Source organism: Bos taurus, chromosome 13 (genome assembly GCF_002263795.3).
Source record: "Bos taurus isolate L1 Dominette 01449 registration number 42190680 breed Hereford chromosome 13, ARS-UCD2.0, whole genome shotgun sequence".
Classification (NCBI taxonomy): Eukaryota; Metazoa; Chordata; class Mammalia; order Artiodactyla; family Bovidae; genus Bos; species Bos taurus.
Genome location: NC_037340.1, coordinates 77,089,145 through 77,233,323, shown reverse-complemented (window position 1 = coordinate 77,233,323; position 144,179 = coordinate 77,089,145). Strand labels below are relative to the sequence as shown.

Below are 144,179 nucleotides of genomic sequence, written 5' to 3'. Positions count from 1 at the left end.
TATCTTGCCTTGTTGCACATGTAGGTCATGTTTCTCAACCAAGGAGCAGGGAGCATAATGAGTTGGGTTACAGAGCCAACACTCAGGTTTTCTGAAATGGAGTGAAAGATCACAACCCAACAGAGGGGAGAGACCGCCAACAACATTCCCGGTGTTTGCCTCGCAGTCACACCTGTATTAACAGATTGCACGTGTGCTAAAATGCTTTCGTCGTGTTACTCTGTGACCCATGGATGTAACCCGCCAGGCTCCTCTGTCCATGGGATTCTCCAGGCAAGGAGTGGGTTGCCACGTCCCTTCCAGGGTGTCTTCCCAACCCAGGGATCATGCGTCACCTGTGTCTCCTGCATTGGCATGTGAGTTCTTTACCACCAGCACCGCCTGGGAAGCCTTGTTTCTAACTTCCGTGAAGCCACGGGTTTCAGTCCCAGTGCCAGCCAGCTGTGTGGCCTCTCAGACCAAAGCCTCACACCTGCTTCTCAAGTTTCCATGAAGACACTGGATGAAGGAGGCACAACTGGAACTCCTAGCAATTCGCCTAAAGAACCTGCATGACCCACAAGAGCCAGTGAGTTGTATAAAGAACATCTCAGAGAAGAGTGGAAAGGATTCCATGTAACCCTCAGAATGAAGAAGGCTAATAAAAACCCATCAGGATCCAAGTATATCACAAGATAAAATGGGGGCATGGCTTGCTCTGAGCAACTCATGGAATATGAAGGAAAAATAATCCATTTGACCTTGACTCTAAGAATGGCCTCTTTTGAGGGAAAACAAACACTGGGCCTTGGGAGGAAAAAACAATCTCTACACACTGCCAAGTCCAGTTCTGAACACATTTATACCATTATAACAGTTCACTTACTGATTATCCATTTCTACCTTTTAAAAGAGCCCTACAGACGAAGCACAGAAAAGGGCTACTGCACAGGATGAAATGCGAGCTGCTGTTAACGGTGTGAAAACGAAGTCAGAGGTGGAGGGTAGGGAGACATCAATCCAGAGGACAGTACAGAGATGAAGGCCACAGCTGATGGGGACGAGAGTTAGGACTACTAGAGAGAGAGAGGAGAACTACAAAGTGTAGGCTGGAAGTAGTGGTGTGAGCTAAGTTCTTATCTGTCACAGCAGGGAAGGATGAGGCCTTATGGTTGATAATTAAACTGTAAAGATTCAAGAATTACAGGCAGTGTGAGTTGAAAGGTGTTGCCTCTGGGAGGGCAGAGACGCACCGCTCAGCTGCATCTTAGTCGCTCAGTTGTGTCCGACTCTTTGCGACCCCGGACTGTAGCCCGCTAGGCTCCTCTGTCCATGGGATTCTCCAGGCAAGAATCCTGGGGTGGGCTGCCATGCCCTCCAGCAGATCTTCCCAACCCAGGTCTCCCACACTGCAGGCAGATTCTTAACCAGCTGAGCTAGACGCCCTATTTATTAGACTTTTACCACATGCAGCTAATATTCTGACTGAATGCCAGATTTGTTGTGCCCCACAAATAATGAAGTAATGCCCAGTGTGGGTAGGGACGTGTGACAGAAATTGGCACAACCTTTCCCACAGGATAACTGGCCCAATAATTCCACCTTCAGGAAAAAAAGAGATGAAGATTGACCTAAAAGGTTGTCTACTTCAAGATTTATAAAATAAAACCTCTACATACCTAACAATGATTGTATAATTTGGGACTGATATATCCAAATGATAAAACTACAACCACTGAAAATTTTATTTGCCAAGTAAATGTTTTAAATGGTAAAAGGTTTTTCTAAAAAGCATATAAAATTTTATTTGCAGAATGATCTAAACTTTGCTTAGAAAGAGAATAAAAATGCTTGAAGTTAGGAATATGAATGATTTTTAATTGTTAAAATATTTTCCTGTATTTGCTACAAGGAAAACATTTATAAAAGAGAAAGATACAGACAGCAGGGAGACTCAATGGGTCCAGCAGGAGACTCTAACGAAGGACTCTGCAGTGACAATGGCCGCCGTGTCTAGAACCGTCCTGAGAGAGGGCCTTGCCTGGGCCAGGACGCCCCGTCTTCCCGTCTACGGGGCTGCTGTGCAGGCAAACACCGCCTCCCAGGCATGTCCACACCCCGGCCTAAACAACTCAACCAACAGCTTTGTACTGATTTGTCCTCCACAGGTTCTCCTAAGTACTTCAGTGTTTTGTTAAAACCATCCTGACGGTAAGTAGTGGTATTCTCCTTTTTCAGAAGAGGAAATAGAACCATGGAGGTCAAGGCCTCAGTGGCAGACATGTGATTTAAACCCAGGTTGGCCTGATCCCAAAGTATGAACCCAGCTCGTCATACACACAGAGAGCTGGCCCCACCGAGGAACAGTCACTGAGAAGTCTTGAAAACACACCATAGCAACTCCAGCCTCCCATCTTTAAACTCTTTATAAGATAGATACAAAAACTGTCTTGGATGCAGTAGGAAATCTCAATTTTAAACATTAAAACAAAATTTAACAAAATATTCATGAATTATGCTAGAGTAAAAGAATGCAAGTAACCAGCCTTCCTGTTCAGAAACTATTTTAAGAGGTGCAGTTACAAAGTGAAATGGTTTCTCATTCGTTTTAACCGAAAAAGGAAAAAATTCAGAACTCGAACTCAGAAGACTGATGAGGATGCTAAGCCCAGGGTCCTCCAGAACAGTGGCCTGCCTGCCCCCCTCAGCTGTTACCCAGCAGCTTTAGCAAGCTCAGGACCAGAGCTCCGCCGAGTGCCAAAGCAGCACCAACTGTTTGCCATTCCAGACGTTTCACCCGTATCAGATCATGTTCATAGTTCAAAAACATCTCAGTGCTATCTCAATATTCATCTGCCAGTGACGACTTAAGCCACATAGTAAATATGATTTAATGCTTCCATTACTATTCAAATCAAAAATAATTATTAGGTTGGTAGGTATGAGTACACTACAGTAAACTGGAAATCTCTCAAGCAACACAACAAAACCAACATGAAGAAAATAAAGCATTCAAGTCAGGTGGGAAAAAAAACACCACATAATCTGTACAGACATATCTGTACAGAACAGATTTCGGTCTCACTGCACTAAACAGACAATCCCCACATCCTCTGTAAAAACTGCACCTCCCCACGTCGATAGTCTGATTCTTTATCCTCTAAAGACAGAGGCCACGGAACCCTGGACTCTGCCAAGGAGGAGCCGGGCTGGCAGCCTTTGCCAAGATGGATGCCATGGTTCAAAACGTTCCAAGGAGCCTGTGATCTGCAGAGAAGACACTGTAACGGGCAAACGCCTGCACCAGCTGAAGCAGCCCCACCAGCCTTGTGAAGCCAGGCCAAGCATTTCTTCCCAATTCAGAGGAAACCATTTCCCACAGTTCACGGTGCCACCCAGGACCTGGGCTCACTGAAAGTTCTAACACACAAGCCGCAAACCTGCAGTGATGGTTCCCTTTCCCTTCTTAAAAAAAGACTAGGTAATCTGAATTGGAATTGTTTAGAAATTAGGATTTTATGGAGTCCAGGAGAGGAAAAACTTAAAGAAATTCTTCATTATAAAAATAGCAGCACCAAAAACCTGTCCTTAAGATGTTCTTAGATACATATTTTAGGGCTTTTTCTTTTTTATTGCTCATTACAGATTTAAAACTATGAAATGTGCATTTCTTGGCAAGTTACACAAGTGATTTCTTTGCTTATTCACATTTCCAGTAAAAGCTTAAGGAAACGGACAAAACCACAAAGGACAGGACAAACACGAACGGCAGCAGCCTCGAAACAAAAGGACTTGGTAACAGAAAAAATGTCTCCACAGTCAGTGTCCGTCAAAACTTTAGAATTGCCAAAACAGTGCAAATGCTCCAATCAATGTCATACACTAAGCTAGTAGTAATACTTGTCTTTGTAGCTGCAAACTGAAAAAGTCACTCACTTATATTTATGATCACACAAACTAATCTGCTCAAGGTTCAGCTTAAAACAACATTTAATAGACAAGTTCAAAACGAACACCTTTTGTTTTAATGCAGCTGTGCTCAGATGTCTACATGATGTCCTCAGAAACCATTCTGGACTAAGACAATTCAAAAAAGGCAGTTCAAAGCAGCGTCACACTAGCCGCCTGAAGGTACCCCTGGAGATACTGGAGCGCTTCTGCATTGAGGCTGGTGCTCACCATTGAGGGGACCTACAGATGGGAAACAGATGACAGGTCTAAAACGTGGGCCCACAGGAATTACTGTTCTATTGTTCAGTGTGGTAGTGGTGTTATGGTTGCTTAAATCATGTCCCGTTGGTTACCGAAACCTAATGAAGTACTCATGGTGAATACATGATGCCTAAGGCTTGCTCTCCAATTACTTAGTAAAGGTCTGTAATAAATATAAGTATTTATTACAGTTTCTAAGTTATGTTCTAAATTTTCCATAATAAAACAATCAAAAATATAGATTTTCTGACAAAATTTCTAAGACTGTTTCTGGCTAACCCAATATAAAGCCATTATTATTAGATTTACTCTATGGTTCGTTATTTCTGAATATGTTGCACTTAAAAACATTAATACCTCCATTTTAAAAATGGCAGGATTATTTCATTCTGGGAAATAAATACATTTCTAGTCAAGGGTTTTATCCTCCATTTTGTCTTTACTCCTAAAGTTACTTGAACATCATCATAAAGGAAAAAAGAGTCTTATCACTTAAAGAGACCTTGAATGCAACTGCCTGAGGGTGACTGTGCTGAGCAAGGAAGACAGGCACCAGAGCAGCTACCCTCAGCGCCGTCCCATGGGGGCCTGGGAACCAATCAGAGTGATTCAGAGAAGACTAGAGTTCTCCGAGGTAACAGACACACGTACCCTTCCTGGACAGGCAGTGGACAGCTTGTGCAGTGACTGAGCCAGGTGGATTTTGGGGTTGTTCACCATCTGACCAACAGGGTCGTGCTCCTTTTTCCCAGCAAATGCCAACTGTGAGAAGGCAGTCTGGTATCCTGGGGTATCTTCTATATCAATAAAATGTTCTTCGTCAGGAATGGTATCATCCTCGGGTAACTCGAATAGGCCAATCAGAGACTGTAATAAAGGAGTCCTGGATTGGAAAATGACAAGATTTAAGTAAGCTCTTAGAAGATTTAAATTATTAATAAAGGAGCAATGTCTTCAGAGACACAAAACTATAGACGCGTGGTCTCAGGAGGAGGAAGGGATCCTTGAGATTAAGATGGACACCAGTGATTTTGTCTAACTGGAAAGCATTCCTCAATTCTTTGGGCCACAGCATGCTGATGTCCTTTGCCCAGAACTCTGTGCTGGCTGTGTGACCCAGGCTACTTAGGAGGCCATGTGTGTGAAGTCAAATTGAGATTCAATGGTTTTAAGTTAGAAGAAATAAGCTTCCAGTTGTCAGATCATGACTGAAACCGTAAGGGAGAAGCAAGAGGTCAAGAAAGCTAGGTCGTCATGGAGCCCAACATCAAGCACACACGTAGGATCTTCTGCCTACTCAGTGTCTCCTTCTAAAGACTTAGGCCAGTTTAACGGAGTGACTGTGTAGACCAGGCACTCTCAGCAGTCTCTCTAAGGGGTCCATGAATCCCCCACAAACTTCCCTGGCGGTCCAGTGGTTACAACTGTGGCTTCCAGCGCAGGGGGCACAATTTTGATCACTGGTTGGGGGAACTAGGATCTTACATGCTGCTAAGCATGGCCAAAAGAAATAAAAATAATCAGGAAACAAAATCTTTCTAGGCCCCGAAGAATCCACAAGTCATGTCTTGGATTTGATGGTAGCTACAGAGGAGGCTAAGGTCAAAACCCATTCTCTTGGCCCCCAAGAGAATAAGCTTGGTTAATTTTGCCATCACAGGGGAAGGAAACTAATTTCCCCAAACTCCAGAATGGAGTACTTACCACAGTTTGGTGTACTCTGTGTCCATCATTGGGGGACATTCTGTTAGTAATTTGGTTATCCCAACAGCACAAATCTTTTTCTCTACATTTCCAGATACTTTCTGAATTTCAGGAATAATGATTTTTTCCAAAACCATTCCAAACATTCTGTTAATTAAATCAAAATAAATTCACTCAATATTTAATTACAGTAGTCTAAATTATTTACACTCAGTGACTCCTTAGGAATATAATAAAATACCAAAAAAGGCTGCTAATTTTGGTCAACAGAAAGAGACCTAAAAAATCAAACCGCCACTCTGACCAACTGTCACCATCTTTTGTGAATACTCCACCTTAAGCCATGCTCAAGGAAATTCTTTAGAGCCATTTTTTGGTCTTGCATGTTTTTTTTTAATTACTCAAGAAATCTTTAAAAAACTAACAATCAGAGCACAGATAAGCAAGAAGAAAAAAGAATCACTATCACCTCACCATCCAGCAATGACCAGTTTTAACATTTTTGGATTATAAACTTTCCAACTTTCTATGCTTACATAACTCTCAGTATGTGAATGTTAAAGGCTGTCTTTTAAAAAAATGATTTGGCTAATCAATACTGTTGCAAACATCCTGGAATTAAAGTTTTCCATAATTCTACATGGTATAAATTCTTAAGTTTATATATATACTCCTGTTATTAAGAATTTATCTTATTAAATTCTTTGAAGTGGAAATGGTAAATAACAAGGCACGTGGACATTCTGATCTCTGGACAAGTGCGTATTTTTTGCTCTGTGGAAAGACCATGCTAATTTAGGCGCCATGAGCACTGAGTCAAACTGCTCCTTTCTTCATGACTTCCTATAGCTAGAAAACATTTTCTGGTACTTCTCAGGTTAATTCATTTTTCACATTTGAATCAGGAATTATTTTTGATTTACTACAGATATCTATAAAGTTTTTCTCCAAGAAGTTATTCTCTATCATTACTTTACTGCCTTCCTTCCCTAGTAAATGGGTAATGCTGTTTAACTGTATTTTTAATGCATATACACTAAGTCAAGAGCAAAATTTCACTGATCCAAACGATTCTCACTTGAAAAACCACTGTTGGCCTTAACAGAGGGAGGCTCCTGGAGACACGTCAGACATCTAACACAACACAGAGCCCTGGCTGTAAAGAGTACAGCGGGTAGGGGCAGGGACCTTTAGGAATTAGAAAAATGTTTGCAGGTATTTTCTTCTTTACAGCCCAACCACCGCCCCCCACCCAAGAATATTTTGGAAACCACAAAGATACTATCACTGCATCAAGAACTATACAGTCATCTATAAAACAGAGACTGAGAGGTCAGATGTTTTGTTTTTAAAAACAGGATGATAAATAATAAAAGCAGACTTACTTTGGTTGTATACCATCGAATATTTCCTGCAGTGCCAGCGCCCCGTATTTTATACAGTACAAATTAATAAAGACTAAGAAACCTGTCGAAAGGAGATGCAGAGTATCAATATAGAGGACTGCATTGAATAAGCAATTTAGTCAAAGTCTGACAAATAGTTTGGCATCAATACTGGCCTTTTTTCCCCCCCCAATACTGGCCTTTTAATACAACTTAGCATTAGTTGCTCAGTCATGTCTGACTCTGTGCAACCCCATGGACGGTAGCCCACCAGGCTCCTCTGTCCATGGATTTCCCAGGCAAGAATACTGCTGTGGGTTGCCATTTCCTTTTTCAGGGGATCTTCCTGATCAAGGCATCGAACCCACACCTCCTGCATTTGCAGGTGGATTCTTTACTATCTGAGCCACCAGGGACAAAAGGTTTACATATGGTCTCTCTCTGATTTATATTTCTTTATGATTTTTCTATTAAAAATATTTTGATATTTAAACTTAGAAACTAACCTTTGGAGCATAGTATATTGAAAATGATTTCGTTTAGAGAATAGAACCGTCTTAAAATATTTTATATATAAAATTTATAAATGATTAAAAAATTTCTGTAGGAAAACTTAAATGACTTTACTTACTCTTGATAAACTTTGTTGTTTTGGAATTCTGAAGTCTTTGGAATAGAAGAATGAAGATTTGCTTTCTGTATTGGTCAACTGACTCACTAAAGAATTGAAGAAAAAAGCAACAAAATAAATCCAGCATTTTTCTGAGTCCTGAACAGAATCCTCAATTAAACGTACAATGAAGCTGTATTCATACTCACGGGGGCATGTGCTCTATTATACTATTTAGAAGATAAAAACCTTGGTGGTCATTGGCTTTGGATGCAATCAGCTTCTGGAAGACACCTAGTAACCCAGGCTACAACAAATTAGATTAAATAATAATTAGTTAAAGAGGCAAGGATTAATTTTTCTAAAAGTAAAACAGGTGATCTGTTTTAGAAAAGAGTGCATGTTGTAATTATCTAAATAGCATTTTCTCCGTCTGTCTGTTGAAGTATAGAGGGGGGAAAAAATCCCAAATAATAAGCCCGCAATGTTAAGTTTCTACCAAAGAGACAAATAACTAAAGGATACCTAGTTCTAACAAAATGTATGTTAACATTTTCTACTAATGAATTCCCCTTAGAGTACGTTCATTTTAAGAAATTTTTAAAAAATTAAAAAGAATCTGCCATCTCTAGTTTCCCAGTTATCTTAAAAATTAGTTATATCAAAATAAATCTGACTCACAATTTTGTCAGCTGCAGCACTTGCTATTGTATTTGAACCTCGTTCTAAGAATGCCTGGAGAAGCCTCACTAGAGCAGGAATATTTCCTGTTCTTTCCCAAAGCACTGGCTGAAGGAGATGAGGAAATAAGGCCATGTAGGATGACGGGATGTCATTTTTGTGTGTTTCCAGAAGCAAAGACATCACTTGAAAGACATACGGAATAAATTCTGTTGATAGAAGTAAAAACAGAGCTTTCAGCTTCAGAATTAATGGCTCTGACACAAAAGACACATATCTCTTAGGCAGATTGCATTTTATAATCACTTGAATAATTTTTAATCAACCAGAAAGAAAATAACTTTCTTCACTTACCTTGTACATCATTTTGTAAAATTTCAGTAAACACCAGAAACAAAGCCTCCTCAAAATTTACAACAGCAGCAGGGTTAGACTTGCAAGTTATTCTTATGGATAAACATATTGCCTCAAACATATAGTGATTAAAGTGAGGTTTGCTTGGGTTCTGAAATTTAAAAAAAAAAAGAAAAAGCTTATGTCTAATAATCTAATTCACTACCTAAAATACATTTAACCTTACTGAAAACACTATTAAGAAAAAAACACCAATTATACGAAAAAGCCTAGATGTTAAAATTTTATAGTGACTTGAAAATTCAGAACATGAAATAGTAATACTAATGCCAGTTTGGACTTTATTTTTAATGGGCAAATGTCTACTTATGAAAAATACTTCAGAGGCACCGGAAGGTGACTGCACGAACCTCAGTTCCCAGTGTTTCTAAGGAGCTTTTTCACGCCTGAGTGCTCTCCCAGAGCCGTCACTGTAATAGTGATGGAGGAGACGGACAGGGACGTGCGGGGCCCGACCCTGCCTCTGGCCTGGTGTGGGACCTCAGGCAAATCTTAACCTCTGCAGGCCTCAGTATGCCTACACCTGCAGTAGCTATCCTTCAAACCAGCGTTTTTCAATTTTCTCTTTCAACCACAATCCTTTGAAGGGTGCCATACAAAGTTGATGAACTGAAGATGAGCGTGTATCACAGGGCCAGGTCAAAGTGGAGAGACCTTACGTCTCTTTTCTTTCAATTCCCCAAAACCCAAGTAGGCCCTAGAGGCTTACCCAGGATTCAGTGGAAAAATAATCACTATTCTCAAAGTCTCCCTTATACTTCCTATGACTTTTAATAGAATAATTAACAATAACACAAGAATTTTATTGGCTTTAAACCAATTTTTCTTTTCTAAAACTTGGTATTTATATTTAAATACAGATCAAAATATCTGTAACATTTTTGACCAAAGAAGGAGTAAACTTTATTTTTGAGGAAATGAGTCAGAAAGAAGAGACACAAAAGGACATTAATCTGAATAGCCTCTTTTGTGTCCATTTGGGGCAAAGCCCACTTCTTCCATCTAAGATTATTTCAGATTGTTTGTACTTTCTCAATTCTCTTCAATGAACACGTTACTTTTTAAAGTGAGAATAAAACATTTTAAAGTTTCCGAGCTTACACTTAAAGGTGACTGCTGCCATGTCTCCAATCTATGTCACCCCACACTTTCAGAATCATATATTAACTGCTGGTCAGGAAGAATTCATACATCTTTCCCTGTCCGACTGATTGCCAAGGAGTTCTGAGGCTCAAACAGTTTGAAGCATTTAGGTTAAAAAGCAACCGCACTTTCAAAACTGGCTCTGTTACCTTACTAACAGCTAATAGCTTCTGTGTGAGCTGAGTGATGAGAGTAGGGATGTAGGGGATTATGGCTTCCTGTAGGAGGGAAAAACTTCTCATGATAGCTGTAAAATATAAGAGCAGAAATAAACAGTTTAGTTAAACCTCAGAATAACACTTGTTAGGGGGAGAAAAAAGTCTTTTGATTCATAAAATAAAATTTTAAGACTCTGAAACAACCCTCAGATAGCTCTCTACATTTAAAAATAATCTAAAATTTCCCTTCCTTTTAAAATCCGACAACAAAATGTATTTATGTTATTTCCAGAAGGCTTAAGGGACTGTAAGAAACACGGAAGTGACTACAGGGGCAGGTAGAGAGGAGGCGAGTGAAACAGGAGGTGGACACGGAGCAGCAGTGGGGAGGGAGCTCCCTCCATCAGCAATCAGGGCCGTGGGATTTTACCCGCAGTCTACTGGAAATATCACAGCCCACCACAAGCTGAAACATAAGGCCACCTGCCCATCTTCCCACAAGAGAGAGACTAGGAGCCTGAGAAAAATCCAGAAATACACATCAAGAGATAGAGGGTCCATGTTGTGAAATTAACTGTTCATTAACAGACACCCAAAACACACTGGGCATTGGAGATAAATACATTATTAGGCTAAAATTATATGATGGCTCTTTCTACACAAATGGAATAGACGTTTACCGAGTAGAGCATCTATGATATGCCAGGTGCACAGAACAGAAAGCTATGCTCTTTCCTCCTAAACTTTGCTGTGATGCCCAAGGCTCATCCTCCAAGTAGCTAAGTGCTCCCTATCCTGCAGCTCAGCTTAGATACCACTTGCTAGAAAGCTGAGATTACAGGATGGATCAGCGTCCCTCCACTGGGCTGGCAGAGAATCCCTGCATTCACTCATGCAACAGTCTTTACTGGGAAGCTGCTACATACTACATACACGCTCCTGCACACCCTAGGAACACAGCAATGAAGGCCACAGACCAGTCAGCTGCCTCAAAAAAATGGACATTAAACAACAGTAGTTACACATCACTGTAGGGAGAAATACAGTGCTGAAAACACAAATACACCTAGATACACACTTACAAACAGAAACACATGCACACCCACCCACCCATCCACCTAAGGGTTCTGACCAACCAAGCCAGAGGCAATGGGAACAGTTTCTTCGAAAAGCATTTCCTGCTGCTGCTGCTCAATCGCTTCAGTCCTGTCTGACTCTGTGCGATCCTATGGACAGGAGCCCACCAGGCTCCTCTGTCCACGGGATTCCCTAGGCAAGAATACTGGAGTGGGTTGCCATTTCCTTCTCGAGAACATTTCCTATGTGTCATATAAACTGTGCTGGACTCTTGGAATGTCCCAGAACTGTTACTAAGACACTCCCCTAACACAGCACAGATGCCTACAGCTAGCTGCCTGCTTCCTCGGCAGTGCTGTCTATGAAGGCAGATCTGTGTGGGGTCCATTAGACACACCCAGGTTTCACACCCAGACCTAGCAGAGCATGCTGTCAATAAATGTAGTCCCAGCTCATCTCTGCCCTCGAGAATGTCAGTCAAGGAAAAGAAAAAAAGAGTTTGATACCTTTTCTTTAATAAGAGGAGTTCTGTATCAAGTTAGGGTAAACCTTTCTCCGAAAACACTGTTAACAGTAGTATTTTTCACTTAAAAATATCTAAACCTATCAAATTCTCAATATAACCTGAACTACAACTCAGTGTTGACCACCCCTGCAGTCTACGAGATTAGATACTTAGAGTCTGTATACCAGGGAAATGGCCTACCTTTCATAATATATTCATTTTCTGAAGAGCCAGGAAGTGTGAGAGCTTTGAAAAGGTTTGTTAGCAGAATCTCAACAAACGGTGCGATTTCTGCAGCTGTAAAACTATAGATGAAAAAACAGCTTTCAGTCACCACCAACTCTTGACGGTCACTCTGGAATACCCTTGGCAACTACGGAATCACACTTCTTGGCATAAAGCGAGCCATCTCCCACCACAGACAACTGGCACACAACTTAGGAAAAGGTTTCTTTTATATATGCTCAAGTTAAGTTCCTAAGAAGGCATGTCTGAGACCAAACACAATTAAACAAACCCCAAACAAGGCAAACCCAACACTGTCTAAACTGCTGAGGCCATAACTAGTTTACATTTGTCAACGCTGAGAATGGAACTTGGACTCTCAATCATCTAGCTTTCCAGGGGGTGGAGCAAGTTCAGAACTCTTTTCTGCATAAATTCTGAGCCTGAAGACAGTACTGTCTTAACTTACCTCGAAGGATAACCTTTTAACCCTTAACTAGCCACTGAGTATATCTGGAATTCAAGTTCTTGATGAAGAAAAGAACCTAGAATGCTTTCCATCTCAGTTCTCAAGAAATAACACTGTTGAAGAAAGGCCTGAAAGGCACACAGACCATCCAATCCCCCCTTCTTTTTATCCTTGTAATAGGCCTCAAGAGCCACTACCTTGAACCCCAGAGAATTACTTTCACTCAGCTGTCTCTTGTCTCAGCACTAAGTAAGATGACAAGAACAGCCAGGTCTAAGGGGTACTACACAGTATTCCCTTAATCAAGGTCTACTTCTGAGATGCCTTCTGAGAAACCATTTTAATTTTAATCTCATAGACATTATGGACATTTTAACTCACCACGTTTCTCTCTTTGCCTTGGCTGCTAGAGGATTCCACATAAAACTCCTGACTTTCTTTACTATACAGGATCCTCTGACAAACCTCTCTTTATTAACCTCACACCTCAGTTATTTTCCTTTGCTCCAATTGCCTCCACTTAACTTTACTGTCGTAACACAGCTACTCTGGCATGCAGTCTCAAATCCTTTCGGAATGAGACACAGTATAAATGAGTGAAATATTCACATTTATTTTTCTAACTTCTAATGAAATTATGAATACACTGAGCTATCTCTAACCAGTACTGATGGTCTACACCCCAAGATGAAAAAATACACACATCAAATACTTACAGAGTGGCGCTGTTAGGCCCTCTCATAGTAAACAGTCTCTCAAGAGCATGTGCTGCATAAGTATGAACAACAATGCTTTCAGCCTGAAGATGATTGATTAAGAGGGGAATAGAGACTAAAAGATGCTCTTTTGGTACCTGAAAAAAACAACAATATATATGCCATATACATGCCAACAATATATGCCATAACTTACTGATGCCATCTTTGAGTAAAAGCCAACTGGAAGAGAGTGCTTTGCTGACTCTAAAAAGTCAGAACCTAATTTTAGAAATCAGAATCTGATTCTAATTTCCAGCTACTATTATATTGGAGATGATATGATATGGGTGAGAAATCAAAACTTCTTCCTCCACACAACGGTTCAACTCACATTCACTTTTCCAATCAATTCTCTTGCTCTGAGCATGAAACTATGACTTAAGGGTAAAAAAAAAATCATGGAGAAGCAGACTGATTTAACTCCTCTTAGGAACTATACTTCCCACTAGGAAGTTTCTTAGAAAAATCAAGCTCTTTGTGCCTCACTTTCTCTTCTTCAAAAAACAAAGTGGAGAAGGGAGGCATAAACATAAGCATACTACTCTTCGTTAAAAACTTCTAAAACTTTGGAATATCTAAGATCCCACAAGCCATGTGGTATAGCCAAAAAAGAAAAAAACGGAGAAAAACTGTTTAGCATACTCTCCTGTGTAGGAGAGCAGGAAATATATAAACAGATATAGGACAATTTTAGGTTATATTTTCAAAATTAAATAATGGAAACATAAACCAAAACTCAGTAAAAAATGGTTACCTTCAGGAAGAGAGAAGGAACAGGGAGGAAAGCTAGACCTTTCTGAATGTAGCCCGCCTGACTCTGGAGGCATGGACAGTAACCTTTCTCAGGCCTCCCGCCAAAAAACAAAACCCCACAAAGTGGGAATCTAATTATTTATCAAGTTAGTGGCAAAAATGCAGAATAATTTCAAGTTGTTTTAAACAGTTATTTCTTGACTATCCATCCAATAGGATAATATGCTAAGGATATAAGATGCACAAAGAAATCAAACGGCACTCAGCAGTATTACTTTGGTGATAATACTGGTTTTACTTATTTCCCAGGTATCTTCATGAAAAAGCCTAGAATCAGTTTCCCCAGCATCTAGATTATGGTCTCTAAATAACATTTCCCACCTATAAGAGTAGCAAACTCAGGTCTGGGACAGGAAATATACAAGATGAACCTGAAATATTGTCATATATGAAAGAAAATAAGCTGCTAAAAAGTTACTAAATTTATGTCAAGAAGACACAGGAAAGGACGTATGTATACCTATGGCTGATTTATGTTGATGTACATCAGAAACCAACACAATACTATAAAGCAATTATCCTCCAATTAAAAAAAAAAAGAAGAAACGAAACCCTACATAATGGTACCCCTACTGGCCAAAGATGACACTGCTGCTGTTAAGTCACTTCAGTCGTGTCCGACTCTCTGTGACCCCATAGATGGCAGCCCACCAGGCTCCTCTGTCCCTGGGATTCTCCAGGCAAGAACACTGGCGTGGGTTGCCATTTCTTTCTCCAATGCATGAAAGTGAAAAGTGAAAGTGAAGTCGCTCAGTCGTGTCCGACTCTTAGCGACCCCATGGACTGCAGCCTACCAGGCTCCTCCGTCCATGGGATTTTCCAGGCAAGAGTACTGGAGTGGGCTGCCATTGCCTTCTCCGGAAGATGACACTAAAGAGTCAAAAAATAAATTCCATTTGTCCTCTGGAGGTTGGTAAGGCACCAAACTCACTACTCTGAACTTATAAAGGGGAAAAACACACAAACATGTATCCCGTTTTCCCTATTCAAACTGGTAATTAACCTATGAGGCAGTAATGTTGGTTGTGCAAAAGAATAAACGTATTAAAAAACTACACAAGTATACATTTAAAAATGGTGAATTCTATATTAAGGTTACCTATATCTCAAAAAATGTGATCATCACTCTTAACCTCACATTAGAAATACAGGGAACAGAGGAACAGGGGTAAATTATACCACTGAGGATGCAATCAGCCAAAGGTAGAATGAGAAACTCTACAAGATAAATGACTGGTTTCTTTACAAAAAAAGGGGAGGGTGCGTAGGAAAGGGGAAGAAGGACCCCTCTGTTATAAACTAAGGGACATGAGACATATCAACCGTAAGCAATGTGTAAACAGTATTTTTGAGAAGCTGAGAAAAATTAATCAAGGCCTAGTATCCTAAGTTCTTAAGAAGATATTATTAATTTTGTTAGATGTGGATATCAAATATGACTGCACAGTAGAAGGGAAGAGAAGCTGGCATACAATAAAGCTCTTAAGAGAGTAAGTGGCATGTAACATATAAATGAAAAGCTACTTACTTGATTCCTAAAAATCATAATGTATTTGATGCCATCAGCTTTAAGAACAGGAAACTCATTTACTATTAAAAGAAATAAAAAGTCACAGTTATTTAACTGCTACTCTCAAATCAGTCACAATATTATCAGATTTTAAAAACATGGTTCTGGGAAGCAAATGCCAAGTAATTATATAACGTCAAGTTATATTTAAGTTATATAATGTCAAGTTAATTATATAACGATCCACCACACAACTATTAACTTGGGTAAGTTTATGAATAATTCTGTTTTTTCACCTTTAACTTTAATTTTCACTACAAAGGAACATACGTTACTTATGTAATTGAACAAAAATGATTTGGGCCACAGGAAATAATGACAGTATCTCTTCCCAGAACCGAAGCTATTCTGAATCAGGAGCAGGCCTCTCCAGATGAGCTTACACGAGCAGTGGGAAGCACGCTGACTAGTGAAAGGGACAGAGTATCGGGCAGTTGTCAAAGCTCTTGAAGTGACGGTGACGAGGGAGTCCTCTATGTTATGCCCGCTGTGCAGTGATTTTAAGTCTCCACAACTTTACATGTCTGTCTGTCTTGATTAACATACTTTCATAAACATATGGAAGTATCCTGAGCATCTATTAGTCTCAACTGCTTTAAACTTACTTCCATTTTTATGAGTTCATTTTTTTTCAAGTTTTATTTTATTTTTGGCCATGTTGTGAGCTCTTAATTCCCTGACCAGATACTGAACCCAGGACGTCAGCAGTGAAGCACAGAGTACCAACCACTTGACCGCCAGGGAATTCCCAAGAGTTCTTTTTTTTTTTAAATGAGAAAGAAGGAAAACAAAAACCAAAGTATGATTTCTAGTGTGAAATTATTCGGGTAACAAAGCTGAATGACAATTCAGTCTCACTTGTTTCTATTTTCCTTCTATATAAACAACATTTTCTTTAGGCAAAGTTAATTTCACCTGGGCAAGATTGAAGGCACCCATTAGAAATTTTATCCGACAGAAGTAACTGCAAGGATAGGAGCCACTGTTTTCAGTATCATGAATGATACAGAGCCACGACAGCACTCATTTGGTAGTTTAAAATAACAGTGCACGTAAGAATTACAGGTACACTGTAAGTTGTATTAAAAACATTTCACAACTCACCATTGGCTGATTTTAAATCAGGGAGAATGTGATTCACGAAGAATTCAGTGAGGTTTACAAGCTCATTTGCTTGTGTAATCCCATGCTAAAAAACAAATTCATAACAGTAACATGAACTACCTGTATAAATCTACCACAATGGAAATTTAGGCAGCTTTAGAAAACCAGGTTAAAGATGGAGATAAATACTTCAAAACATAAACTACTTACATATAAAATAAGACTGGTTTAAAAGATAATAAAGAAACTTCCCTAAATTAAAGAACAGCTAAACTTAAGCTTAGCAAGTTTCTTATACTGAGTCTCACCTAAAGAAACAAATGTACCATCTATACTTTGGTCTATGAGAAACATGTAACTAATAAATCAATATAAAGTCATTTCTGGAGACTATGAATTCTAATCAGAACACATTATCTAGCAGAGTAGGCTATATAACCAGAAATATATCACTTCTTTTTGACTTCTGTGCTAAAGGACAACTATGTTTTGGAAACAAAAATAAACTGAAAAGAGTTACCTTCTGTGTTTGGGCTTTCGATGCCAAAGATGTCACCAGGTAAATGGCTGCATCTTTGTGTTTCCAGTTGACAGATGGATTTTTGGCATATTCCTGCAGCATGGAATTAACATAACCAGAGAAGATTCCTGTCACGGGTCCCTCAAAAAACTTGCATAATCCTCGAACTAGATCACAAGCAGCCCTGCGTCTAGTATCAATATCTACAAAATCAAAGGGAAATACATCATGGGAGAAAGAAGCAACCACCAACCAACTGATTAAGTTTATAAGAAAACAAATTGCCATCTGATAGCTATAAGCAACAAAAAACAATGAAAAAAAATTCTCTCCCCACAAACAAAAAAATGATAATGAAACTAAAAGATCATAGTATGATAAATACTAATAAGTATATAAAAAAAGAGAAGACAAATGATTCACCATCTGATACTTTGATATAGCTCATATAAGGGCTGCTTTCTACCACGCACAAGTTAAAGAAGGAAAACAGTTCTCCAGAAAAAGACAACTGAAATGACCCGCTTACCCTGACTCCCTTACTTCCCCGAATCTTTCAAAAAAAGCGCAACTTTAACACTGGCTCCTAAGAGACCAACAGTTAAAAATCAACACACCAGATCCTTCCAGATCTCTTCTTATGTACTCCTCAGAATTATCTTCAAAGGCTTCTTCATCAGCAGCTGCAAAAGCAAGATGACATTCAGATCACCTCTTACAAGACATGGCAAGTCATTCTAGCTTTACAGTTGGGTATGCAGAAGAGCATGTGGAACCACTGTGTTTTGCAGCAAAGTGTTCTTTCCCAACCAATGACTATTTCACATATTCTTATTAATTGTTCTTAGAGCAGTAAATGCTACCCTGAAAGCATAGGTAACAGGTAATTTACACAACTGTGAGACAGGCTCACTGTTTTAATGTGAGCGTCCACAGAACTGCACTTTATCACCAACTTTCACAAGTGCTGGAGATCAATACAGGGAGGCCAGCTCTTTATTCTGACAAGTAAAGACAATAAACAACAGCCTAACCACTACCATCACCATTATTTCAGAAAAGTCACTTCAACACCAAAATAAGGAGGACAGTATCAGAATAAAGATCTGTCCTTTAAATATGGTTTTATGAAAAGGAAAGGAAATAGAACCCCATGTTACACTTTTATTTCCTCATTCTGTTCCAGACTGAATGATCTAATGTCTGCTCTTCCTACTCATAAGAAAGACATTCTGTACAAATAGTCTCTTAGGACTATTTTAACCTTAAAGCACGAACTAGGTGGGCTTCAATTCTGTATTTAAAAGTTATCAGTCACTTCTAGTCTCAAGTCAGCTATTCAAAAATAGCTTTTGCCTTGGTTAAATACTAAATCCAATAAAACGTAGACTGAATTTGTTACTAAAAGCAACACAGAGAAGACTTCTTAAATACACTCTTTTAAAAAATGAGCTTTTAATTAATCTCCTGAAAAAGCTTTTTACAATTACCTCTAAATTCCATGTTAGGCACAATAACCTTTTCACAGATACTTGTCAGCGTGTTCTGGTCCTCAAAGAGATTCTTATAGTGAGGTCTCTCACAAACTGAAGCCAGAAACTGAATTGCATTACTTACCAACTGGAATAAAACACAAAAATAAGCATATTTAAGAGCAAACTGAACCATTTGCTTCATGGGGGAGGGTGGGGATGCCTTAATTACTTGTCTCCACCATCATCTTACCAAGTCGTATTTAACCTCTTGACCTGTTGTAACTAGTAAATTCCAGATGGCTGTGACAAAACGAGGCAGGTACCGTTGAAATTCTTCATCGTATTTTTGTGCATAAAGTGCAGCATTATCACAAATCTGGGATTTTAAGAGCTCCAGTAAGCCTGCTTCCTCTTCATCCTCACATAAGAGAAAACAGAAAACTCAAACATACAACTTCAATGCTACCATAAACATGGAGAGTCGCCAGAGTCTTCAAAAATTATAAATTCAAAGTGCTGTAAACACATCTATGCCACTGCAAATGTGTTCACCTGGTCTTTCAAATAAATAAAATATGAAAATGCTTCTTTTTTTTTTTTTTTTTTTTTTTTTACTGCCACCGCAGCGGCCGCGTCCAGGGAACGGGCGCGGAGGGCGCAGTGCGCGTGCGCTCTCCCCCCACCCCCCCCCCCCACCACACACACACACACACACAGAAACACACACACACACACAAAATGCCGCTACTGCGGTGGCTGCAGCGCCAGACAGAGCGCGAGGAGACCTGCGACTGGGCAGAGGGCTGGGGTGAACAAGAGCGCGTGCGCGGGAAGGGCTGCCAGCCTCTGCGGCTACTCGGGCGAGGCGGCGGGAGTGGTCCTCGAGAGGCGCGCGCCGAAAATGCTTCTTATTTATTCATCAATGAGAACAGTTATCAAAAGTTTTCAAGTTAAAGCCCTTTCTTCTGGTTGCTGAATTACAAAATATTTATGTATTAAATTGAAAATAATATATTCCTTAAAAAACCTGAGTAATAAACATCATTTCACACTTCCACTTCTAACATAGTCTTACTATCTCTCAAAAGGTTCTCATTTTCAAATATATTAAAATGTGTTCTCTTCCCCATAAGTTAATACTATAACATTCTCACAAATAATAGGTTTGCTCCTGTGTCCAGGGGATTTCCCAGGCAAGAGTACTGAAATGGGTTTTCATTTTCTACTTCAGGGGATCCTTCCTGACCCTGGGATCAAACCCAGGTCTCCTACATCGGCATGCAGATTCTTTACTACGGTGCCACCTGAAAGTGAAGTTGCTCAGTCGTGTCTGACTCTTTGCGACCCCATGGACTGTAGCCTACCAGTCTCCTCAGTCCATGGAATTTTCCAGGCAAGAATACTGGAGTGGGTTGCCATTTCTTTCTCCAGAGGATCTTCCCAACCCAGGGATCGAACCTGGGTCTCCTGCATTGCAGGTAGACGCTTTACTGTCTGAGCCACCAGGGAAGCCCTATAAAATGTTGGAGAAGGTCGCAAAGAGTCGGACGTGACTGAGTGACTAACACTTCACGTTTACTGTAAAATGTTAAACAACCACCTAAAGCAGGGGTCGACCTGCTGCCTAATTTCTGAAGCACAGTTTTATTAAAACCCAGCTACACTCATCCTTTGTTTTCATTTATACAACTTATAGTATTGCCCACGGCCGCTTTCAACTACAACTGCAGAGCTGAGCACATAGTGCCCAAGTCCAAAATACCTGGACCTTTCTTTACAGGAAAAGTCTGCCAGCCCCACTCGCAACCATGACAGTGGCTAACAGAATAATCCTTAAGACATATAGCAGCAATCCACAAATACTTTCTGAGCTATATTATGTGCCAAAGAACTCAAATTGAGAAGAGATAAAAAGTACAGCTCCTCAAAGCATAAATATCAGGGATGCTACACACCTATGACACACAGTTAAATGGGCAAACAGCTCCCTTAAGAATCCTGTGTGAGAAACTTCCTTTAGACTTAAGTGTAAAGACAAGCTTGTTTTCTGAGGGACTGGTTTCTCCCTAGTGGACTGAAGGAATTATTTTTCTTGGTTGCATCCTCTGTAAATCTCAGGTAAAACGTGCTGTATACCCACAGTAATATTCTTCCTCTGTATACCACTCCCCAAACAGATCTGCATCATCAATTGTAACTTTTATCTGGTGTTGAAGTATTCTTACTATATCACCTTTTACATTTTTTTTTGTTTCTTGAGAAAGAGGTAAATCATAAATATAATAATAAACAAGCAAATAAGTAACACAGAAGAAGCGTTATTATGTTGAAAATCACTTTTTACAAAACCCAGATCAGAAACTTACACACATTACAAACTTTCATATACCCTCTTTCCCGCACTGCAGATGACTTTTTCAAGAGAGGCTGTTATTACAAAGGTTGAAGTTTTCTTAGTATCTTCAATGACAAGTGATTTTCTATTTCATAAAATGCTCACAATGTGAATATTCTTGAAGACTTACTTTCAATAATGTAATAAAATAGCCTTACCTATAAATTGTGACATAAGTCAGTATTATAAGAGTAATTCTGCACATTATAAATAATCAAATGTGGAACACCCCACATTATCAAATTTCACTTGCATTCTTAGAATTTTATCTATTAACGATGCAAGAGTAAATAAATTATAAGGAACCACAATGCTAAATGTTCTCAAATAACTTTCATTTTTCTGAAGAATTAACTATCCTCCCTCCAATATTCTCAGAGGTACTCAAATAATTCTTTCAACATTTAAAAATACTGAGATACAACTGACATTTAATATTGTATTCCAAATAACTCTTAGTTTAAAAAAGCCTACTTAGGAAATAAATAGTACTCACATCAGTTTGTAGAAGCTTATTATCTAATGTTAAGAGGGTATGAAAATTGTTCATCCAAGTTTCCATATTATCTTCAAAAAACTCAGGGAGATCCTAAAGAATAAATGGTGACTTGAGACTCCGGGTTGAAATAATTATATTTCAGTAAGTTTTCCCCGCAACGGCAAATGTTTTCCACATGCCTATAGATTCAAGTCCACATTTCTCAGCTGTGTCAACCAATATCTACTTTGACAAGAATTCGCTGCTCCAGCTGGGTCTGGCAGCTGAGTAAACTATCCTGACCGTCTCCGTAAGCTTTCAATCACAAATGATGCCGCCTGTTTCCTGTCCCAATGTAAATCTACTTATTCCTTTAAGGTCAAGCTAAGGCTAAAGACTTTTCCTTACACAACACAGTGATTACCAATACATTTCTTTTCCTTTCTGAATTACTGCAATTTTTTTTTAAGATGACCACTAAGTCAGGCTTCCTGGCTGATAGTTACTGATTTCCTATGGCACAGAACTGCCCTCTTAATGAGGAATAATCCCCCAAGGGTAAAGATTATGCCTCCTTCCTACTTAGGCTTCCGTGACTAACAAATTATTAAGCACCTCATTCTACCCGACTTCTAGGAAGCAGAATTCAAAGGTGTTAAAAAAAAAACAAACAAACCAAAAACCCAGTGATATCCTTTAAGAATTTCTCAAACTGCTGTCCAGCTGGACACGGATGAAGGTATGCCATTTTGGGCTATTTGTCTCCTATTCATTCTATCTATTCTCTTCAGGAACGCTGTCCCTACCACTGTGAGAGAGTAATGTTGGGAGGATCAAGTCTGGTACTTGGCTCTGGCTAAAGTCAACGAAAAGGCCACATCCTTCCTCTTAAATCTCAGTATAGGAATCTGTACCAGTAAGACTTCCTTCTTGTCCTGAAGCCCCAACTCTTATTTAAAGTAATGACGCAAGAACAGAAACAAAGACTGGAGCCACTACCTCACTAGCAACAGAGTGACCAGGCATTTTCTACTCGAAGATTGTAGCTGTGTTTCCTATGAAACACAGAGGTTCTGGTTCTTACACTTTCCCAAGCCTGCTTCTTCACTGTTTTGTCTCCCAGATAAGCTTTCATTAAAAGCTATAAGCTTTTTTTGGTATTACCTACCTAGAGGCCTCTAATCAAAACATGGTTCCCCCAGCGTAAACACCCACTTAAACGAACTAGAGGAAGGCTTGGAAATGTGCTGTGTCTTCAGTAAAACAGAATATAGGATGACACTCCAACAGTCATTTAGGATGTGGGGTTTCCCTAACTTACCAGACTAAGAGAATGCTACTTTTCTATATATCCACCCACTAGCATGTCTAGGAACTACTATAAAATAGAACACAATTTGTAGTTAAAAGTGGAGGGAATGAGAAAACAAAACAACTAATACTTATTCTTTGGGCGGGAGGTGAAATCAGTGCTAGCAAAGAAGTCTTTATCAAGTGAAAAACTTTACATTTGACATCAAAGAATAAGAACCAAAACCAAGAAATAAAACTTACCTGAAAGTTTAAACTGTAGAACAATTTTGAGATTAGGATCAGGGAAGAAAATAGAATCCTCAGAGCAGAGGCATCATTTGCATGGGTGCTGCAGAGTTCAATAGTGGCCTTGGAAAAGAATTTAGGAAGATGGCTTTAGTGTATCATAAACCTTAGCGAAAAAGCCTTGTACTATGCTGAACCCCTTGGCCAACTCAATATTTATATATCTTCTCCAAAATTTGGCTTTTAAATAGTAGTGTGCACTCATTTAAGATTTTTGAAAAATACTTTAAAGGATATATTTTTAAACTGTCCATAATAACACTACTGCAAAGTCCAATGTTAATATTTTGGACTAGATCCTTCTATTCTCCTCTGTGTATATATGTAACTATTAAATGTCTTCATATGTGTTCATTAAATAATTTCCTGCAACCTGGCCTTTAGGTTGTTTGCAACTATTTGTTATTCTAACTGCAATAAACAAGTTTATCTACAAAACTTTGTGCACATACTTCTAGTTTTCTGAGTTTGAGATTCTAGAACTATTACCAATGCAGAATGGTATGCTGTGAGTAAGGGTTTTGGAAGCCAGACAGATCTAGATACAACCCAGACTCTTACTCACAATGAGCATGACTCTGAGTTATTTCAGAGCCCCCATCTCCTTATCTGTAATTAAGCATAATACCTATCTAATATATATCAAATGCGAAGATATACATAAAAGGTCTTGGTAATTTGTGCACGTCTATTATGTAAAACATACACAACAAATGTTGCTAACTATATCCTGGAGTCAGGAAATACGAATCTTATGGTTTTCTCACTGAAGTGTCAAACTCCAGAAAGCTAGTACCATTTATAATCTGACGGGGAGGACACGAGTGTTCATTTCAGTGCACTCTGGCTAAAAGATGCCCCCCACCAGTTCTACCTGTTCCTGGCTAAAACTTTTAACGTCACTGAAAAGAAATAAAAAATCTCTGCCAATCCAACAGGTGAAAAAAATGATCACATTTGTCCAATTTTATTTTTGAAAATAAGAATGTACCATCAGTAAGATATCCTAACCATGAAAAATTCTGTGCATACTCTAGAAGCTGTGACAATCACACAACCTTTCCTTTTTGAAAACAGGAAATGAGCAGCTTTTCTTGAGTTAGAAAAACTACTGAGGCATGGTTCTTTTTATTGTTTGTGAGACTAAACACTCCTCTTTCCTTATCGGGGGGAAAAAAAAAGGTTGACATTACTTCTTTTTCAATCTTAAAGGATTCTCAGAAAGATGAAGAACATGTTTAGGGAAGTTGCTTATGTACTATACAATGGTGTATATAAATTAAATTTCATAAACAGTAAAATCAAAATATAGACCTATTCCTTTAGAGATACACAAATACTTGAGTGAAATACTATGATGCCTGGAATTTGCTTTTAACTATTCATACAAAATCAAAAAGATAAAACAAAGTAAAAAGAAACAAAATGCTAGCAACTTGTTAAACCTGTGCAGTCAATACACAGGAATTCACTATACCATCTTCTCTATTTAGATATAGGTTTGAAAATTTTCAAAAGAAATGTTGCTCTAAACCATGACCTATCAAATAAGCTTTCAAAGCAATCTCTTAAAATGTATACAAATATTAAAGTGCTCTAAAATGTTAACTAAAAAATACCACCAAAATGTTATTGTATACCTTAAATAGATTCGTCAAAGGCAAAGCAAAGGCATCCAGAACAAGTTTAATTTCAGTCCATAACTCGTTTGACTTAAATTCATGGCGATATCTAAAAAATCAATGTAAAATAGGTAAATCCACAAATTTTTGTTAACTGACTTTAGGTTTTCAAGGCTAGATTAGACAAAAATCTATGGCTAGACAGCTTTCTGAAATAAAAAGGGAATTCAAGCACAGTTTATCAAGACCAGGTATTTTGCAAGTAATAGGGCAACATGAAATTAAAACCCTACACTTAGTAAGAAATAAACATGATAATGAATTGAGAGGCTTCTGTTCTTATTCTAGAATTATCATAAAAGAATGACAACAGTCACAAAAATACACACAAGGAAAAACACCTGAAAAAAATATTTTTAAAATACCAATTTACACATCAATACCTTTTAAATAAAGAATGTGCTGTACGAAGGACTCCGTTAATAACATGGAAATCTCCACTCTGAAAGCGATTCACCATTTCCGTCAACAAGTCAGGCCATTTCTGAGGGAAATCTTCTCTGCCAATAATGCTAATAGCATCACTTAACTGGGGGTAGGAAAGAGACTAATTAGATGAAACCTCTACAAACAAGCCCCCTAACAAGCAGGGCCTCACATACCTGCTTCTGAATTTGCTCCGGGCTGCTAAGCATCAAGTGCACTATGTTAGCTTTAATGGCTACTCTGTCGGCTTCACAAATTTTATTTGGTTCATCTTCAACCTAAAAGCAAAACATTAATGAGCAAGTAACATAAATTCATAGCCATGACTGTACGCATTTGTAGATAAAACAGAACCATTTCTTATTTCCTGGTTTCCTAAGAAAAACAGAAGAAGACAGGGCCTTTCTTCTGTATGAACGGGTCACAGATTTCTTTAATAATCAGCTTCTCTGACTCTCTGATGTCAATTGAGAATCTCAGTTCTATATGATAATTAACCAAAATGTGGTTAAAATCTTCATAGATATATGCTACTCAGCCCATATTCATCCTCAATTTGATCATTACCTTAAGTTAAAGAAAGGTCTAGTCAGTGAAAACTTCTTGACCGTTACCAGTTCAAATGCAACCAGGACTACATCACCCAAAGAGATTCTGAGTCTCACTAGTTTTATAAATCAAGACAGAGGGGGCTTGAATGTCTACATGTAGACGCGTGGATTTTTAAACATTCTAAAATTCACCAACTCATTTCTTCACTACATGTGAGAACACTTGACTACACAAGTTTAAGAACAGTTTTTACTATTTTTAAATTCTTCTATGGAATGAAGAAAAGAGACTCAGTGAATAAGCAGATGTCAAGTTGATTTTTTAGAAAAACTGACCATTTCTGTCAACTTTAATATCCTTCTAAATGTGATTATTACTAAAAACATTCCCTTTTTCTTTATCCTAACCCAGGTTTACCTCAGCCGTGCCATTACTGACATTTTGGGTCAGATAAATCTTGGTTGTGGGGGTCTTTCTTGTGCATTGTAGGATGGTTACCAGTATCCTTGGCTTCTTCCCACGAGTTGTCAGAAACACCCCCCATCCTCCGTGACAACCAAAAAATCTCTAAATACCCCCGGATGGGCAAAACCACCCCCAATTTTAGAATCTCTGTCAAAAGCTAAGCTAGGGAAAATACCCATTTCTGTTTCTCGATGTATAATTTTATACTGATCATTAAACTTATAGCACAGTAAGATTCACCTTGGAGTGGTGGCAGTTTAGTCACGAAGTAATGTCTGACTCTTTGTGACCCCATGGATTGTAGCCAGCCAGGCTCCTGTCCATGGGATTTCCCAGGCAAGAATACTGCAATGGGCTGCCATTTCCTTCTCCAGGGGATCTTTCTGATCCAGGGATCGAACCCACATCTCCTGCTCAGCAGGCAGATTCTTTACCACTGAGCCACTTGGAAAGCCCCCATTAAACTTGCAGCATATTAAGATTCACCTTATAATTAGAAAATATTTCCATATCCAAGACAGAGGACAAATCCCTTACCAAAAACTTCAAGTGCATTATACATATTTTATATATATATATATATATATATATATATATATATATTTAAAATGTGGTTTTTCCAGCTTTATGTAATTTTTCTTTGTCCACAATAGAAACTGCTTCAATTATTCATTTAGACTGTGTAACTTTCCACATAATGTCTCTTCAGCAGAGAGCTAAAGTTAAATTTCAACCATGGGACTTCCCTCTCGGTCCAGTAGTTAAGACTCCATGCTCGCAATACAGGAGGCACGGGTTTGATCCCTAAGATCCCACATGCTACAGGGCGCGACCAAACAAAAAAACAAACCAAAACAACAACAACAGAACACAAATTGGAGGTTAAAGCAAAGTCTCACTCTCTCGAGCAGCCCAGGTTATGAAGCTGACTCAATATGAGTTTAAATAAAACGGGAACTCTCTGTGAGCAAAGACAGTTTTAAAAATATCTTTCTTCCCAAATGGCATACTCCTTTACCTACTGCATTATCAAGGACCTCCAACAAAATATTGCAAAGGAGTGGCGAGAGTGGCCTTGTTTTGCACCTGACCTTAGTGGGAAGGTTTCAAGTTTCTCACCATTATGTTTATTAGTTATAGCTTTTTCACAGTCTTTATCATGCTGAGAAAGACCCCACTATTTCAAATTTACTGTTTTTAACCATGAACAGATGTTGGACTTTGACATAGGCTTTTTCTGCACCTATTGAAATAATAATATGATTTACGTTTTCTCAGTCTATAGGTTTTTGAATGCTGAAACAGCCATGCATATTTGGGATAAATCTCACTTGGTTATGGTATTTTTATACTTTTTGTATGTTTTTGGGTTTGACTTTTTAATATTTGGTGAGGAGGGTCCTGTTTTTTATCTTTAATCTGTGTCCGAATCACTCAGGAACACTGCACATATAAATCTTTTAAACATGCAGGGTCTTAAACTAGGCACTCATAAAATACTTACAATTCTCCAATTTCTTTTAATATAGTTCTTGAATGTTACAGAGGCACACACTTTAATAACATTATCCTGGGACTTTTCTAATAATGTTAACAGCAACAATGGGTAGTTCTGATTTCCTTCTACAGATTCAAGAAACTTCTCAGCTGGAAAACAATACCCATGTTAGAAGATATGTTATTAAAACCAAATCTTAAGACTGTATGTATATGTGAACTATGTATATTTCTGACTGAAGCATCAACAAATGGAAAGATTAGGATTGTACATGATGTTACATTAAATTTACATAGTATCTCAGTTTTCAGATCACTTTACCATCCATTAACTCATCTCACAAACCTATGAAGTGGCCTGATCAGATGATCACCTCATGTGAAGGAGAATCTGCTTTTCAGAGACAGTAAGTGACCTTAGGGCAAAAAAGTCATATACCCTGTCTTGTTCCAGAAGGATTATTATGAGTACTATTAGTAATGGTAGTAACATTTCTTTTATAGGACTGTGACTAAGATTAAATTTGTTGATTCATTTTAATGTATATTATTATTAACCATATGGGTCTGATGTTTGACTCCCATCTGTTACGTTGTCACTACTGCCCAGAGAAGTAGGTAGTATTACCCTCACTTTAAGGACAAGGCCACTGAGGTTAAGTAAGCTTGTCAAAGATCACACAGCTAGCGGATTTCATCACTGAAAAAGTTTTAGTCCAGTCCTTATTCTATCCTACTAGCTCTGAGTATTCCTTTCAAACTAAACATTTCTAATATCAGCAATAACCTTATACAAAGATTTTACTCGTATATTTTAAACTCATACTACAGTTAGGGATAATAAATCTCCTGGGTTACAGATCAGACCATGATGATTTATAGCACTTCCAATTTTTCCCTATCTTAAGCTTCTTAAGGCAGCATCCAGTCCAAGGTTTCAATACTTACTGAAAAGGTCAGCGGTTAGCATCTATTATTCTACAATTTAGTATGATTTAACACCTTCTTTCCAAATTAAGTCCCGAGTTTAACTTCCACCCTCAAACCCTCCCTGCTTTGTGTCTACCATGTGTTTCTTGAAAGATAAAGAATGCTGAACTGAAAAAAATTTTTCAAGAGGGGACACACTATGGTTTACATGGTTTTATAGAAAGCTTTGGTTGCTTCAATATTTGGTTGGTCAATATTTCATATCCGGCAATCCCTGTGAAATGTATGGTTGCAACTCTTATCAGAACATCAATTTATTCCTACATTTTGTCCTGGATTCATAAAACAACAGCACCTCCACCTTACAAAGACACAGTTATTAAAAATAATTTTCATTAAACAGTGTTGGCAGAGGCTTTCTGGGGAAGTCTTAGAACCATTAATTTCCTTTTATCCAAGAATAAATTACTTCTTTAAGCACTAACAGGAAAATCACAATTTTCCCTCACAGAAATCACAAAAGCCTTTCTAGACTAGGATGGATGCATTAACATGTAAATAATAAACAAATAATTCTATTTACTATATATAATATACAACATATTATATACAACATGTATAATATACAACAATATAATATATACTATATATAATATACAACACATATGTGCACACATTCATCTGGGTCTTCATGGAATGCTTCCAAAATCCTCTTTATGAGAATGCACATCAGTAAATTCTGAAGAAGTAGATTAAGAGCATTTCTGGTTAATATGGCTTACAACAAGGATCATTAGCGTACTACCCACAAGACACATGTGGCCCCCAGAAGTAGTTTGTTGGTTTGCGTGTTATTTCAAAAGTTTTTGATGTTAATCACTATCATTTAAAAATGAGAACGCTTCATATAAGTATCCTTATTTTTCAAGCAAAGCTGGAAATCTGATCTTGCAAGACTGGTTTGAATCCCCCCGAGTTAGATGGTTCCAAATATTAATAATATCTGTCCCTTAACCAAGGCAGTTAACCCCGCAGCCTGCCCCCTCACCCCCGGCTTTTACCTTCATGTGCAACTCCTACAGGCATTCAAGTTTGCAATTTTAAGCTTACACTAAATCTCTAATGAAAATTGGTCAAATCTGGGAGGAGGAGAAGGGGAGGAACCCTAGGTCTTAAAATATTAATTAAACCCAACATGGGGATTACCTAGTTTCATTCACTTAATCACTTTTAAGGCAGTTAACTCTTACCTCTATGCTCTGATTATTGTATCTCTAAAACAGGAAGGTGTAGGGATTTTCAGGAAGGTCAGTGAACAAAGCATCCTAAACTTACTAGTCCTTTTTATTCCAAAAGGGATAAAAGTTATTTTACTCAAGAAACAAAAACACAACAAACAAAGAAGGAAAAAACCCACTGCCATATGTTATAAATGAAAAATAAACTATGCCTAAGAATTCAAGTGTTAATCTCTTTTTAAAATTTTACAAACAGATTGCACAAAGGTTTCTCTCACCTGTCCTTTAAGAATAAATCAACCACAAGAGAGTATTTATTCACTTTACCTGGACGCCTGATGGCAGGATCAGGATCAAGAGTCTTCTTTAAATATTCTGTTAGTGTTTGCAAATTTGCATCACTGAGCTCCATTGCCATTGAGCCTAAAACAAAAATGAGGTTTGAGTAATTGATCACATGAGGACACAGGGATGTACAGAAGAGAATCATTTTACATTTTGGATGTCCCCCTCTCTGAAAGTCATCTACTTGATATGCTCTGGGTATCACCTATAAGCTTTATTCTTAGCCAAGACAAGGTTCCAGAAGACGGGCTTTTTTGAATCAGTGATGAGACAATTTTGAGATACAGAAGAAAAAACATATCACAAACTAAAGGTTAAAAATATGAATTATTAGATTTTTTTAAAAACCCACAATAAAATAAGGATCCCATTGAGTTCTGAGATTAAAGAAACTAGAGTAAATTCTTTTGTGTACAACATGCAGCCATAGGTATTGACAACACACTATATACTGAGAATTTGCACCTGGGAAGATAATTTTGGGTTCCTAAGATGACAGCTGCAGTTGTAATTAAAAAGCAACTTTCCACACAAAAGCTAAGTCAAAGCAAAAATAAACAAGCAGAATGACATCAAACTAAAAATGTCTGCGCAGCAAAGCAAACCATCAACAAAATGAAAAGGCAACATACTAAATAGGAGAAAATATTCACAAATCGTATCTGATAAAGAATTAATATCCAAAACATAAAAAAAAAAAAAAAAAACTCATACAACTCAGAAAAAAAGAGTCCAGCTGAAAAATGGGCAGAGGAACTAAACAGACATTTTCCCAAAGACAATATGAAAAGGTGCTCAACATCACTAAACACAAGGGAATGCAAATCAAAACCACAATGAGATTATCACCCCGTACCTGTTAGAACGACTATAATAAAAAAGACAAGAAATAACAGGCATTTGGCGAGCATGGGGAGAAAAGGAAACCCTGGTACCTGTTGGTGGGAATGTAAACTGGTACAACCACTCTGGAAGTAAGTATGGAGGTTCCTCAAAAAATTAAAAACAGAATTACCACATGCTCCAGCTATTCCACTTCTAGGTATTTATCTGAAGGAAATGAAAATTCTAACTAGAAGAGATACTTGTACTCCCGCTGTCTGCTGTTCACTGCAGCGCTATTAACAACAGTCAACACATGGAAGCAACCTAAGCATCCATCGATGGATAACGCAACGTAGTATACACACAGAATGGAGGATTATCCAGCCACACACAAAAAGGGAAACCCCTGCCATTTGTGACAACATAGATGGATCCTAAGGGCAGTATACCAAGTGAAATAAATGATACATAAATACCACAGACTAGAGATCTCTTCGGAGAAGGCAATGGCACCCCACTCCAGTACTCTTGCCTGGAAAATCCTATGGACGGAGGAGCCTGGTGGGCTACAGTCCATGGGCTCGCTAAGAGTCAGACACGACTGAGCAACTTCACTTTCAGTCTTCGCTTTCATGCATTGGAGAAGGAAATGGCAACCCACTCCAGTGTTCTTGCCTGGAGAATCCCAGGGACAGGGAAGCCTGGTTGGGAGGCTGTCTATGGGGCTGCACAGAGTTGGACATGACTGAAGCAACTTAGCAGCAGCAGAGATCTCTTCAAGAAAATCAGAGATACCAAGGGACCATTTCATGCCAAGACGGGCACAATAAAAGACAGAAACGGTATGGACCTAACAGAAGCAGAAAGTATTAAGAACAGGTGACAAGAATACACAAAAGAAGTGTACAGAAAAGATCTTCATGACCCAGATAATCATGATGGTGTGATCACTCACCTAGAGCCAGACATCCTGGAGGGGCCTTAGGAAGCAAAAATACTACGAACAAAACTAGTGGAGGTGATGGAATTCCAGTTGAGCTATTTCAAATCCTAAAAGATGATGCTGTGAAAGTGCTGCACTCAATATGCCAGCAAATTTGGAAAATTCAGCAGTGGCCACAGGACTGGAAAAGGTCAGTTTTCATTCCAATCCCAAAGAAAGGCAATGCCAAAGAACGTTCAAACTACCACACAATTGCACTCATCTCACACGCTAGCAAAATAATGCTCAACATTCTCCAAGCCAGGCTTCAATAGAATATGAACCATCAACTTCCAGATGTTCAAGCTGGATTTAGAAAAGGCAGAGGAACCAGAGATCAAATTGCCAACATCCGCTGGATCATCAAAAAAGCAAAAGAGTTCCAGAGAAACATCTACTTCTGCTTTATTGACTATGCCAAAGGCTCTGACTGTGTGGATCACAACAAACTGTGGAAAATTCTTCAAAAGATAGGAATACCAGACCACCTGACCTGCCTCTTGAGAAATCTGTATGCAGGTCAAGAAGCAAAAGTTAGAACTGGACATGGAACAACAGACTGGTTCCAAATCAGGAAAGGAGTTATGTCAAGGCTGTATATTGTCACCCTGCTTATTTAACTTATATGCAGAGTACATCATGTAAAATGCTGGGCTGGATGAAGCACACACTAAAATCAAGATTGCCAGGAGAAGTATCAATAACCTCAGATACGCAGATGACACCACCTTTATGGCAGAAAGCAAAGAAGAACTAAAGAACCTCTTAGTGAAAGTCAAAGAGAAGAGTGAAAAAGCTGGCTTAAAACACAACATTCAGAAAACTAAGATCATGGCATCTGGTCCATCACTTCATGGCAAATAGATGGGGAAACAGTGGAAACAGTGACAGAATTTATTTTTGTGGGCTCCTAAATCACTGCAGCCATTAAATTAAAAGATGCTTGCTTCTTGGAAGAAAAGCTATGACCAACCTAGACAGTATATTAAAGAGCAGAGACATTACTTTACCAACAAAGGTCTATCAAGTCAAAGCTATGGTTTTTCCAGTAGTCATGTATGGATGTGAGAGTTGGACTATAAAGAAAGCTGAGCACTGAAGAACTGATGCTTTTGAACTGTGGTGTTGGAGAAGACTCTTGAGAGTCCCTTGGACTGCAAGGAGATCCAACTAGTCCATCCTAAAGGAAATCAGTCCTGAATATCCATTGGAAGGAGTGATGTTGAAGCTCAAACTCCAATACTTTGGCCACCTGATGCAAAGAACTGACTCACTGGAAAAGACCCTGATGCTAGCAAAGACTGAAGGCAGAAGAGGATGGCAGAGGATGAGATGGTTGGATGGCATCACTGACGCGATAGACATGAGTTTGAGTAAGCTCCAGGAGTTAGTGATGGACAGGGAAGCCCGGCATGCTACAGTCCATGGGGTCACAAAGAGTTAAGACAGGACTGAACTGAAATACCACATGATCATGTTTCTATGTGGAATCTTAAAAACAAAAATTCATAGATAAAAAGAGCAGATTAGGGAACTTCCTCAGTGGTCCAGTGACTAAGACTCTGCCTACCAATGCAGGGGGCATGGCTTCTATCTGTCCCACATACTGTGGTATGCGGCAAAACAATAACAAAAAAAACAGATTGGTGGGCATGGCAAAACAACAACAAACAGATTGGTTAAAAAAAACAAACAGATTGGTGGTTGACTGCATGGCAGGGGCAAATGGATGAAGGTGGGTAGAAAGGTACAAATCTTCAGTTACAAAATAAATATATAAATCAGGAGGATGTAATGTCCGACACAGAGACTCCAGTTAATAGCAGCGTGCTGTATATTTGAAAGTTATTAGGACAGTAAATCCTAAAAGTTCAGAACAAAAAAGACAAATATATTTGTAATTATGTGTGATGATGAACGTTAATTAACTAGGTTTATTGTGATCATTTCACAATATATACACCATTATGTTGTGCACCTGAAATTAATGTTACATCTTAATTATATCTCAATAAAAAGCAACTTTTCAAATATTTAAAGCTTAAAACTAAATATAAATCACAGAATATGCTATGACTGACCAAAAAAATCCACATCTAATATATTACAAATGATTAATAGGCTTTATAAAGGGCTACAGCTAATGCTGAGGTTGTGAAGAGTACTCCTCCAGAGCCAGAAACCACAGCCTTCTAAGGAGACCAATCTTTGAAGCTATCTGTATTCTCCTCAACATACTCGTTTTTACCACAAGGGAAGCCAACATGATGGCTGATTTGGTAGACTCCACCACTTATATATATTACTTCCTTTGATACAGGGCAAACCACTCTATGGAGTTCCACTCAACCACACACACAATTCACTGAGAAGCAACTCTTCCTGTTTTTTACACCAAAGGTTTGGAAAATGCTATGCATCATATTCACCCTCTTTTGGAGATGCGCTTTAAAAGCTTCAAGAACCCAGAGCCTGGCCACAGAACCATTTTATTATGGAACACAGGCCGGAAAGCAGTGATTTAATCAATTTATTTCCCATTCTTTTTTCTGTGTTGAAATGCTGAATCTGTTATGAAAACATGAAAGTTTGCTGTTGCCAAGGAAAACCGTTTACACCAGTATATATGAAAAAAAAAAAAAAAGTCTTTACTACATGCAAATTATTCTACCTTTTGGGATTTACACAAGGCAGCATGTGTGTTTGGGGGATTACAGAAGGTAACTGAACCTATTTTGTTGAGTTTAAATTTTAAATACACTCCTTAATAAATTTGCATTTTACTAACTTTCTTCATGACAGAGTCCCATGCAAGCTGGCACCTGTCAACCTTATCTCTGACCTTCTTGCTGTCCAGCCACCAAAGCCTTCTTTCTGTTCCTCAAACCAGACAAAAGTTCTCCCTGACTGTAATAACCCGTCCTTCTAATTTGACATCAGGCATCATCCAGCCCACTGTCAACTCCTCAAAAAAGCCTTCCACAATCATCATCCACCTCATCCCTATTGCACTGTTCACAGCACTTATTCTCATCTGAGGTATCTTTGACTTGTCATCTCTTATTTGTAAGCTCCCTGGGGCAGGGACTTTGTAGGTCTTGCTCACCTCTGTAGCCCAGGACCTTCAACATTGCCTGGCACACAGTATTCACTAAGCATTTGCCGCATGAACTAATGGATAAGCTAATATGTCAGTCAAGCGACTAAAACATGGATCCAGTCTGGATTGGAGACTATCCTCTGAGCATCAGTTATTAGCAAGCATGACATAATGTAGGAACTCAATTATATCTGTCAGATAAATAGTGACCAACATACTGACATAATTGGTTTCCGTTCATTCAAAAATGCTTCAAAGAAGATGGGAGTTTGAACTTTATCCTGTATATTGTTCATACTTGCCAGTGCTTATTTCGGGGGTCAGGACTCACTGTCTCCTCCACCTAGACGGCTCTGCCCCTGGAGAGCTTTGTAGTTCACTCCCTGCTTCATTCAGGTCTCTTTTCAAATGTCACTTCTGTTTTGAGCTGCTGTCCTGGACCATCCTATCTAAAACAGCACCCAGCTCAGTCACTCTCCATTCTCTGGTTCTGCTTTTCCAATTTTATCAGGCCTATAAACTGCTTTCTTGTTTACTATGCTTTCCCCTCCATTAGACTGTCAGCAACATGGGAGCAAGGACTTTGTGTTTTGTTCACTGCACTCTCCCTCGATTCTTAAAACAGTGAAGAGCGCCTACTGTGTATTTGTGCCCTATTTTCAAAAGCTACATACCCTTTATTGATCTTTTTTCCCCCATCAAAAAGCAGTCATGCTTCGCATTTATTCAGTCAATTGCCTGTGAGACAGAAGGGCTGGAGCCAACCGACTCTAGGAGACACGAAAGTGACCCCCACAAAACGGCGAAGCTGAAGGGCCAGGTTAAAAAAAAGTGTATGGCGGGAAACTGTGTGTGTGTGCAGTGGTGGTGGTGCTGGTGGAGGAGTATAAGCACGCATGCTACAACCCCCAAAAGGTAAAATACTTTATAAATCTTATATTTTTAATGTTAAGGGACTAAACGTTTGTCCAAAAATCCCTTTTCTGTCTCCTCAGTGACAGTGTCTATAAACCCAAATTGTAAGCTTAAGTCCTGATTTGTGAAAATATGACACATCAGGTAATTTTAGAGAATACTCCAGAGGCAGCAAGATTAAGGTCTAGTTATCTTTATTTGCCAGAGGTGGAGGTACACTGACATTCTGAAATATGTGCAATATATAAATGTAAAAAGCATTACTGACTTTAAAGACAAACTAGAAATGAAAAAATTCACTCTTTTGCCTTTAAATGAAGGCTGATACTTTACTTCTCCACTGAGCTATTTTTGGAAATCTCTACCCAAAAATACATGAAAAACATGTACCACAATGGGCTTCCCTGGTGGCTCAGCTGGTAAAGAATCTGCCTGCAATGCAGGAGACCTGGGTTCAATCCCTGGGTTGAGAAGATCCCCTGAAGAAGGGAACAGCTACCCACTCCAGTACTCTGGCCTGGAGAATTCCATGGACTCTACAGTCCACGGGGTTGCAAAGAGTTGGACACAAATGAGTGACTTTTGCTTTATGTACCACAATAAATCAATTATGCCAGACTTTTTGTTGAAAGACTGGCTGGACCTAAGTCTAGCCTCTTCTCAAAGGTCCTCAATTACAGATGAAGACATTTGGAATAAAAGCTTTGCTTTCCAAGGCCACCACACAGAAATCTGTGACGTAAGTTGACCCAAGATGTATGCCTTTTCCTTAAGATATTTCCTCTGCATTAGAGAACCACTCCAGAGGCCCTACATCTGGGGGAAGGGAGAGAGATCCAATAAATGAAAACCATCTGGCACACACACATTAAGAACACACTGCAGCACCTCAGTCCACCTTCTGCTTTCTCATCACAGGAACGTACCACTGAGATGCAGAGCCAAACTTTTTACATTGTCTACAAAGCCCAATGTGATCTGACCTCCAGACACCTGTTCCTTCACATACTACTCTGTGAAAGCTAGATTTTCCTCGAACCCTTTGTACTTTCTATTCGCTCTGCCTGGAATGTTCTGTTCCCTCATCTTTCCATAGCTGGTCTCAGCTCAAATGCCACCTCCTCAGAGAAGTCGCCTTCATCTGTCATTTGTCTGGAATTATTTAAGCCATTTATTTGTAACCTTGTCTCTTTCCCCCTCTAGAATATAGGCTCCCCAAGGGAAGGAACTCTGTCCATTTTGTTTGAGACAAAAGAAGATAAATTTCACTGTATTCAAAGAGATTAAGTGGATTAAATGAAGTTATTTACCAAGTTATTAAATGAATAAAGGAACAAATTAATACCAAAGGTACAGCACTGCCCCCAAACCTATCTAATACTGTACAGAAAATGGTTCTCCTCTATCCTAGCTCTCATAGCAAAAATCAAAGTAAACAGAGGGGAATAAAGAATTCCCCTGCACTGGTGTAAAGAAATGAAAGATATAGGGTCTTAAGAAGTAAGAGGCTGGGTAGATCCAGTCCCACGAATTATGTGAAAAATGCAGACACACAAAAAAGGGCCACAATCTTCACTGTGGTGGTCCAAGAGGAGACGAAAAAGAGCACTGGCAGGATCCAAAAGTAAAAAGTCCCTTTTCATGCATGACTCTTCCGAGGAATAATACTTGTGCATCTACCATGTGGCAAGCACTGGCCATCTGCTTACAGCAGCAACAAGACAGGTAAGGTATCAGCCTTTGAAATTTGAAAAAGACAATAACCAAGTAAACTATTAGTGATTCTAGAACATGATAAAAAAAAACTATGAAGTAAATAAAACTAGAGTGATATGATCAGTTGAAAGAGATCCTTTGAAAGGTTGGTCAAAAAGAGGCGTAACGTGAGTGAAACCTGAAGGACAGGGAACCAGCCTTGCAAAGATCTGCTGTTGGCATGTCCAAGCAAACGAAAGGCGCGTCCGAACGCTTTCTGGAGGACATGCGCTCGGAACACGTAATAAAAAGAAAACGTAAGCAGCGTGGCTACAGTGGTCAAGGAGAAGAGGTGGGTGGGAGAGGTGGACAACGGTCACCCCAGATGGGGCTTGGTAAACCAGGGTAGTAACTCAGGGGACCCGCAGCCACTTTATGAGGTAAATGTTTTCAACCCCGCTTTTCCAGATGAGGAAGTGGAGACTCGGAGAGATGAAGTGGCCAGCCCTAAGGAGGGGTTAAATCTGAAAACGAATCCAGGCCTTCTCGTTCCTAAGCTGAATCCCAAAGCTCCGAACATTGTAGGTGTTCCCTCAAGAGGTGGACCCTGGTAACCCGACAGGTGCACGGACCTCCTCGGGGACACAGACCACAGTCTAACCCTCACGAGCAACTCAGCAAAGTGAGATCACCGGGCCCGTTTCACAGCCGCGGAGACCAAAGCCCTCGGCGGTGTGGCGCTCCGCCACCACCGCCGCCGCGCCGCCGCCCTAACGGGAAAGGGAGGCCCAGGATAGCAGCGGCGGCCGGGGCGGCGGCTCGTACGCCCGCTCCGCAGCCGGCCAGGCCCCGCAGCCGCACTCGCCTCACGATGCGGGCGGCCGGGTGCGCCGAGAACGGACGCACGGGTGCGACCAACGAGAGCAGGCCGCCCCGAGAGCGCGGCCAATCAGCGCGGCGCTAAGGAGGAAGAGGCGGGCGCTCGCGCCGCACGGGCCAGGCCTAGCCCGGGCCGTCCTCGCTCCTCACAGGCCCAGGCGGGGGTGGGGTTGCTTACCCGAGCCTGCACCTCAGACCTGGGATGCCGCCAGGACAGGCGAGACGCGAAAGCGAAGCCCCTGCCCCCGGACGCTTCCCCAGACATGGGCCAATGTTCCGCTCTCGCCCGGAGGTGCGGTCCTGGCTTCCCAACGTTCGGAAGCGCAAGGAGCGCTTCCACCCTCCCCCAGCCGGGTCCCGAGAAGCCCCGACACTAGGCCGTGCAGGCCTGCGCCTCACCTCGTGGGGACGCGGGAACGGAGAAGGGAAGCCCAGTCACGGACCGTAGCCGGCACTCTCCACTCCTACCGCCACTCCACACCTCACATTCAAACCCCGGCAAAATGGCGCGGCAGGGAGGCTGCGGCCGGGGCGCATGCGTACAAGGGGCCGAGTAAGGGGCGGGGCCAAGGGCGCTCGGCTCCACCCAGATTCCAATCACCAATCACGGCCCCGCTCTGAGGGGGCTGACGTCATGCGCGGCAATGGTCTTTGACCGCGCTAGTGGGCATCCCTCTCGCGGTTCTGAGAAGGGCACACATGAGGCGCGTGTCCGCTGAATTGTGCCCTCTTTTGATGTCAGGGCTAGAGTCAGGCATCTAGTGGGTCTTATACAACTATCGAAGGAACTGTCCAAAGTCATGGCCAAAGCATCTCCGATAGAAGAGAACTTTTCTGCCCCTCGTGGAGCTTGTTTTAAAGAGAGGAAAGGAATAAACAAGATCTTTTCAGATTTGATAAGTGCTGTGAGAAGATTGAAAGACAGTGATACGGCAGGCAGTGACGTAGATTGTCAAGGGGATGGCCAGAGGAGATCTCTAAACAAGTGACCTGAAGTTCAACAAGAAGACAGCTATGGATTAGCCTGCAGAGCTTTCCAGGAAGAGGGGATGCTAATAGCAAAGGCTCTGAGACAGGACCCGGCTACACTGGGGCTTAAAAAATAAAGTGGAGCATGACAGGAGGAGTTAGATCTGCAGGGGCTAGATGATGTAGGCCTATATTGCATGGAACATACACTAAAACAAAACAAAAACTGTCTATCTGAAATTCACATAGAACCAGGTGTCCAATATTTTATTTGGTGGTCCTATCTCCATTATATTTTCTTCACAGCATTTATCACTCCTTGCAATTAATTGTCTCTTTTTTCAACTGTCCCCCAACTGTATACCTAAGGACTCTGTTCAAACAAGGGCATTCTCTTTACAGCTGTATCCCAGCACCTAACACAAGGTAACTTCAATAAATATTTGCTGAATGTTGAATTAAATGCCGTATATAAATAGGTGAAGTCCATTGCGAAAGGTGTACATTATTAGAACACTGGTGGAAAAGATGTATTTCTACCATTGCAGCAGTAGTACAAGCAATCATCTTGGTCATACTAGTTCGCTTTTCTGGACATTTTCCTCTAGTACGGGTGAGAGCAACCCTGGTGACTTAACAGTTTTTCATCCCTGAACGCCAATCAGGAAGGAAGCTGGCTGGCATCTTGTGTCTGTCTAGCATGATTACCAGGTTTTGTAGGAAGCCCCACACTTCCCAGGTGGCGCTAATAGTAAAGAACCTGCCTGCCAATGCTGGAGACTCAGGTTCAATCCCTGAGTCAGGAAGATCCCCTGGAGAAGGGCATGGCAATCCACTCCAGTCTTCTTCCTGAAGAATCCCATGGTCAGAGGAGCCTCGTGGGCTATACAGTCCATGGGGGTCACAAAGAGTCGGTCACAACTGGGGTGACTTAGCACACACATAGGAAGCCCGCAGGCTGTGCCACTTTTATTAAGTCTGTGGAAGTGGCTCCAGCAGGGCCATCTCCCCTCGCCCTTAGCAGCCAGAGGAACCATGCAGGTGAGGGCCATGGAAAGGCTTGTCCTCCCTCTCTACTCTCTGTGGGGCCCAGGTGACCCGTGAAAATTCCCTGGGAATTCTCATCCTGCTCGCTCACCACATGCACACACTCTTAGGTTTGCTACAACTGCTGCTGTGTTGAAAACCAAAGAAAACAGTTCAGCCATTTTCAGGAGCAAGAAGTCAGTACGCATGTAGTCGTCTTTCTTTCCGAATCCTGATAAAATAGTACATACATTATATGTATACTCTATGGAAAGACTTTCTGAAAGTGGAAGACACTTCCATTTGATTTGGATTCAGAAAAGCATGGACACATCTGACTGTGCTTGGAAAACAAGTCTAAGTTTGATTTTGTCTCACTTTTAAAAAGTCCAGTTGAGATCCAGAAGAGTGTTGATATCTAAAGTTGAGACAGGTCTGATTGCTTCTTACCTTTTATTTTATTGATTATATTTTTAATGTTAGCATCTTTTTTCTTTTGGTGTGCTGCATGGCATGTGGGATCTTAGTTCCCCCGCCAGGGACTGCACCTGTGCCCCCTGCAGTGGAAGAGGGGAGTCAACCACTGTGCCACCAGGGAAATCTCTCTCACTTTTTTTTTAACGAAGGCAACTTCCTTTCTTGGGCACAGGGTGGAATATTCACATGGTACAAATAGCCTTTGGTCTTTCACTAACTAGGATATTGTTGTTTACTCGCTAAGTCATGTCCGACTTTTGCGACCCCATGGACTGCAGTCCTCCAGGCTCCTCTGTCCATGGGATTTTCCTGACAAGAATACTGGAGTGCATTGCCATTTCTTTCTCCAGGGGAGCTTCCTGGCCCAGGGATGGAACCCACATATCCTGTACTGCAGGTGGATTCTTTACCACTGAGGCACAAGGGAAGCCCAGGTAGAACATTCTGTTCAGTTCAGTTACTCAGTTGTGTCCGACTTTTTTTGACCCCATGGACTGCAGCACGCCAGGCCTCCCTGTCCATCACCAACTCCCGGACTTTACTCAAACTCATGTCCATTGATTCGGTGATGCCATCCAACCATCTCGTCCTCTGTTGTCCCCTTCTCCTCTTGCCTTCAATCTTTCCCAGCATCAGAATCTTTTCCAATGAGTCAGTTCTTCACATCAGGTGGCCAAAATATTGGAGTTTCAGTTTCAGCATCAGTCCTTCCAATGAATATTTAGGACTGATTTCCTTTAGGATGGACTGGTTGGATGTCCTTGCAGTCCAAGGGACTCTCAAGAGTTTTCTCCAACACCACAGTTCAAAAGCATCAATTCTTTGGCACTCAGCTTTCTTTACAGTCCAACTCTCACATCCATACATGGCTCCTGGAAAAACCATAGCTTTGACTAGATGGACCTTTGTTGGTAATGTCTCTGCTTTTTAATATGCTGTCTAGGTTGGTCATAACTTTTCTTCCAAGGAGCAAGCGCCTTTTAATTTCATGGCTGCAGTTACCATCTGCAGTGATTTTGGAGCTCAAAAAACTAAAGTCTGTCACTATTTCCCCATCTATTTGCCATGAAGTGATGGACCAGATGCCATGATCTTAGTTTTCTGAATGTTGAGCTTTAAGCCAACTTTTTCACTCTCCTCTTTTCACTTTCATCAAGAGGCTCTTTAGTTCTTTGCTTTCTGCCATAAGAGTGGTGTCATCTGCATATCTGAGGTTATTGATACTTCTCCTGGCAATCTTGATTCCAGGTTGTGCTTCCTCCAGCCCAGCGTTTCTCATGATGTACTCTGCATATAAGTTAAATAGGTAGGGTGACAACATACAGCCTTGACGTACTCCTTTTCCTATTTGGAACCAGTCTGTTGTTCCATGCCCAGTTCTGACTGTTGCTTCCTGATCTGCACACAGATTTCTCAAGAGGCAGGTCAGGTGGTCTGATATTCCCATCTCTTTAAGAATTTTCCAGAGTTTGTTGTGGTCCACACAATCAAAGGCTTTGGCATAGTCAATAAAGCAGAAATAGATGTTTCTCTGGAACTCTCTTGCTTTTTCGATGATCCAACGGATATTGGCAATTTGATCTCTGGTTCCTCTGCCTTGTCTAAATCCAGCTTGAACATCTGGAAGTTCACGGTTCATGTACTGTTGAAGCCTGGCTTGGAGAATTTTGAGCATTACTTTACTAGCGCGTGAGATGAGTGTAATTGTGCAGTAGTTTGAGCATTCTTTGGCATTGCCTTTCTTTGGAATGAAAACTGACCTTTTCCAGTCCTGTGGCCACAGTAGGACATTAGCTGTAGGTACTTTATTGAATATTTAAGTTCTTTATTTCTTATTTTTAAATATTCTTTATCAATGTTCTCTGAATGGTATACGAGTCTCCCATCGTGATTCTGACTTTGTCAGTGTTAAATGGTACGTCAGTCAGCTTCTGATTTATATTTTGAAGCTATTAGGTCAATACAGGGTTCCTGCTGTTTCTTCTTGATGATGTCTACCATCTTATAATGTGAAATATTCCTCTTTGGCCCTTTCAGAGCTTTCCTCTTCCAATTCAGTCTTGTCTGATATCAACACTGTTGGACCTGCTTTCTTTCTGCAAGAGTTTCCTGGGTCTTCTCCTCCCCGTTTTATTGAAGTATAATGGACATCCTTTTCAGCCTCTCTTTGTTGCCAGAATTCTTTCATCCTTTTGTATATCATAGTAGTTAAGAGCGTGAACTTGAGCCAGACTACCCAGGTTCAGACCCCAATGCCATCTGTGTAACACTGGGTAAGTTACTTATAACTTGGTTGCCTAATCTCTAAAACAGGGGTAATAATATGATTCTTCCTCTTACGGTGGTTGTAAAGATAAAGAATGATATGTATGAAGAAATGATAAGTATGAAAAAATGATATGTATGAGGCCCATGAAAAAGCAACTGGGAAACAGTACCCAACAGTGTTAGCTGTTATGACCATTTCTTATGACCAGTTGAAGTGTATTTTTTTTTCAAATATCATACCACATCCCTTGGTGTGCTGCAGTCCATGGCGTCGTGAAGAGTCCAACACGACTTGACGACTGAACAACAGCAGCAACCACATCCCTTATATGTGGAATATAAGAAGAAATGATACACATGAGCTTACTTACAAAATAGAGATTCACAGACTTAGAAGATGAATTTATGGTTGCTGGAGGTAGGGAAGGGATATTAATAGTTAGGGAGTTTGCGAAGGTCATGTACCCACTGCTATATTCAAAATGGATACCATCAACAAGGACCTATTGTATAGCACAGGGAACTCGACTGGATGGTATGTGGCAGCTTGGATGGGTGGGGGTTTGGGGAGAATGGATACATACACATGTACAGCTGAGTCCCTTCACTGTTCACCTGAAACCGTCACAACATTGTTAATCGGCTACACTCCAATCAAAATAAAAAGTTTAAAGTTTGAAAAAAAAAAGATGTTTTTTGATGTGGACCATTTTAAAAGTATTTATTGAATTTATTACAATATCGCTTCTGTTTTATGTTTTTTTTTGACTGAGAGGCATGTGGGATCTTATCTCTGACCAGGGATTGAACCTGCATCCCCTGCTTTGGAAGGTGAAGTCTTAACCACTGGGTGCCAGGGAAGTCCCGGGAGAGTATTCGTGACGCCCTCCCATTGTCCCCGCCCTCGGCTTTTCTCAGGTGGTGCTGCTTTAGACCTGGGCAAGCCTTTGGACCCTTCCCTTGGCCCCTGTATTTTAGAGGCTCCACACTGGCCTTCCTCCAACCACTCCCTGTTCACGGACCAAGTGCGGGAGCTTCTGTGCTCCCCCAGAACCTGTGCCATTCCCTTTCAGGTCATGTTCCAGTCGCCCAACACCCTGGAAGTCCCCAGCCTTAGGCCCTGAGTCCTTTTCCAAGATCTGTAGAAATCTCTTGCCTGGGTCAGTTCTGAGAGCAAATGTACAGCCAATGGGAGTGCCCCAAAGCTGGAAGTGTGACAGAGGCAAACGAGTTCGCAGTGGGTTTGGACGCAGCTGAGTATCTATACACAAGTTCAAAGCCCTGCGGTGCTGCCTGTGGCCTGAGGAGGAGACAGGGTGCAGGACAAAGGCCAGTTCTCCCTGCCCTGCTCTGTTCTGGCATGGAACGCTGGGGAGCCTGAAAATGCAACTTTTGAACCGAGACTTGCAGGTATTATAAAAGTATTTATGGAGGAAGTAGGTTCAGTTCAGTTCATTTGCTCAGTCGTGCCCAACTCTTTGCAACCCCACGGACTGCAGCATGCCAGGCTTCCCTGCCCATCACCAACTCCCAGAGCCTATTCAAACTCATGTCCATCAAGTCGGTGATGCCATCCAACCATCTCATCCTCTCTTGTCCCCTTCTCCTCCTGCCTTCAATCTTTCCCAGCATCAACAAAGGAGGTTAGGATGAGTTTTATTTGAAAGCTCATACCTTGATATTTGACTTTGAAATATTTAGACTCACTGCATGTGTGTAGTCAAAGCTATGGTTTTTCCAGTAGTCATGTATAGATGTGAGAGTTGGACCATAAAGAAGGCTGGGTGAGTGAAGTCACTCAGTCGTGTCTGACTCTTTGCGACCCCAGCCCACCAGGTTTCTACGTCCATAGGATTCTCCAGGCAAGAATACTGGAGTGGGTTGCCATTTCCTTCTCCAGGGGATCTTCCCGACCCAGGGATCGAACCCACGTCTCCCGCATTGCAGGCAGATGCTTTAACCTCCAAGCCACCAGGGAAGCATATAAAGAAGGCTGAGCGCCCAAGAATTGATGCTTTTGAACTGTAGTGCTGGAGAAGACTCTGAGAATCCCTTGGACAGCAAGAAAATAAAATCAGTCAATGCTAAAGGAAATCAACCCTGAATATTCATTGGAAGGACTGATCCTGAAGCTGAAGGTCCAATACTTTGGCCACCTGATGCGAAGAGCTGACTCATTGGTAAAGTAAAGGACCCTGATGCTGGGAAAAATTGAGGGCAATAGGGGACGACAGAGGATGAGATGGTTGGATGGCATCACCGACTCGATAGACTTGAGTTTGAGTGAACTCCAGGAGACACTGAAAGACAGGGAAGCCTGGCGTGCTGCAGTCCATGCGGTTGCAGAGTAGGACATGACAGGGCCCGTGGTGGTTGTATTTCTGGCCCAGAGCCACCAGATGTCAGTAGTGGGCTATGTGCGCCCTCCCGAGCCACTGCCCCAGGGAGCTATATTCATTCAGTTGCTCTCCAGCCCCCGGTTGGGAAGATGCCCTGGAGAAGGGAAAGGCGACCCACTCCAGTACTCTGGCCTGGAGAATTCCATGGATTGTATAGTCCATGGGGTCGCAAAGAGTTGGACACCACTGAGCAACTTTCACTTCACTTTCCAACGCATTAAATAGCCCTTCCCTTGTGTGAGATCCCTGTTCAGGGAAGGCCTGAAGGGAACACCAAGACTGCAGGTGGAGGGAAATCTCTGCTATGCAGTATGGCCAAAAAAAAAAGGGGTGGGTGGGTGGGATGAATGGAGGTGAGGGATGCAGACAGGGACTAGGTAGGCAAACAGGAGGTGAGGTTTGTTCTTTTTTTTCCAAGAAGTTAGCTTTTGAGTTGGAATCCAGGAGGAGGAACTAGCCATTAAGTTCAGAGAAAACACATCCAGGAAGAGAAATAGCAGGACCAAAGGCTCGGAGGCAGGAGCAAGTGTGGAACTCTAAAGAAGTCACAAATTTGTGCCTTTAAAGAAAAAAATTGAAGTGTAGAGGCTTCCTTGGTGGCTCACTGGTAAAGAATCTGCCTGCAATGTGAGAGACCTGGGTTCTATCCCTCGGTTGGGAAGATCCCCTCGAGAAGGGAAAGACTACCCATTCCAGTATTCTGGCCTGGAGAATTCCATGGGCTGTACAGTCCAAGGAGTTGCAAAGAGTCGGACACGACTGAGCGACTCTCACTTTCACTTTCATATTTGATTTACAGTGTTGTGTTAGCTTCAGGTGTACAGCAAAGTGATTTATGTATATATATATATTTTTTCAGATTCTCTTCCATTGTAAGTAATTACAAGATATTGAATATAGTTCCCTGTGCTATACAGTAGGTCCTTTTTTTGTTTGTTTTGTTTTGTTTTTGCTGCAAAAAGCTTTATTGTTTCCATTTGGTCCAAGGCTTGAGAGAGGGCTCCAGGGTGTTAAAAAGCTGCCTAGTGGCTGCAGAGAGGGGCTTCAGGCAGCCCTGATGTTAGGTGGGTTCTTCAATGGCCACTGGTCTCCAGAAGCTCCTAGTCGTGCTTGAGGGTGAGCCTTTCGAAGAGATACTCGCCCAACCCAGCCTGGGGGCCAGCCAGCCTGCGGAGGTTGGTCAGGTGGTCACCCATCTTCTTGATGAGTTTCACTTCCTCATCTAGGAAGTGGTTCTCCAGGAAGTCACAGATGTGGGGGTCTCCGCGGGCAGAAGCCAGGCCATGCAGATCCAACAGGGCTTGACTCAGGTTCTTCTCTACGAGAAGGGCGGCTTCCATAGCGTCCTGGGTTTTACCCCACTCATCTTGAGATGGCTTCTGTACGTCCAGGAAGAGGGCGCGGCCGCCATACTGGTTTTGCAGTTTCAAGAGTCACTCTGCGCCCTCGTGCTTCTCCTTGGCCAATTCGCGGAAAAAGTGACCCACACCCTCCAGGGCCACATCGTCGCGGTCGAAATAGAAGCCCAGACAGAGGGAAGTGTAGGAGGCCCGCAGTTGCATGTTAACCAGGTGGTTGACAGCCGCCTCCACCTCGGTAGAATAATTCCCACGAATCTGGGAGCTCATGATTGGTCGGTAATAATAAGGAGTTAAAAAATGGTGGCTGGTCCCGGTGATCGCGGACAGCTCAGTGGCTGACTCCGGAAGTTGCGACTGGAAAAAAGGTTGGATGGTGGTCGGAGGCTGGAGCAAGGGGCATCCCTGGGTCTGTTCCGTCCAAGCACTGTTGAAGCAAGAGACAGATCCGCGGGGCCAACGAGCACACTTCCTATACAGTAGGTCCTTGTTGTTTAATGTTTTATATACAGTAATGTGTATATGTTAATCCCAAACTCCTAAATTATCCCTTCTTCCCCTTTCCTTTCCCTTTGATAACTCTAAGTTTATTACTTCATTTAGGATGATAATCTCTAGGTTCATCCATGTTGCTGTAAATGGCATTATATCATTCTTTTTAATGGCTAATATTCCTGTGTGTGTGTGTGTATGTGTATACCACACCTTCTTTACCCAGCTTCCCCAGTGGCTCAGTAGTAAAAGAATCCACCTGCAGGAGACACTCAGGGGACCCAGGTTTAATCCCTGGGTTGGAAGGAATTGGAGAAGGAAATGGCAACCTGCTCCAGTATTCTTGCTTGGGAAATCTCCTGGACAGAGGAGCCTGCTAGGCTACAGTCCGTGGGGTTTCAAAGAGTCAGACCCGACTGAGCGACTAAACAACAAACAAACAACATACCACATCTTCTTTATCCATTCAACTGTTGACACTTAGGTTGCTTCCATGTCTTGGCTATTACAGATCATGCTGCTATGATCATTGGGGTGCATGTATCTTTTTGAATGAGAATTTTTGTCTTTTCTGGATATATGCCCAGGAGTGGGACTGCTGGATGGTGTGGTAATTCTGTCTTTAGTTTTTTAAAGGAACCTCCATACTGTTCTCCACACCCTCTCCAGCATTTATGAACTGGTGACTTTTAAAGGTGTGTATTAAAGTGGAAAAATGAAGGCACAAACCACGAGGGCTTACTGGCCCAGCCTTGGCATCTGCTCACTTCCTCTCATATTTTCTCAGCTAGTCGCTATTTCTTTCCTTGACTTCTGAATGTCTGTGCTAGTCAGGAAAGGGTCTGAAGGTACAACCCTGCAAAGGCAGTATAAGAGATCTGATAACAATGATTTCCAACTCAGGTGTTTGTAATACCCAAGCAGTTCAACTTACAAACAGGATCCTGAGAGACCAGGACTGTGTTCTGTTGCATGCCCTGCTGGGCTTCCCACCTCACCCCAGAACGGGCACAGTGGGTAGTGTGTGTGCTCTGAAGACAGAGTCTGGGCCAGAGTCCCAGCTCCGCCGCGTTCCTGCTGTGCGATCCAGCCTCACTGAGCCTCCGTGTCCTCATCTAATGCTGCTACCCCCTAAGGGCAGAAAGTTCACACAACAAATCCTTCTGAAAAAAAGTTCTTCCTTCCAGCTTCCATGATCTGACCACTGGCCTCTCCTACACAGCTTTTTTTTTTCTCAGAAACCCATGAACTCTGGAGAAGGAAATCAATATGCCATTATTTAAGCCCAAATTTACTCAAGCTAAGAAGTTTATTAGAACACCTGAGTATTTCCTGGACATAACTCAACAAATTCTTTAAGCAAATGTGAATTAGGTTAAAGGACAGGAAGCTATAGAAGCGTCATGTGAAGATTAGGAGTCTCTGCTGCTGTTGCTGCTAAGTCACTTCAGTCGTGTCCGACTCTGTGCAACCCCATAGACAGCAGCCCACCAGGCTTCCCCATCCCTGGGATTCTCCAGGCAAGAACACTGGGAAAGATGAAAATTGACTATGACATAAAATTATCCTCAAAAGCTCAATCTTCAGTTGAATACCAGATAAGGTTGGCTTGTGTCTGGAAAGAGGCATTAAAAAAAAGTACTAAAATCATTTTTTCCAGAATCCTTACAGAGTGCTCATCCCTTCTCCTCTCGCTGTTGGTATGCAACTGCATTTACTAAGCTGGACGTTCCTAAGATGTGACACAAATCACTAACCCAAGGACAATTTAGATTTCTTTTCATTTTCTTGGGCTCCAAAATTACTGCAGATGGTGATTACAGCCACGAAATTAAAAGATGCCTGCTCCTTGGAAGAAAAGCTATGACCAACCTAGACAATGTATTAAAAAGCAGAGACATCACTTTGCCAGCAAAGGTCCGCATAGTCAAAGCTATGGTTTTTCCAGTAGTCATGTACCGATATGAGTTGCCCCATAAAGAAGGCTGAGCACCAAAGAATTGATGCTTTCGAACTGTGGTCCTGGAGAAGACTCTTCAGAATCCCTCGGACAGCAAGGAGATCAAATCAGTCAGTCCTAAAGGAAATCAACCCTGAATACTCATTGGAAGGACTGATGCTGAAGCTGAAGCTCCAATACTTCAGCCACCTGATGTGAAGAGCTGTCTAATTGGAAAAGACCCTGATGCTGGGGAAGACTGAAGGCAGAAGGGGATGACAGAGGATGAGATGGTTGGATGGCATCACCAACTCAATGGACATGAGTTTGAGCAAGCTCTGGCAGATAGGAAGGACAGGAAGTCTGGTGTATTGCAGTCCATGGGGTCACAAGGAGTCAGACACGACTTAGTGACTGAACAGCAACAAAACCTAGACAACGGGCATGTTACACAGGTTTGCAAAAATTCCAGGGAAGGCAACCACTCTGGTCCTCTGAAAAAGGAAATGTACTTTTGCCTAAAATGTGCACCAGTCTGTTAGGTTACAAAATGCAGTATAATGCTAAAATTACCTTTTCAAAATGCTTAAATCAGTAACCTGAATAAGCCAGTGACCTAAGCATACCCTCCACTTGGGTGAGCAAAAGAGACTTTAACGGGACGGCCAAAATAAGCTAAAAGTATCTGCCACAGGGGGACTTTCGGGTCCTACAGTACATGGTGAAGGAGCCCTGTTACTCAGAGGAAGTCACTTTAGTTCAGGGTGTTGAAACCTTGGCACTACTGACACTACAGCCCCCACTCCTGCCCCCAACTTGCGGGTCAGAGTGGGGGGCTGTTTAGCAGCATCTCTGGTCTCTACTCACTAGATGCCAGGGAGCACAGCCACCCCCACCCAAAAATGTGACAACCAAACATGTCTGCAGACATTGCCAAGTGTTGGGGCAGAACTGAAAGCCAGTGGTTGGCAGCAGGTTGAAAACCAGTGCTCTAGATAAAACTCAGGCAGTACCTGCTCTGAACAGATAAAAGACTCTTTAGAAACCTTTTCAAAAAGAAAAGAAAGTGAAAGTGAAGTCGCTCAGTCATGTCTGACTCTTTGCGACCCCATGGATTGTAGCCTACGAGGTTCCGCCGTCCATGGAATTTTCCAGGCAAGAGTACTGGAGTGGGTTGCCATTTCCTTCTTCAGGGGATCTTCCCAGCCCAGGGATCGAACTTGGGTCTCCCTTATTGCAAGCAGACGCTTTGACCATCTGAGCCACCAGGGAAGCTCTTCCAAAAGAAAGGGCCGTTCTTTTGTTCTTCCCTGGAAGCACCTGAAATGTGGTACCAGAGAAAGATGTTTTATACCAATGAATTACTAAAGACGACCATGTGTTAGTCAATTTCAGCAGTGGAATATTTTAATTACAGTCATAATTTACAACGTGAGGTATTTCAGAATGGATTCTGCAGGGGAATTCCTTGGCGATCCAGGGGTCAAGACTCTGTGCTTTCACTGCCAGGGGCTGGGGGCGGGGGTGGGGGTGGGGGTTTGCCGTGAGGCGAAACCAGAAAAGAAAAACGGACTCTGCATCTGGAAGCAGGAAAGGCGAGCTTCCTAGGCTGGCTCCCTGTGTGAACCTTAGGATGGCCTCCCACTCATGCCCAGTTGGCTTCCCTGAGAGTCCTCCTCTGCAGTCTTGCCCTCAATGCCAGCAAGAGGAGATTTCTGTCTCTTGGAAACCAAGCCACTGGTCAAACCAATTAATGAGATGAAATAATCTTCTCATGACCTTATAACTGGGTATTTTCTTTCATGAGGAGGGGGATGGATGAAACGGGAATTTTCCTTAAAAAAATTAAAACCCACAATTAATATTCTCCCATTAATAATTGTATTAGTTAAATACAAAGGCCACATTTTACCACCAACTGATAAAGTACAAGCATGTATCTGCCACAAGAACAAACCTAAAACCTGATGTGCTGAGCTTAGTTGTTTAGTCATGTCTGACTCTTTGCGACCCACCAGGCTCCTCTGTCCATGGGGATTCTCCAGGCAGGAATACTGGAGTGGGGTTGCCATGCCCTCCTCCAGGAGGATCTTCCCAACTTAGGGATTGAACCCAGGTCTCCCGCATTGCAGGCAGATTCTTTACCCGTTGAGCTACCAGGGAAGCCCCATACATGATAAGTTTGATATGCATAATGGCTTGATATACATTAATCACTACATTAAAAGCAATTTAACTTTTTAAAACTTTATTGATTTACCACTTGATTAAAGCATGGGATATTTATTTTAACAGTATTATACATAATATTTTTACATAGAAAACTTTACATAGCATTTCATATTATATAATTCTGCTTATTCTTTCAAAAATGTATACATCCATTGGGCAAGGAATGCTTTTCATTAAATTACCAATATTAAATGCACTTAATCATCGTGTATAGATTAAACAAAAGTAGCTATTAACTAATTTTTAGGCATTTTTAAGGAGGTAAAACATACATTTGCACATAAAGAAATATTTGATGCAAATATGCAAGATAAAATTTTTTAAAAATCAGAATACTGAGAAAAACTACACTTTTGATGAGTGTCTTTTTTTGAGAGCACAGACTTTCACGTAGTCATTCTTTTAAATACTCAGCTTTGGTTTCTTTGTTTCCCAAATTACAAAGCTGCAGATCACAAACTCCAGGATTTCGCATGAGTTTGAGCTATGCCTACTTTTAACACAAATTTTAGAAAAGAATTCAGAAAATGCAGTTAAGGACCCAGTTTCTATTTAAACCAATATCCATTCGCATCATAACAACAAACGTCTGAATGCGATGGTCATACTTGCATTTATCAGCAGGTTCCTGTAATAACTACTCAGTGTATAGCCATAATCACAAAAGAATGATGAGAAATTTTAGTTTTTTTAGTTTTTTTTTTTTTTGCATTTTGTACAAAAGTCACCTCTCAGAGGAAATGTTGTTTCCAGATATTATTAAACAATTCCCATTATGTATGTTCTTTGGTTGTACGTGAGGAGTGACAGGAAAAAGGTGTATTTGACTAAAGATGCGTTATTAGAAATAAAATTTCCCATCCACCGTTTGTTGTTAAGATGCCAAAGCTGGTGATCTCCCTAAAGGATGATGAAGAAAAACAAAATTGCTCAAAGCTGCAGTATTGTAACAAACAAAAGCTTCTCTAGAGACCCAGCACAAATAATCAACACTTAAAGCAACTGAGAAAGAAATAAGGCCTTGGAAACGCACTGCTCTCCTCCGTGACATTGTGAACGGCTGCTGGCCCAGGGCTGCGGGGTCACCCCTTTCATGGATGTCTGCGGGGTGGCATGCACCACATTCGCCGTGAGCTGGGATAGATTTATTCACAAAAGAGAATTTAGGCTGAATGGCTTATTACTGGAGGTAAGGGATTTTCATCTGTATGTCACGGTCCACTGACAAGAAAAAAAATCACCCTAAATGGTTTGACATCCAGTTTTTAAAAGGTCCATGCTGGTACAATTCAAATGCCTCACTCAGAAAATCGAATCTTTTAAAAAAATGCAGCTGAAAAGAAATTCAAACCTGAATGTTTCGGCAAGGAACAAAACGCACTTACACATTTCCTATGCTGTGAGCGGAGGGAGAAATGAAAGAGGAGGCAGGAATACATGGGCAGAGTCCTGCCGTCCCATTCAGTGAAGAAAACGTCCCATGAGACCCTCAGAGGGGAAGCGAAGATCTCCACGCAGGGACGCGGCTGGACAGATAATGTATGAGTGGACCTGCGTGCGCCCCACTCACACCCTCAGTGCAGGCGGCGATGGGGACGGCCGACTGGCTGAGGCTGTGACGAGCCACAGAGCCAGCGAGGGAGTCAGCGCGTGGCTTCCACGCCGCAGGGTGAGGGTGTGACGGAGTCCAGGACTAGGACGTCGTTTGTGCCAGCGTTTTCCACTCACAGGAAAACACTCTCCCCCTGCCCCTTCCTGCTAAGTGTCAGAGCCCCTCTTCTCTCATGGACGTAGATAACGTAAAAATCTAAACATCTCTTCTTTTCTTTGGTAGAGAAATTAAAACACTTTTTTGGGGAAAAAAAAAAGTAGAGTACTGCTGGCCAAAACCAAACATTTCTCAAGGCTGGTAGAACACACACACAAAAAAATGTGAGGAATCGGTCTCTTAGTAAACAAAAGCACCAGAAATCTTTCTCTGTAAAGAAAAACTATCTGATTTTTTTTTTAGATTAGGTTCCCAACTGACTAACTTCTAAGGCACCAGAGTTGACCTCAACAGAACCCAGTTTATAGGACTACAGGGCGTAGGTAGCCATCTGCATGTTTTAATACCTCTGTAACGGTTCTAACGCTGAGGGCTGCTCTTGGCGAGCAGAAGGTGAGGGCAGAGATGAAGCCTGTGTTCTTTCTCACCGACTTGAATCAAGTCAGCTCCCAAACCAACTGCTTGCAGGCCTTGGGTCGTATGCATAGACTGCCCACTCCACAAGCTGCACCACAATTCAGTTCTATGGCAGCTAAGAGTATTGCACCATCATTAACATCATAAGGACCCCAGAATCTAACCCTTCCAGAGAACTCAGCTCCTCGGCTCTAATTAACGGAAGCACTGAACATCGGCCACCTCTTGCCAAGGTCACGGTCAGCCGCGCTGGCCTCACAATGGCAGGGGTCTGCTTGGGTTCAACCCGCGACACGTGGCTATGGAGGCTCACAGGAGCCCCCTCCTCATGCAGAGTGCCCAGCGCCCTCCCCCACCTCTCTCTCTTTCGAGGGCTCCAATGCTGGGGACTGTGCCAAGCAGAGATACTAACTGTTGGTATACTCACTATTCTGAGGTAAAAATAAAAGGTTTACTCAAATATAAATTAACTCTCTTAAATTACTACTTCATTTTTGTTACTACTTCATATATTAGACGGACAATGTATTCTGGAAATTTTAATACCCCCTCCACAAATACTTCAAGGAAGACTAGCCATCTTCATTCAATTGTTTCCTTTTTCCTATAGACTTTTCCTCCCCGAGTTACTAAAACAGGGAGAGCCAGAAGCACTACATTTGTTTTTTAAACCTTGCAAGCTCTTAATTCTAACTTAATTACTAAGCTCTGCTTTCAGTCAAATCCTCAGTAATTATCTTTTTTTTAAAAAATGCTTTAAAAATCACCCAGTCATGAACAAAACAGGGAGGAAAAAGAACAAAGAACTCTTTTTCCCCTGTACCTTTCCCCAAACTAACACAACTACAGTTGACTCACAAGTGACAAAAACACCCAAACTCCTCCAGCACATTCAAACAACAAAACCCAGCGTGTTTTAAGTGGCACGGAGCCGTCACAAGAAATTTTATTAATATACTCTCTAGTAATCACGAACCTATACAGCTATGTTCAGTATTTTCAAGGAGGGTACTTCCTCTGACGGGAGTGAAGAGCCAGTTGTGGGACTCTGCATGACAGTGACGGCGAGTGCAATGACAGGTGACACGCAGTCCGATGGGTAATGAGGAAAGACTGGCGGAGACGAGACAGACTCCCCACCTACTGTGTCAACTGGGTACGCAGCAGTTTAAAGGAACACCGCAATGCCCGAGTCCCGGGACTCTGATGGAACCATCTTTACCCAGGCCTCTCTAGCTTCGGGATGTCAACTTTCTGCGGTCTGACCCTTCTCGAGATGTGCCAGGCAGGGGCAGCGTGAGGACAGTTCCGCAGAGATACAGTGGTGCCCGCAGGGGCCAGGGCTACCAGATTGGCGACAGGCTCCCCGGGACTTGTGATGGCTCTTCTGGAATCCATATCTTATACACAACGCCTATCCTCAAGAAGAACTTCCGCAGAACGGCTCGGAGCTCAGGAATCAGGTCAAACTGCATAATTTCACACAGGTAGGGGTAGTACATGGAAGCATGTGCTTTAAACTTGAGGTGGGAGAGAAGGAGAGAGAGAAAATTAGACGTGGAACTCTTCTTCTGACCCTGGTTTTCTGCAAGTGTTCATCTCACCCTGGAACTTCTTGTAAATAACAGTAGCACTTTGCTCCTCACTGTTTGGACATAGGTGCAAAAAATTGCCAATTAAAACTTCTTCTAGTTATACCTAACGCCAAACACAAACGGGGAACAGCCTTGCTGCCAAAGTCAGTTTTCATTTCAGTAAATCAAGATTCCAGTTCTAATCCCGGCTTTCACAACCTCAACCCTCTCTTCCAGCAAAGCCACAGTGAACATCAGGTGGTGGTTTAACAGCAACCTGCCTTTCCCCACTGGGGTTCTTTGAGAGAAAAAGCCCAATAACCTCAGCCACCATTGTTCACAATGAGTCAGCTTCTCACCAATGCTCCGAGAATGGTGCTAGTTATGTAACCATCCCTGGGAGAATGGGGAAAGTACTTACTTCAAAGTCTCAGTACAAAGCCAACCCAAACCCAATTCTGGTGAAGACATTACTTGTTTATACCTTTTCGTCATTTATTTTGAGGGTTTTTGTTAGAAGTAACAATAGGAGGCTTGTCCAGGCTTCCCGATGGCTTTCAGAATTCACCGTGATGAAATAGGCCAGGGCCTCGGAGCACACACTAGAAGAACCAGCGGAGGGGGTGTATGTCAGACAGAAGAGGAAGGGCACACATTTCACTGGAGTGGAGAACTCTGTCATTTTTTTTTTAAGACTTTTTATTTTGTATTGGAGTATAAGTGATTAATAATACTGTGGTGTTAACAGTTTCAGGTGGACAGCAAAGGGACTCAGCCATACGTATACATGTATCCATTCTCCCCCAAAGTCCCCTCCCATCCAGGCTGTCGCATAACACTGAGCAGAGGTTCCTGTGCTCTACAGCAGGTCCTTGCTGGTTATCCATTTTAAACACAGCAGAGTGTCCATATCAATCCCCAACTCCCTAATGATCCCTCTCCCCCATCCTCCCCATCAGCAACCACAAAGAGAACTCTCTAATCTTGCAGTGAGTTTCTAACGCGCACCTGCTCTGGCTGTGCCATCTTGAGCAAATCCCTGAGCTTTAGTTTGCTCAGCTGTAAAATGGGAATAAACAACTGTACCAAACTCAAGGGGCCGCTGTGAGGATGAAACTGAACAAGGATATTCAACGTAAGGCCAGTGCAGGCTGGGCCGGTGGCGGGGGCTCAGTCAGGCAGGGTTTGCAACACACCCAGCACAAGAGCCTGTTACCCACAGTTAACCACGGCCCCCCACTCTCTTCTCACACAACACACAACAGCTAGTTTTTTAAACACGCTGGGTTAGAAACTTAACACTTATGTACGTCCTCCAGAGAAACTGCGTGAGACTGTAGGTAATTCTCTTTTGGACTTGATGTTAAGTTGAAAGGAGCTGCTGCTGTCCCCTTTATTTAATGAATTCATTTTTCAGTTTATGACTTGTCATATATTTTCTTTGTAAGATGACTGAAAAGGGCAAAAAAAAATCACTGAAGAGAAAGAAATTCCCACAACCCCATCACTCTAAGGAACGTGTGTGCGTGCTATGTCACTTCAGTCGCGTCCGACTCTCTGCAACCCCACTGACTGTAGCCCGCCAGGCTCCTCTGTCCTTGGGATTCTCCAGGCAAGAACACTGGAGTGGGTGGCCGTGCCCTCCTCCAAGGGATCTTCCCCAACCAGGGGTGGAACCCGTGTCTCCTGAATCGCAGGTGGATCCTTCACCACTGAGCCACCGGGGAAGCCCACTCTAAGGGACACATGGCATTATTCTGGCATATTTCCTTCCAGCTATTTTTGGTGACTTTTAAAAAGCAATGCTGAAATATTACAAGTATATATGGTTTTACTTCCTGCTTTTTTGTGGTGAAACTTGTGTTATGAGCATGTTTCCACATCAAGGAAAATTTTATTTTTTTAAATTATTTTTAGGCCACACTCATACAGGATCTTAGTTCCCTGACCAGGGAGAAAATCTATGCCCTTTGCATCAGAAGCTTGGGGTCTTATCTGCGCTGGACTGCCAGGGAAGTCCCAGAAAATCACTATTATTTTTTTCCAGAAGATTATTTTTTAAACACTTCACTTACAAAATTTCATTTATTTTTTGGCTGTGCCATGCGGCTTGCAAGATCTTGGTTCCCTGACCAAGGACTGAACCCAGGCCATGGCAGTGAAAGCCTGCAATCCTAACCACTAGGCAACCAGTGAATTCCCCCAAACTTCATTTTTAAAGGCTGCCTAATATTCTATCATAGGATATACCATAATTTATATCCTATGATATACTCTGATACGCAGCTGAGCTGTTTTAAATTTTTTCTCTTTATATCTGCAATGAACGTTCTGTGTGAGAATCGCAATTCCCTAACAGTGGAATTATTGAGTCAAAGAGAGATGGAATTCTTTAAGGCTCTTGAGATACATGTATACATATGTATACACAGATATATGTAAAATGCCCCGTGATTTCCAGGAAGACCCAGTGGTGCAGGAAGAGCACGTGTCTTGTCATATGGTTGTCAGCACTCCACGTTAATGTTTTCAAATCTTAAAGGAGTGCAAAGAGGCGTAGACACGGCATCTTGCTCACAGTTGCCCAAGAAGCTGGGTGGCAAAGATCTACTTCTCTGCAGAGGACTCTCTCCATGGCATCCACTGCCTGCCCACTGCTGCATTTCTGCACAAAGTAAGTGCATCCTGGTGCCCACATGATTCTAGTATGCTTCTCTTGGGAAGCAGGAATGGTGGGATGTTGGAGCTGACAGTACTCTGGAGGGGACCTAGCCAGGACTAGGGCCTGATGACTCTGAGCTCAGGCACTTTCCCCTGCTGAGGTTTCTGTGCTTTAAGAAATGATACATGCAAGAAGTGAGGCCCTGTCCTCTTTAGGGCATTAAGAAAACTGGAATAGAAGAGTCACCCAAAAGAAAGAAAAAACAAAAAGGAAAACAGTTTCTAGGGAAGTCAACATATAGGTATTTTTCTCCTACTCTTTTCAAATCACAGTACTGTTGTAAAGCATTTGGCGTATTACAAATAAGAAATCTAATCTGAAATAATTTCTTCTTACCTTAAAAGTCGCTGCTGAATTTCTTCCCAGGAATCCCTGCGGTTCTCATCGACATACATTCGAAACAGGATCCTCAAACAACAGGCCAGGCTGCTGGTTTCTTGCTTTAGAAGATTGGGTTTAGACTTGCCCTTAAAACCTAGGATCAGGTAGTCATGTAAATTGTGCATGCTCCTAGAGTAATGCTGAGAAAGCATGTGGGACCCTAACGTAGTTACTTCAGGAAATATTGAACCATCTCACATTTAAAAAAATAAAATTATTATTTATTCGGCTGCACAGGATCTTAGTTGCAGCATATGGAATCTAGTTCCCTGAGCAGGGATGGAACCCAGACCCCCTGCACTGGGAGCACGGAGTCTTAGCCACTGGACCACCAGGGAAGTCTCAATCTCACATTTTTGACACAGCTCAACTTTGATACTGAACAGAGGCAGCCCTGACGTTGCACCCTCCGTATTGGACATATGACACTCGATACACCCTGAACTGTTCTCCATTCAGACTCTGCTCACTGGTGGGTGAAGCCATTCATTTCATCTTCTCAAGTGTTATGGCTCTTTAAAGTTCTAGCATGTTTCTTGAGTTGCTAGTTTTTTTTTTTTTCCCCACAAAGCATATATAAGAACACATTTTCTTAAACAAAGCAATACCAATCAGCCACTGGGATGTGTAAACCACTCTAATAAGCAAAATCTTATTATTGGCAAATCATAAAACACCTACTTTAAACCTAAAGAGAAAACTGACATTTTAAAATTATGGGCTAAAACAGGCATCTGGGGAGAAAATTAACGGTAATATTACAAGAATTATATATCAAGTATCACTTTCATACAAAGTTCACAAAATGAGACTCCTACTGTCTTCACCCCTGTACAAACATACGTGTGTGTCTACACACATACACCACTCACATCCAGGACTTTGTATTTACATATGGAGATGGGAGAGAAAAACCCCTAAAAGCCCCAGAAAATGTACCAGTGTGTCTGTTTCTCCTAGACTTCCACAGTTTTTATACCATCATATTAACTTTACAATTTTAATCTAATGTAAAATTTCTTGACTTGCTAGGTTAAACTCTAAACCAATTTGTTTTTCCATCAAATACTGAGACTCTCCTGTGTGCCAGGCTATATTACTGGTACTGGGATGAAATTTCCCTTCTTTCTCCCTCAAGTGTGAAAACACCTGTTAAGTTATTTCAGCTGTGTGTACCACACCAGGGACTTTCCAAAGGCTTAACGGTTTAGGACGGTGACCGGGGCGACCACCTGTCCCATCTGTGTAGTCTGCCTTACCTGCTCGCCACAGGACAGTCCGTTGCTCATAATTGGAGTTGAAGGCCTTTGAGAATGAATGGGACTCCTGCAAGCAGTCCAGGAGCTTGAAGAGGTGCTGCGAAGACATGTACTTGTACATGCCCTGGTCCTCTGTCTCGATGTGGATATCTGTGTCCAGCGTGTCTTGCTGGAGAGGGGAGAATAACAGAGCTGAGTAAGGAAGACAGACTGACTCTGGACACGCAGGTATCAGGGCTCTCCAGGAGTCCTCCTCTCTGTAAGGCACACTGCCTTTCTCAACAGCCTCAACGGTTTTCCATTTAGACCCCGCTCCCTGGCTGGGAGAGGATGCGCTGAGCTCCTGCACGACGGCAGGCTCTGCGGGAGTTTCAGTTGTGTCAGTACTGCCTTCACTGCATGAACAGGAGTGTGCGTTTCTCCAAGTATTTCATTACAGATTTCCTTACACGACTGCACTGTCTGCTTCTTATTTTATGAAGAAAGTGGAAAATGAGAAAATCAAGCTGTAGTACCCGTGACAGAAGCTGTGAGGCTCAGAGCATAGAGAAAGAAATTCTCAGCCAAAGCCCACGTGGCAGCTCATCTCAAGCCTCATCACATGATCAATGAACTGCAGTAGGTCTGACAATTGTGTTTTTAAATGTGAAGGGAAAAACCATAAAAATAGGTATGAATTGCTAGAAATTTTTATTGAACATGTTGCCTGAAATGTCGGACATAATTAGGGATTTTATATTTGCTGAGCCCTCGAGGAAAATGGACCACATCCCTCCCTATAAGCCAGAGGTTACAGAAGGGCAGAGTTCGCAATACTCCTGAAATAGATCTATAAATTCAGTGTAATCTCCATCAAAATTCCAGCTGACATCTTTGCAGGAATTGACAAGCTCATCCTAAAATTCATAGGTAAATGTAAGTGACACAGAACAGCCAAACAATCTTGGGGAAAAAAAAAAAAAAAAAGCACAAAGCTGGAAGACTCATACTTCCCTATTTTAAAAAAACTTATTAAAAAAAAAAAAAAAACTACAGTAATCAAGACAGCGTGATACTAGCATAAAGACAGACATACAGATAAATGGAACATAACTGAGAATCTAGGAATAAATCCTCAAATTTATGATCAAGAGATTTCTAGCATGGATGTCAGAATAATTCAACGGGGAAAAAATAGTCTTTATATTGAATGGTACTGGGATAACTGAGTATTTACATGCAAAAGAATGAAGGCAGACTCCCTATCTCCCATCATATACAATAAACTAAAAAAAATGGATCAAAGACCTAAACATAAGAGCTAAAGCTGTAAAATTCTTAAAACAAAATGTAGGCCTAAATCTCTGTGACCCTGAATTAGGGCAATGCTTTTAGAAATAATTTTACAAGTACAAGTAACTGGAGAAAAAACAGTAACATTACTTTTATCAAAATTAAAAACTTTTGTTCTTCAAAGGACACCATCAAGAAATTGAAAAAAAAAATGCACAAAATGGTACAGATCATATATCTATGTGCTGAGACTAGTACCTAGAAAATACAGAAACTCTTTCAATGATAAAAAGATAAATAATCCAACAAAAAGGATCTGAATAGGTGTTTCTCCAAATATGAGAATAAATCCACAATGAGCTACTACTTCACACACATGAGGATGGCTGTAATAATTTAAATAAAACCAGCAACACAATGATAACCACTGGTGAGGAGGTGAAGACCCTGGAACCTTCACACACTGTTGGTGGGAATGGAAAATAGTCTGGCTGTTTTGGAAAACAGTCTGGCAATTCCTCAAAAAGGCAAACACAAAGCTACCATATGACCCAGCAATTCTACTCCTAGGTTTATACTCAAGAGATTTAAAAACGTATGTGCACATTAAAATTTGTACAAAAATGTTCACAGCAGGATTATTTGTAACAGCCAGACAGTGGACACAACCCAAATGTCCATCAACTGATGAACAGACAGACAAAACGTGGCCTGGGCACACACGGGATGTTATTCAGCCACAGGTGAGAACAGTGGAGGAGGGTGCACGCCACAGCACAGCGAACCTGGAAAGCGGCGAGCGGAAGGAGCCAGACACAAAAGCTCACAAGTTATACGACTAACACAACATGTAATATCTGGGTTAGACAAACCCAGAGACAGAAGATAGATCAGCAGTTGCCAAGGGCTGGGGCAAGAAGGGAATGGGGAGTGATACTGATGGTCAGGGTGTTCCCTTTTGCAGTGATTAAAATGTTCTAGAATTAGTGGGGAAGTTTGCATAGCTTTGTGAATATACTAAAACCACTGAACTGTACACTTAATAATATAAACAAAACCCAAAAAAGGATAGCCTTTGTGCTGCATCTATCCCTCAGGTATAATTATAGTATTTAATAAACAAGAGATTTCCATTTTTCAGGGGGGTGGCCTGCTGCACAGCTTCTGAGATCTTAGTTCCCTGATCAAGGATGGAACCTGCACCCTCAGTGTGAAAGCACTAAGTCCTAACCACTGGACTGCCAGGAATATCCCCTGAAATCTTGATTTCCGACGCCTCTTGAAACACTGGAAGACTGTCACAGCTTCACCCACCAGGCGGCAACTGGCCCTGGAGCAGGGAGGTAGCGGGGCTCAGCGGCCTCCCACTGTGCCCCCCGGCCTGCTGCCCCTACTCACAGCATCTCCCAGGCCATGAAGCACTCAGGTCTGCGACCTGTGGTGGAAGGTTACCGTCCCACTTTTGGACACTGAGTTCTGTTTCCAAGCATACTGTATATACAAAAAGGTTGCATATACATAACAAAGGTATACTTTCTGAAGGAAAAATTGGGACCTTTAGCCACTTAAGTTTTCCTTCTCAGTTACGGGTTAACTGTGTATCAATGATAAGGAGCAGTCCCTATGATTAATAACACATTTTTTTTGAAGCACCAAGGCAAGGGGTGGAATCTCAGCAGTGCAATGCTGGTAAACCGGCTCTCTGGGAAAGGCTGATTTTCAGTGCTTGGTGATTTCTGTGGGGTACACACTCCCGTCACGGCCAGTATTAAGTGACCAGTACCCTTGTCGCTGAACACAGGGCTGGGGAAGTGAGCGTGAGGGGCTCTGGCGGCCAACCCAAGGTGGCTCCAGCACATCACCGCACCCGGACAACCTCCCCACGGGCAAGGACGCTCTTCTCCGGCCCGCCCTCACCTGGGCGGCAGCCATGTGCTCTGCGTCCTCCCTCTTGCTTGTCGCGGGGTAGAACACGATGTTGTCGATGGTCTGTATCAGTTCCAACTGGACCACACACTTGATGAGGAGGCTGGCAAACAGTTTCTGATCTATATTAGATGATAAAGATTAACCCTAATAATGATTCAGCCAGTACTGAGTTCACTGAGCTCTTCCTGTGTGCCAGCACAGATCTTGATGCTGCAGCATAACAATGAATAAGCTGGACAAAAATCCCTGCCCCCGCCATGGCAGAGACAGACAGTAAACAAGCTCTTTAAGTATAAGATACAGGATGTCACACAACGAGGACACAGGGTGGGGGGACTGGGAGTTGGAAGGGGTGCTGTCAGGTGGGGCTGCGAGCTGGCCAGAAAAGGTTCTCTCTGAACATGTGCTTTCTGAGCAAACACCTGAAGAGGTGAAGCGCGTCAGTGACGCAGGTCCCCTGTTCTCCAGCACGTTTCTCTGCTCTTCTACAGACCGGCTCTGGGCTGTGCTCTGTCCACAAGAGGCTACAGGTTCCTGTGGTAGCTGGCCTTGCCAAAGGCTGAATCTCAGCTGTGAGGGTCGGGGGAAGGGGTGCAGCTCATGTAAATTCTTAGCTCCTGGATCGCTAGATGGAGCAGCCACTGCCCATTTTTTTCTGCTTCCATATCCCTCAGAATCTGCTCCTGCCTGTTTCAGTAGCTGAAATAATTCTCTGTGGAGAATTTCCCCGCTTAGATTATTGATGTTGTTTCTGCCTATGGACCAGACTTCGACTAAGGTCTCATCTTCTTAATCCCTGGGTTCTGGGACAGCCCATGGCTGATCTGATTCCAGTCCAAGTACAGCTTCCTTTCCAACTTATTGTTAAAGGACCAGAATGTTGAAAGTATTAGATAAACGTTAACAGGGAGTTGGGTCATCTTCAAGCTTTTGAAGATGGCTATTAAGTTATACATATAAAAATTCTCCACACAGAATTAGTTTTAAGTGAAAAAATATACAGTGGAATTGCAATAGATGTAAACTTATACTTGTTCAATGACACCACCACCTTGCCCAAAATAAAAAGAAAGAAAGTAAACAATTCAAGTGTGTCAAGGGTTGCGCCTGCTGCTCTATGCACTGAGCTCATCCCTGAAAAGGAGGCGGAGACGGAAAACTGGGAGAAGCAAAGTTCTATTCCCTGGAGAACTGGCAGGGCCTCAAGTCCCAGGCATCTCTCAGGATTTAAGTGTCTTGCTGCGCCCAGTGGTTCCACTGAAGAAACGTCCACTTGTTCCTTTATCTGGGGCTGATGAGGACTCAGCTCCATCCTTTGCCTGGACTCTGGAGACACCCTGGTAATGCCACAGACATGGAGGAGCGGGCCTGCAGTCTCCAAGGTGGCACCTCTTGAATGAATTCCAAGGGTGGTGATTTTCTAGCCTTCAAAAGACAATGGTGACCACACAGGGCTTTGTCTAATGCGCTGCCTCAGAAGTTCATGCCAGTGTGGACACCTACAGACTGGTGTGTTGAGAAGAGGGTGAAACCACTATGAAGAAAAATGTCAACCACAACTTTAAAAAAAAACCAGACTAACACCAGAAATGGTTCAATTTCTCAGTCAAAAGTGTCTGAATCTTGACTCTACAATGTATTAGCAAGTCATGTCACCCGAGACCTTGTAAAATGGCACCCCCTCAGACGGCAAGGATAACAATCACGTGAGACTGTACACGCATGGGGCACACAAGTGCCTGGCTCACAGCAACTGCAAAACCTATTTTTTAAATGACAGACAGGAAAACACACCATAAGCAACATTAACGGATAAATCAGCAAAAGTAATTTGAAACTTACATCCAGCAAAGGGATCTCTAACACACATGCCCCCTCAAATTAATAAAAAGACCAACAATCAGTACAAAATGAGCCAAGATTACAAACAGAAAACAGAGCCAAGAAAACAGAAATGGTTCTTAAACACAGGAAAAACTGCTCAGTTTCACTCATAATTAAAAACTGCATATTAAGACTACTCAAAAGATACCAAGTATCACCCAGGTGTTTTCAAAGACCATGTTAACAGGTGTAACCTTAATAGGCAGCAACCTGGAATTATCTATCAAAATAGCAAAGGCACTTACTTCTCTTTTAACCTAGCAATTCTGTTTCTGGGGATTTACTGTACAGATAAACTCACAAATAACACATGTATTATGTGATTCAATGGAGTGTTGTTTATAACAGAAAAAGACTAGGAATAACATAAATATCCACTGGTAGGAACCCAATTAAGCAAATAACAGCACAGCTACAGTGTGGGGCAACATACAGTAGTATAAAAGGGGGTGAGAGCACTTCAGGTACTGATTTTGAATGATCTCTAAGTTACATTAGAGATAAAGAACAATGAACGTATTCTATAATGTCTATAAAAATGGTGGAAGAGAATTCATATATAAATATAAATATGCATTATATGCTTGTGTAGATGGATATGCATTTGCTTACACATGAGTCTCTAAAAAGGACTATTAGCAACTGGTGACACTGGCTGCCACAGGGGAGGGGAGCTGCAGACTGAGGCTCAGGGGTAGAAGGCAGGCTCACAGCCTCTTTACCTCTCTGCACCGGCCAAATATTTGAATCACATACATGTGTTACCTACTTAAAATAGCAAACAAATAAAAACAAAAACAGTAAGAAAAGGGGTCTTACTTGCATATGGTCTGGCTTTCCAGCCGTCATCGGTCGGGTTAGAGAGTTGGCTCTGACCCCTCTCAGAGGCATTTTTATCAATGCTGCTTAAAGACTGGCGGTCCAGATCCACATCCTGGAAGTTAACCAGAGAGAAACACAATGCTCACTCCTCCATTCACAATTTAGGACCTGTGCAGAGATGTGCCTGGTTTTAACACTGCTTTCCCAACTTGAATGTGTAAGTGTCTTGCTGAGCTTGAAGTACAATGCAGCACTTTTCAGAGGCTGCATGGGAGAGATCATGAATTTCAAGAATTTCTTTCTCCCATTAAAATTTCACATTTTCTGATTCCAACTTAGGTGGCATTTCTCTACACACTATGATTTCATGATGAGTGTGACAGTTTTTAATGAGATCAAGTTCAAAAATAAATGAGTATGGTAGGAGCTTTTTTTAAAGTTGACAGCAGAAAGTTACACAGAAAATGTTTACATACTGTGCTTTATTTTTAAATGGTTATATCCCAAAAGCCTTTCAAAATCTAATGCCTTTATAGTTATTTGGAAATAGAAGCTAGTAAGACTCAAGGTTTACCCTGTAAACCACAGTATTTTAAAGGGATACTACTTCTTTATGGGGCCTTACACAAAAAACGAAAACTATTTCATCGGTGAAGAGAAAAGCATTCTTTTTAAGATTTCACTTTTTGGATATGGACCATTTTAAAGTTTCTTATTAAATTTGTTATAATATTGCTTTCTGCTCTGGTTCTTTTTCTGGCCATGAGGCATGTGAGATCTTAAAGTTTTCTGGCCAGGGACTGAACCTGCACCCCCTGCACTGGAAGACAAAGTCTTAAACCACTGGACCACCAGGCAAGTCCCAGGAAAGCACTCTTTATGTAAGAGGGCAATAAACAAGAATAATTACACCAAAGCAGTATTTACAACGGTGAAAGGCCAGAACTGACTGACACTTCAACAAGAGAAAATCCATTAAATAAATTATAATAATGTGCAGCCAGGGAAGAGGCTGTTCTCAAAGACTATTTAAGAATACGGAAAAATGCCCACAATGGAATTAATACATCATGTACAAAGTGAGCCCAAACTGCAAATGTGGGTTGCATGTGCTCAGTCACAGAAATAAAAGCTAGAAGTGCTTTGTAGCTTTTATTGAGTGAAGTGACTTATTTTCTTAATACTTCTTTGTACTTTCAAAAGAATACATTAATGAATATATACAGTGTTTAGCTCTTATAGGGCTTCCCTGGTAGCTCGGATGGTAAAGAATCTGCCTACAATGCAGAAGACCCGAGTTCCATCCCTGGGTCGGGAAGATTTCCTGGAGAAGGAAATGGCAACCCACTCCAGTATTCTTGCCTGGAAAATTCCACGGACAGAGAAGCCTGGTGGGCTACAGTTCATGAGATCGCAAAGAGTTGGACCCAATTGAGGGACTAACACTTTCACTTTCAGCTCTTATAACCTTCCTTACTCACTTTCCATCAGAAAAGCCTAAACTCCTTAGGCTGCTTAACTTTTTACTATGATATGTGATCAGAGAAAAGACAACTGAAAAAAAAAAAAAAATCCTACCAAATGTTTTTCTGCTGGATCGTCCTCCATTCCTACAGGTCTCCATGTCAGCAGACTTCAGGGAATGCAAGAGAAGGAAAATAATCAATGTGAAGGGCAGCCTGGAGCTTTAAAACAACTGAACATAGAAATAAAGAGCAGTGATCACATTAACACTTACACATGGGGGATGGTTGTTTTGAAGATATCCAGCATACAATTGCATGTTTCATCCCAGACGTCAGGACTGAATTTCTCTCCGTTGGATATTACTAAGTTTTCTAAGCAATTTGTACCTGATCGAGCCAACTGCTCGTTATCTGCAAAATAAAACATCTATCATTAAACTTCAAATGCTGTTCTGATTCCAGCCTGATCACTGATGCTGCATATTGTGATGTGGGGAGACAATGCAACTGGTAAGCTAGTAGGCCTCTAATTAATGAAGCACTGCTAGGGATGGTATTAAAAGTTTTTAGCGTTTAAGTAGGCTATAAAGAGGTAAAATTATTTTTTATACTTTATTGTTAAGAATGGAAGAATGTCAACATTTTGGTACTTAATTAATTAGCTCCTTGTATGAGAAATGCTTTATAAACTGACTTGGAGGAGCAATTGTTTCTATGTTCTAATTTAATTAAAAAATACTCATTTTCACCAATTATAAATGCACTCTTCAGCCTTCATGCTTCTATATGTTGAAAAAATTAATCTCTCACTAAAGACTATGTCAAGAAAAATAATGCCTAGCTACACAAAGAGTACCTTGTTTTACACACCACTGCAACTGTGCAAATACATCAGAAAGAAGAACTTCATTCAAAGTTTCATAGAACTGGGTAAACACGTCACAAATAGCATAAAGTGCATGATTGCAAGTTGTTGTCATCCACTCGGATTTCTGGGGAAAAACAATTAAAAGATAATGTTTAAAAGGCACTCTCTTTGTAAGGTGAGATGGTAATTCTCACATATCACTGGCAAAATATTCTGAAACGAAATTTGGCAATAGGGATCAACCATCTTAAACATGTGCACATCCACTCATGCAGTAACACTACTTCCAGGAATGAACCCTGAAGAAATAAAGATCTGCGGCTGAAGGTTTATGAATAAAGATGTTTACCACACAGGTATTCATCTACTGTAAATACAGACATAAGCCAATGCTCAGTAACGTGGCAATTACATTGGGAACATCCATATGACAGAATTTAAACAGTCATTCAGTGATACTTCTGGGAACTCCCTGGAGGTCCAGTGGTTACAACTCTGCCCTTTCACTGCTGGGGCCCAGGTTCAATCCCTGGTCAGGGAACCGAGATCCTGCAAGCTGTGTGGCATGGCCAAAACAAAAAACAAACCCCCGCAAAAATGATACATTCAAAAATGTTAGTTATGTTCAATACACCTTACACAAAAATGTAAATATTAAAAATGATGTTAGATAGACAAGTTTTTCCAAAGATATACAAATGGCCAAAAGATACATGACAAGGCCCTCAAAATCACTCATCAGAGAAATGCAAATCAAAATCACAATGAGATAACACCTCGGGCCTATCAGAATGGCCATCATCAAAAAGACAAGAGATAACAGATGCTTGAGAGGACGTGAAGAGAAGGGAACCCTTGGGCACTGATGATGGAAATATACATTGGTGCAGCCGCTATGGAAAACAGTATGGAGGTTCCTCAAAAATTTAAAAATAGAACTACCATATGATTCAACAAATTCTACTTTGGGGTATACACCTAAAGGAAATGAAAACATGATGCTGAAGAAACACATGCACCCTCACATTCTCCCAACTGTTCAGAAGTTGTTATGAACTGAACAGTGAAGAGGACCGCGAGGCGCCTGCCGAAAGCGGCAGGTTTGGTGCTCAAGGGCCGAGTGGGCACACAGTGGAGATTTATTTCCCCTCACTCATCCCCAAATGGGAAGTTCCTCAGCACTACTCGGTGACTGGGAGAAGAGGGCCAGGAAGGGTATTTTCCTTTTCAAAACACACCCGAAGCGGCTCGCTGTGTAAGACCTCCGTGGGCTGTGGATGCTGATGACTCAACCCTGGGCACAGACGAGGGCCAAAGCGGCTCTTCTCCCATCTCCCCGGGGCAGTGCTTTCGTCATCACCCACCTCTGACTGTTGCTCGGGGAGTTTCATGTTGTCAAAAATCCTGAACACGATTCTGAACAGGTCCTGCCACCAGTGCTTTTCAAAGGTGTGGCCATAGCTCTTCATGATCTCGAACATGACTGTGAGCCCTCTGGGGGAAACAAAGCCGGGCACAGAGGAGGGGATGGGTGGGGAAAGAGGGCAGGGGCCGGGGGAGGCGGGGGCTGAGACCCAGGCGGGGAGGTGGGGAAGGGGCCCCGGGGAGGGGAGCCGGGACGCGGTTACCTGGTCCGGACATCTAGCTTGCATCTGTTAATGATGCAGGAGAGCTCAAACAGGATGGGGAACCAGCCTCGGACCCAGACTCTGTCACCAGGAGCCACGTTCATGTCATCGCTTGTGTATTCTTGCAGCACCTACAATGAGACCATCCCTCAGAGGCGGACCCAGCAGGTGAAAGGAAGGAGCCGAACCAGAACTACAAGAAGATGAAAGCTCCTCATTTCCCTCCTAAAACCTCAGTTCAGCAAGGGTCTGTTGGGAATCCTGCAGAGACAGAGACCAGTCTGTTTCAAAGGCACATGCGCGGTTTCTCCCTATGGACCTTTGTGGGTTTTAGAGTAAGGTGAGTGAGGCAGATCACAAGAATCCTGGCGGCAGGAGGTTTTACATTAAGAAAAGCGATAAAGGTCAAATGGTGATAGCAAAGCCCCCAGGATGATTCAGTATCAGACTGTTCCCAAACGTTACTACAAAAGGAGAAGGGGCAGCAGAGGATGAGACGGTTAGATAGCATCACTGATTCAATGGACATGAATTTGAGCAAATTCTGGTCGACAGTGGTGGACAGATGAGCCCGGCGTGCTTGCAGTCGCAGAGAGTCAGACACGACTTGGCAGCTGAACAACTGTAGCTGTATTACTTAAAAGAGGAGTGGCAGCACCTACTACTGACTAAGCACTTGCTATGGACCAGGAGCTGTAAAGGTGTTTTACATGAATTAACAATTCTCACAATTCCCTGAAGGAGGCAGAAATAATGGTTCCACTTTGTAGATGAGTTAACAGAGGCACTAAGGGATTAAATAAGAGGCCCAAAGCCACGTGTGTAGGCGCTGGCGGTCTTTACACAGTCCAAATGTGAACCCTACTTCCTGCCCTGTCTCTGGGGTCCTCAGCCCTCTGTTCCTTAACCACTCTTGAAGAAGTGTGCTCTGTTGCAATGGAGTTTCTGTATCAACGCTGGTTATTTAGCATTAGGTGGTTTCTCGCTGTGCTTCACTTACTGCCCTTGTATAACGGGAATATAATTACCCCTCCTATGGGCCTGATGTGGGGGTTAAACGAATCCACACACAGAACATGCTCGAATGCTGCCTGACATGTACTGAGTGCTCAATCAACAGTGGTCTCATTGTCATCTCATCTCATTGAGCTGTTGCTGGGACCAGATGTATCATCTCGGGGGCGTGCACTTCTGTAAAGAATGCTTAAAAAGAGATCTGTACAGGCCATCAGTTTAGTCCTGCTTGTTTTCACCCCACTGCAGTGTTTTGAGGCTGTCGGCTGACCCACTTTAGGAAAGTGAGATATAACAGGAAAACCCTCAGCATTTTTGGGAGAAAACAAAAGGTGACCTCTAAACGTGATCTCCTGGCTACATCACAGTGGCGTAATGTCATTTCCTAAAAGACAGGTTTGGTTCCTCTCAAATACAATGTCTAGCTTCTTCAGCTTTGCCAAAATTCACAGCTCAACTATTATCTTCTACAAAAACAGTCTGTAGGATACTATATAAAAGTTCAGACTAAATAAAATACTTTCATACATACAAAATAACCAGAAAGCTAAAACCCCTGTTATGGCAGTATGTGGAAATAAACATCTAGTTTAGGGCAAGCACACATTTCTAAGAGAGCAGCTGGAAAAACTCTTTCCCGAGAGAGCAAGGGTCTTTTGTCCACACATCCTTCCCTAACACGGCTCAAACAGCGCGAAGAGGAACACTGTACCCGCGGCCTCTCGGAGACATATTTCCCACAGAAGCGGATGAGCCGGATGGCTTCCATGCTCGTGTCAGGGAAAGCAGCGTTGCAGGCAAACTCCGATAAGCACTTCACAGCATCTTGAAAGGAATCGATGGCTGCAGGGAAATGGTGCTGGAAAATGGTTGCTGGGGAAACAAAGGCACATTTTTAATAAGACCAGGATTTAGAAACGAGGATTAAACATACACACAAACACAAGAGATGATTACTGCAGTGAAAATCTAAGGAAGGCATGTCAGTGGTCTCTGGAAGACAGGGTTTCTGATGAAATTATTCAGGAACGAATGCCCTGAGTACAACTAGGGCTAAACTGCACTGCTTCCTGAGCTCAAGCAATGAGGTAAAGGCCCAAATATTCATTCATTCAACAAACATTTATTGAGTGCCAACCACATGCAAAGTGTGTAAAGCAACTATAATGCAATAAAAATTAATTAATAAAGAATAAAATTATGGATAAGATGGGAAATAAAAATCCCACAAAGTGTGGTTGTGGGCACCGGGGACAGAGATAAGCAGTCAAATTTCCCGCCTTTGCTCCAATGGGTAAGATGGACAATAACCACCTCAATCAGTAGATACGTAAAATAATCCCAGGTGGGGGGGGGTGCTGGGTGAGGGGACAGAGACAGGAGAGGCTGGTGGTGGGGGAAGGACTCTGGGAAGAGCTCCTTTCTGAGATGTGGCCCTAAGGAAGTGAGAGGACCGCCAAGAGAAGACCAAACTGTCCATTTTAGGATGGAGTCAGCAGAACCGTGAGGGATATACAAACGTGGATGCATGTGGGGTTGGCCCAGAGGGTCTGCCTGACGGAAGCCGAACACTGAGGGAAGCGCTGGCCCCGGTTCTGTGACCCTGGGCACATCCCTTCATTCCCTGGCTGCTTCCGCCCTAAGATCACACCTGGTGCTACCTTGCTGGGACCTTGTGAGGACAAAGTGAGACACGGAAGGTCAGTGAGCCAAAGCTGACAGGCAGTTTAAAATCGACAGTTTTCAAAATCTTACAGATACCACCTGAGAAGATACCACCTGAGAATATGAGTGACAAGAATTAAAAAAAAGTTAAAAGACCTCAAAAAAAATCAAAGCTGACCTGATGTCTTACAATGTCCACCAATATCAAGACCGGCAAGCAGGCCCAGGGACGGAGGTCAGTGCAGGGCGCAGGGCCACGGCGCGAGTTCCGGGCCAGACGGCAGGCTCCCTCCACCACCTCCCAGCGGTGTGACCTCAGACAAGCTCTCCTCCCCCACTCTCCTGCGTCTGCTTCCTCTTCAGTGAAACACTGAAGTACTGCTTTTCCTATCAGTGGGCTCAAACAACCCCAGACCAAAACTATCCTAGAAAAAAAATTTCAGAAAGTTCCCAAACTCAAAGCTTGAATTTGCTGCATGCCGGCAACTAGGTACACAGCCTTCTTATGTTGTATCATGTGTTACGAGTAGCCTACACTTGATTTAAAGTATGCGGGAAGATGTGCATGGTTTTATGCTATTTCATCGTAGGGGCCTGAGCATCTGTGGATTTGGTACCTGAGGAGGGTCTTGGAACCAGTTTCTGACAGACATGAAGGGATGACTGTGTGTTCTTATTACTCACAGTACTCGTCCTACAAAGCTGCTGTGAGCGACGCACTGGCAAACACTGACCCGTCGCTCCTCGCGGAAATGGAGTTGTGAGCCTGTGAGCCTGTGCTCATGATACTTTCATCAACCTATCAACACACAAACTTGCTTTGTGTGCATTCCTGTCTAAAGACAGTTCAGTTCAGTCACTCAGTCGTGTCCAACTCTTTGCGACCCCATGAACCACAGCACGCCAGGCCTCCCTGTCCATCACCAACTCCCGGAGTTCACCCAAACTCATGTCCATCTAGTCAATGATGCCATCCAGCCGTCTCATCCTCTGTCGTCCCCTTCTCCTCCTGCCCCCAATTCCTCCCAGCATCAGAGTCTTTTCCGGTGAGTTAACTCTTTGCATGAGGTGGCCAAAGTACTGGAGTTTCATCTTTAGCATCAGTCCTTCCAAAGAACACCCAGGACTGATCTCCTATACTTAGAATATTTTGTTGGCTCACTGACACTGAACTTGCAGCCAACAGCAAGGCAGCTCATGCCTGAGCGAAGCTAAGACATGTATTTTCTCCATAAAGGACCACACAGACGTCCTGCCCTTAGGAACACTGGCCAGCACATCAGCACTGTGCTATGGACTAATTTAAAAGGTAAAATCACAAACTAAGACAAAGATGCCGAAAACACGGCAGTGAGTTTTTGTTTGTTTGTTTGTTACCACAGAAAGGATACTTGTTTTTTATTTGGCTGTGCCACTCAGCACGCAGGATCTTAGTTTCCTGACCAGGGTCCCAACCCACGGGCCCTACGCTGGACATGCAGACCCTTAACCACTGGACCGCCAGCAAGTCCCCACTTGTTTATTTACAGTAAAAAAGCTGAAACGCGGAGGCCTTGTTCAGCCCAGCTGGGAACAGGCACCCTGGGGGACGAGCGTTTTGCTGCTGTGTGTGTTCATGTCAGCAAACGACCACCAAAGGGCCAGGAACTTTGGTTTTGAGTTACGTATAAATTTTAGCGAGTACATGAACTCACACACACAGAAACTGAATAATGAGGGTTGGCTGTGTTTCCTTTCACGGTTAAGCACATGTCAAGAGCCCAGCATGCCACGTGACACATGAGTACAGCACAGAGTAGCTGAAACGAGGAAGCCCCTTTTGGGAGTAAACCAGACAGAAAGTAAGTGGTCACCCTCCTAGACTTGCATGTGGGGCGTCAGTCGGGAGGGAAGAGAGACACTCACTGACGATGTGGCCCGTGGTCTGGAAGGCCAGCTCCACGATGTTCCCGTCGTGATCCGAGGCCGCCTGGTGGAACACGGCGAAGATGTTCTTCCAGCCTGAGCGGATGTTGGCCGCCTGGGAGTTCACCATCTGGGCGATGCAGCGGATCACCATGTCCCGGATGGTTGGAGACCTGAGGAAGGAACGGGCAGCCATGTCATCTGTACTTTGGACAGTGGGAACATAAATGAATATGGTTCAATGCATAAAAGCAGTACTTAAAAAAAAAATTTTTTTAAGCATGTAGTAATCCAGATTCATTAAAAAGAAAAAAATTAGAGACAAAAAGAAAAAAATAATAGGACAGTCAATGGGGCAGTTAGTTGCCTCGTCAGCGGTCATCCTCCCATCTCCTTAGTAACAGAAGTCTGATTTCACCTGGGCAGCCACATGCTTGATCTCAGGGAACCAGCATAAACAGTGTAAGCAATGTGACAATCTTGTCTCATGTGCCAGATCCTCAATTTCCCAGTCTCCCGTGCAGCTAGGGGAGCCATGTGATCTGACCAATTAGGTGTAAGAGAAAAAACTATGCCATGGGAGGGGAGGGGTTTCTGGGAAGGTTCTGCTTTTGTCTTAAAAGGAATACACTTGTGAGGCGCTGCCCTTTCTCCTCTTGTTCCCATTCTGATGGTGGGCTCTATCCCTTTAAATTACTCCCACTGTGAACACGGCATGATGTCTGGAGCTGAAGCCTCCATCCAGCAATCATGAAACAATAGGCTCAAGGAAGAAAAGTACCCTGTTTTAGGTCAAACAAAGGGACAGAACCTGGTTCCTTGGTCACAATTTGGGCTATGGGACCAATGCTGGGACTATCTTCCTCTGACTTGTTAAGCAAACAGTCCATAGCCTTGTGGTCAATTTTTCTGGCCCCAAACATTTAGAGTAACATACTCATAATTCTTCCATCCAGACATGTGGCCTGTGTACACCATTCCTAAAAGTGTATATCCTCTCAGATTTTGGGGCAGAGATATTTGTGTATGCTAAATACATACACTTGGATGGGAATATACGTATGTAACTTAAGACAAATATTTTAAATTATTACAAAACAAAACCTGAAGACAGAAGAAATAGTCCATTTCCTGAAGCAGCTGCAAGGTCAACATGGTGCTCCCTGGATGTTTACAGTAGATTAGAATGCATGTCTTTTAACACACCTCAGCTGACTGCCCATATAAGAGTTCTCCCTTTACCTTGACACTGTTTTTTAGAGCGGTTATCACCACTGACTAAACATCTTGGGTTTATTTATCTATCTCACTGGACTATAAACAGGGATTAAAAAATTTTTATTATGGAAAATTTCACTTACATAAAAGAGAAGATGGGGTAATAAACACACATAGACCCGTCACTTAGGTGCAATGATCATCAAATCAGGGCCAAACAAACCAGGAACTTTTGACTGTTTTCTGTTTTGTTGTATGGTTGGCAGTGAGAACAGTACGTAGCCAATGGCAGGCCTCAAAAAATACAGGCTGAGTGAATGAATGAACAGAGTGACTACTTCAGAAGGACAGCTGTCCTGACCTCCCTTATTACCTCCCTGGGGCATAAAGGCTGGGTCAGACAATTGCTCCCCCTGTTCAAGGATACTTTGGCAGTGGCCCTTTCTCTGAACTCCCTTGGCACCAGCCCACGTAAGATTGCACAATTTCTATGAGCTGCAGTGGTGTAATCTGCCCTCTGTGGAAGGTGACGGAGAGATCTCAGTGGGATTTACTTAGAGACAATAGGTGTGAATCACAGTCCACTCATTTTATCTGCTTCCATCAACAAGAGAGGAAAAAAGACCAATTGTGTGGTTATTTCATCACAAAATGCAAGTGAGCTCCACAAGGACAGAGACTTCATCTACTACCTGGTACAAGGTACTCAGTTTGTTAAGACTTTTAGACCCCAACAGGGGTCTAAGGATCTTCCAGAATAATGCACATACCTGTTTTTCTTCATAATATGCTCAAAAGGCCTCAAAAAGTCTTTCTGGAAACGGAAGTTGGCTAATTCTCCCTTCTCAAGGAACTTCATGGAGAGCTGCCTTAGTGAGTCCACAGCAAAGATAGCCACGTCCTCATTGGGGTTACAGCCGACCTAGGCAGGGACAGGAGGAGAGGTGAAACAGGCACAGCGGAGCAACTGTGGACGTGGGGTTCTGAACCTCACACACAGCCTGCCTTCAAAAGAAATGCTCTGGGAAAACAGACCTCAGGAGGAGAAAAAGCTCTTTCTTGGCTATTACCTGTACAATTTAAAGTTTCACAACAAAATACATTAAACATGCTTTTAAATATGCTCACTTTGTGTTTCTGAGTCACGTTTTGATCATTCATACACTATTTCAGACCTTTTCATTATTATTACATTTGCTACGATGATCTGTGATCAATGATCTTTGATGTTACTATTTGCAAAAAGATTACAACTTACTGAAGGCTCAGGTGATGGTTTACATTTTTTAGCAATACACTATTTTAAAATTAAGCTATGTATGTTTTTTTATTATTATACACTTAATAGACTACAGCATAGAGTAAGCATAACTTGTTTGAAAGTGTTAAATTGCTCAGTCATGTCCGGCTCTTTGCAACCCCATGGCCTGTAGCTTGCCAGGTTCCTGTCCATAGAATTCTCCAGGTGAGAATACTGGAGTGGGTAGCCATTCCTTTCTCCAGGGGATCTTCTCAACCCAGGGACTGAACCCAGGTCTCCTTCACTGCAGAAAGATTTTTTACCATCTGAGCCGCCAACCAAAAAGTTCTCATGATTCACTTCACTGGGTATTCGCTTTACTGCTTTGGTCTGGAACTGAACCTGCAGTATCTCTGAGGTTGGCCTGTATATCGAATGGATTAAAAAAAATAATTAGCTTTGATGACAGTCTGGCTGAGGGTTGCTGATGGTCAAAGGTGCTGTTAACTGTAATATTTTAAAGTGTTCATGTAATGTTGACGTAATTAGAGACTAATAACAATATTATTATTCCCTAGCTAAAAATCCCTGGCAGCTTCAGGAATACACCCTACGAGCTTTGAGCACCCCTGGACATACTTGTGCCCTAGTCTAGAAGAGGAGAAACATGGGACCATCCCAGTGACTGTGGGAAGCCCGAGAGCTCTAGTCCATCACCCGCCTGCTCAAACCCACAGGCTTCGCATGCGCTCTGGCTCCCATGGGGAATGGAACACCGTTCTGAGGTGGTGGTGAAGAGTGAAGAGCCCCAGACTGAGCAACCGAGAACGCCACAACCTTGCGCCTCACAGCACTGATGAGACGGAACTGGCACATGTGATGAGGCGACAACCATGAAATGTCTAATTACTACCTGCCAGCCTAGGTCTCAGGTGTGTCATAGGCCTGGACAAGAATACAAGGTGCAGTCACGCTAATGATTCACATTTACGCTCTCATACAAGTTCCTATCAGTGATGTCCACTAGGAATTTATTTACCCAGAATGGTGGGAAAGATGGGTGCTGAGTGGTTTGATTACTTTAGGTGGCAATGTTACCCTTTGCTCAACAAACATTTACTCTGGGTCATCGACAGGCTCTTGTGGCTCCGTCCTAACTGAGGGTTCAGAAAGGTCACCTCCAGAGCAGCTGGACACACTGCCAACACCTGACCCTTTACCATCAGCTATTTTACCACGCGGCCTTCCCAGGCGGCTCAGCGGTAAAGAATCCGTCTGTTGATGCAGGAAATGCAAGTACAATCCCTGGGTCAGGAAGATCCCCTGGAGAAGGAAATGGCAAACCATGCCAGTATTCTTGCCTGGGAAATCCCATAGACACAGGAGCCTGGCAGGCTATAGTCCGTGGGGTCATAAAAGAACCGGATATGACTTAGTAGCTAAACAATTTTATCACAGAATGCAAGTGAGCTCCATGAGGGCAGGGACCTCATCTGTCTACTACTTGGTACAAGGCACTCAGCTAGTTTGTTAAACAGATGGTGTGCTCAGAAGTGCCTCACGTAGAGCTGATAAGCAAGCAGAGTAACAAAGACCTCAGATTAGCTGATGGGCCAAGTTAGAACCAAGGCTGCACGTGACTGTGCCTCCTTTCAGTGGGGTCCCACGGCTGCCTGGGACAGCCAACAGTGCCCGACTCTCCCCAGTCTGCATTTAGTGACACCATACCGAGAGCTGCCCATCAACCACTGTGCGGTATTTACACCACAGAAATCGGCAAACGCTACAAATGATTCACCGTCACTCAACTGTTTGCTCTAAATCCCAATTACTTCTCATGATTTTCTTCTATTCAACGTAGAGAGAGCAGTTCTCTTTTGGATAAGCTGTTTTTATTAACACTATTTCTAAGCATCTGTTATACAACTCTTTTCTCCAGGCCTAAGAAAATTGTTTTGAAATCATGAAATGTGTTTTGGTAGGAAACAGTATTATTAAGCTTTTAGTTTTCCCTTAAAAAGCAAATAACATTACAGATACACACATTTATGTACATAATCTATATTTTGATTTCATTTGTTCAGTATACACATGCATGTGTCTACATGTATACAGTGAAACCTCTCGTGACAGCAATCTGGTTTTCTCTCTGTAGTTTTCAGTTTAGAACACAGAAGTCTCTGGCTTGTTTCTGATTTAAATAAATGTTAGTTTCCTCAGAAAGATTATAGATGAGGGGTGGCGATGGAAGCCAGAAAACAAGAAGCAGTGACAATTATAATGTGACTATAAAGAACCTAACGTAATCTTCGGTCATTCAGAGGCACTTCAGGATTTCGCAATGCTTTCAAGCACCAATATGTTTGTCCAGTGATTGTAATGATTTTTATGGTGTGAGCCTACATCCTAAATATGGGATATTAAAGTATTCTATACACAAATGGATTTTTAACTCATTCTCCATTAAGTTCTACCAGTAGTAAGTATGCTATCAGCTGTTCTTGACTCCACAGGGAAAGTGAACTTTGGCACCTAAACACTCAATCGCTTGTGTTTTGAATTTAGCCGCCTGTCTTTTGTTTTGGACATCAATTGAGTGGATATTGAATCTGAAGAGTTACCTTATTGAAGTGATCTCCGATCACATGCCATATTCGGGACCACTGCAGTCGGATCCGATTCATGTTGTAGTAAGAGATCTCCACGATCTTCTGCAAGCTGAACATGCGGGGGTGGTGGGGGGAAGCCAGCTCGTCCATGGACACGGCACACAGCCAGCGGACAAAGTCAACTACAGGCCAGACCCAACAACACACGCGAGGCCACGTTAGTAATGGTCAGACGGTTATAACAGGAGGCTCTGCAGTTGTCACAGGTGAGTCAAATACTTACCTATCGCATTTCCATCCAGCCTGGTAGAGCCAGTAAAAATTCTAGGAAGAAAATTCCAGATATAACGAAAATTAAATTTGGAAGATGAAGGTTCAATTTCAAACACTCAGAAAAGGCAAAAAGGAAACATTTCAGGTTTGGCACTTCCACTAAAATAAATTATGAGGCATCAGAGGTATAGAACTGGTCAACGAGGTGCACTGAGAGCAGAAACGCTTATACTGGTAGGAAGAGAAAAGCAACATGAAAAGGATGGGGGAGAGTCAAGATAGGATAGTGTGGAACATGGTATTCCACAGCAGGGGGATGCAGACTGAGGACCTTTAAAAAGGTGTTCCTCCATAAGAGCAACCAAAAAACTTACAAAAATTCAACAAATTTTTCAGATCTGAACTCTGGAAATTACCAAAGGCTTGGGACAATGTTTATTCAAGAAAAATGGCTGACTCTTTTAGACAGCATATAGTTAGACCACATTTATTTTAATCCATCCTGCCAATCTCTCTTTAGATTCAAACCCGAATAGGCTGAAAGCAGAAGTATGAAAAAAATACCACATGCAAACAGTTAACAAAAAGAAAACAAGAGTAGCCGTACTGATACCAGACAATACAACACTGGAGTCATTACTAGAGACAAAGAATATTTTACAATGATAAATGATTTAATATGTGAAGAAAATCTAGTAATTGTAAATATATATGTGTTTAACAACAGAGGGGCTTCTCTGGTGGCTCAGTGGTAAAGAATCCTCCTGCAGTGCAAGAGACTTGGTTTGATCCCTGGTCTGGAAAGATCTCCTGGAGAAGGAAGTGGCAACCCACTTCAGTATTTTTGTCAGAAGAATCCTATGGACAGAGGACGATACAGTCCACGGGGTCTCGAAGAGTTGGACAGGACTTAGCAACTAACAAAAGAGCCCCAAAATCACGGGCAAAAAAGACATACTTGAAAGAGGAAAATAAAACAATTCAAACAATGTCCAGAATGAGCAGATCTACACAGGCAGGAGGTGTACTGGTGGTTACAGGAGCTGTAAAGATGTGGGGCTTCTTTATGGGGTGATGAAAAAGCTCTGAAGTCAGACGGCTGCACAACTCTGCATATACTAAAAACCACTGACTGGACGTACGTTTCAGAAGAGCAAGTCTTAGGATGTATGAATTATGTCTCAATTTGAGAAATGTAAGCACACAGAGAGGTGCTAGACAAGCTACTGTTGCCCACTCTCTGGCTGAGGCAGAGAAACAAGGAAGGAACAAACATTTTGTTCTATCAGCCCAAACCTAAGAGGAAAAGGTGGGGAAAACTCAACAAAAGTGTGTCGCAGACAGTATTTCTATCAGAGAGGAGAAAAGCAACAGGAGCAAGACGATCAAAACATGCTAACAAAGAGTTTAAAACACTAAGAAAATTGTTCTGACAGCAATACAAATGATGTCATAAATTCTATACTGCTATTACCTGAAATTATTTATATTTAATGTATATGATCATTCAATGGCAATTTTCTGGAGTTTGTTGACTTTTAAGAAAATTCCTATTTTAAGCCCTAGTATGGAAATGGCAACCCACTCCAGTGTTCTTGCTTGGGAAATCCCATGGACAGGGGAGGCTGGTGGGCTACAGTCCAGGTGGTTACAAGAGAGCTGGACACGACTCAGCAATTAAACAACAACATAATGAATACCTTCAAATGGGAATATCTGCATTTCTCTTAGAGGCTTAGGTCAAGTTTTAAGTAAACGGAAGCAACTGAAAGGCTGAGAGGAAAAGAAATGGAGACGCCAACTTGGCCAGCCCTCACTCACAGACAGGCTTTAAATGCAATACTCTTCCAAACTTGTAAAAAAGTGACTTCTAAACTAAGGAAATTCAAAACATTATAACAAGCAGAAACTTGTTTTTGACATAATTTGGTCGCAAAGTTAGTTACAATTTTATTTACTTATTGGCAGTGCTGTATGGCTTGTGGGATTCAACTGGGGATTGAACCCAGGCCCTAGGCAGGGAGGGTGTAGAGTCCTAATCACTGGGTTGCCAAGGAATTCCCCAACATGTAGTTTTTAAAAAGTTATGACAGTTCAAGATCAAAGCCCCAATGAATGTGAAGGTGACCAGCAGCTGTGGGCCACACGTGCTGCTTTGGCTCTTCCTCAGGTTGAGTGATCCGGGGTGACAACAGTCAGACAGGTTAGGGATCCCTCACACCCAGCAACTACACAGAAGGTGCCAAGGCACCGGGTGGTCCAGCTTCACTGGAGAACACATTCATTACCTGTCTACAGCCACCACCACGCTCTGAGAGCTGGTCTCGCCAACGGACTCCTGGAAGCTGGCCATCTGTCTCTTGTCTACTCCACCACTCACCAAATTTCCTGAAACACAGCGCACAAAAGCAACAGTGCTTGAAACAGTCAAGTAAAGAGAACCAAGTCTCCCGCGACATCAGCGCGCAGACAAGAGACCGTGACACTGCTTTGCAAGCGAAAAAAAACCCCTCCAATGATGGCAGAATAAAACTAACTCAGGTTTTGGCATTTCTGCATCTGGAATACGTTCTTATGCAAGTTCTCTCTCTTCCTTTACCATCCATCTCCCTGTCATAACAGTCTTCTGTATTTTTTATAGTATTAAATGTCTATGTTTAGAAAAACAAATTCAAGTTGATTGATACGAACTCAGAGCTCCTAGAACATGTAACGGTTTAAAACTGCTGAAGATCTGAGGCGTTCTCCAGGGTTTCACTTCAGTCATCCTGACGTAAACCCCGAGAAGAAGGTGCTGTTACCCTTCCCCTGTGTTCGGAGTTTGTACTTTTAGCTGAACAACTCCAACCAGTGTTTCATGGGACCAAGGAGTCTCCTCTCCGCATCAAATGACCTGGGTTTGAAACCTACTTCTGCTCCTTCCTCCACACGGCACCTCGTTCATAGCACTTCACCCCCCTGTGCCTCACTTATCTCATTTACAAAATGAGGATAATAGCCCCAATCTCACTGAGTTGTTACAAGGATTAAATGAATTAAATATACAAACTGAGTGCTTAGAATGTGCCTGGCATGTCTGCCCTTTTTTACTGTTATCGTTGTATCACTGACAAGAGAGTCTCTCAGTTCAATGTATCACCAGAAATAACCCTACTTTCATAAGGATACCTATTAATATAAGCCTCCCAAATGAACAGGGAAGACAGGTTGAATCTATTTGATATCTAAAAATACGCACACCCACTCCTTGAACACCAGGTGGCTTCCCACCCCACAACATACTTATATGCATAGAAAGAAAAGTAATGCACCCTGCTTATGTCGATAAAATTAGCATTTACTCGACAGTTTCATCACAACTGAGAGCTGAGGCAGCACTTCCACTCCGTTAACAGACATCCTGTCCGCTGGCACGTAAGAAACAGGTGATCTACGGTCCTAATGAGGCAAGGGCTTCCTGCCTGTTAACTGGTGAATCTGCAGCGGCCGGCTGGGGGGCCTGGCGCCTTACCGAGGCCAAGGCCCATGAACTCTTCTCCCGCCAGCGTGTGGCCCTTCAGGCTCCCTTCTCTCTCACGCCCGGAGCCAGACAGGTAGCGCGTCTTCACGCCGGTTCCTATCAGCTGAGCCAGCTCCAGCTGGCTGATGCACTTCAAGATCTGAGGAAAGAGGGCGTGAAGAGAGGAGTTCCCGCTTCATTGGCCGAAAAGGGCAGTGCCCCCTTAACTCAGTCATTACAGAGTTCTCTGAAACATGCAGCCTTTCAGGAGAGGATAACATCTGAGAGACTAGGCTGGCTTCCCTACTTCTGGCTAGGCAACCCCCTGAGTGTGGGTCTCGAAGACAGACCTCATTACTTTATTTTTTAAACCATTAAAAAGGGAAAGAGAAAATGAGCAAAAGAAAAACTGGTACAACAGAGAGGCGAGATGGATTCCGTTTATGCAAACTTAAATAAGCGCTCCATAAAGACAAAGCATCTGATCAGAGCGGGGGACTCCGGTCACTATGCCGTTCCCGCCCCCTCAGCCACCCCCACCTCAGATCAGCAGCACACCGGCTGTTCCTCATGCTTGAACGTGTTACTGTCGCTCCTCCCCATGGCTCACCCCTTAGACTCCCAGCTCAGACCTGTGTCCCCAGAGACCTCCCTCAGCCACCTGAGATCACACACCCTCCCCATCACCATCCCCTGGCCATGCAGTTTTCTTTTTTCTCGTAAGTACTTACTTTCTGGCATTATGTCATGTATTTGTTCTCTGTCTCTTGTGCCAACAGGGCATTAACTCTATCTTGTTCACTGCTGAATCCCCAGCACTTGGAGATTATTTTCTGGTTAACAGAATAAACGAGGGCATGCCCTGGCATGGGTGGGTGGTAGGAGAAAAGACGATCTCCCAGCCCCATGGGGTGGCTCAGGTGCTGGAGAAGCCACACCCACGCATGGTCCTCTCTCACCTGGAGCTCATCTGAATACAGAGACCGGCTTCAACTTCTACTGCAGCAAAAACTGGCTGCTTCAAACTTGAGGAGGGACGGCACATACATCTCCAGGTAAACCCTTCTTAAGGAATTTCCATGGGGACTTCTGACTACGGCTGAGTTTTGCTTTCCATGGTGACCTTATAACCCAGTCCCAGAGTATGGGACTCCACGACATCACGGAGCACTGCTGAGGATTTTCACTTAGAAAATGCCTTCCCCTTGACTAAGACAGGCACTTGAATCCACCACAGAGAGTCCACATGTCATACTATTAAATTATTACTAGTAAACTGCTAATGACCTCCCTTTTCCAGAAGCTGGGATATGTATGTAACACCTGTGGCCAAGGACTTACTGACTCCAACCTGACTTCTCAGAGTGTCTGACCATCAAATCAGTGATGGCTCTTTTTGGCTGATTCATTAACATCTCCAGATGCCGCTGTACGCTTGGCAACTGGCAGGGGCCCCACATTAACATATCTCTTAGTTAAAAGAAAAAGAAAGTTCTAGGGGAGACAGCAGCTATCTACTGATTCATTAGGGTACACTGATTCCTCAGGAAACAGGAAATAATTTATTAATAAAGCACATAACTGAAAACAATGACAACCTACCCCTCCCATGTTTACTAATATGGAATACTTCCGAGTGGTGACAGAGAAAGGAACAATGGGGTGAAAAACGACCAAGGTATGTGCCGCGATGATGATGGTGACTAACAGCTAAGAGCTACTAAGCTCTCGTACGTGCTAAGTCACTTCAGTCATGACTGACTCTCTGTGACCCTATGGACTGTAGCCCACCAGGCTCCTCTGTCCATGGGCTTCTCCAGTCAAGAATACTGGACTGGGCGGCCATTTCCTTCTCTTCTTGCCAAATTCAGTTCTAATCCATTTTCCACATGTTAATTCCTTTCCTTCTCACAACAACCCTCTGAAGGTTGCACAGAGGAGGAAGATGAGGCTCAAACACTAAGTAACTTGCCATGTCACACAGGCAGAGAGGCGGACACCCCGACCAGCTGTCTAGCCCCGGGCCCTCCCCCTGAACTGTGTGATCCCTGTGGCGGCAGGAGGCTGCCAGCAATTTCCTTTCCAGCTCATCACAGCCCCACCACTCTCTACACCCAAGCCTCTATTCTTAGTTTTCCCTCTAAAACAAAAAGTAATACCTTCAGGCGGTAGAGAAATTAGAAAGTACAACTGGGTCATAAGGCAGTTCTATTGCCAGTTTTTTAAAGCAATCCCACTGCTGGGCATACACACTGAGGAAACCAGAAGGGAAAGAGACACGTGTACCCCAATGTTCATCGCAGCACTGTTTATAATAGCCAGGACATGGAAGCAACCTAGATGTCCATCAACAGATGAATGGATAAGAAAGCTGTGGTACATATACACAATGGAGTATTACTCAGCCATTGAAGAGAATACATTTGAATCAGTTCTAATGAGGTGGATGAAACTGGAGCCTATTATACAGAGTGAAGTAAGCCAGAAAGAAAAACACCAGTACAGTATACTAACGCATATATATGGAATTTAGAAAGATAGTAACAATAACCCTGTATACGAGACAGCAAAAGAGACACTGATGTATAGAACAGTCTTTTGGACTCTGTGGGAGAGGGAGAGGGTGGGATGATTTGGGAGAATGGCATTGAAATACGTATAATATCATATATGGAACAAGTCGCCAGTCCAGGTTCAATGCACGATACTGGATGCTTGGGGCTGGTGCACTGGGACGACCCAGAGGGATGTTATGGGGAGGGAGGAGAGAGGAGGGTTCAGGATGGGGAACACATGTATACCTGTGGCGGATTCATTTTGATATTTGGCAAAACCAATACAATATTGTAAAGTTTAAAAATAAAATAAAATTAAAAAAAAAAAGAAAATACAACTGAAGGAAAAAGAGAAAATAAATCCATAATTCTATCACACAGAGAGGATGCTAACATGCTCGTTTATCTTTTCTAGTCTCATTTTCTGTGTATGCCTGGCATGAAGGGTGATGCCGCACCATGCTTATACAGTGATTTTTTAATTTAATACATTGTGATCAAAGTATTAAAGACCATCTTCAGTAGCATCTTTATCGGTTTTTCTCTGAAGTTTCTTTACAGAAAGAGACTTCTCTCTATATGTTTCCTTCTCTCCCTCACCCCTCTACTATTTTTCTTCCGATTTATTTGTTGAAGAACCTGGTCATTTGCTGAGAGTCTGACGTATCCCACAGTTCGCAGGCTGTGTTCTCACGATGCCACTTACCGCGCTCCTCTATCCCCTACATTTCCTTCAAATAAGCAGTGGAGGCTTGAACTGACTCAGGCTGGAGTTTTAGGCAAAAACATTTCTTAAGTGGCATCGTGTGCATCCATCAGGGAACATGTAATGCTGGCTGTCTCTCCTTTCAGAAACATTATCTTTTTTTCTTTTAAATATTTTTTTCTGATGTGGACGGTTTTTAAAGTCTTTATTGAATTGTCACAATATTGCTTCTGCTTTATATTTTGTTTTTTGGCCAAGAGGCACGTGGGATCTTGGCTCCCTGAGCACGGGTCAAACCTGCACCCCCTGCATTGGAAGGCAAAGCCCTAGCCACTGGATGCCAGGGCAGTCCCCTGAGCAACTTCATTTTAAATGTCCATATAACCTAAGGAGTGGTACTGCTGCTGCTGCTGCTAAGTTGCTTCAGTCGTGTCCGACTCTGTGGGACCCCACAGACAGAAGCCCACCAGGCTCCCCCGTCCCTGGGATTCTCCAGGCAAGAACACTGGAGTGGGTTGCCATTTCCTTCTCCAATGCAGGGAAGTGAAAAGTGAAAGTGAAGTTGCTCAGTCGTGCCCGACTCATAGCGACCCCATGGACTGCAGCCCACCAGGCTCCTCCATCCATGGGATTTTCCAGGCAGGAGTACTGGAGTGGGGTGCCACTGCCTTCTCTGAAGGAGTGGTACACCACACTTTGTTTTTTAAAGATCAGTCTCTCATTGATGGGACAATCTAGGCTGTCCTTCATCTAATCTCTCCCTAGAACAACTAAAATTTCGATGCATGACCTTTCAAACACCTGTCTGGACACATGGGTAATTATTTCCTTAGGTGAAACTCTTAGAACATGGTTTAAAAAAAGAAGTGAACCTGTTGGCAATCTTCATGGCTCACGTTAGATGCTGACCACGTCCTTTTTGCTACATGTGGGAGAGAAACTGGGCTTTGGACTTCGTTTTAAATCCACTCCCTGCAGTAAGAGCTCTCAGGAGGGGTGCAAGGCCTTGTGGGAAGAAGGCGGCTACGACAGAGGTCTGCTCCGCATGGACACTGGCGATGGGGTTGGGGGCACTTGGTGAGGTGGCGGACCTGAGGCGTTTCCCTCGCTGCAGCCCCAGGGAGGCTGACTTTCTGATACATGAGGGACACAGGGAGTAAGACAAAACCGAGAGTTAAAGCGAGGCTTGACTGCAGAGAAACAGAGTTGACCCAAGAGAGACGGACTCTGAACAGAAGGAAAGCCAGGGCTCATCCTCACTGAGAAAAGGCAACCATGGGGCTTTCAGAGACGCTCACCTCGTGCCAGGAATTCCCGAGGTAGTTGCCGTCAGTGTGAGCCACGGTGATGAGCGTCTTTATGGTGTCAATGTTCTTCTGCTTCATCTCCGTGATGCTGGAGCTGGCCGTCAGCAGGGAGAAGCGCGCAAGGGCCTGGACATAGGCATCTCGTTCCAGCTGCAAGGGAGGCAGAGAGGTGACGCTGAGATCCTGGCCTGGGTGAGATGGGTCTCGCATCGAAGGGACTGAGCACTGGTTTCTCTGCTGCCTCCCGCACACGTGGGGACAGGTTGTACGCACATTAACACACCCGAGCCACACCAGGTACTCCATGCCTCTGTCCTCCCGCTACCCAAATACCTCATCGCACGTTTGAGGACTAGCCTCTCCTCTGCCACTGACCTCCCTTCTGAAAGAGCGGCGGAGCACTCTGCTGAATGCTAAGGCTGTCAGGTAAACACTGATTTCCACAACAGTCCTGCAGGTTGGTCTATTATCTCAAGTTTGCAAATGAGGAAATAAAGGGTGACTCAGGGAGGAGGTGGCTAGACCAACGTTAGGCTAGAGAAGCAGCAGAGGTGAGGTGTGAAACCCAGACTGTCTGCAGTTCAAGCCTGGGGTCTTAGTACAAAAGAAAATGTCTATCTGTAAGATACATGGGAACAGAAGACTGAGGTTTTCCAAATAGAGGGGTACAAACTCTTAGTGATTTAGGATATATGAAACTGACAACTTCCTGAGTTCATAAGAGTTTAGAATTGTATTTTGCTTATTTGCTTGAATTTTTCAAGACCCAAAAGATTTACAGACACATTCAGTTTCCACTGAACTACTTATTTCCCCCAGAGAAGACTGGAAATAAGGGAAATTAAAATAATAAGCTGGTTTTAAAAGGAAAACACTATTTCCAGCACCAGGCACCTAGCCAGATGGATAGGAAGGCTGTTTTGTCAAGTCCAATTGAGTAGCCTGGACACCCACCTACCTTCAAAAATGGTTTTTAATCCAAATTGCCAATTCTTCCCCCAGTCAGGCTGTTGCCAGCACAAATCTGTCGTCTTCCTCTCAGTGGGCATGAGTAAGGTGTCTGCTGAGAAGTTTTCAGCTAATTGGAAATATCTGATCGTTTCTAAATTTTGCCAAATCCTGAAGAACACAGCCCACCAGTTTCTCTGGAGCTGTGAGAACGTACACCCACCTGCATTCCAAAGATGCAGGCAATCCGGATCGCACACCGGATGCCTTCCAAGCACAGCGAGGCCACCTCAGTGTCGTCACAGTTCTGCAGTCCGATGCTGTAGGCTGCCAACAGCGGCGTCCACACCAGCTACCAAGGGAGGAAGGTTTGGAAAACGTCTGGAATCTCAGTGTGGAAGAGCACTTAGAGGCCACACTGTTAGTTACAAGCACAGCCAGGATGTCAAGTTCACAGCTATTCTGATTCATTCACAACACAAAATAAAAATTCCTCCTAAACCAGGGTCAGAGTCATCACTACAGCATGCCATTTACTAAACGCACAGTTCTAAAGGAAGGCTGGCACGTACGTGGCTACTGGGCCACCACCACGTCTACTGTACTCACGGCAGACAGCATGAGTCCATCAGAGACCCCACTCCCTGCTTAGTCTAATCGGGGCTGGAGAATCCTTTACACGGTGCACAGGCACCTATTGCCAATCAGAGGTTGGCATGCAAAGTAAAATCTATAAGCAACTTAGGTTCTATCAACTTAGCTTATTGAAAGCTTCCTAATTCAGATTACTTAAGAGTTTACTTTTCCTCCAACCTTCTTGTGAATTCCCTGAAAATAAAAGCACACAAATATCTAGAAGTGATCAACAGGATATCAGCAGTTACTTTAAAAACTTAAGAGAAAACGTGAGTGCTATATATTTAGAACATGTACCTTTTCTAGACATTTAAAAAACAGAGAACTTAGGATATTGTTTCTTTGTTTTTTTGGCTGCACCAACTGGCAAGTGGGGTCTCAGCTCCCCCACTGGGGACTGAACCTGTGCCCCCTGCAGTGGCAGCATGGAGCCTCCATCTCTGGACCACCAGGGAAGTCCCAAGGATATGGCTTTTATTCTACCTCATGTCTTCTTATAGGCTAACCCTGAGGCCACTGAGATGAGATATCACAATAAAGCTGTCTCTTTTGCTGAATAATTCATTCATTCAATCCCCCCAGCAGCCCTGCAGGACCCATTTCACAGATGATGAACAGAGAGAGGCTGAATAACCTGATCCCAGTTCCAGAGCAACAAAGTGGCAAAGGCAGGGCTTAAACTAGATGCTCTGACTGTTGAGCCTGTGCTGACGTATCCCCAGCAACACCACGGGGCTTCCAGGAAGGACTCGCTGTAGTTACTAGTCAGAAAGAAACACCAGATGTGGCCTTTCCCCTCCCCAATCTCTTCACCATTATAAACTCGCTGGTGAGCTTCTGGCTGATCAACTCTAGAATCAGGTTCAGCCGTGTCTTAACTTCTCTGTATACTCACTTTGAACATTGGCCGGACATGGTCCAAGTGAGTGGCACTCGTAAATGGGGCTTTGGCATGGCTCACGGCCTCCATCAGAGCTTTGGCTGTTTTCGCCATTTGCTCCATTTCCAAGTTGTACAGTAGCCGTCGCTGCTTTTCACTAGCGACACCTACAAAGAAATAAGAGTAACAGCAGCTAATACTCGCCGAGTGCTTGCTATGTGCCGGGCTCTGTTTCAAAAGATTTACAACAATTAATTCACAAATCCTCCTCACGAGGACCACTTCCTGAGTCTGTATCAAGTATTACTGCCATTTCACTGGTGGGAAATGAGGCCCAGAAACAGTAAGTAACTTGCCCAGGGCCACAGAGCTAACAGGCAGTAGAGCTGGGACCTGAATTCAGACGTGTGGCTACAGAGCCTGTGCTGTAAATTGGACACGCTGCTGCCTCACCAATGAGACTGACAGCCTCGCAGGGGTCTTAAGTAGGAGAATTCTAATCAGGGTTGATGCAATCACCCCTGGTATTACAGCAAAGTTTTAAGAAACATTTTTTGGGAGTAATTTAGCTCTCAGATTATTTTAAATTGCCTCTTGTAACTAATTACAAATCTAGTAAGAAGTTAAGTGATACTGTGAGAGTGTCAACGTAATCATAATAACTAATTTAATCACATTTCTTATTCAGATAGCGAGATATGCAAATGAAATCTGTCACCAGGGAACTTAATCATGCATTCTGATACACCTGAACATTGGGACTGAGAAATAATTTGCCATTAGACCTTACTCTGCTTAGTAGATTTGGTGGCAATTGTGTGTTCTTTTGTTTCTTTCATCGCAATTTTCTTGCCTTCTATCTCTTCATAGATGCTTGAGAGATACTCTTCAGGTAGATCTTTACTATCATTGATACCCCGGTTCATTTTAATATACTGCTCTTTTGTCATTTTATTTTTTACCTGAAATTTAAAAAAAATGAAGAATCCACTTAGGAGACATCCAGTGGCCCAAATAGTTATTTATTTAGCTACTGTAGTATTTAAGTCATTAAAATATGTTACCTGAGGGCTGTGCAAGTCTGTAGTTAGCATAATAATTGAATATGCTAGGACATACGCAGTGTCAGCACTAGCAAACAGAGTTTGCCTAAAAAACAAAAAAGATTTCAGATGTGAGAACACGGACAGAGACAAGGCTGGACGGCGGCAACAGGGCTCAGGGAGACACGCTTCGTGCAAAGCAGGCCGAGTGCTCCCCAGATGCTTTCATCGCCACTTAATGATAACTAATGACCCAGAGTCTAGAAAAACTTAGTTTAGAAAAAATAAGTAAATAATAAATTAATTAAATTTAAAAACAAACAAAAAAAGACCAGAAGAGATGTGAACCAAAGAAAAGAAACTCACTTTTTTATATGCTACAATGTTTCATATTACTAAAGCAACGCTGCTGCTGCTGCTGCTGCTAAGTCGCTTCAGCTGTGTCTGACTCTGTGGGACCCCACAGACGGAAGCCCACCAAGCTCCCCCGTCCCTGGGATTCTCCAGGCAAGAACACTGGAGTGGGTTGCCATTTCCTTCTCCAATGCAGGGAAGTGAAAAGTGAAAGTGAAGTCGCTCAGTTATGCCCGACTCGTAGAGACCACATGGATCGCAGCCTACCAGGCTCCTCTGTCCATGGGATTTTCCAGGCAAGAGTACTGGAGTGGGGTGCCACTGCCTTCTCTGAAGGAGTGGTACACCACACTTTGTTTTTTAAAGATCAGTCTCTCATTGATGGGACAATCTAGGCTGTCCTTCATCTAATCTCTCCCTAGAACAACTAAAATTTCGATGCATGACCTTTCAAACACCTATTTGGACACATGGGTAATTATTTCCTTAGATGAAACTCTTAGAACATGGTTTAGTTAAAAAAAAAAAAGTACTGGAGTGGGGTGCCATTGCCTTCTCTTCTAGATCTTAATTCTCCCAAAAGCTAAAAAGAAATAGTTAATATGAGATGACAGAGAGGCTAATTATCACCACCATGGCAACCCTGTTATGTTAGTCATTTAGTTGTGTCTGACTCTTTGTGACCCCATGGACAGCCTGCCAGGCTCCTCTGTCCTTGGAATTTTTCAGGCAAGACTACTGGAGAGGGTAACCATTCCCTTCTCCATGGGATCTTCCCCACCCAGGGATCGAACCTGGGTCTCCTAATTGCAGGCAAATTCTTTGCCATCTAAGCCATCAGGGAAGCCATAATACAATATATAAATGTATCAAATGTTGTAGACATTAAAGAATAGGCGCTCTTGCATGAGATAATCCCTCAGCACAGTGCCTGCTGGTGCAGAGTGAACAGAAACCTTAGTGGCTGGGCACAGATTTAAAAAGATTAAACCGAACCCCCAACCACAGGAAGACTGATGCTCTGAGGACGGCAAAAACATGGTGGAAGAGACTTAAACACGGTGCTCACCCCTGGTTGCACTCTATGTATCTTGCAGCAAACTTCTCCATTAGCCGATCAATCTTCTGAGCTTCTCCAGGTAGGCGGAAACCTTCTAGAAATGTCCGCAGGGCTGAGACAAACTCTTTTTCACAGAAGTCGAGTTGGTCCACATAGGCATACATCACCTCCTTGTTGAACTTCATGCTTTCCCCCAGAAAATCACCTACTTGGGTCTGAAACATACACACTCACTCACAACTAAAAACTGTCAAATATGAACACCCAGAGAAAGACACTTCAGTTAAACAAGGCAGGAATACTGTCCCGGCTCTCAATACCTAGGATGGGCTGGGCCGCTAGAAAAGCTGGGTCACTCCCTAAGCCTGGCCAACCGCCAAACCACCCCAGGTTCAGCTGGCCCTGCCATGAAGAAAGGCACTGAAAAATGGAGGAATGATAAGACACACTCAACAGGGAGTTGAGCTGCAGATGAGCACCCGAAAGAACAATTTCTGGCAGTCAAGGGACACTTAGCTCCTACAACGTCTCCCCAAATAAACAACCACCTGTCAGAAGGCTGGTTTATTCCCTGTAAAGAACTTCTTGCAACACTAGCCCAAGGGATAAACAGGACTACCATAAACAGGAGTGCAGACAATGGCACTGCACTCAGGGGTCAGCCAGTCTCTAGGTGAAAGGCAGTAAGGTCTCAGAGCCACACAGAAGAACCCACAAGTATGTGCCCAGCTCCCCATCTTACAGAATCCAGACGCTCCTCCTGGTGCAGGAATTGGGCAATGTCTTCCACCGATGTTCCCAGCATGCCCTGCTCCTGGAGATATTGGATCCCTCTCTTGGGTTTCTTGTTAAATCTGTTTCAAGAGACGGGACACAGATTGCTGATTCCAAACTCCGGGCGATGGAAATAGCTGGCTTTTGAGGCAAATTACAGTAACACCATGAACAAGTCATCCCATATCAGCTCGGAAAGTCTTGTGTGTCCTGGTAGCTTTTCTCAATTCCACCTTTAATTTCTGACCTAGCTCTAACAGACTCTGCTGGTTGTCACCCAAAAGCCATTTTCTTCTTCTCCAACACTAATAAGACCTAGTTGTTTAGCTGGGCACACAACTATCTGGGATAAAAAACACACTTCCCTGCCTCCCTTAGACAAAGTGTGGCAATGTGATAAAGTTCTGGCCGGTGAGAGATGAGAACTGGTGTGGGTACTTCTAGGAAGAATCCTGAAACAAAGCTGACCTGGCTGAGGGGGGCAGGGGATATACGTCTTTTGCTTTTCCCCCTTCTTCCCCACAATACATGTGTGATGACCAGAGCTCCAGCAGTCATCTTAAACCATGAGGCAACGGTGAAAACGAAAATTGTATTCAGGATGGTGAAGCAGAAAGATAAAAGAAGCCGGATTTCTGACATCCATAGTGCCACTGTAACAGTGTAGACTCTGTACTCTGGGATTTCCTTCAACGGCACTTGAGTAGTTACTTCTGTAATTCCTGTTAAAGGCAGGCAAATATAACCACTATATAAATTCAACTTGTTATTCACCACGCCATGCACTGGGACTGAAAGAAGCACAGAAACACAAACTGTGGCAAAAGCTGTGAAGAAAGGCTGTGCGGGGACAGAGGTGACCTTGGACCTGTCCAGAGAGTGCGGTTACTGGGGGCCTCCTTGAGGAAGAGATGCTTTGTCAAGCCTGAAGGTTGAAAAAGACCCAAGAATATTCCAAGCAGAAGGTGCAAAGGTGCCAAATGCTTGAGATGTTCAAGGGACTGAAACTCATATAAGATCCAGGACTACTGGAAGAGATCAGAGAGGGAGGCTGGAGGCTGGATAGGGCTGTGGGGAGGAAATGGGAAACCTGGAGTGAGTGTAGGCAGGGGAGTGGTAAGACTGATGTGAGTTTTTAAAAGATTCCTTTAGCTGCTGTAGGAGAATACACTGAGGGGATGCAAGGGATGGTGAGAATAGAAATAATCACACTGGGGCTTGGCTAAAAATTCCGTTTGGGTTTTTCCATCAGATGTTACAGAAAAATGCATGTGAACTTTTAGGCCAATCCAATAAATGAGTACTGTAACATCAATTTTTAAAATGAATTGAGTTTACAAAATTGACTTACCATTCAAAAGTTGGACAGCATGTGAGAATGTATGCATTTCTGTGTATGAAAGATGAAAGAAATCATGTTTACTCATGATTCTATAATGATGATGTGATTATATGGGAGAAGGTCCTTATTTTTCAGCCATGTAGAGCTTAAGTAATGTGATGGCTACAAATTACTTTCAAATGGTTCAGAAAAAAAAAAAAAAGTAGATAACACAAATATGGCAAAAATTAAGTTTTTTGTATGCTGAAGTACAATAGTTACCAATGGCAAGTTCCTCTAGGTAGTAATTTTATGAGTGATTTTAACATTCTTGCTTTATACTTTTCTGCATTTTCTAAACTAGTTAAATTTTTTAAATTAGGAAGAAAGGAAAAAAAGACCAGGCATCAACCACACAAAGCTATTAGATTTCTCTCTTACACACTCACACGTGCACTCAGCGCGACTTGATCGGGCCTGACCATAAGCGCCAGCCCCGGTCATCTGTAACAGGCGTTTCATCTTCAGGAGTCAAAGCCAGGTTCCCAAGAGACTCAGCCAGCCAACAGCCACACTCACAGCTCGATGCCGTGTTCAATCATCTCCTTCTGTTGCTTGATGACCTCAAACTGCTCCGGGTCGTCCTGGACGGTTGTCTGCGTTCCCGAGGACACGGTGGACTCCATGGACGTCACGCTGCTCCGCCTCGCCAGGTCCCCCATCTCCTGGTCCACGGGCCGCTCCTGACCTGCGACGACGTAAAAGCAAAGGCAACCAAGTGAGCAGATGGGACGCAGGTGAGGCTGAGCTGAGGTCTGGCTGTACGGTGCCCTTTCCCAGGCCTGTAACAATAAGCTTTGTACTGTAAGGTTCATGAAAACCTCAATATCGCGGTTACTTTACTTAACAACTTGCTTGTGGAAAATAAGCTAACCCTAAAATTCACGTGAAAGAATAAAAGTGCAAGATGCACAAGACACAGAGCCTGTCCTCGCAGGCCCTGGAACTCACTGCAGAACTCTAGGCATCTGAAAAGCACGGGATTGGCGGAGGAACAGACAAATCAACAGAACAGCAAATTCAGAAACACACAGGGAGGTGTGCTACACCATCAAGGTGGTACTTCAAATCAGTGAGGGGAAAAAAGACTACTAAAAAAAGTTGTAATAAATGGTTTTCTGGAAAAATGAAGTTACAGCACAATTCACACTATCTCCACCCAACCCCCACCCAAGTTTCAGATGGATTAAAAAGCAGAACCTTTAAAACACTTCAGGTATTTCCCAAACTAAAGTATTTTGCTAATTCTAAGACAAGTATGGGCAACCCACTCTGGTACTTTTGCCTGGAAAATCCCATGGACGGAGGAGTCTGGTAGGCTGCAGTCCATGGCGTCGCTAAGAGTTGGACACAACTGAGCGACTTCACTTTCACTTTTCACTTTCATGCATTGGAGAAGGAAATGGCAACCCACTCCAGTGTTCTTGCCTGAAGAATCTCAGGGACGGGGGAGCCGGATGGGCTGCCGTCTATGGGGTCACACAGAGTTGGACACGACTGAACTGACTTAGCAGCAACTTAGCAAGACAACTGTATCAGGATAGCTTTTTCCAAAAGTTGTGGGCAGCCTATTGTGATTGGCAGATGGTGGCGGGTGGGAGGTGTGTGTGTGTGCACTGGGGGGTCTCTCACCCAGGCTGGTCTGATGATTGGGATTCACATACAGGTCTTTGCTCCACTCCACCATGCACTTGAGGATGGACACGAGGCACTCCAGGCCTTTCTTCCTGAGACTGAGCTCCTAAAGGACAAAGGTGACAAGTACAGAGACTCGGCAGATAAACTAAGTGCAGACGTCTGGAGGGCTCTGGGAATCCTGTGACAATACAAGATAATTACTGACGTTTAGAGTTACTGACCCAAGAAGAGGGAACCCGTGACGTAAACATTGAGGGCTCACTGCAAAAACCATGATCGTCTTTAAAGGTGTTCATTACAAACTCCCTATCTGCAAAAATATGGGATGTGTACTTTACTAAAGTGAAGAGTATTATTTGGATTTTTAAAGTGAAATTCTCATTCATTGCTTATATAAATTAACAAAACAAAAAACAACCAACCAAACATTTAAAACACATTTTTTTAAAAAAAAAAGGGAGAGTCTTAACTAGTGACCCTGAAAAAAGAGAAAAGAATCTTATGCAGCAGATAAATGACCGTGGACACCATCATCCCCTGAACACACACAAAAGCATTCCATCTTAAGGCTTACTCTGCAGGTAAATACTTTTTTTTTTTTTAAGTAGCACTTCTCGGGACTTCCCTGGTGCGCCAGTGGCTAAGACTCCATGCTCCCAGTGCAGGGGACCTGGGTTCGATCCCTGGTCAGGGAACTAGATCCCACATGCCACAACTAAAGAGTCTGCATGCTGCAAGTAAAGACCTGGTGCAAATAGATAAATAAATATTAAAAAAAAAAAAAAAAAAGTAGCACTTCTCAACTAAAAAGCTGAATGTGAATGTGAGTTGCAGGTCATCTTTTAAAAACTGCAAACATTTTAGACTCAAAATAGCATCTAAGATGGTTTGGCTCTCCCTGGGCCATCTAATGACAACTTTAGACCTTTGTTGAAGAAACATGCCCCCATACACCAAAACTCTACGTGTAATTACAGGTGGCTCACAGACCTTTCAACCAATTTCTTCAGAGACCTCAGGTTAAGAACCCTATCGTCTTTGTAGGGAGGGAATCTAGTAAGAAGCAATCTCCTTTGCCTTTACTCTAGCCTGGGATCTTGTGTTCACACGATCTAAGAAAAGGTGACAGAGTGAACACGCTTCCTACAGGTCTCAGCTCAAGTCTCACTTTCTGAGGGAGATGACCCTGACGGCCCCACCCTCACCTCCAACACCCCTTCTCTAGCGTCCCTGCTTTATTCTTCCTGCAGCTGGCTTCTTCACTGCCTGCTTTTAAGTGTCAGGACCACAGCAATTGTGCACCTGGATGTGCCTGTCTGTGTTCTGTTCACTGCTGTGTCCCCAGCACCAAGGACAGTGCCTGGCACACGGTGGCTCGACAAATGTTTACTGAAATGAATGAACTGTGAACATAAATGTTCTCAGTGGTTTTACCTGCAGAGGTGTCATTCCCAGCTCGTGTCCACTTCTTCCCTGAGCGATTTTCGATAAATCGTTTACGAGGCGCTCAAAAATGTTAGCAGCATTTAAATCACAGTCGTAGTTGACGTAGATGTCTACAACACACTGGGCATCTTGGAAAATAACACACGGATGTTAGAGATTCTTAGTGAACACAGAGAACACGTGTGTTTCCTTATTAAACGAGAGTCCTTGGTCAAACAAAGTTTTCCCAGTGAATTAGTAACTCAGGCTGGACACGCCTCACTCAGGAAGTGTGTGACGGAAGGACTAGAAATGCAGGAGGCTCTCCTCCTAGGCCTGCCCTGGCACTCACTGAAATCTCAGGCTGCTCACTCAAACTCTCACAGCTTACTTTCCTCGTCAAAAAGGGAGAACAACTGCCTCATCCAACTCTTAAAGCCGTATAACTCTGATGAGGTTACTGTGATGACAAAGATGCTCAGTTTATTGTCACACAATTGGGTGGTGTAAAGGGAAATGCAAATTTACTTTAGCACCCAATCAGGAGTTAGGACACTCATACCTGGGACTCTCTGACTTATAAACCATGTTCAGCTTGTAGACACAGTGACAAGTGTCCTAGTTTTTCAGGATTAGGAGGTTTCCCAGGACATGAGATTTGCTGTGCTATAGTCAGAAAGTCCCGGGCAAAACAGTCTGGTCATTAGGTGAGTAGCAGCCTTTAAGGGAATGATTTCCTCAGCACTTCATTACAACGTTAAAAGGAGGGGATCAAGATCTTCATCTGGACTGTGGAGAATGAAAGCCTCAGAAGTGTTTCTGGGTAAGTCAAAAGGATGAGCCCCACTCTGGGAGAAAGTACCTGCGCAGATCCTTGTCAGGGTCTGAATGACCATCCACCTGTGCTCGAAAGAGCTTGTTGACGTTTCTAAAATGTTCAGGAAAATCTCTTTGAAAAAGACCTATATGACAAGAAGAAGATAAAGGAGGACAGTAATTAATAGCTTAAATTAGGGCTCAAAACCCCTGAAGCCTTTACGAGCAGGCTGAGTCTATGAGTAAAGCAGGGAGGGAGGCCAGGGGTGTGTGTGTGTGTGTGTGTGTGTGTGTGTGTGTGTAGGTGTGTCTGTGTCTGTGTATGTCTGTGTTTAGGTGGCTGCTGTGTGTGTGTGTGCAGGTGGCTGCCCAGCACAGGAGCCTGGGTGTGTGTGGGAGAGTGAGGAGGGCAGGACCACAGTGAATACAGCCCCATCAGAGTACACAGTTGCTCCAGAGAAAAAGCCAAGAATTGCCACGTGGAAAGGCAGAATTGGAGTTGTGGGGTTTTGAGAGGAAATGAGAAATATGGATTTATATGGAAAATCGCATTTACCGATTTTTAAAAAAATGTATATTTCTTTGGCTACTTCAAGTCTTACTTAGTTGTGGCACTTGGGATCTTTCGTTGCAGCATTCGAACTCCTAGTTACGGCACATGGGATCTAGTTCCCTGACCAGGGATGGAACCCAGGCCCCCTGCATTGGGAGCTCAGAGTCTTAGCCACTGAATCACCAGGGAAGTCCCTGACTTCTCAGTCTGGATACTAATTCAAGTTATTTCAAACAATTTATAGGCTAAACAAACATGTCTGGGGGACTGAGCCCAACAAAAGACTACACAATTTAAACCTTTGGTTAAAATGAAAGGTATACAAGATTTGGGGCTTCCCAGGTCGTGCAGTGGTAAAGAATCTGCCTGTCAATGCAAGAAATGTGGGTTTGATCACTGGGTTGGGCAGTTCCTCTGGAGAAGGAAAATGGCAACCCACTCCAGTATTCTTGCCTGGAAAATTCCATGGAAAAATGAGCCTGGCGGGCTACAGTCCATGGGGTCATGAAGAGTCAGACACGACTGAGTAAGCACACATATACAAGATTTGGGGGCAGTAACTTTTTATGAAAAGGAATTCTCTTGCTCAAAAAGTTCTTAGGGGTGCCAGCACGTAGACTGTGTAACTCCCACCAATATTTAATACATCATATAAAAGCGTCATCAAACTTCAAAACAAACCCCAAAACAGTCAATTGGAGTCCATACCTCTATTTGCATCTTCAGATGCATTTTAAAGTTTGAAAGAAGAGTGAGAAAAATAGCGAGAGAGAGCTCAAAGACATCAGGCACTGAGGAGACGCCGTTCTTGGACAACGCCACGCAGAGGTACTGCTTGATTGCGGTGATGAACATCTCATGAGTCCTGAAGACCGGGCCGGCGTTCTGCAACACGGACAGGAGGAGCTGCAGGGAGACCACCTTGGAACGCAGCTCGTGGGACCTGGCAGAGGAGACAGAGAACAAGGGTAGCGCTGAGAGGTAACATTTCAGAAAGGATGTTTAAGAAGGTCTCACTCCTCTATCAGTGAGAGGATTTTCTGAGAAGCCGGGGACTCAAGAATCAGCAACAGCACCTAAAATGTCAAGAGAGGGAGGGCAGCTGGCATGAGGCGGGTTCTCAGAACCCGCAGGCCCTGGGAGAACAAGAGCTGCCAACTGTTGTCTCTTTCTCCCACTCATAAAGCAGAAAATACAGCAGGAGCAAAATAAGTACAAACCGATTCTGGAAAGCTGGTTCTGCAACGAATCTAACAGAACCAATTACTTCACATCCATCATGTGAGACTGAACTGTCTGTCCTGCTCTGTGTTTAGAGACAACGAGAACAGGGCTCTTCATCTACCTGCCTCAGGCTCCCATCCCTGCCCACGGGATGGAAAGAAAGGGAAACCTTCCTGAGTCTTTTCCCTAATGGTCATCATATTCTCAACAGAAGAGGACTGTAATTAGCAACCAGTAATAACGACAATAACAGTGACTATAAACTATCGTGAACTACTGGGCCCTGTGCTCGGGATGTCAATTCTATCATTTCAGGTAAACGATCCTGTGAGTTGATTTTCCATATTCCCATTTTCCAGATGAGGTTCAGTAGCTCCTACGGGCATGAAGTTGGTCTCATGTGAGCCAGCAGCTCCCCATGGCTCCAAAACTTCTGCTTTGACACCCCACAGCACCATCTTCCTTGTGGTATATCCTTCACTCTAAAGGTCTGGCTTCTCTGGGTTGAATCTGGGGCATAAATCTGTACCCATGAAAACAGAAGTTTCCATTCAAGGCAAGAAACTGAGGTTCTCTATGCATCCAGGTGGGGGACTCTGACCTTCAGATGATTAAATTCATCAGTCAGGAGAAAGAGGGTGAATATTCAACTGAACGATTGTTTTTTAGTATATAAACCAAGGAAAGAAAAATTGGGCCCAATAATCTTGGTTCGTGGGCACATAATCTATGATGAGAGGACTGTGGGACCTTCATGAGCCTGAAATCATGGTAAAACAGTCCTGTAAATTCCTGCATTTACACCAACCAGGGGACAAGGCAGTGGGGTTTCTTGGAGCCCCTAAGATCCTCCTGGATCATTAGGATTATAGACGGCCAAGAACTGCTGTCAGCTCACTTTGGATCTGGGGGGCCTTCGCCAAGGGGTTTCATGGACAGCTTGCACAGGGAGCGAAACACCAGGAAGGCATCCTTCTGCAGAATGTGGGAGAACCTGGCGGCCACTGGATGTCCTTGAGCATCCGACTCCTAAGATCAGAACAAAGATGAGAAAAATCAAAGGGTCCAAACAAAAGGATGACTCTTTTCAAAAATAAGAAATGTAATTATCTCATGAAAATGTAAATTATTTACTCATTGGGGGAGGTGAAGGATGTGGGGGAGGAAACAATATGTCAAAACAGGAGCTTCTGGGGGAGTTGTCACAGCAATTCTAAAACTTCCAAGTCCTTCAGAAAGTGGGTGTGAGTGGTTTAAAATGATAAATGAGCAAAGGTTAAATCATAAAAAACCAAAAACGAATATAGATAATTTTATTAGTTTGGGTAAAAAAGATATTTCTAAGAATACTGTTGGGATTCGCAGGTGACTCAGTAATAAAGAACCTGCCTGCCACTGCAGGAGATCTGGATTCCATCCTTGGGTCAGGAAGATCCCCTGGAGAAGGAAATGGCAATCCACTCCAGTATTCTTGTCTGTGAAATCGCAGGGACAGAGGAGCCTGGCGGGCTACAGTCCATGGGGTCACAAAAGAAAAAGATCTATCTACAAGGATATTCACTGTAGAACTGTCTCCTGTGATTAAACTGAAATAATCCAAAAACCTAATAGGGAACTGGTTAAACAGATTATGGTAATCCATGACAGAATTTCACATGGCCATTAAAAAATTAGTACTACTGATGTGAAAAGATGTCCATAAAAGTGTTGAGGGAACAAAGCAAGTTGCAGTCTAATATGTGACACAGATACCGTGTGTGAATTTATACACATCCCTATATACACGCATTCATTAAAAACAATTTTTTTTATTGGAGTATAGTTGCTTTACAGGGTTGTGTTAGCTTCTACTGTACAGCCAAGTGGCTCAGCTATACGTATACATACATCCCTTCTTTCCTGGATTTCCTCTCCATTTAGGTCCCCACAGAGCACCGTGCTATACAGCAGGTTCTCACTGTTGTCTAATTTTATACATGTATCAACAGTGTATATACACCAATCCCAATCTCCCAGATCATCCCCCCAGCGCCTTCTTAATGGGGATGACAGAACCCCAAGGGGACTGCTATAGTCTGGATGTCTGAGACCCTCACTGAATTTCTTATGTTGAAACCTAATCCCTAATGTGATGGAATTTGGAGATGGGGCCTTTGGCAGTGAGGTGGAGCCTTCACGGATGGGATTACTGCCTTTATTAAACAGGCCTCAGAGAGCTCCCTTGCCCCTTCTGCCAGGACAGAGTAAGAAGATGGCTGTCCATGAACCAGGAAACAAACAGGCTCTCACCAGACACTGCAACTGTTAATATCTTGACCTTGGACTTCCTCGCCTCCAGAACTGTGAGAAACACATTTCTGTTGTTTATAAGGCACCCAGTATACAGTATTCTATTAATGCAGCCTAAACAGACTGAGACAGGGGCAACTGTCAGGGTGGGGTGGAGTAGGGCATAGTTGTAGAGAAAATCTTATTATTTTTATGCATAAAGTAGATAAACATACAGTACATAAACAGGTATCTAGTTTATCAATAACTAAAATTCCATGAAACAGGGTGATGAATAGGAAAAAGAAATACATAAAAAGGCTCCTGTGTGTGTGTGTGATCATTTGAACAGTTGGGACACATGGGAAAAGGCAGAGACTGAGTGAGTTCAGGAGGCAAGTTCAGATCGTATTTCTTCCTGTTTTGAATGTTTATATATAGCATTTTCAATAGAACAACAAAGCTATCTAAAAAAATAATGTAGCAGACACACTTAAGGGTGCCTGAAAGGATGTTCATAATGTACCTTAAATTTAAAAAGCGGGTTACAAAACAGCATGCATATCATGTTATTACATTTAAGTGGTTCAAAAATGGGAGGGAGAGAAAAATCTATGGTGTAAGTAAAACCTTAACAAATGTTATCTCTGGGTTACATTATGGATGACTTCTACTTCCTTATTTTTCTTTCTCTGTATTTCCCTTATTCTTTCTGTAATCAATGTATACCATTTTGAGAAAAAAGAAAAAGGGCAAGAAATGTTAAGTTTTTAAAAGTTCTGAATAAATAGGGTTTAACAACATTACATACCACCAGCATTAACGAGCATGTTCCAAGAACATACAGAATATCAGGCCAGGATGGTGTGACTAAATAACTGAACAGGGCTTGCTGGTTTTCACTGGCTTCTTCTGACAGAGATATAACTCTGCATCTTACAGAAGAAGTAAACCTCGAAAGGAGTCTGCTAGAAGATCACCAACGCACCAGGTTATCTGCTGATGACAAGGACTGCCTGTCGTCCGCTATCCCGTTGGTCTGGGAGTTTTCATCAGCTGCAGGGGGGGCGGCACGTTCTTGGCACTCCAGTTCACTCAGGACCCTCTCGGGCTCCGTCAGCCCATGCTTTTGTGCTGCTTCTTAAAATACAATGCAAAAGTCATCATCGAGTCAATACTTACCCTAAAAGATGGCCTGACACCAAGAAGAAGTTTTTGGTTTTTTTTAAGTTTTTGTGTGTGTGTGTGTGTGTGTGTGTGTGTGGACCATTTTTAAAGTCTTTATTGAATTCATTGCAACATTACGTCTGTTTTATGTTTTGGTTTTCTGGCCATCAGGCATGTAGGATTTTAGCTCCCTGACCAGAGATCGAACCTGTACCTCCTGCATTAGGAGCACATTGTCTTAACCAGAGAAGTCCCAGAAGTTATTCACATAACCTTCAAGCTACTCCTTTTTCCCTTTCTGGCTTTATGTGTCTGTTACCCACAGCCCCACTCCCAGGTCACTTTATACTATAGTCTGGGTCAACGGTACCTCCAGAAATGTGCAATGTAGCAGCCCTGTCCACCCCTACCTACTTCTGAAGATAATTAGAAGCAGATAAACAGAAATGCACAGAAAGGGTTACTAATGTAGGGGTCAGAGAACAAGAGTCACGTAAATGAAGAGGTTGATAGCTATGATAGAAAACCTTAGTCACAGTAGGAGGAAAAAAAAGGAGGTCTGAGCTTCCTGGCAGCCATGTGGAAAAGGAAAAGACAAAGAATTAAATGGATTCCATCATTTCATGAAATAAGCATATCTGATGACTAGCAGAACAGGTGACCTCTATGAGAAATTTACCATGTGGATTGTTATATTAATATATTTAAGGAACACCAAACAACTCAGTAGCACCATCTTCAAAAATGGTTTCTAAAGCATATTCAGCAAATACTTATCAGGTGCCTACTATGGGCCAAACTCTAGGCTAGGGGCTGGAAGACACAGTATGAGCAAGACAGACAAGGTTCACCATGTGAGGACTTCATACACTCATATATTGGACCCAGGAAAGAAAAATCTAAAAGTATGAAATCAAATTACTTTATTTTTAAAGACACTTCTACAAAGAGTTAAACCAACAATAAAATCTATGACTATAGCTTGGTGGTACCTTAAATTAACAAAAAGACAGGGTTTTGAGCAGTGGGTAAAAAGGTCAAAGGTCAATACTCTTTGACCTTGATGCTCACTCATTAAGAGATACATTTTAAAAGTCAGGACCCAGTATACATGTGTGCACAGAGATAAATCATTGAAACATGTCTCATGGAACAATGCTTAACACTACTACATGCAAGACATTCAGTTTGTACCTATTTTTGTTTTATGTCTCCCATTTAAAAACACGGATTACGAACCACTAATTTATTGACTTCTCAACCCATTAATGGTTTACTGACCCCGAAGCTCAGTGTTCAGCACATAACCACTGACCTGAGAGTTCGAGTAAAAACAAAAGGAAAAATCATCTAACAGTCATTTGGAGCTATCCAAGGTTAATTCCACTGAAACTACACCAAAAACTGGGGTAGTTATGAATGAAGTCGAACAAAACTAACAGAGCTTCTCTGTGCATGTGACACCTGCTGACATGGGGACTGTCCCCTGGACACAGTGATGTCTAGCCCGGAAACTTCACTGCCTCAGGGCCCCCCGCCCACTCCTGGGGAAACCTGGCTCTACAGGGCATGGACCTCTGCATCTCCAGTGGCACACCCAACTCTAACACTGTCAGACTGCGCATCCTGAACCCAACCTGAGGGAGAATGAAACCTATCACGAGTCACAAGTGACTTCTTGGTTTCCACGAGTGTGCAGGAGGTGGTCGCGGTGGTGCACTCTACCACTAACACACCTGGCTGGGCACTCGTGTGAAGGAGCAAGGAGGAGGAGAGGCTGGGTGCTTGGTTCTCACCTTTAACTGCAGACGTGACCACATCTTCTAAGATCTCCTTCACCACCTCCTGGGCTCCGTCTTCAGTCCCTACACACACACCAAATACACAAACGCAAACGCACATATGTGGGCATTTCCAACGAGAATGAAGTAAGGTGGAGATTAAGTCAGTGTTCTCCAGAGTCACAGTCTGAAGCAAGAGTGCAAGTAGGCCCTCTCCAAAGCCAAACCTGACCACGTCCCAGGAAATGTGGAAACTTGGGGGCAGCCATCTGCTATGACTCAGTCTTCCCCCAGTGGAACTCTGAGACCCCGCAGTCTTAGACACTCTTCCTTCCTGAGTCACAGTTGCCGGCCCAGGGCCCCCTCCACCACCCTTGGGCTGCAGGCAGCAGCTGGTATTATCCAGCTATGGTTTCTGACAGAACAAAAGGAGAAGCGTCATCTTGCCCCTTCACCTCGTGCACCCAGAGCCCTGGTAAACAGTGTGCCTCTGGCTGCTTCTTTTTCCCACAGTGTAAACCCAGACCTTAGCATGAGATTCCTCACGTGATAGTTGGGAACTTACTACATTCTAAATGGACTTATTCTGTAAGATGGTAACTGTTTAAGTGGAAAAGGCTCGCTACCAGTTGTTTTGGTAGGAAACTAGTTCTGGGAGAACCAGTAAACAAGCATTCGACTAGTCTTCTGGAAGTAAATATTAAGGGCCATCATGTTAAAGAAAATCAAAATAATCCTTTAAATTCTTCTTCAACAATGATTTTCCAATCAGGCCACGATTTTGCCTTTAGTCCTAGAGAAGCAACAGGGAAGCGTTTTCATTTCCATTGGGCACTTAACCCAAGTGAAAGAAAAATGCCGCCCCACACATCAGATCAGTAAACAAAGGATGCTGCAGCCTTCAAACCACTCCAGACACCCCCTGCGGTAGGCCCTGAGGGAGCTCAGGATGGAGACAAAGGTCCTGGAGCCCTCAGCCACCCCCTCCAGTGGGTGCACCCTGAGGGGACGCAGGATAGGAACACACAGGAGACTGGAGCCAGAGAGCCGAGATACACATCAAAGGAATGATCTCAGTGAGCCCAGACTTGTGCACCAGCCTGTACACTGGAAAGCGCTAAACTTATGGGACTGATAAATCTGGTTTTCAATGCAGAAGACAGGAGTTAGAGCCTTGGGTCAGGGAGATCCCCGGAGAAGGAAATGGCAGTCTACTCCAGTATTCTTTCCTGGGCAATCCTGTGGACAGAGGAGCCTGGTGGGCTATAGTCCACAGGGCTGCAAAAGAGTCGGATACAACTTGGCGAGTAAACAACAAATGCTCTCCTAAGAGGGCAAAGAGAACTTGAATGGAGGTTAGAAAAGCCCTCAGTCACGGGCAAAATCTTCTAAACCTGTTTCTTCATCTAAATAAGACGGTTCAGTCTAGATTAGTGTTACCTAGGAAGAAGGAAACAGAACAGGCTCTATCTTGAAAGCAGGACTCCGTCTTGGGCCGGACTGTGGACTTTGAGCTATATGCCCAGTATCTATGGAAACGACATACCAACTGGAAAACCAGGCCCCCAGAAGGGAAAACCAGGGCCCCCAGAAGGAAGAGCCCCAGGGCTCTCCATCGCCCAACTGCTAAGTCACTTCAGTCGTGTCCGACTCTGTGCAACCCCATAGAGGGCAGCTCACCAGGCTCCCCCATCCCTGGGATTCTCCAGGCAAGAACACTGGAGTGGGTTACCATTTCCTTTTCCAATGCATGAAAGTGAAAAGTGAAAGTGAAGTCGCTCAGTCGTGTCCGACCCTCAGCGACCCCATGGACTGCAGCCCTCCAGGCTCCTCCGTCCGTGGGATTTTCCAGGCAAGAGTACTGGAGTGGGGTGCCATTGCCTTCTCCATTGCCTAAAAGAATACCCTAATTACCTGTGTAACTGAATAGAATCATACATTCTATTATGCTTATTGGGGTATGACCACAAACCTATTGATAAGTGTCCACTGTTAACTACCTAGGCTTAAGGCATAAGAATCATGGGTTAACTATGATTGTAGCTTTCTTTTTCCTTTGTTCAGACTAGTTTCAGAGAGCCTTATACACTTAGGGTATATAAAGTTTTCACAAATGCTGGTTGGGATCCTTGGCTAAGAGGAGACTCTGCCTTGGGCCCACCGATGTAATAAACTGCACTCCACTATCTGCACTGTCCTCTCTGAGTGAGCTTGTTTCCTGGAACGCGGGGCTACAGCACACACAATCTTCATAATTTTTGCCATTTCATGTACCACTTATTATATTACATGCGTGAATATATATATATCTAACAGTGATCTTTAACTCACTGTAAGCAATAATATTCACACAACAAAGGCTTCAAACACTGATCACACTTTCTTAATGCATGTTAGAACAAATGTATAACTATTAAAATAAAAACCATTCACCTATGAGCCATGTAAAATCATCTCGTCTATCATGATTTGGTAAACACGTGTCTAGGTATTTCTAAGTTCCTTTCTAGTTCCAACATTCTCTGATGCTATGATTTAATAGAATTATGACAACAGGGTCTAATCTCTACTAAACATTCCAAAGCCCCCTGTACACTATCAACACCCAAGAATTAGCAGCCTGATGAATATGTTTCATCAGAGGAGCTGCGGGCTTGGTAGGTTGTTGGGCTGTTTTTCTCTTAATGAATGGGATGCAAGACAAAAAGAGCGAGGGAAGACATCTGTGAGCACAATGGTAACTGTGTACCTACAATATTCCGTATTAGCTATACACGTGTGTAAACGCTTAAGCTAATACTGGGAGTTAAAAAGCAAGAATCTTAAAAATAAAAGAAAATGGGAAGTGACTATTGGGTACAGGGTTTCTTCTGGGTGTGATAAAAATGCTCTAAAACTGATTGTGGTGATTGACTGTTGCTCAACTGTGTCAACATACTCCAAAGAACTGAACTGTACATTTTAAACAGGTGAATTTATAGAACTGAATTTCAATAAACCTGTATTTTAGAAAACTGACAAGAACAGTTGGGTCTTTGGAGGGCTGTGAATGGACAAATGGGGTGAGCTCGCCAGGGAACCCTGTTGGCCATGCCCTAAGGTTCACAGAAGCTAGCATGTTGTAGGCTCAAAGATCTCATTTTGTGAATTTACAGAGCACTCTGATCCACTTCTTGAACGGGCTGATAAGACTGACGGAGTATCAACCTGGGATGAAAATCTGCCAAGGGGAGGAAGATCCTCTGGTCTGCTGGGGAGCTGTCATCCACACAGATTCCACTGGGAGGCACATTGTCTCAGGAAGGCCCAGGAGGGTTCGCAGTGAAGTAGGACAATGCATGTGGAGTGCCCAGGTAGCAAGGACCACGCCTGGCACAGTGACTGCCTCAGGGAGGTGGGGGCCTCCCCGATGGCCAGTCCACAGGAGGGAACCAAGAGGACAGCTGGACACGTCATCTTGGTCACAGAGGCATTGGAGCCCCCGGGGGCCTCGGCAGCCTGGACTCTAGCCCAGGGCGCTGTGTCTGTCAGCCAGCACCTCTGCCATCTGCCTCTCAGGCTGCCCTTCCTCCCAGGTGCCTCACCCGGTTCTCCTGAAGGACGCGTTCTTTCTTTAGAGCCACATCTGGACAAGTGAAGCCTGCCTGTCCCTCTTAAGGGCGATGGTGCACCTCCACTCTGATCTACCACTTGGAGGTTTGTGGTCTGATTCCTACAGGCACTCTGATGCCCATGATCTTGGGAGAAGCCTCACGGGGTGTATTACACCTTGTGGCAACAAAATCCACAGCAATATGCTAAGTGTAAAGCATTCTGTGTTAGAGCAGAATTTTAGGTTCCTGGGTTTCTGTAAAACCATATTCTAGAAATCAAATCCCCCCCACACTCCATTCATTCAGGAAAAAAGGTATTTACTGACTATATGTCCTGGGCACCAAACCAGGTGTTGGGAATATTGTGGTGAACAGGGTGGCTGATGCCTTAGACCAGGAACAAGTGAACACAAACTCTTCAGTGATTTGAAGAGTGCCATGAGGAAAATAAGAAAGGGTGATGGGACAGAGTGATGGGGAGCTTCAGAGAGGGGATCAGTTAGAAACGAAACCTGGAGACAAAGGCGGGGTAAGGGACAGTAGGTGCCAAGGTACCAAGAGCAAGCACCACATTTTCAAGAACCAGAAACACCACCTGCACATCCTATTACAAACAAGGGGAAAGGAACCCAAGGAAGGGTACAGGGAGGTGGGCGGAGGCAGGACACACAGGGCCTTGGACATCGTGGAGATGGCGCAGGCACAGATGCCACTATGAATGGGACAGGATGGGAAATTACCAGAGGGGTTTAAGCAGAGGGAGGTCCTCAACTAATCCACGCTTTTAAAAGATCATGTTGGCTGCTGGGTGGAAAATGGGCTGCAGTGGAAGCACTTTCATGCAGCTCAGGAAGACCTGCTTTTCCATCTGCACAGTTACGGTCACTACAGTGTGTTTAAATATTAATATTTGTTGATTGGCCACAGTCTGATTCCAGTAAAAACCTGCCTGCTCTTTGCTCTGAGAGTTAATAAGGCCAACATGAAAACCGGTACAGAAGGTGGGTCAGGGCTTCCTGAACACCTTCCAAGACACGTGACACCGGGCAGCCAACAGGGCGCACCCAAGGCACGTGTGGCTCCTGTGGCGCCTTTTCTCTGGTCCTGGCCTTGGGTGAGCTGATGCAAAGCAACGTTCCAGCAGCAACACCTGGCCTCTTCCTGCCCATGCCGAGCTCTGGTAAATTACAGATGAACAAAAGCTGCTCAAGTATGCCTCTGGTAGCCAACATACCACCAACAGACCTCACTGCAAATAATGGGGCAGAAGAAGATATGAGGCCAATTACGAAGGCGGGTCAGATATTTCATTGTAGAACCATCAGCTAGAGTGAAAAATTATTTGGCAGAAATCACTTGAGAATAAGGTATGTTCTTGAAAAATATATAAATTTAGAATTCTGTTTGCACAAATTGCACAGTGAAAGAGAGGTAAATATTAAAAAATAATCTTATATGACAACCCAATTCAAAACTTTCACACCTAATGTTTTATTTACTTCAAGACTATCATCGGGTGCGGAAGATCTTTCATTTAAAAAAGCAAGCACAACCAAGTAGTAATGTACTTGGTCTCAGAAGAAGACAGAGCTGTCTGTGTGCCTATTTCTCTATGAACCCACCCACCCACCTTCTGCCTCCCTTCAAAGACGTCCATAAATAGTGACTAACTGCCCGTAAGTGGGCAGAGCACAGAGAGCCTGTGTATATGTGACAGATGATGTCCGTGTCCTCTTCTGGGAGATGAAACAGACATTAAATGCTCAACCACCCAAACGATTACCTTCTGGGACACAAGCACTCCAACATGAACCCACGGCACTACAGCTGACATCAAACAGCAGTAGCTAGATATATTCCAGGAACAACCCCCCAACATCCGACCAAAAAACCACCACAACAACCAAAACACTCATAACTGACAACGGGATCTGAGACACTTGGCCTCCTGGGTTATGTTTCATAAGAGAAAATCAAAGGGGAAGTCAAGGAGGAGGCCCAGAAAGAGAAGAGCTACTGGAGGTTTCCTGTCATGACACCAGACAGCTCCTTCACCGGCCCCTTGGATGCAAGACGGCCCGGTCAGTGGGGGACGGGGAGGCGCAGGGGCCGTACCTGAGAGCGATGGGCCCCTCTCTCTGGGGGCGTGTCCGTTCTCTGTGATCACCGCAGAACCACTTCTGGCATGCTCGCCATTGGTTAAATCTGTCTTTTCAGGAGTTGTTGGTTTGCTCTGTGCCTGGCTCTGCTTCAAACGATTGAACTTTGGGGACCCTGCTGCAGCTTGGATCACAGGGGACTGTGGTTTCGAATGGATCGGTTTTTCCAATTCTCTGGCCTCCTGCAACTGAAAGGCAACGAAAAAGGGATTCAATCTAAATGGATCCAGCGTTTTGATAAGGAACAGAAAAAAAGCCAGCCTGTTGCATAAAGAATATCCAAACAGAAGGATAGCATTTAAAAAAGGAAATCAATTCCTTCAACAAACTCATAGCAAATCTGGAATTCGAATTTCAAAACCCATCGAGATTCTCTCTCTGCTTTTTAAAGCAAGGACAAAAACAGACTGCAGAGAACTCAGAGGAAGAAGGAATTAATTACAAGATGCTAAGACTCTTCACCAGGCACCGAGGCCACACAGGAAAGACTTCACAGCCTGGGATGGTGTCCCACTCACGGCAGCTGCTAACTGCGACCACTCACCACTTGGTTTTCCATGCGGGTGAAAATGACGTTCAGCATCTGAGTGAGGGTAGCCTTGGCAGTGGTTTGATTGATGAGATTTTTGCTGGCCAAATAGATATTGTAACATGTCCTGACCGTCTGCAGGATGGTGCCCTCGTGAATTTCAATGTGCGGGGATGTGACCGCGGTGAGAAGAGCCTGAAACAAAAATCCAAAACCTTCATCTTCAGGAGTGCCCACTGCCCGTCCTCTCAAAGCCCAACTTTTCTACAAGGTTTGCCTTTGTTTTTATTGGTCTGGTTTAAGAAGATGGCTCTGTGAGCTAAACTGGATGATTAGTACCAAGAGCCAAGCACCTGCTGCTCCAAATTCAAAAAAGTCTAAACACACTTATTAACTCCATAGAACCCAAGTTATGTGAAGTAACCGAGCTGTGTTGAAGTGTGCTCTCTACCAGCTTACTTTTTAAAAAACCAAAAAAACCAGATACTTCTCTCAGGAGGGAAAACGCTCCAACCTGATCTCACATACGTCGATCACAAGATATTCATGTTTTGATGGAGGTGCAGGGTGGGGTGAGATACGGAGATCAGCTTCCCAGTTCCCTGGTGGATTTTCAAGGGAGCTTTAAGTAGGGTGCAGCTAGCACAGAGCCATCCCTCACAAAGCTAACATGTCCAGGACTTAGGATTTGAAACGTTGACCACATCTATCCTGATTGGTTCTGACAAGCAGATGGGACCGTCCCACGCCAAACCATTCCTGGCAGCAGAAATGGAACAGGATGATGGGAAGGGAGAATAAAGGGACAGGGGCAAACTGGTGATAAAAGTATCGACACAGGACCTGCTGAGAAATGGCAGTCCGGGAACCCAGAAATTCAAGGGGAGAGAGTAGAGGATTTCAAGTCAATCTAATTCACAAGCAATTTATGTGATTATTAGCGGAACTATTTACTTTGAAAACACACCTGTTTCTGCTCTTCTGTCTTGGTCCACGCTAATCAGTTCTGACACTTCACAAAAGATCTACGTGATGCTTACATATTTTTGCTCTAGCTCAGTGCCTCCTGAGACAACTAACACATGGTAAATTAGAAATTCAAATTCCCAGAGGGGACGAGTTTTCTCATTTAAAATCCAGACTAGGCAGACAGAAATACCTTAATGATTTGTAACTGAACGCCTTCATCGGTCTGAGGGCCTTGAAAACAGTTGCAAATGGTTTCTACGATCCTGTCAATCAACCGCTTGCCGGGGGCGCCACTGTCGGGGGCGTTGCCAGTGATGTGCCCATAAGCGATGAGTTTCTAAACACAGAAAGCACAGACATGAGGAGTTTCTGCCTGGCCAAGGCTGAAGCCATCCATAGCGGTTAAGAGGCAGGCGGCAGGCTTGGTCTTTAACTTCCGGTTCCCAGAGATCCCTCTGCTCCCCCTGGGTGCGGGGGGGCATGGTCACCCCAAAAGCACAGCATCCGGCCTGACTCCTGATGGCAGAAAAGCCCATGACGCTGAGAGTGGCTGGGGGAAAAGGCATGTGCAGAATGGCCCCCAGTGCACAACCACTTCTGTGAAAGATGGAGGAGTTGGGGACTTCCCTGGTGGTCCGGGGCTAACACTCTTGGCTCCTAATGCAGCAGGGGGCCTGGGTTCGATCCCTGCTTGGGGAACTAGATCCCATAAGCTGCAGCTAAGACCTGGCACAGCCATATAAATTTTTTTTTTAAAAAAAGGAGAAATTAAAACTATATATAACGGAGACAGAAGTTGTTAGCAACTGCCTAGAGCTGGGGGATTCCGGGGAAACAGGGAGTGACTGCAAAAATAAGGCTTCTTTCCGAGGATAAAGATGGTCTCTAATTAGACTGTGGTGATGGCTGCACAACTCTGTCAATATATGAAAGTCACGGAATTGTACACCTCAGACGGGTGAACTACATGCATCTGAACTATATCTCAAGCTGTTAAAACCCCTACCCCCACCCCAACCCCGCAAAAGGCAAGATACATTAAAAACTAATGATAACAAGTTTTGCTCGAGCTCAGGGAGAACTAAGCAGCTGTGAGCAGGAGCAGGACTAAGACATACTGTGGCTCAGGCTTTCATTCTTTCTGAATGGTGACTCATGCCCATGCATTTTTCATTCCAAAAATTAAAGTAAAAACCCTCACTGAATTCTGCACCAACGCTATCAAACTGCATGTCACCCGTGCCACTGAAGAGACAAGAGGCTGTCCAGGCTGTGCCCTCGGGGTCAGGTGACTGATCAGTTTGGACACGGGCCACCTCCCTCCTGACCTGGATTTCGTCAGGGACAATCTGAGAGCTGGAAGGGAACTCAAAGGTCAGGACGGTTTCAAAGCCGGGCTAATATTCCGAGTCCAAGAGGGAGCCTGTGACAGAAAAAGACTCCTGGACCTCAACGCAGACGTGCTCGACCAGGCTGGCTGGGTGGAGCCCAGGAAACAATGTTTTTCTCCAAGTCATCCAGGCTGTCCTGACGGCTGACCGAATAAAAAGAACCACTCATCTGCGATAGGGCCTCTGGGGTCTGTGAACTCTAAGGCACCCTCTGCTTCCAGAGACTTAGTAAAGACTCTGACAGATGCTGCTCTGTTCTTTATCCTTTTGGTTTCTGGCGTGTTACGTTCTTGATCTGCCTGCCCAGAGTGACACAGCTCCAGAGGTGATCACAGGGCCACGGCCCCTGCGACACGCAGACACGCCCCCCGCCGAGGCCTCACGCCACTTCTCAATAGCTTTTCCTCATTATTAGCCTCCAAAGCACTGCCGTCCAACACACAGGAAGAAAAACTGGTTGAGAGAGAGGCTGAGAGCAGAACCATGACACCGCTGGACCGGCGGGCAGGAGAGGCCTGCACACAGCGGGGCTCCAGATCAAGCCCAGGGGGCTCCAGTCCGAGGCGGGGAGATGCTCCAGTGTGGTTCTGGTTTTTATCTATTTCTGGCTCCGTTAGCCCGGTGGGATCTCACGCTCCCGACCAGGGAGCCAACCTGCACCCCGTGCTGTGGAGTGCAGGGTCGTAACCACTGGCTGCCAGGGAGGCCCCTCCAGTGTGTTTCTGAAGAACAAGTCCAGATGCCCACTGTCTCATCCCCTCTCATCACTGCTCCACAGGCTGGCTTCCTGTGAGGGCAGTGCTGCGGTTGTTGTCGTTAAGCTGCTAAGTCATATCTGACTCATTTGTGACCCTATGGACTGTAACCTGCCAGGCTGCTCTGTCGATGGGATTTCCCTGGCAAGAAAACTGGAGTGGGTTGCCATCTCCCTCTCCAGGGGGTCTTCTTGATCCAGGGACTGAACCCGTATCTGCTGTGTCTTCGCCACTAGCAGGCGGATGAGCCACCCAAGAAGTCTCAACAGGAGGAGGAGTAAATAAAACGGTAGCGTATCATTTATCAGGAGTGCCCTCTACTTGCATGGGATGTTTTAACAGACATTAAAACCAACGTCGTAAAAAGCAAGCCACAGAAATATCTGTACAAGTATAAATGCTTTATGATAGAACTTCCAGCTACTATGGCTGAGTCGAAGAGTTGGAACGGAGACTATATGACCTGCAAAAAGCCGAAATACTTAGCATGCAGTCCTCTACAGGAAAAGGGTATCATAAATGGTACCATTTATGTTTAAAAAAAAAAAAGAGAGAATTAAAACATCGAAACAGGCAACTGGGTCTGGGGCTAGTGGCCTAAGGGACTTCAGCCATATCTGTATAGTTCTAAAAGAAATTTCTAACAGAGAATGGAGCTATGTACAACTTATATTATTATACATTGATTTTAAAATGAGCATTAAAACATACAAAGTCTTTTAGAAATAAAAGCTAAAAGATAATGTTTGTGGTATGAACCAGGTAGCTTAAACCAGTGGTTTCCCACAGCTTTATGTAGAAAGAAAATATTAGAACTCTATTTCTATCTACTTTTTATCTTACTCTTTTAAAGGTCTACTTTTGTATGGTTTATAATATATGTAATGTGATAGCAGTAGCACATGTATATAATCTTATACTTGAAGAAATACTGTGAGAGAATATTCTCAAAAATAATTTCTGTGGTTGGTCTATGCCCAGAAAAACTTGGGAGATCACTCACTAGTTTAGACAAGACGGAACTAGTTCTCTCTCCCCCAGGTCCTGGCCTTAGGGTAGCGTGCAGAGACCAGATGCTGAAGGAAAGGACCTTTATCACTTGGGAGAAGCGAGAACAAGGGAAGGCTTCTCCCTGTGGGGAAAGGGAACGCTGAGCTCTGTACTGGTAGCAAACCAAACCCGAAGCATCTCTGCTCCCCACTCAACTTTCCAGGCTGAAAAAGGGATGCCTTAAAACGTCCAGGGCACAATACAGATGCACCCATAGCTGGCCTCAACCCTGACCCAACCAACCTTTCCTCCTGGACACTGGCCCTCCACTTCCAAGGCAGAAGTCACCTCGCCCACAGCAGGAAAAGCCAGCTGAACAGGCTGTGCAAGGGCAAACCCCAAGAGGAAGTAATCGTTCCATTCAGTATCCAGGGAGCACCCAGCCACTTTTTAATGTCGTAAAAAGGACAACTACATCACAGAGATAGTATGCAAAGAAATCCTGGTGTACCTACTACATCACAGAGAACTTCCAATCTAAGAGAGAGCTAACCATATGCCAAAAGCATTAAGACAAGTTCTGTAACTCAAGTTGCTGAAGCAAAGCTGGACGTCAATGTTTCCACCAGAAATCATACTCACACGTACACTGTTTCAGAAAAAAGACCATTTCTAGGAAAACACAGCCTATGTATAATTAAAGAGGCCAGAAGTACAGGCTAACAGTGAAGAGTGGAGGTCAGCAGCCTGTTTCTGTAGAGGACCATCTGCTAAACAGTCAGGCTTTGCAGGTCATGTGGTCTCTGTTCCAACTCTTCAACTCAGCTGTAGTAGACGGAAAGCAGCCAACGAAAGGGCCCAGCTGTTGTTATGCCCTGAACTGAATGCTTGTGTTTCCCCAACTGAAGTCCTAACTCTCCATGTGATGGTAGTAAGAGGGAGGGTCTTGTGGAGGTGATTACATCTGGACGAGGCCATGAGAGTGGGGTCCTCACGATGGGATTAATGCCCCATGAGAAGAGACCAGGGACTTCCCTGGTGGTCCAGAGGTGAAGAATTTGCCTTGCGATGCAGGGGACACAGGTTTGATCTGTGGTCGGGATACTAAGATCCCACATGCTGTGGAGCAACTTAGCTTGCATGTCACAACTACTGAGCCCACACTCTGGAGCCTTGCGCCACAACTAGAGAGCCTGTGCGCTGCAACCAAAGATCCTACATGACACAACCAAGACCCTGCGTGCTGAAACTAAGACCCAGTGCAGCCAAATAAACGTTAAAAAGAAGGAGAGACCAGACTCCTGGCTTGCTCTGTCTGCCACCTGAGGACACAGTGACAACCTGGCCATCCACAAACCAGGAAGAGGGCTCACCAGGAACTCAACCAGCTGGCACCTTATCACGGACTCCCCAGCCTCCAGAAAACTGTGGGAAATAAACATCTCCTGTCTGTATTATTCTGCTACATCAGTCTAAACAGACTAAGGCAGCTACGTTCCAATAAAACTTTATTCACCAAAGCAGGCTACAGGCCAGATTTGCACAGACTGGTTCTAAATCGGGAAAGGAGTATGTCAAGGCTGTATATTGTCACCCTGCTTATTTAACTTATATGCAGAGTACATCATGAGAAACTCTGGGCTGGATGAAGCACAAGCTGGAATCAAGATTGCCGGGAGAAATATCAATAACCTCAGATAGCAGATGATACCACCCTTATGGCAGAAAGAGAAGAACTAAAGAGCCTCTTGATGAAAGTGAAAAGAGGTGAGTGAAAAAGTTGGCTTAAAACCCAACATTCAGAAAACTAAGATCATGGCATCTGGTCCCATCACTTCATGGCAAATAGATGAGGAAACAATGGAAACCGTGACAGACTTTATCTTTTGGGGCTCCAAAATCACTGCAGATGGTGACCGCAGCCATGAAATTAAAAGACGCTTACCCCTTGGAAGAAAAGCTATGGCCAACCTAGACAGCATACTAAAAAGCAGAGACATTACTTTGCCAACAAAGGTCCGTCTAGTCAAGGCTATGGTTTTTCCGGTAGCCATGTACTGATGTGAGATTGGACTTTAAAGAAAGATGAGCGCCGAAGAACTGATGCTTTTGAACTGTGGTGTTTGAGAAGACTCTTGAGAGTCCCTTGGACTGCAAGGAGATCCAGCCAGTCCATCCTAAAGGAGATCAGTCCTGAGTATTCATTGGAAAGACTCATGTTGAAGCTGAAACTCCAATACTTTGGCCACCTGATGCAAAGAGCTGACTCATTGGAAAAGACCCTGATGCCGGGAAAGATTGAAGGCAGGAAGAGAAGGGGACGACGGAAGATGAGATGGTTGGATGGCATCACCACCTCAATGGACATGAGTTTGAGTAAACTCCGCAAGTTGGTGATGGACAGGGAGGCCTGGCTGCTGCAGTCCATGGGGTTGCAAAGAGTCGGGCACGACTGAGCAACTGAACTGACTAAACTGATAGTTTAAGGACCCCTGATTAAAAACACAGACTTGGAGTAAACAAGTCCTAGACACCCACCCAATCCCATCACCGCCTGCCTGGGGGAACTTGGCGGGGCTGGACACTTTATTCTCTAAGCCTCAGTTTAATTAGTTCAAAAATGAGGATGAGAGTAAGAAGCTCAGACAGTTGTTGGGAAGATTAAACACAATGTTGGAGGGATAAAGCTCTTAGCACAGGGCCCAGCACAGGCTGAGTGCTGAAGATGTTAGCTGCTGTTTAGCACATCAATAATGGAGACTATTGGCACCAGCTACCAAACTAAACCTTAACATGAGGACAAAACAATGAAAATTAAACTTAAGCCAAACTTTCCTCAGAAAATGTTCACAGCAACAAATATTTTAGGCTAGAAGTAGGATTTGAGCCTGGCATTTGAAAATTCTTGGCTGATGACACACTTCACACAGTACAGAATTATACTGAATAAGAAATGGCTTTTCATTTGGAAGAGCTGTTTCTGTGAAGAAACTGTCATCAATTTTTAAGAATAGCTATAGCAAAGAAGAGAGATTAATAGAGTAAATATTAGACTAGAGATGCCAAAAGTGTGGCATGCCCACCGCCACTTGGCAGTCCTGGGTCTCAGCAGACAGAATCAATCAACTGTGGCACTTTCTCAAGAAATCCAGATGAGGCTCCAGATAATTTTTCAACACAGCTTCTAAGCAATCACAATACAGAACCTATTCCCTATTCCTGTTCTAGAAAGTACTGGTAAACTGTGTATCTCTCCACTATATTTTGAAAAAATTTTCCTAGCTCTTTTCACTGCTGTAGGTTCCCACTGGAGTTAAAAACAAATGTTTCTTGGGGAAACCAAAGCTTCAGGAGTAGAGCTCAGGAAAAATTCAAGAATGCTGGACCCAAACTAAGAAGCCCGAGCTGTAGCGCTGTTTCTGCTCCTCACCACCTGAACATCACTGGACAAGGCACCCTAACTTCTGCACGGCTGCTTCTTCACCAGTGAAAAGGGATTCATAACAAGGCTACTTGTGGCCCTAAACACAGTCAATCTCATTATTCATAGATTTGCACTTGTGAATGCTCCCATTTACTAAAATGTAAGTCCCAAATCAATACTTGGTAGACTAATATGGTCATTTGTGGACACCCACAGTGCAGAGAAAAATTTGAATCACTTGATGGTCAAGTTCCCAACTGAAGTCAAACAAGGAGCTGCTCTGCCGTCTTGTTTCAGCTCTCATACCGTAAGCGGTGACTTTTCTGTGATCTATTTAGTGCCATGGTGTTCACATTCTTGTTCTTTTTGTTGGTTATTTCACCATTTAAAATGGCCCGTGTGCACAGAGCTAAGTGCTATCTTAGTGTGGCTAAGAACAAGAAGGCAGGGATGTGCCCTAAAGAGAAAGGACGTGTGATCAGCTTTGTTCAGGCATGTATCAGAGTGCTGCTGATCATGAGCTCAAGGTCAATGAATCAACAATGCAGGCTGCTGTAAATAAGGTATCTTTAAATAGAACATGAGCTTCCCTGAGGGCTGAATGGTAAAGAATCCACCTGCCAATGCAGGAGACCCAAGAGACGCAGGTTCAATCCTTGGGTCAGGAAGATCCCCTGGAGGAGGAAATGGCAACCCACTCCAGTATTCCTGCCTGGGAAATTCCATGGGCAGAGGAGCCTGGAGGGCTACAGTCCATGAGGTCACAAAGAGTGGAACATAACTGAGCACGCAAGCATGCACACAGAAACCCACAAAGAGTAAGGTTGTATGTTCACCAACTGATGAACAGGTGACTGAAGAGGCTTGCAGGAACCTAGTCCTGGAGTTCATCCAGGAACAACGCTTCAGGACTTGCTAATTCTGTCTTCTCTCCCTGACAGTAATATAAAGAATGTGGTGAAAAGCTCCTCTGTCCACCAACTCAGAGCGTTCTGAGTACCAGGGTCATGAGCACAGCTCCTGTGGCAGTGGTCCCCACCCTTTTTGGCAGCAGGGACCGGTTTCACAGAGGACAGTTCTTCCATGAGCTGGGGTGTGGGGAGGGCGGTTTCAGACGCTGCGCGTGTGTTACGTCTACTGCGCACTTTGCTTCTAGTCTCCTGTCGCTGCTGATCTGACAGGAGGGCCAGCCCGTGGCCTGGAGGCTGGGGGCTCCTGGTGTAAAGGACCACCCACAGCCCGTGAGAACACCCTGCATGCCACCAAGCTGAAACGCAGTACCTGCAAGCAGTCGAGGGACGTGCTGACCACCCGGGGGGACCTGGACTGGCAAGCTAGCTCGAACGGAAGGAAGTACTTGTCAGCTTCTACAAAGTTTGCCTTGGGCGGAGCGGCAGCACCGAGCCTAGGAGAAAAGCAGGAGAGGGCCGGAGAGGGGAAACGAAAAAAAAAAAGCTTGCTTTTGCTACTCTCCCCCACCACTGTAAGTTCCGCTCCCACTTGCAACAGTTTAATTAAAAGTGCCTGCAAACCGCATCTGGGGGGCTGGACAGGGAGGAGTTTAAAGACACGCATTAGGGGAAAAACACACCAAGGCGCCACACACAGAGAACAAGGTCTCTGATGACAAGCTGTCTCGTCAGCAGCCTGGCGCGGATCCTGGATGCCACGTCAGAGCTGCATTTCTGAAGGGGGTACTCTGGCCTCAATACTCTGAGGATGAGGGGCCGTCCCGCAACAGCACATGCTGTCCTCCTGCCTGAGGAAGCATGAAGAGCCAGGGCTCTGCCTCCTCTGTCAAGGGAAGGTGGTTGCTGGTGCTGAGTTGCTAAGTCGGGTCCAACTCTTGTGATCCCAAGGACTGTAGCCTTCCAGGCTTCTCTGTCCATGGGATTTTCCAGGCAGGAATACTGGAGTGGGTTGCCATGCCCTCCTCCAGGCAATCTTCTCGACCCAGGGATCAAACCTGCATCTCCTGCATTGGCAGGTGGATTCTTTACTGCTGAGCCACAGGAGAAGCCCCAGAGGAGAGGGTAAGGAAGGTCAAGTTAATGCTGGTGAGCCTTCCGTGGGGGCTTCCCAGGGGGCTCAGTGGTAAAGAATCTGCCCGCAATGCAGGAGACTGGGGCTCAATCCTTGGGTTGGGAAGATCCCCTGGAGGAGGGTATGGCAACCCACTCCAGTATTCTTGCCTGGAGAATCCCATGGATGGAGGAGCCTGGTGGGCTACAGTCCTTGGAGTTGCAAAGAGTCAGATGCAACTTAGCACCCACATGCACACACCCTCTCCTCCAAATGTGCAGCTGTTAGCCAGCAGTCTGTTAACTTGGCATCAGTACAGACAGATACAGAGTCCTGCCGTGTGCCCAGCACTGTGCTGGGACAGTGTGTGCCCCATCCTCCACCCGGGACCAGGAACAGGAGAAAACACGCAGAGGAAGGCGCTCCCGCGGACCCCGCCAGTTCCCGTCACACTGCACGTCAGCAAGGAGAAGGCGCCCGGGCTCACCTCTGCTTCTCTATTTCTGCTTTAATTTCATCTGGTGGGGAAGAAAGAGAGGCATGTTAGGAGCAGGTAATGTGTATATAAAAGAAAACAAACAGAACAAAATACTGAAAGCTGTCTGAGTAGGGCGATGATGATCTTTCCCACATTTTCTATGGTAAGTGTATATACTTTCGCTTTAGCATTTACAAAAATTGTGGTAAATATGCTCACACAAAATTTACCACATTAACTATTTTTAAGTGTACAGTTCAGCAGCATTAAGGACATTTCTCCTGTGTATAATTATAATTTATATATATAATTTTATAATATATATACATAATTTTTATGAGTTAAAATTAATTTATGAACCTTTACCATGGAGGGTACATCAACTACACGGTTATGGTTATGGATATAGTGTCAACAATCAGCAATCACGATCTCAAAGAGAGAGTCTTATTTCTAGGAGGACACGATTTTGCGCCACTGAAACAAGAACATCCTATCTAAACACGCTGGTTTCCCCCACATCCACTTGGTCGAATGCATTCCTACGTGGTGTGCTTGGCAGGCTCATGGTATTATCAAAGCAGGCCAGTGAAGCTGTTCCACCTGAATTCCATGTATTCAGATAACCTCCAAAAGGCCAGCCTTCTTTATACAATCTCTTGTGAGCCAGTGGTCTAGACACTGCATTAGTTATCCTAGCAACCCTAGAACACAGTGCTGGGAGTAACAGATTGCCTCTCCCTGGACAACTACATTCTAGACTGACTTTTAGGAAGGGAAAACCGAATAACTGAACTTTACAAGAAGTGGCAATTTTAACCCTTCGAGCCAATCTTTCAATGTCCTCTTTCTACACACATAAGAAAGCAGAAGAGAAACATCCGGATGACTAATATCAAACATCTCGCTCAGGGACCATAAGGCCTGTGACACACTGGGTCAGCTAAACAGAGCTCCGTGGTGTGGTTCCTGCCCCTCTAGGACAAGAATCCATGAAGGAGCAGCTTTGGCCTCCTCTAGCTGAGGCCTCAGGCTGTGGGAGTGGCCAGAGAATCCAGCCCAGGAGGCTGGTGGCCAAGCTTTCAGCTTGCAGAAATCAACATGACACAGCCTGGTGAGGTGAAAGTTAAGAAATGGGTTGGCAGTTCTGGCAGAACTAGGTTCTGGCATGGATATCTCGCCGCTGAATGACACCAGGTGGGTTATTAAACCTCCCTGAATCTTGATGTCCTACTCTAAAAAACACGCGCTCCATATGCTCCAGAGACTGTAACAAGGCAGGTGGGTGTGGGTAACCTTTGAGAAACCCGAAGTGGTCATGGCTAGGGCGGTGTCAAGCATACACCAGTGGTCAATCAATGTCAGCTCTCTTAAGACAGGAGTCAGTAATAGTGCAAAGTCTCTACTGCCATTGCTGAACTACAGAGAGCCAAGGGAAAGAAGACAATTAGGGGAACACAAATCATGGGAATGGCTGACATTCACAGGGGCATGGGCCCATCTGGTCCTCCTTATGCCTCTGGAAGACAAGAGGCTCATCTCCTAACCATGTGCAGGTGGGAATCTGGGCCCAGAGAGGTGAAGTCACCTGCCCACGGTCACAGCCAGGAAACGCCACTGCAGCACTCACGGCCCGGCTGTCTGCTCCAGAGAAGGAGGGAGGGGGGAAGGGGAGGAGCAGTTGGCGGGGCACACCTGCTCTGGTTTATTGCCCCACGTTTTAATAGGCCCTGCTCTCCTAACTGCCAACTGGGCAATTAGCAGCAATAAATAAGCAGGCTGGAAAGGAGGGAGACCTGAGCGGGATGCGGCAGCTGCAGCTGCAAGGCCAGGCTGTCTTCCTGGGAAATGCTTTCTGGGCATCACTGTCCTATACAAACCCCTCGGGTCATACCTCCTGGTTCACTGATGACTTTGGCACCAGCTCACCTTCTGCTCTGCTCCCAGGCTAGGTTCAACAATGACCATGACCAACCTCAACGACACCATCGCTGGTCAACTCCGCCAAGGTTCCACAACATCCCTTGGAACCTTCATCTCCCCTCATACATCCGATCTGCTACACCCCCACCCCCCACTATGCAAATCCACAAGGCCCTCCCCCTCCCCCCAAAGCCAGCCCGGAGGTGCTGGTCACACTCTGAATCTTGTCCCTGTCTGGAACTTCCAGCTCCTCCCTGTACCTGCCCAGCTCCTGTACTTCCAGTTGACCTACTAACTGCCCCAAGTAGGACCCTTCTTTGGCCTGTCAGACCTGACTAGACCAACTTGTCAGCCTTCCCTTTCTTCATTTTTCCAGGACAGATCCCATTAGCAGGATTGTAATCTGTTGCTGTTATTGTTCAGTTGCTAGGTCGTGTCCTATGCTTTGTGACCCCATGGACTGCAGCATGCCAGGCTTTCCTGTCCTTCACTATCTCCTGGAGTTTGCTCACACTCATGTCTGTTGAGTTGGTGATGCCATCCAACCATCACATCCTGTCGCCCCCTTCTCCTCCTGCCTGCCATCTTTTCCAGCATCAGGGTCTTTTCCAATGAGTCAGATCTTTGCATCAGGTGACCAAAGTATTGGAGCTTTAGCATCAGTCCTTCCAATGAATATTCAGGGATGATTTCCTTTAGGATAGACTGGTTCCTCTCCTTGCCAAACAATAGGCTTAACTTGTTCTCTGACTTTTAGTGTTAACTTCTGGCCAAATACCAAGCTTGTATGACAGCTTTCTGACCAGTCTCCACCCAATGACAGGCCTCTTGACAGCAGAGAAAGCCGGCAGGTCTCTAAAGGCCCTGACAACCAACCACAGCAGTACCTAGACACTGCTGGTTAAGCCCACCTTCTCTACCTCTCCACGAAGACTACTGCACATCGCATTCTCTCCTCAAATACCCTCTCTCCCCCTCTTCATGTCACCATTCCTCTTTACTCACAACCAATGAAACAGCCGATTTCATGCAAAATTAAAAGCCACAAGGAGACTCCTTCAACTTCCTGTTAGCCAATACATAAACTGTCCAGCCCGTACGCTCTCCTGCTGGAAAACAGTACGTGTCAAGTCCCTCCACCTTTGCAGCGTCCTGTCCCTGCTGCCTTCTGAGGAACTATTTAAACCTGACCACTTCTCACCACGGGGGACCACCCCCATTACGCCAAGCCAAGCTGTCACCATCTCCTGCCTGGACCGAGAGCCTCTTTCCTAACTGGTCTCATGCCTTCAACTTTCACTGTTCCTCATGGCCCACAGCGTTCTCTACACAGCAGCCAGAGGGATTTCCTTAAAATATAAATCAGATTATATCTGCTCAAAATAGATTATCCATAACCATTATAAAGTAAATCTGATAACGTCTGCTCCTTTGCGCAAAACTCCACTGGCTTCTCATCTCACACAGAGTAAAACTCATAGTCTTGATCTTGGCCTCCAAGCCTCTGAAAGATCTGGGCCCCTGTGATCCCCTCTGACCTCACCTCCCACCACCCGACCCCGGCTCACTCATGGCCAGTTCCTGTTCCAGGGCCTTCGCACCAGCTCCTCCTGCCTCCTGGAATGCCCTCCCGCCCCAGATATCCACAGGCTCACTCGATTCCTTCAGATGACTGTTCAAATGTCACCTCTTCCCTCGTTACCTGAAACTGCCATCTGACCCCTCCTTGTGATTCTTCACTACCTTACCTGCCCTGTTTTTTCACTTTACACCAATTTTTCTAGTCTTTCACCACCTTATTTACCACTTGTGACATACTCTTGTTTCACTTATACTCCGACTTCCCCAGCAGAACGTAAACTCTGTGACAACAGAGACTTTGGTCCGTTCTGGTCACTGCTGAATCCCCAGCATCTAGGAATTCCTAGGCACAGAGAAGGCGCTCAATATTTGTTGAATGAATAAACTGTCTTTCTTCTTAGTTAACCTCTCCCTCAGCTGGCTCCCTCCCCAATGATGTTGAAACAAGCTCAAGTCTCTTCTGCTGCTAAGTCGCTTCAGTCGTGTCCAACTCTGTGCGACCCCAGAGATGGCAGCCCACCAGGCTCCCCCGTCCCTGGGATTCTCCAGGCAAAAACACTGGAGTGGGTTGCCATTTCCTTCTCCAATGCATGAAAGTGAAAAGTGAAAGTGAAGTCGCTCAGTCGTGTCCGACTCCTAGTGACCCCGTGGACTGCAGCCTACCAGGCTCCTCCGTCCATGGGATTTTCCAGGCAAGAGTACTGGAGTGGGGTGCCATTGCCTTCTCCAAGTCTCTTCTACCTTCAAACAAAGATAAAAATAAAGCCAAAAAACCCTCCATGATCCACATCTCCCTCTTCACACCCCAGGCAAACCCTGGGAAAGAGTCGTGTCCGTTTCCTCACCTCCCAGACCTGCCCCTACCCATTCCAGTCTGGTTTTCACCTTCACTGTGCCACCAGCACAGCTCCAGGTGAGGTCACCCATGACTTGCAGGGCTCAAAAGCTGATGGGCAGTTTTCCAGTTGCTGTCTGACTTGACCTCTCAGCAGCAATTGACCTTACTGACCTCCCCTCACAGAAATCTACTCGATTTAAGGGCTTCTCTGGCGGCGCTGGTGGTAAAGAATCCGCCTGCAATGCAGGAGACATGGAGATGCAAGTTTGATCCCTGGGTTGTGAAGATCCCCTGGACAAGGAAATGGCAACCCCCTCCAGTATTCTTGCCAGGAAAACCCCACGGACAGAGGAGCCTGGCGGGCTGCAGTCCGTGGGGTCATGAAGACACGACTGAGCGAGCCTGAGCACACTGCACAGCTGGCCTCGTAAGCACACGTTCCCATCGGCCCTCTGCTTCCCGGCCCATCTCTCCTCCGTTTCCTTGGCACACTCAGCCTCCTCTGCCCAGCCAGGCGGGCCAGGCTCCTGGGGCCCAGGCTCTCCTGCCTTTCCTTCTCTGCAACACTCAGCTCTTCCTCACTGGCATCCGCAGCCTCGCCTGCCCCTTCAATTCCCGCCTAGGCTCGGATGACTCCCCAGTCCTCGTTTCCGGTGCAGGCCTGCCTCAGGAACATGAAGCTCATACGTTCATCCAATATCCAAGTCCCAACTCAGATCAAGCTCCTCCACCCACCTCTCTCCAGATGGTCTTCCACAACCATCTTAAGGAACTGCACCACCATCCAACCAGTTGGGTGAGTCACAAACTTAAGTCAGCCTTACTGATCCACATTTTGACGCTGTTATCCAACCCCACATCAGGTGTTCTTAGCTTTACCTTCTAAACCAGTGGGGAACACTTTCATTCTACTCTGCTTCTGTCGTCACTACTCTAAGTCTGGGCCACCAGCGTTTCCCCCCGGATGATGATAACTGCCTCCCTCGTGGTCCCTGGGCAACCTCTCCAGGTTTCCTTGAAGATGTTCTGAACCTAATGGCTCAAATGATCTTTCCAAAATACTAACCTCTTTATCAACTTCTTCCCTGTTTAGAACTCTGGGGTATTATTTCACTGCTATTGGTCTAAAAATCAGACTCCTCAGCACAGCCTCCAGGGTCTTGCGTGCCGAGGCCCTGGACTGCCTCTCCTGCCTCACCTCCAAACCCTCTCCCCCTTCACCTGCCATGCCCAGTCACACAGTGGCCTCCTTTAGTTTCTTTTTTTTAATTATTATTATTAAAACTTAAAAAAAAAAAAAAGAAACTCTTAAGGTAACTGTGGACTCACAGGCAGTTGTATCTGTTCGTTTTCCCAAACTGTCATATTCCTCTCTGCCACAGGGCCTTTGCCTATGCTGTTCCGCCCCTGCTGCCAAAGTGCCTCTCACTCTAACCTCTTTAATTTTTCTTTGTTTATCATTCAGCTCTCCACTTCCTCAGGGAAACTTTCCTTCATACCTTGTCCACTTTGCCTGTGGGATCAGGTTTTCTCCTTCACAGGACCTGTCACATTACTGGTATGACTCAGAAAACGTGATTATTTGAACAGACCCCTTCTTCTCCATTAACTCCAAGTTCCGTGAGAACGGGGTCTTTGTTTTCTTTGAGTCCTGACAGCAGGTATGACACCCAAATAAATAAATACCTTCTAAATGAACGTCACCCTGGTTCAGTCAAAAGACAAAAGGACTGTGTAGAGAACACACCGACCGTTCCTGGGGAACGAGGACAATCTTAAGACGTCTAGGTCCTGGCATAAGAAGGCTGTTCTACAAGTCTAGAAAACCTAATGAAATACAGAATAAAAAAGCCCAAAGACTCATTTGCAACCAAGACAGTAATCCCAAAGAAGCTTCTTATAGAAAGACTCCAGGAATGAGCTAGTAAACATGGAAGTATTTTCTAAGATAACCTTGCTGGAAAGAAAGTCAAGTATTTTCCTGGCAGGCCCCCTAGGCCTGGTGAAAATGGTAAGAATTAAACACAGTTCTGAGCTATTTATATGAGAGACTCTATGTACTTGCTGATTAAGTACACGTTTTCCAAGTTTGCGCTTTTCCATAAAGAATGATCTTACTGTTTTCCCCAGCACCGCTTACAGAGTCTCCCCTGAGATTTACAAGTACGGGGCAGAGCTCTAAACTCTTCCAACTACTTGCCTCGCTGGTGTTGAAATGTCAGAGACCAGCAAAGACGTCCATAAACCAACTAATAAGGGAGGCAGAGAAGAACAAGCATTCAGTTCCTTCTCCTTTAAATACAAGTAACGCCAATGCCTCTGAACTTCGGTGGGTCATTTGTTAGGTGCCAGGTACGTTGTCAGTTACTTATTGTATTAGTTCATGTAACCTTTACAACAATCCTGTGACACAAGTATTATCACCTTTCTCATCCCAGGAAACCAAGGCTCCCAGAAGCTAAATTATCAGTTCAGGACTACAAGACTAATCAATATGCAAAGTTTCAAACACAGCTGCCAATGAATTTTCTGCCAATCCAATAAATAAATCCTTTTCAATAATCAAAATCCAACTTTTAGTGCTGCTTCTAGACAGAGGGCTTCCTCCTGTAAAATAATCATAAAGCTTTTCAACAAAAAGTAATGTCAGTTAAAAAACAGTCCTACTATTTCTAAAAATTTTTATAATCCACAGAACTCATAAACAAAATGTCTAATCAAAACACCAGACTTTACTAACATTAAAGTTATTCTGTATTCCAACTAAAAGCCTTACTTTATGATAATTTAGGGATTTTTTTATATTTTTCAAATTTTGCACTTATATTCCTTCTAAGGGTGAGAATAGTTATTCTGAACACATCAAAGTTAGAGGAACAACAGCGTACAGGGAAAAAAGCAACTTACCGTGTTATACGATCACGTGAACGCTGAATGTTTTGTATATTAACACGCAACTGAAGTCTATGACCCCCGTAGAAGGAAGTGTGTTTTCCCAGGTGGTGCTAGTGACAAAGACTCTGCCTGCCAACGCAGGAGACGTTAAGAGACGCAGGTGTGATCCCTAGGTCAGGAAGATCCCCTGGAGAAGGAAATGGCAACCCACTCCAGTACTCCTGCCTGGGGAATCCCACGGACAGAGGAGCCTGGAGGGCTACAGTCCACAGGGTCGAAAAGAGTGGGACACAAATGAAACGACTTAGCATGCATGGAGAAGGAAATGGCAACCCACTCTAGTACTCTTGCCTGGGGAATCCCATGGACAGAGGAGCCTGCCTTTGCTCCCCTGGCAGGGTCAGAAAGAGTCAGACATAATTTAGCAACTGAATGAATGAATGAAAATTTATGAATGTACTCCCTTAACTGGCTTCTTCCTAAAGATATTTAAACAAGTTTGAGTTTTTCTATCTTTAAAAAAAAGAATAAACCAGAGCACTCCTATGATCTACACTTCCCTCCTCCTCTTCACAGCAAAGCCAATCTTTGGGAAAGGGTTGTGTGTTGCTCACCTCCCACTCACACCTCAGCCCACTCTGGTCTGGTTTTCACCCACATAATGCCACCAAAACAGCTCCAGCTAAGATCACCAATGATCCACATGTTTCTAAACCCTGTATATTAAACAGAGTTGTAAGTCTAAAACTGGACTTTATGATTTATATGTCAGCTGCATGCTGTACTTGTTGCCCACCTGGCTGGGCAGATGTGGGCAAGTTGCCCTTGAGCCTTGGTTTCCCTTTGCCTGCTTGTATCCAAAGATGGACATCAATTACATGTCACAACTCTAGAAGGAATAAGAGGGAGTTTACTGCTGATAAAGAGACAGAGGTCATACATCAGAAGGATTTAATACCTTAAATGAAGCTTATGGGAAACCAGCTCTTTACTCTCATTTCTTTCTTCCTTCTAATCCCGAAATTAAACCAAATATATATACGCAGTGAAAAGCTGCAGAGAAAAAGCTGTGATCTTTTTGATTACAGGCTTTCAAATACTACAGCTCAAAATTCAATTCAACCGTACTCAAAAAACATGGTCTCTTTACTTACTGAAACATTACCAAACCATCACTGCATAGAAACTTCGCCTCAATACAATGCCTGTTTAAGGCTCCACTGAGTAGCTCATACAGCACAAGCGCTTCCTTACGGAGAAGCAATGGTGGTGATGGTTACCGTGGGCTCTGGAGCCAGGCTGCCAGCGTGCACAGCCTGGCTCCACGGCTTTCTGGTTGAGTCAGTTGGCCAAGTTCTTTAGGCCTCAATAAGGACAATAATCATAGGAACTAAACTGCAGGTAGAGCACGTGGCACTGCGCCTGGACACAGAAATGCTTAGTACATGGCTGATGTCACACAGTTACTATATAACATGTGATTTTTAAAAAGTCACTCACTTGACTGGGTAATAATGATGCATCAATGTTAGGTTCATCACTATAAAAACGTCCACCTCTGGTGAGGGATGTTGGCAACAGCGTGTGTGTTGGGAGGAATACGGGAATTCCTTGTACCTCCCGTGCAATTTTGCTGTGAACCTAAAACGGCTCCAAGATTAAAGTCACTGAATTTCATACAAAAAACATAGGTATGTTTAATGACAGCGGGCAGTTACAGAGCACTTAGCCCTCACATGGCACTTCGTGGGTATTAAATGATGAAATAAGACACTCCATCTCCTATACATGAAGAGTAATGTTAGAACAATTCAGTTCAAGTTTGGAGATTTCAGAATCTTCCCACACCATTTAAAAACGCTCAGATTATCTTGTCACGTCTCTAAACTTTATAGTTTTTTTAAAAATTTATTTTTAATTGGAGGATAATTGCTTTATAATGTGTTGGTTTCTGCCGTACAATGTGAATCGCCCTTCAGGATACGTATATCCCCTCCCTCTCGAGCATCCCATCTCCTACCCCGCCCTTTAGGTCGTCACAGCACCAGGCTGAGCTCCCCGTTACACAGCAGCCCTCCACTAGCTTCTGTGTACATGTGCTAACACACGTATTTCAATGCTCCTCTTTCCCAATTCGTCCTATCATCTCCTTCCCCCACCGTGTCCACAAATCCATCCTCTACATCTCTAATCCTGCCCTGCAAATAGGTTCTTCAGGACCATGTTTCTGGATTCTATCACAGGGTTTAAAACCAGAAATATAAAAAGATCATGGGAAAGAATAACTCAAGTAATGCAGGTGTGAAAGGAAGGTTTAAAAATGTGATTATATGCTCCAACTGGAGGGGTGAAAGGTTCGCGATTATTAACACATATCAAAACTTCACTATGAAAGTAAAGAGCAACAGCATCCCGGGGGTGATGAATACTCTCACAGGCTCTTTTGATTTCTCAATAAAGGTTGGAGGGCCACGATTTTCTAACTGGGCAGACCCTACCCATGCATTTGGCCTTTAGTGAGGACGAATGCTGTTCAGTTGCTAAGTCGTTATCCAACTCTTTGTGACCCCATGGACTCCAGCACACCAGGCTCCCCTGTCCTTTACTAACTCCTGGAGCTTGCTCAAACTCATGTCCATTGAGTCGGTGATGCCATCCAACCTTCTCATCCTCTATAGTTCCCTTCTCCTCCTGCCCTCAATCTTTCCCAGCATCGGAGTCTTTTCCAATGAGTTGGGCCTTTGCATGAATCCCTGAGATTACTCCAAACCTATTCATCCTGATCATCACTGCTTTCACAAGGAACAACCCCTGTCTTCACTGAGCTAGGCAAGTTAATACTCTCATAAACACAGCCTTTCAGTCATGTAATTACATTCTTGTTTATTGCATCTACAAACCAAATAGAGCAATAAGTCATTCCTGAATGAAGAAGCAACCTAAGCTAAGAACATCAAGCCCCGTGCTTACCGTGTCTGTGGTTTGTCACAGCTTCAAACAATAAAAGTAACCAGCACAGCAAGCCTATACAGTGTACCTACTGCACGACGAGTGTTGTGCACATGTCAGTTAACTTCATCTTTGTAACAGCCCCAACGGGAAGGTGTAACATCTGTCCAAGATTACAAAGATAGCAATTGGAAGGCAAGGGATTTGAAGCCCGTCCAGAGAACACACTCCAAACCCCTACACTACACAGCTCCTGCACCCCCCATTCCCTCCCTCCAGGACACCACAACTCCTGGAAGGTCACAAAAGCTGTTTCCAGGAACAGCTTCTATTGGTCAACATTTCAACTTTGAGTGGTCACTTACAGTTCCTCTTATCAAAATGATAGGTAATCTCTACACTACTCGCCGCCCTGCAATGCTTCTTACGCACAGCAATGTTTCAGCCACTTTTCGTGTGCGTGCTCAGTTGTGTCCGACTCCTAGCGACGCCCTGGACTGCAGCCCTCCAGGCTCCTCGTCCATGGGATTCTCCAGACAAGAACACTGGAGTGGGCTGCCATTTCCCGCTCCAGAGGACCTTATCGACACAGGGATTGAACACGCACTCCTGCACTGGTAGGTGAATTCTTTGCTGCCGAGCCACCTAGGAAGCCCCCTTCAGCTACTTTTACTGGACACAAAACTGGGCCTTGAGGTGCAGAGTAAAGTATCACCAGACCCTTTGCTGTATCTTTCTTCTGCAGTCCTTTATTACTTAACAGCAATGACACACAAGTACTGTCTTAGAGAAAAAAAAAATGATCAGTTTAACTCAACACTTTACACAGGTTACCTTATAATAACTACTCAATTTGATGATGAGCTACCATGACAATCAGCTATTCAGTCAACCTGTGTCAATTACTTCCTTTATAGGTTATTTTTTTCTTAAATAACATTATATGGGATATTTTATTTAACTCATCTATATTGTTTAACAAGAAAAATATTTTTAATGAGAATTTATATTTTCAGAATAGGCTATTTCTTACAATTCACTACCAAAATACTGAATGTGTGTTCCACAATTCAGCTTGGAAAATCCTGGAGTTCTCAACAAAGATATGATCTAAAAATATCAAGAAACCTCCCAATGTTAAGGCTCTTTTACAACCCATGTGATGATTTTATAAGTAGGTTCCAACAAAGTGATATACGATTTGGTGAAATTTTGATGTTAAGTTTTCTGAAGGGTGAATGAAAACTTTGCCAAATAACGATTTTCAAACTTCTGCAAACTTCTGCAACAATTCACTTAAAGTAACAATGAGAGGATAGAATGCAGGCAGATTTCAAAGTGGAGCTGTAAATATCCGCTTTCGCCTAACTGCTTTGTAGGGTTTATCCTGCATTCCTGATAAAACAATATCCAACAGTTAGCCTTGGATTTCTGAATAAAAAAGCTTTACAAATCTAAATCTCAGTGAGTTCCTTCAACTGATTCTGAATTTCACAAGACTAGCATCTGTTCCCAGCAACAACCACCTTTGTTATCAATAGTTCTTGATCCTTGAGGGTGTCTCAGACCCATGAAAGCTAGGGCCTTCCAGAAAAATAAATGCAAAGCTCACAAACCCATTCCTAGGCCGCAAGAAAAGACTCCCAGAGTTCCTTGCACCAAACGAAGGGAGAATAACCTCAAACTTCAAAAGGTGAAAAAAGAAAATCAAACTTTACATTTACTCAGTCACTTGTTAGGAAAACAGGTCTTTTTACAGATTTCAAAGCAAAGGCATTGGGACGGCGAATTAACCCGAGAGCCAACTCGGGTCAAATGTACTGATCCTCACTCCCTCTTCTGAAATTCCACATGGCGGATACTTCCTGACTTTCAGTACTTGGCGCAAATGTCCCTTTCCTCAGAAAGGACTACTTTCTTGACCATGCTGTCTCAGGCCCTCTTTATTACATTTTGCTCGTTTACAAAAAATTTTACAAAAGTCATTACAAAAAAATTTACTAGTACAGAAGTATGTATTAGTATTCAAAAATGTCTCATTAATCTTTAAATTTACTTATTTCGTCTCCTCTCTTAGATTATAAGCTCTGTAAGGGCAAATACCTTGTCTGTCTTCTTCCCTACTGTATCCTCAGTGCCTGGTACACGGTGGGCACTTGATAAATAAATATTTGCTGAATGACCGAAAACTAAAAGACAGAATGTTGATAATGGAATCAACTACTAAGGTTTTAACTAGGGATGAGCAAGACTTCTCCCTGTCGCTCAGTCATCTGTGGGTCCATTCAAATCAGTATGATCTACCGTGTGCCAGACACTGTTGGGGACCCTGCGGTGAATAAGACAAGTATCTCTGCCCTCACAGACCCTCTGTTTGAGAACGAGTAGATCTCCTGCACACTGCAGTATCTGGGAGGTGCAGGATAACCCTCTCTATAGTCCCTCCTGGAAGGAGTTATGGGAGATCCCAAATGAAAGAAAACAGTCACCACTTCGGCACTTACAAAGCAGGCCTCAGTTTTCCCTAAACCAGCTGGGCGGCTCTTCCCACCTGCCCATCTCACAAGGGACAACTCCAACCAGCAGAACCAACGTAAAGAAAAACTTAAAAGCAAGAGCTGCTGCTTCTGAGGGTGACGGGGGGGACGAACCAGGAAATGGGACAGCAGGGAGTCGTGGCAAGAACCCAGGGCTGGGAGGCTGGAGAGCCGGCCCTGACTGTCACCAACTTGCTGGGTGACCTTGGGCCAGTCCCGAGCTGCCAAGGTACCAGGTCCCCCCCGGATATAATAAAGAGACCGGGCGGGTGGGCCTTGGGGTGGCGGGGGGAAAGTGAAGCCCAGGAGGCCGGGCTAAGGCCGGGCTAAGCCCGGGTGTGGTAACGGCCGGCATGGGGAGGCCGGCGCGGGGCCGGGCCGGGGCGGCTCACCCACCGAGCGCCACCTGGCAGGCCCTGCGCAGCTGGGAGTGCTGAGGCCGCTTCACCTCCTTGTCGGCTAGGATCTTCTCCAGGGCCCGGGACACGAACATGCTCTTGGTCTGGCTCTCCTGCATGGCCCCGGCCCAGCGGGGGCTAGCAGCCCCGCGGGCGGACGGCGCGAGCAGGCGGGCGAGCGAGGCTGCGGGCCCGGCGTCCCCGCCTGCACCAGCCGCGTCCGTCCGCGCCACCCAGTCAGGAAGCGACGCCGAGACCACACGGCGCCGCCATGTTGGAGCGCGTCACGTGACCACGTGACCGGCGGAGCAGCGACGGCGTCCGTCGACCCCGTGACCTCTGGGGCGGGAGCCCGCGACAGGGGGCGGGACCTGTATCAGGGGCGGGGTCTGTATCAGGGGGCGGGGCCAAGTGGGCGAGGCGGGGGAAAGTGGGGGGAAAAGTTGCCTAGACAGTAGAAATGGGCGGAGGCGGGAGGGACTTGAAGGACAGAAGAAAAGAGGTGACAGGGAGGAGGCGGGGTGACGGAGGTGTGAGGAGAAAGAGGCAACGAGGAGCGTGAGGATGGGGGAGTGACCGGGTGGGTGATGAAGGAAAGAGAGGGAACTGGAGAGGAAGGAAGAGAGAAGAGAAGACTGGGAAAAAAGGCGAGAGATGGCGAGAGAGGAAAGACAGGAGGCGAGGGACAGAATGGGGAGAAAGTTGGCGAGGGAGAGGTGATAGGGGAGTCAGGGCAAGTCAGGAGGAACAAACGAGAGGAAGCTGGACGAGCAGGTGAGGGAAGGGAGGAAGTGGGCGGGAAGAAGTGGGGGGCCTTGGGAAGATGGGGAGAGAGCAGGGAGCAAGAAGAGCGCTCAGGGGCAGAGCAGGGGCGTGGAGGAAAGACAGGGAGAGGGGCGTGAGGAGCCAGGGAGGGGAGTGGGACAGAAGTGCTGTGGCAGGGAGGTGGAGGGGAGGACGCGAGAAAACAGGCCGGGACAGAGAGAGAGCAAGGGAAGGCGGGGTGAGGCGTGGGGTGAAAGGGCGGGTGAAGGGAAGGCTGAAGCAGAAAGAGCGTTTGGAAGGAGGTGTGTTTATGCACGCTCTCCAAACAGGATTTCCCCACCCCAGTGGCAAGACACGCGCCTTCCATGCGCAGCCTTCCTGCCCCTGGAGTAGAGCCGACTCCTGGCTTTCCGTCCAGGTGCTGCGTCCCTGCACGGTGGTGTCAGGAAGGACCACCCCTGTGCACCTCCCCTTGGAGTGTATCCATCTATTCCCGTAAATCCCTGGTTCTTCTCAGTTCTGTGTCTCAGGCGAGGGTGGGGGTGTTCGGGGGGTACTTGAGGGCATCAGACAGGGGAAGAAGGCAGACATGGCCAGTGTCACAGGCCTGCCAGGGAGGGTAGGAGACAGCTATTCTAGCCCACTCTCTCCCACAGCCAGTGATGTCACACCATCGGTGATCTCCACTGGACCCTCCCTTGAGGGGGGCCGTGGTGCTTTCGGGCTCATGCAAGAGCAGGGTCTTCCATGGAATCTTCTAAACTTCTGACGCAGACATGCTCAGATGTTCAGGTGTCAGCTCCAACATCTCAGGGAGGCCCTGTCTCCCTCCAGCACTTTCTGACCTTTTTCCCTAGTTGACTTCCTTGTCTGACCAGGGTACAGGCCACAGCGGGGCAGGCTACATCTCCAGGGCCTTCCCTGGAGCCAGGTTGCAGGTTTCATGGCCTTAAGTTCCATTGCCATCTCAAGACTTGGCAGCTCCTCAGGTCAAGAAGTAGAGTCTGTACAGGATGGATAAAGAACAAGGTCCTACTGTTTAGCACAGGGAAACATACTCAATATCCTGTGATGAACCATAATGGAAGGAATATGTACAAGTATAACTGGATCACTTTGCTGGATAGCTGAAATTAACACAATATTGTAAATCAACTATCCTTCAATATTTTTTTTTTTAAAAAGACTTTCTGGAACAGAGACAAGTTTAAAATGAATAAATATTACCTTAAAAAAAAAGTCTGTTTCTCTACCCCCCTAGACTAGTCTCATGACTTGCCTTGACCAATCAATGTGGTGGAAGTGAGGCTGTGCTCTTCCAGAACTTGGGCATCATGAGATCTTCAGATGGATGTGTAGAAGCATCTGGAAGAAAGAGCCCATGGAGAGAGAGGCTCATTGTCCCAGTACTTCTGGCTGAGTGCAGCCCCAGCTGACCTACCACCAAAATTCAACAGCTTGAGAAACCCTGGTGAGACCAATAGAGGAACTGCCCAGCTAACCCACAGATTCGAGGAAAACAACAAATGACTGTTATTGTAAGCCACTACATGTTGAAGTAGCTTGTTATACAGCAGTACGTATATCACTGAGACGCTCCTCAGTCCTCATGTGTTGAATGAATTAGTGAATGAATGAACGCGTGAAACTCAGAAGAATGCAGTGCAACCCACTGAATGACAGATGTTTTGAGCCCTCCCCATGTGGACAAAGTCAGGCCACATCATTCCCCGGCTGAAAGCCCTGCAGTGACTCCCTATCACTCTTGGAATTGAGTCTAAGTATCTCAGTGTGGCTGACTTCTCAGGCCTCATCTCTCTCCCCCTTTCCTCCTCATCAGAACTCTCCAGCCATTCTGTGTTCCTTTTTGTTCCCATCCAGAGCTTGGCTTAGGCACCTCTGTTCCTCTCGATCAGTGCTTCTCCATGAGGCAGGACCACCCTCAGGGGAATTTTTGGAACTTCGTGGAGGAAGTATTTTTATTGTCATGATAGGGGAGCTGGATTGTTCGTCTGCATCCTGCAGAGAACTGGACAAGCCCAGATAGCAAAGAATATCGCATTATCTCATGTGGCTAGACTAGACACTTCTGGAAGTGAAAAACCTATAATGAGGTGAAACTAGAACCTATATCTGCTTTACCTATAAACACAAAGCATTTTTAGTATGGTTTTAATATATATTGAATTTTCCAGGAAGGCAACTGTGATGGTAATTCAAGGGAACACTGTACTTTATCTGGAACATGACCAAATGCTGTTCACCATTTCAAAACCACATCACCAACGTTGAAGTCAACTATCATATTTGAGTTTCCCAATGGCACCCTGGCATTTGGAGCTGTCATAATCCAGGGGGTTTGACTTTCAGGTTCCAGCAGCTGACTGCTTTATCTCTTAGTGTAATTGAGCCTGAACATTTATACATTGAAATAAAATCTGCAAATTATGCATTGCTTTCCTTTTGTTTCGTCTTTACTAGGTCATTATCTTTTCCAAGAAATTATGTGTGTGGGAAGATTTCATTATCTATGAATTTCATGTCAGAATAGTTAACAGAGGTAGAGTGGGCATCTATGCAGCTGGAGACATGGTCTGTCCTGTTCACGTCTCTGCACAGAGCACACAGGAAGTGATCGATAACTGTGGGGCAAATGAACGAAGGACAGAATGAAGGGGGCTGGACTGGGGGCCACAGAACTTAGTCATTTAATCAGCAAGTTATGGGAGAGGTGGGGTAACTTCTCTGTTTCTATGGTGCAATAATCATCCCCAAAGACATCCGCCTCTTAATCCCTAGTGAATAGACTATGTTAGAAGGCCAAAGGGACTTGGCAGATGTGACAAAGTTAGGAGCTTTTTGTTTTGTTTTGAGTTAAAGGTGTTGAGATGAGGAAATTATCCTGAATGATCTTGTTGACTCAGTGTAATCAGGAGCCCTTAGTAGGGGGACACAGAAGCGTCGGAGTCAGGAGGAGATGTGTTGTTGGAAGCAGAGGTTGGGGTGATTGTGGGGCCACAAGCCAAAGAACACAAACCTCTAGAAGCTGGGAAAGTCAAGAAACAAGTGCCCTGAGCACCTGCTCAAGGAACACCACCCTGCTGATCCATTTCACCCTTCTGACCTCCCAAACCCCGAGAGCATACGTTTGTGTTGCTTGCCTGGAGAATCCCAGGGACGGGGGAGCCTGGTGGGCTGCCATCTATGGGGTCACACAGAGTCGGACACAACTGAAGCGACGCAGCAGCAGCAGCAGCAGCAAGCCACTAAGTCTGTGGTCATCTGTTACAGCCATTACATTTGAATTTCAGCTAAACAAGCAATCCTGTTTTTAGTATAAATAGGTCCCATGCGATAACTGGGACATAGTTGTATTTTGAAAAGTATTCGCTGTCTACCTGAACTTTAAACTTAACCAGGCACATTGCATTTTGTCTAACCATCTTCCTCCCAGTTCCCTTTGTCCAGTAGCCGTGTTGAACCCATGAGGCACTCCTTGGGATAGGAGTTTTTCTCAGCAGAGCAACAACAGAGAAGGCGCCTGGGTCCCTGATGTTCTGGAGAGTCATGCCAGTCCTGGGGTGTCATGCCAGTCCTGGGGTGCCATGCCAGTTCTGGGGTGCTAACTTTTACATGAGATAGAAGTAAGCACCTTTTCTTTTCAGTTCCCTACCTGTTGCAGCTGAGTCTAGTCCTGATGGATAAAGTTGGCAGCCCATGCCGTCTGCTTTGACTCCCGCTCCCCTCTGAGTAATGTCTCGACTTGGTAACAAGTACCAGTCATTTAAGGCCCTTGGGGCTGTGCCTGCCGTCGGCCCTTCCAGCTGCCAGTCTGGTTTCTTCCCACGATACACAGCCTCTTTATAAACCCAGACGTCCTGGGTGTTCCGCCCCCCGCTCCCACAGTGCCCTTGTGTGTCACTGCTCCCCTGGAAACAAATTTATTTTCCGTGTTTACTTTAAGGCAAAACTCCAGTGCAGCCTCCTCGACGCCTGTCAGCAGGGCTGGGGAGGGGGTTCAAGGCACCATTTGGTTGGGGCCTCATATTTAGGAAAAGCCTCAAATGTAGATTTTCAAGATTCTCTGGTATTCTCTCCAAAGGAGGTTATGTATACGGCAATTGTATTCTGGTTTTTTTTTTTGGATTTTTTGGCCGTGCCCCGAGGCATGTGGGATCCTTGTTCCCTGACCAGGGATCAGACTTGCACTCCCTGTATTGGAAGCACGGAGTTTTAGCCACCAGACCACCAGGGAAGTCCTACTCTCCTTGTTTGTGTCCGTGTGTCCAGCTGCACTAAAACAGTGTTAACTTTCCCATGTAAATATTTAAGACACCGCAGTTGTGGGGCTTTGTTGTTTATTTGTTTGTCCCTGGATCTTGGCTTGGGGTCCCTGAGAAGAGGACCCCAGGACAAGGATTCCAATGTGTTTGGGAGGTGATCCCAGGATACAGCAGCAGAGGAGTGACGATGGAGCCCAGACAGGTGTGCTATCAAGCCCATTACCACTGAACACATCTGGGGCTCCATCCCACGGGCAATTCTGGGAGCCAGGGTAGGCATGCTGCAGAGTTATCCCAGCCTTGGGATGGGAGAGCCAGGGTGTCCACGCACATACTTCCCACCCATCGTTACCTAAAGGCTGCTTCTAGGGGCATCAGCTCTGACACCGTGTCCTGCTCACGAGCCCCAGGGCTTATGGGAAGCAGGCTTTTGCAGCAGAGGTGAGTACCGGGGGCAAATGGCTGGGGCACTGACAGTGTTGGCTACATGCTGCATTGGTATTTGTTTTGTTTTTAAATATGCCAGCCTCTTGGCCTGAGTGGTCTCCGTGGACACAGATGTGTGCTTGGCTGAGCTTGGGACAGACCAGCAGAGCCAGTGGGTTGACATGCTGGGGAGAGTTACCCAACAGTGAACAGACGGCTCTGGCCGCACACGCAGTCGTGGCTTCCTTCCCTCCCCTGTCTCGCTTCCCCTCTCTCCTACTGATACTTCCCAAATAAACCACGTGCATCCGAATCCTTATCTCAGAATGAGTGAGCTCCTGGAGAACCCATCTGTGGTAGACAAACTGGTAACTCTCCAAAGATACCCACCCACTTGCTAATCTCCAGAACCTGTGCCTGTTACCTTATGTGGCCAAAGGGACTTTGCAGATGGGAATAAACTGAGATTTTTTTTTTTTAGTTTTTATTTTATATTGCAGTAGAGTTGTAACTCTGTCTTCTACCAGTATGGGCTTCTCTAGTGGCTCAGTGGTAAAGAACACACCTGCCAGTATAGGAGATTCGGGTTCGATTCCTGAGTTGAGAAGATTCCCTGGAGAAGAAATGGCAACCCACTCCAGTATTCTTGCCTGGGAAATCTCATGGACCCCATGGACTGGCAGGCTACAGTCCATGGGGTCGCAAAATAGTCGGACACGACTTAGCAACTAAACAACAATAAGTAGTTGATTAACAATATTGTGTTAGGTCGACTTCCGTGGCTGTCCAGTGGTTAAGACTCTGCACTTCCAATGCAGGGGGTGGAGGTTCGATCCCTGGTCAGGGAACTAGAATTCCACATGCCGTGAGGTACGGCAAAAAAAAAAAAATGTTGTGTTAGTTTCAGGTGTATAAGCTGAGAATCTTGAGATGGGAAGACTATTCTGGATCATCTGTGTGGGCTGAATATAATCACAAGAGTCCTTATAAAGGAAAGAGGGGGTTTGAAGAGTCAGAGTCAAAGCCAGAGAAGGGAGAGGTGATGACTAAAGCAGAGGTCAGAGTTATGCCCTTGCTGGCTTTGAAGATAAAAGAGGACCACAAGCCAAGGGATGCGGGCTGCCTTAGAATGTCCATGGCAAGAAGACAGATTCTCCCCTAGAGACTTCTGAAAGGATCACAGCCCTGTTGACGCCTTGAGTTTGGCCCAGTCAGACCCATTTCAGACTTCTGGACTCCAGAACTGTAAGGTAATCAGTTTCTGGTATTATAAGCCACTAGGTTTGTGACAATTTGTTTCAGCAGTCAGAAGAAACTAAGATCTAGACAGGGAGTGTATCAGACAAGGTTCTCAATTGTGAACAATAGTACTCATGCTAGATAATTTAAGCAGAAAAGGGTTTTGTTAAAATATATCAAAAAGCTGGGACTTCCCTGGCAGTCAGGTGGCTAAGACTCTACGCTTCCCTCACACGGGGCATGGGTTTGATCCCTGGTCTGGGAGCTGAGATCCTGCACGCTGCACTGTGTAGCCTAAAACATGAAAGTGAAAGTGTGAGTCGCTCAGTTGTGTCCAGCTCTTTGTGACCTCATGGACTCTTTACTGTCTGAGCCACCAGGGAAGCCCAAAACATTAAAAATAAGATAAATCAAGAAGCTGATGCAAACTCTGGGAGGGCCAGAAAATCAGGTTTGGAGGCTCTGCAGCCGGATGCAGTGTCCACATTTCATTTCTGGGCTACCCCAGAAAGATCCCCTGCCATCATCCTGGATACACGCTCCATGGACAAGGCTGGGCATGGGTGCCATTTCCACGACCTCCACTTCTGCAAACTGCAGGCCTACTCTTCTTGGATGGATTTAGGTATACCTTCCTCACGGCACTCACCTCCAAACTGAAGGCTGGCATGGGTGTGACTGGTTAGCAAAACCAAGCCACACAACACAAGGGAGGCTGGAGATCAGTTTATTCATCAGCAAAACGGGAATAGTAGCAGTGCCAGCCTTGTGGGTTTGTGTGAAGATGAGTCAGTGTATATAAAGCATGTAGCTCATTAACTCGCACATAGTAGGGGCTCTGTATTTGCTCTTACTCAAAGGGCCAGTTTTTAACTTTCTCAGTAGATAGTGGGTGAAGAACAGTTTGAGGTTTGGATGGGACATAAAAGAGGAGAAGGCAAGTTCTCCCAGATCTTATATTATCTTCTACTACAATTAGGAGTGGAAAACAAGACCCAGTCAAGGATGAAACAACCCAAGAAATAAAATATCATGGATATAGGCGGATCCATAAATACAGAGTATAGATTAAGGGTTTGCAGGCACTGGGGAGAGACAAGGTGAGAAGTAACTGCTGAATGTATACAGAGTTTCTTCAGAGGGCAATGAAATGTTCTGATATTAGATTGTGGTAATAGTTGAGCAAGCCTGTGAACACACTAAAAACCCTTGTCTACCTGAGGTGGGTAAATTGTACAATAAATGAATTAAAGTTCAACAAAGCTGTTCTAAAAGTAAAGAAAATACACTGGAAAAATAACCAACAATGTAGAAATAAGAGAGTTAATAGTGGGTAACACACATATTCGGAGAAGGCAATGGCACCCCACTCCAGTACTCTTGCCTGGAAAATCCCATGGACGGAGGAGCCTGGAAGGCTGCAGTCCATGGGATCTCGAAGAGCTGGACACGACTGAGCGACTTCACTTCCACTTTTCACTTTTCACTTTTATGCATTGGAGAAGGCAACGGCAACCCACTCCAGTGTTTTTGCCTGGAGAATCCCAGGGACGGGGGAGCCTGGTGGGCTGCCTTCTATGGGGTTGCACAGAGTCGGACACGACTGAAGTGACTTAGCAGCAGCAGCAGCAGCAGCAGAAGCAACACTTCCCCCAGGTCACACTGTTCTAAATGCTTTGCTTAAATTAGCTCAACACTACCCCAGAAGATGGGGTCGAAAATTGCAGGACATGACTGAGCAACTGAGCACACACACCCCAGGAGATATGTGTGGTAACAGTACCTCCTTTATATAGAAGAGAAAACTGAGGCTTTCTGAGGTTTCTTGTCCAAAGTCACACACAGGTTCACATGAGCGCTGGGGTTTGAATCCAGGCTGCCAGTTGCCCAGAGCTGAGCCCATCTCTACAGGGCACTGTGTTTTAAGACGTGGCGGCTTAGTAGAGTGACTCGGCAGGAGTTTGAGAGAGCCACAGAGGAGGGAGCGAGGAAGCTTTAGCCTAATCTAGGCAGAGGATGGCAGCCAACATTTCCTTCTGTCCCATCGCACTGTGGTTCTCATTTGGTTCCAGCCACTGGGAACACTGCAGCGAACAAAAGGCCCAAGTCTTTACCCTTACTGAGCTTAATTCCTTTTTTTT

General features: G+C 44.0%; 2 protein-coding genes and 1 pseudogene across 3 annotated transcripts; all 3 read right to left on the bottom strand.

The window, feature by feature from the left end:
• Positions 1-3,470: 3,470 nt before the first annotated feature.
• Positions 3,471-39,324, bottom strand: CSE1L (chromosome segregation 1 like). Its single transcript, NM_001014933.4, has 25 exons — positions 39,205-39,324; positions 30,392-30,487; positions 27,904-28,046; positions 25,559-25,660; positions 25,340-25,485; positions 24,915-25,005; positions 23,230-23,337; positions 21,694-21,786; positions 19,053-19,220; positions 18,818-18,947; positions 17,945-18,010; positions 17,328-17,530; positions 16,808-16,892; positions 15,662-15,723; positions 13,279-13,415; positions 12,070-12,173; positions 10,278-10,375; positions 8,926-9,076; positions 8,572-8,780; positions 8,100-8,197; positions 7,912-7,997; positions 7,281-7,362; positions 5,896-6,042; positions 4,843-5,074; positions 3,471-4,170 (listed from the first exon to the last, which is right to left on the bottom strand). Exons 2-25 carry the CDS (start codon positions 30,474-30,476, stop codon positions 4,081-4,083), a joined length of 2,916 nt encoding a protein of 971 aa, NP_001014933.3. The 5' UTR covers positions 30,477-30,487; positions 39,205-39,324; the 3' UTR covers positions 3,471-4,080.
• Positions 39,325-46,949: 7,625 nt separating this feature from the next.
• Positions 46,950-47,754, bottom strand: LOC784289 (ferritin light chain-like; annotated as a pseudogene).
• Positions 47,755-51,964: 4,210 nt separating this feature from the next.
• Positions 51,965-135,611, bottom strand: ARFGEF2 (ADP ribosylation factor guanine nucleotide exchange factor 2). 2 transcript variants are annotated; one of them, NM_001205652.3, is made up of 39 exons: positions 135,324-135,444; positions 122,214-122,244; positions 120,986-121,109; positions 113,335-113,481; positions 112,191-112,370; positions 111,603-111,834; positions 105,910-105,978; positions 103,935-104,086; positions 101,577-101,707; positions 100,163-100,397; positions 98,948-99,047; positions 98,095-98,234; positions 96,655-96,763; positions 95,542-95,710; positions 93,610-93,721; positions 92,877-93,082; positions 91,475-91,559; positions 91,201-91,372; positions 90,426-90,577; positions 89,118-89,246; positions 87,938-88,096; positions 83,391-83,538; positions 82,168-82,267; positions 79,890-79,930; positions 79,619-79,788; positions 76,528-76,679; positions 74,540-74,712; positions 71,682-71,842; positions 69,956-70,086; positions 69,692-69,821; positions 68,316-68,451; positions 67,732-67,870; positions 67,572-67,626; positions 65,991-66,105; positions 63,276-63,406; positions 60,087-60,255; positions 58,783-58,921; positions 56,209-56,326; positions 51,965-55,670 (listed from the first exon to the last, which is right to left on the bottom strand). In NM_001205652.3, exons 1-39 carry the CDS (start codon positions 135,442-135,444, stop codon positions 55,494-55,496), a joined length of 5,340 nt encoding a protein of 1,779 aa, NP_001192581.1. In that variant the 3' UTR covers positions 51,965-55,493. The 2 variants fall into 2 exon arrangements, with proteins under 2 accessions (NP_001192581.1, XP_010809815.1); XM_010811513.4 differs by lacking the exon at positions 113,335-113,481 and having other exon boundaries at positions 135,324-135,611.
• Positions 135,612-144,179: the final 8,568 nt, after the last annotated feature.

Bases quoted from the DNA above. Each gene is read 5' to 3' on its own strand.
- CSE1L (NM_001014933.4), bottom strand. From the start codon at position 30,476: ATGGAGCTCAGTGATGCAAATTTGCAAACACTAACAGAATATTTAAAG. The intron at 6,043-7,280 runs GTAAGTCTGCTT...TTTAATTAACAG, and splicing joins TTCGATGGTATACAACCAAA to AATGTTTGGAATGGTTTTGG. The intron at 4,171-4,842 runs GTACGTGTGTCT...TCCCATCTGTAG, and splicing joins CCACTGCCTGTCCAGGAAGG to GTCCCCTCAATGGTGAGCAC.
- ARFGEF2 (NM_001205652.3), bottom strand. From the start codon at position 135,444: ATGCAGGAGAGCCAGACCAAGAGCATGTTCGTGTCCCGGGCCCTGGAG. The intron at 112,371-113,334 runs GTATTTCTGTCT...TTTTTGTTTCAG, and splicing joins TTCAGTTACAAATCATTAAG to GCTCTTCTCACCGCGGTCAC. The intron at 101,708-103,934 runs GTGCGTTGGTGA...TTCTGATCTTAG, and splicing joins TGTCATCAGCAGATAACCTG to GAGTCGGATGCTCAAGGACA.